Genomic DNA, 142,798 nt, shown 5'->3' on the forward strand with positions numbered 1-142,798 from the left:
AAACCCGCTTCTACAAATAGTGAAAATAAAATTTCCACTAGCCCAAGACTCACAACCGAAAAATTGAAGAAGAACAATAATATTACTCCAATAGGATGAGAGAAGATAAACTTTTTTTAAGATACAGAGATGTTGGGCAATGATGACAAGCTTGCACACAAGGTAATATGGTTGATTGATTGATTCGATTGAATGGAGAAATGGGGTTCTTTATAGGTAAGTGAAAGGAGAAGATCAAGGCAATTGATCAACTTCCAAGATTGAAGTTATGTGAACCGAGAGATATGAATGGAGAAGGTGGAGCTTGGAAATGATGATAGGATGGGAAAGGGTCACTCAATGGAATGGATGCTCACATGGGAAAGGAAGGCTTACGTTGGGAAATAGGGACATAAGAAAGAGGTTTTGACTAGGGAAATGGATGGGTGGAGGGTGATGTGGGAAATGTGCAAGCAAGCTCAAATATCAAGGCACACACACAAAATACATAAATTCCTCACTACATCTCTCAAAAATAAAAAAAACAAATAATTCCAAAAGTTAAACTTTAAGATTTAACAAAGCGAAGGTAGAACCTAGGAAAGAATTCAGCAACAACAAAAAGGCAGAGATTGTAAGAGAACAAGTGATGGCTTGTGCTAAAGAAACTAAACAAGAAGAGCTAGTTGGTCATAATGGAGAATCCAATGTCCATGGTTGACCAGTAAGATGAAATCAAGAACCAGCTAAACTCAAATTACTTTCTTAAGAGGGAACCCCAATTTGAGGTTGAATTTGAGGAAAGAACTCTTATTGAATTCATCCTACTGGATCAGTTTCTTGACGAAAAAAGACCACATATGTGCAACATATTTTTCTCCCTTGGGCTGAATAAGAAGATTAGTGTTGAGCATGTCATGAGAGTACTTCAACACTTTAAGATTCAAGGACGAGTTTTTTCCAACACTTGGGGAATTAGTGCAGTTGCGTTAGACATTGATCTCATATGGAAGCCTCAACACAGGTCTGGGAGGCCCACAAGGGGTCGGTGGCAGTCCAATGGGCCAAAATCAAGCTTTCGGTAGTTATATTATAGGCTGGGTCTTTTCATTTCATGGGTTTCATTGAATAGGCCTAATTTATAAGCTCATAAAGTAGGGTGAAGTTAGTACATTAGTGCTAAGTATTTGAGTTAGATTAGGATACTTACTAGCTAAATAGAATCCTGTTGGAGTCTATTACTCTATTTACGTTTGGTGAGAGTGATTAGGAGTTCTTTTACGAGTCAGTTTAGAAATTCCAAAAGGTCTTTATATATGTAATACACCCCCATCAGTTAAGCATGATTTCAATAAAGAATTTGATTTTCCTTAATAGTTTTAAAGCTGTTGAGTTGTGCATACGGGATTGGTAATCCAGATCTGACTCCCTAGTCCCTCCTTCCATTTCTGTTAATCTCTAAGATCAGTTGTGATTTCCTCTGTTTTCTTCTCTGTTCTTCCTATTGTCTAATTTCTTCTTCTAACTCCTCTATTTTTTCCTCTGATTTCTTCTAATTCTCTTCTATGTTCTTGAGAGTCATATAATATCACTCACCATTCTTCTATTCTGGTCCTATATTTAGTTCTATTGATTCTACATTGATCCTGGGCTGAGCAGTTTTCTGGCTATATGAGATGTATAACTTGGTTGATTGGGTAGAATTTGTTTGATCAAATAAACAAAATGCCCTGAGATTTGGTCCTTGAGGGCTCTAAATCAAATCTTTCTAGGCATGTCTTTGGATATTTAGTACCCTATGTGTACAGGGCTCATAATAATAGTTCCAATAGAAAAGTGGAAAAGTATCTCAAAAGGTCTGGTAAGATTCTATGAAGGAGCCTCAATTTGAGGCCAGTGGGACAGTATGGAGATCTTAGGAATCAATTAGTGCTTGTTCTCTAGTGAGGAGGTTCTCTAGTGATAGTTATTTTATAAAGAGTCCAAGAAAATGCTCCATTTTGAGCAAAATGTGAAAGGCAAATTATAGTACAGGAACATTATTGAGTTTACTACAAGTTTTCATTAAAACATATGACAAGAAATGGACTGATAAATCTGATTACAATATACATTTATGGACTTGAATTAGAGAAAACTGCTCTAAATCTGTCTCTTAAATATATTTTAGACTCAATTAGAAAACTAAAACGAGATCCAGCTAACTACTGAACATCCTACCTGTAAAGGCAAGACCCAAAAACCCATATCTCACCCTTTGGCCAGGCCCATCAACACCGCCCCCCCCCAAAAAAAAATAAAAAAAAAGAGCAACCCAAAGAGAAAGAAGCCCATGACCCAATTAACTAAGAGACCATTGGGCTTTGGCTGCATTGCTATCATATGGCTCTTTCTTTGCTTCTGCAATTGCTATTTGAATTTATCCATTGTCATCTATATCCACATCTGCTAAGATTTGTACTAGACTGCCTTGATATAATTCAGGGGTACTTTGATATAGGTCTTTAGACAAGGGCTTTCAAGTATATGAACAAACCTATAACTCTATAACTGCACCAAGGACCAGAAAAAACCGATGCACATCTCAACATAAAGGATCTTTTTTGTTTTCTTTGTTGGTTGGGGGGGGGGGGGTGTTGATTAGTTAATCCATCAGTCTTTTAAATACACCAGTATCATAAGAACTATGTAGGCCCTATCTTCATTAACCAGCTCACATTAGGAACCATTACATTCTCCTCTTCCCCAAACTTAAAAACTTGCCCACTCAACACTCAATGACACTCAGTCCCTTGTTTCAATAAATAGCTGTTCACCACTTTTTGGCCATCAAGGTTAAGCAAAGAGCACATAGTGTTCTGAACCTGAATGCCGAAAGTCTTGCTCTACAGGGCAAACATGCTGGGAAGATACTCTCCTTTCATTGTGGCCATTTATTCAGGATAGAGAGGTGATGCTCAGTGAGAAGATATCTAGGATTTCAAAAAGGACATCAGAGACCAGACATGTGGCGACTGATCCTGATATAAATTGGCTGATCTGGCCTCATATTAACTGATGTTTGGGGAAGATCAGTGGTAATCAGCTGGAATTGGCTGGATTGGTGACCACTGATCCCAACAAAAAGTAGGCGAACCGGACGATCTGATTATGATTTTTGAAACCTCAACAACAACCCCCCCCCCCCCCCCCCCCCACAAAAAAAAAAAAAAAAAAAAACCATTATATTTTTAAGATCTAATGACCCAATTAACATTTTTCTGTTTTCTCGGTTAATGCATCTAACTGTTGGATCCTTGTAACAGCTACATAGAAGACGCAAGAAATGAAACTATGGAGTACAAAGGAATGGAGTCTGACATTGGGATTATTTACATTGCATTGTTTTCGGCATTTTTATGGGGAATGAGTCCTAAAATGCTGCTTCTAATATCTCACTTCTGAAAACCACAGAATCGAAAAAAGAATCAAGTGAAACATCATGGAGTAATTAACCCTTGTATTGTAATTCTAGAAGATTTCACATGAGATAAAGTCATAAAGTAGCTTGTGCACAAAAAAGGCATGAAACTCCTTAAGCATACAAGCACAATCAAGAACTTGGGGTGATCAAATGAATCCAGCAAAAAAGAATCGAAATTTCTGAACTTAGGGGATATTTTTCACCAGAATTAGGGCAAACCATTTATTAAATGTGAATTAAAGAACTTAATGCATATTGAAAGTGCAGGATATGGAGGGATTTTGAAAATTATTCCACGGGTACAACACATAATAGCTAAGACATCAAAGAAATTTGAGAATGTCATCATTATAGAAAGAAAACTGAAGATTATTAACATAAAAAAAAAGGCAAACGGTCAATCAAATGAGCCCTAACTCATAGTAAGAAAAGTTAAAGCAACAAAAAAAAAAGGCAACTCAACCATGTTCACCCCATTCAGAAATTTCTAAACTAACCCTTCAAGAGAGAAAGCAATCCAATCTGCGTCGGCTTCCGCACTTCACATGTAAAGAGATTTTACTAACGAAACAAGTTCTCAAAACTCAAAAACCCATTGAAACGTTGAACACTTTGTAAGCAATACAAACGTTGAACTGCCTCTGTATTGTACCTAATGTTAGGTACTTGACCAATACGCCAAAAGCTCCGAAACTGATGGAACGCGTTAAATCAAGCCCTTTAACCTATCCCATACTAGGCTGGCCCAATCTAGTGCCCATACACTATAGTGGGCCCCATTAGGCACATAACAGACCACCACGCTTCCGCAGCCGTCATCCTCGGCGGCTCTCACTATAGGTAGCTTTCACTCTGGCGGTAGGTAGCCCTTTCCAAGGGGCTTCACTCTGCTCCAAGGTTTTTGCCTGGCGGCAGGTAGCCCTTTCTTGAGGGCTTTCACTCTACTCTAGGTAGCCCTTTCCGTGACTCGAACCCTTGACCTAGTGCCCAGCTTTGATACCAAATGTTAGGTACTTGACCAATATGCCACAAGCTCCGAAGCTGATGGAGCGCGTTAAATCAAGCCCTTTAACCTATCCTATACTAGGCTGGCCCAATCTAGTGCCCATACACTATAGTGGGCCTCATTAGGCACATAATAGAAGCCCTCGTCAGACGCCGTTGCTCTCAACGGGAAAGTAGATGGATACCTTTCTGATCGTGTATCGCAATCTTGAAGAGCTATGGGAGCAAGATTGAGAGCGTGCGAGAGAGAGGTACAAGATTGGCAATCGTTAGTTAGGGTTTCGATCGAAGTAAATAGAGAAAGAGAAAGAGTTGCCGAAGATTTAGGAGTAAAGAGGGAGTAGGAAGCACAATGTGGGAAGGAATGAAAATATGCCCCCGCGCGCGGGAGAAAATTTGCGGGAATTTGACAAAATACTGAATACTTATTGCGGTTCAAAGCAACCACGACCCTCGAATTAGATTTGCTATTATATATTGTAGTAATATTATATCTATATTAAAATATTTACATATTTTTGATTAAAAAATCTAAGAAGAATAACAAAATATTTGTTAAAGATATATCTATGAATATGTATATATTTTAAAAATTTGCATAAAATGCATTGAGCCATTGAGTCATTACATTAATTTGTGCATATATAAAAAAATTGTAAAAAATAAAAAATCCTCATATAGTATTAAAATTAAATTTTGAACCGAAAATTTTCACACAATATATCCTTGCTCTTTTTAGGATGCAAGCTAGATGGAAGTAGGGATGCAAATGGATATCCGAAAATCCGAATTCGATCCACATTTTTATCCGTTAAGGGAGATCCGTATTCGTTTAGAGATATCCGGCAAAAAATTGAATACTCCTACAAAAATCCGTCCAAACAAAAAAAATCCGAATACTTAATAATAAAAAATTAAGTAAATAATGATCTTGAGAGTTTTTGAAGATTCAATAGGTTCTAGAATACGAGGAAAAGAGAATCATGATCTAAGAGATATGGATTGAGAGTGAATTGTATCCACTTGGGGGAGGAAGGTTCGGGTTACACAAGGCAGAGATGTAAATGGATGGTCGAAAATCCGAATTCGATCCGTATCCGAATCCATTTAGAGGTATCCATATTCGGACAAGGAATATCTGGATTTGATAACATTTGATCCGTATCCGAGCCGAATCCGATCCGTTTACATCCCTAGATGGAAGGTACATAACATCTTAGGCCATCATGACTAGCTGGAATCGATCAGGTATACACCTAGTCCATAAGAACTAAGCATGGGTACTATAGAGGAAGTTGTTTTTTTTTCTTTGTTTTTTTTATTTTTTTATTAAAGTTATCTTTTTATTTAAGGAAGGTTGGCTTGCTAGTGGCATGTGATGGAATCCCTTAAAAATTGAAGGAATTTGGTTTTTTCCAAATAACGGGTCGTTTTCCCCCGTGTTAGTGCTTACGTTAGTAGGACACTTATATATTAGTTAGAAAACATTTCTACAAATACCTAGATCAAATTCACGATAATTGACGATCTAAAGCACATAGGAAGTTGTGATGACCCTTCAAGGAATGTCTTCGCCAGTATTGGGGATCAAATTCAAATGATCTTACTCATTATAGCTCTATTGTCTCGTATGACACAGAGGTTAGGATTAGTGAAAAATTTTGAGGATCTTCATAATCGGCCAACAATGATGGGCCAAGTAAATTTGAGAGGACCATGAAAAACAAAAAATATTAGATCTAAACTACCCAATTTTAAAATGACATCTTATATCATTGAAATCAAGTTTTCAAATGAAAAGATTTTGTTTCGATGGCCCTCATTAATTGGTAATTATCTAATTATATATAATTATATATATATATATATATATATATATATATATATATATATATATATATATATATTGATATATATTGTAAAGTATAGATATATCTGAGTTCCAAGGAAACACAAAATATATAAATAATATTTATTCATATATAAAATGTATATATAAATACATAAATATAAATATATAATATAAAAGTACATATATAGTAACTATATATGTATATTTATATAAAATAACATTTCATATATATGTAAAAATATTTCATATAACTACTATAAAGATATATAGTTATAATATAAATACCATATTTATGATATGACTACTATATTTATGACCACAGTTTTTAGAAAAGTGTGGTTACAAGAATGGTGCATGCCCACGGTTTAAAACAACCGTGACTAAATGACTATACATCACCACAATTTATGTCAACTGCAGGTAAAGATGTAGTAATAACTACGATTTACAAAAACCGCGGCTAAGTGACTAGTTAATAGCCACGGTTTAGCAAAAACGCTTTTAACAACATTGTCACTGGCTACGGTTGCAAATAACCGAATCTAAATATCTGTATTTTACCACGGTTCTGGAAAACCGCGGCAATTGAATAGTATATCATCATTGTTAAGTAAAACCGCGAATAAAAAGATATCTTTTGCCTCGGGTTTTGAAAACTGCGGTTAAAATTATATCTGTTGCCGCGGTTCTTATAAACTGCAGGTAAAATTGTATCTTTCATCACGGTTTTCGGCAACCGCGGCTAAAGACCTCCGCCCAAGTGTGGTTTTCTAACACTTTTTTTTGTAGTGTATATAGAATCCCAAGTATCAAAATGCAAATCGCATGCATTGTGTTTTAGAAAATCCAGATTGTAATATGTCCATGCCCATGTGCACAAAGGCCAAATGTTTATTTGTGAGTTGTAGAAGCCCAAATCTGTTTATGCGACCATATCCATGAGCCAAAATCCACACACTTGGATGACCCATATTAAAAATTCATCCAAGGATCTTGCACAAGTTCAAGTCTATTTAGGTGATTCATTAAGAAAAAACAAAGATTTTGATTTCTTCATCTATGGGATTTGACCTTTGGATTGGACTAGGAAAGGGTATTTTTGACTTTGTACAATAAGGATCAGAGTTATTGGAATGGAGATTAAGAAGAATAAAAAAATAAGAAAATTGTGGCTATCTTAAAAGAAATATATTGATAAGGTATTAGTGTTTTGGCATGAAAAATGTCAAACTTGTAAGTACTCCTATTGTATCTCATTTTAACAATAAATTCATTAAATAACATTCTTTTTTGGTGATAAAATTTTTTTTTTATTTTTTTCTCGTTAGAAAAAGATCCCATTATCAATTAAAAGAAAATAACTACAATTGAACACAAAAATCCAATAACCAAGGAAGAAAAACCAATGAAAACCCCCCACCAAGACTTAAGGCCAAGCTTCCAAATTATTATTAATTCTCACACGTTGATTATTACATAATAAAATACAGAGATTAAAACAAAAAACCCGACAATTTTATGACATCTAAACCAACATTCTTCAACTTCCAATCCACGGTATAAGAACATCTAGAAGTAAAAAAGAACCATAACTCCTTCAGCATCCAAGCATAGTATAAGCCTTGAAATTCTTAAGTACTCAGTGGATTCGGCTTCTCTCCTTGAAGGGCATCGCCCAATGAATGTGCAACGAGGCATCCAAAGACTGTGTTGTGTGACACAAATCCCAATGGCTAACTTTACATGCATCGGGATTGTGCGACATAGCCCAACCGTTGGATGCCTCATTGGACACTCATTGGGCGATGCCCTCCAAGAAGAGGAGCCCAATCCGTATTCACTAGTATACCTTTCCTCTCACCTGCAGAAAAAAGAACTATTATTAGGATAAAAATTGAAAACCTCCCTTTTTTTTCTTCTTAAATTTAACACAAACAATAAAAAATAATTATCCCACAAGCTCACACAACACGTCATAAAGGAGGAGAAATCCCAAATGAGAACTCATTCTTAAGACCCAAGAGGGTCATTAGGTCATAGCCATATCCCTCTTTTTTTGTTTTTTGTTTTTTGCTAAAAGGATTCATTAATGAAGAGAAAAAAAAGGGGAAAAAAAAAAAAATTAAACAATAGGAATCAACAGAAAACCTGGACATTCTCAGCAAAAATAAATTTAGAGAAGCAGCCCCACCTGGAAAAGGATCTTATGCAGCTGTGGCGGGAGCTGCACCTGTGCAGCACCGCTAAATGATAGCAAAAACAGGGGTAAGGTGGTCATTTCATAGGTGGGTCCCACCTAGGCCCCACATGTGAAATGACCACCTCCCCCTGTATTTGGGGTGGTTTTTGGAGCTGCACAGTGCAGCTCCCGCCACAGCTGCACAAGATCCAAGTCCGCCCCACCTACGGTATTGCCGTCAGCAGGAAACTACCCCCAACTAATTAAATCTGGGTGCAAAAAAAAAACAGTTTTTTGTTTTTTGCAAGAATATGTGGAATAACTTTAAGAATTAAATGTTAACAAATATATTCATGCCAAAATAGGTATATATGATAAGATTTAAATGTCATTATATCGATCATAAAAGCTGTATGGTGCAAAGGATATTATCCAAAAAAATTACCTTGTCAGTTAAACTATAACCAATCTCTATTTCAAGGGTTGCATCGGTAGAACATGTCGATGGTTCACCTGGACAAAGTTCAGTCTCCTCCTGATTATGTTGTAATGATGGTTGCTCATATAACATGTTCAAAGAATCAAGCTCCTTTGCAACTTCCTTCATTGTTGGCCTATCTTTTCTTTTATCCTCCAAACAGTTTCTTGCAAGCTCAGCAACTAACAATAACTGTTCTCTGTTCTCATCATTTACTATTTGTTCATCAAGAATATGAAAAAGATTCCCATCTTTAACTGAAAATACAAAATATTTTGCTAAGGTTATATGATCCTCAGATCCATCTAATAAGACAGCCTTTTTATTAGTCAAAAGCTCCGCTAGAACAACTCCAAAACTATAAACATCACTTTTATCAGTTAGTTGACCTGTAGGAAAACATTCTGGGTCTAAGTACCCATGAGTCCCTTGAATTGCTGTCGTTTTTTGAGTTTCATCCAAAGGAACCAATCTTGAAGCTCCAAAATCAGCTACTTTAGCCTTATAATTATCATCCAGTAGTATATTAGAAGACTTGACGTCCCTATGAAAGATAGGTACTGAATGAGAAGAGTGCAAATAGGCTAGTGCTTCGGCTGTTTCTGCTGCAATTCTTAAACGTTGTTCCCAAGAAAGAGAGGATGCTTGATTCTCCCCATGTATATGTTGGGAGAGGGTCCCATTGGAGATAAACTCGTAAACTAAGCATACCTCCATTTTGTTGGTGTAATAGCATACCTCCATTTTGTTGGAAGAATTTTTCTCTAAGTTTGATGAGTCGTCTTTTTTTAATTGCCCAATACAAAAGCCAAATGAAGACAGGTAGAACAAAGGTGCAGCTTGCACTGGTACCTACACAAAAAACAGATTTAGATATATGTATAATTTTACTTTTTGCTCTGTAACTTGCCTTTTAACACTGAGGATTTTGTTTGGGTAGAGGTGTGCAAGACGACTAGTGATGGGTAGTAATAAGGGTGTCAAAAGCAAACTGAAATCGTTTACCGAAACTGAACCGAACCGTTAAACCGTTTAATAAATGGTTTGGTTTTGGTTTTAAAATTGAGAATGTTTAGTTAAACTATTTAATCCGAATCGAACCATTTAAAGCGATAGTAAACTGTTTAGAAAACCATTTAAACAGGAACAAATATTGGTAATATGTAATGGTAATAATTAAGCATTAATGGTAATAATAAATAATTTGTAAATATTTAATTGTACAAATAAACAATTAGTTAAAGAAAGCATAAAAGAATTCAATTCATACTTCCATTTGAATAAAAAATAAAATAAAAGCCATGTAATGGAAAGTACCCGCTTGAATAAAAAAAGTTAAAACACTTACAAAACAGTTTAAAACCGATTAAACCAAAACCGTTTATAAATGTTTTTAGTTTCAACATGTGAAACTATTTATTAAACGGTTCATTGTTTTTTTTTTTTTTATCTAAAAAAACTTGCACCGACCCATTTAACACCCTTAGGTAAGGGTGTCAAAACAAAATCGAAACTGTTTACCGAAATCGAACTGAACCGTTTAAACTGGAATTGGCAGACTGTTTAAATAAATGGTCTGGTTATGGTTTCAGAAATGCCACCGTTTAACTAAACGGTTTGGTCTGATTTTAACCAATTAATCCAACGGTTTCAGGCCGTTTAATCCAATTACAACCGATTATAACCATTTAAACCAAACACCAAAAGATCCAAAACCTAGCAATAGCAACTACTAAGTACTAACCACTAAGTCACTAACTCACTAAGTCACGTTTCTTCAATATATGATTTCCTTTAAAAAAAAAAAACTAATAACTTCATAATTACTAATAACTAATTAGTCTTAGTAAATAGAAGGTAAACCGTTTTCTACCCAAAAAGAAAAAAGAAAAAAAGGGTAAACAATGATTGAAGGTACAACATTTTCATAGGATCCATCGTCCATTGAAGGTATTTACTAATTAAAAGAGATGGCACTACAGGCTACAACCCATTTTCTATTAAAAAGTACAGGAGGTTTGGTTTGAAAACTATTAAACTATTTAGTAAATCAGAGATGTTATTCATAACCGGCTAACCCAAACTGTGTAAAACCGTGTAGAACCATTTAATCGAAAACCGTGTATAATCATTTAACCGAAAACTGTGTAAAACCGTATATAACCATTTAACCGAAACCGTTTAAAAACCGTATAACCGAAACCGTTTATTAAACGGTTACGGTTTTGGATATGCATCCGTTTAGCTAAACGGTCTGGTTACAGTTTCCACCCTCAAGCAGTCAAAACCGAATCAAATCGAACCGTTTAACCGAAACCGGACCTTTTAACACCCTTACCCTTAGGTAGTAATGCCTTTCCCGCCTCAGGCAGGGCTTCATACATATGGTTATGTACAGTATTCAAATGGGCTTGGGTTGGACCTAGGATTTTAACATTATATAAATTAAAAAAAATGGTCGGATACCTTAGGCCAATGACTATGTCTTCATTAGGCTTACGATTTAAGGCTAACATATATGTGTTCAACTATATACCGCCAGTCTATTTGTTTTTTAAGGCTCTATTTATTTCTAAATAAAAGAAATAAGCGAAAATGAACGCTACCGGTAATGTGTGTGGGCGTGTACGTACTTACCCCCAGACACAGTTCGATATGAAAAGACTGCCACACCCACTAGAAAGGTGGAAAAGTCTAAGAATGCAGCGGTCTTTTCGCACCATGTTGTGTGTGGGTGCAGGTACACGCCCACACACAACACCAAGTTAGCGTTCTTCCTCCTAAGAAATAATAATAAAATTTGAAGTAAAATATTTTTTTAAACTAATTTTTTAGCTCATTTTCAATGTGCTTGACTTTTATGCATAATAATTAATCGAATCATCTAGTTGGTCACAGGTATAGAAAAATTACAAAAAGTAATTAATTTAAACAAGAAATGAAAATTTTTGTAATAATGATTATGTAACTAACTAAAAATCTTTTCAATTGTGGTAATTAAAACATATTTCAAATTCAAATCACAGGAATTTTATTGAAAAATGAAGTACAATTTACTGTAGAGATTTAGTAAGTTTTTGAGTCAATTACATAATCATTAAGTAATGATCTAAAAAGTTTCCATTTTTTATTTTTGCTTAAATCTAATTTCCTTTCCTTCAAATCACTTACAATGATTTTTGGTAGATGGGAAACTTCTTTTTTTGACAGACAGCCGAAGTAAAAACAACCATTTTTTGGAACCAGAGCTGACTGGGATTCTCTACGGACTAGATTTTGCTGCCTTGAGAGGTTTGAAGCTGAAAGAAGTTTGGTACTCTAATGAGGTGCTACCAAGACTTCTTCCAACTCCATCCCTTTCTTTCCCCATGACCCCTTGAAGTTTTAGATTATTTTTTGAAGATTACGGCAAGAATTCTTAAAGTCTCCTTTAAGCAGATTACTAATCCTTCTCTTGTTAACTGGTTTAGATGTTTTATAGCAACTGTCCCCCATACCCTTTACTGCATAGACTACTGTACAAGTGTTCCTCTTTGCTAATCTTATAAATATTTTCTTTCCATAAAAAAAAAAAAAAATCACTTACAATGAGATAGAATGTAGGAGAAAAAAGATGTTTGAAGTTTAAAAAACAGAACAAAAATAAAGATTAAAAAAATGTAGAGAAAAAAGTTGGCGGAAGGCTTAGGGTAAGGATGTCACTTTAGAACAGGAATCGAAAACCAGACGTTTAAAACTGAATTGAAAAAAGCGGTTCAAGTTTGGTTTTAGAAAAATGAAATTTAATTTGTTTCAATTTTAAAGAAACCGTCGAGTTGAACCAAACCCAATCGATTTGAAATGAATAATACAACAAAACTTGAACCAAACCAAAACTGTATAAGAACCGAATTGGTTGAACTGAAATTTCAAAACTGTAAAAAAAAAATTAAATAAATTAAACCAAATATTTGAAAATCAAATAAGAACTGAACCAATTGGTTCCGTTATAATTTAGTTTTTTAAATCTATTTGACTTCGGTTCTGTTTCTACATATTGTATCCTGATACAGAACCCAAAAACGAAACCAAACCAATTGACACCCTTAATCTAGGGTGCTTTAAGTGCTCATCCAAATTTGCATTTTCAATTTGGACCTAGACAAAACCCACTTTAAGCTTAAGCACCAAAACTGTTGCTGGTCACATATACTGACGCTTGTGGTTTAGCTGTTTATTTGATGAGTCCTAATCTCATAAGCTAGAATGGAAGGGCTAAGAGAAGCCAACAAAATCCTACAACTACCAAAGGGGGGGGGGGGGGGAGAGGGGGGCTGCTATGGCACAAATGTAATCCGGGAGAATCGATCCCTTGACCTCAGGGAGGCATGTACACTCAACCGGCAATGCCTCCAACCAACCTAGCTAACGGTTGTTTGCATGGTGTACTAGACTCTGAGTTGAATTTTTGTCCATGAGTGATTTAGGTTCAAAAACTCCGAATCGGACATGGGATCTCTCTCTCTCTCTCTCTCTCTCTCTCTCTCTATATATATATATATATATATATATATATCAATTGTTATTGAGATTTAAATCAGATGTGGTCCGCAGAGCCACGCTGCGTGCAGAAGCCAATGACAGCCCGCAACCAGGCACATTGGGGGATGGAATTTCTACCATTCATGGGGGGTGCACCAATCATTTCCACCCCATGTGTGTGGGCGTGGCCCTGGGTCCCACGCAGAGAAGGTTTCTCCTTAAAAGAACATTGGCAATACCTGCAATAATGCCTATCAACGAACGAGCATTTTGAATTTTGCTGCAGCGAGTTCCATTAACCCAGCCATTGCCATGGTAGCCTCGTGGACAAGAGCATTTGTAACCCCCAATGGTGTTAGTACAAATAGCATTCCAATAGCAAGAATTATTGGGTCGTTTCTGATCACATTCATTGATGTCTTTGAGAATCCAACACCCGCGATAGATACACAAACAATGAAAATTTGTTAATTTCGATGGATAAAACCAAAATCTATGCAGCTTTAACATCTATAAAATTTCTTAGACCCACTAGTTAAGAATGGAAATTACAAGATAAGTAGATTTCAAATTTGTTTTACATCCACTAATTTTTATTTTAGAAAGATTTATTTAATCTCCAAAGTGGTTAGTACTAATTAAGGGTGTCAAATGCTGCGGTTTTGATTATACGGTGCGATTCTCGTTCGGTACACATTTTGCAAGGTAAAATTAAAATCGCATTGGATAAGAATCACCCAAAATCAGAATCGTTTTATATGCGGTGCGGTTTTAGTGGTTTCTATTTGGTTTATGTTATTCAGTTTACATGCGGTTTGTCATACCTGTTTCACCTTTGTACCCTTTAATTTATTTTTCATATCCTTGTTATGTGGGAGAAATTATATTGTTTCATACACATCTAACTCTAGACAAAGTTCACTTAGACATGCTAGTTGCGATGATAATTTTAAGTGATTACTCAAGGCCGCAAAGTGCCGCAAGAAAAACCAACTGAGGACATCACCAATCCATATCCCTGTCAATTCAGTAAAAAAGTCCACTAAGGCATGCTCGTACTAAAACCTTTCGTCCCTTCATGAATTTGACACTCAAAATGAAATTCAAAAAAACCTCAGTAAAGAGTCCTAAAATTTTAGAGTGCTTAAGCCCATTCTTAAACAAATAAGAATATTCCTAATCTCGGATTTCTACTCGGTTTCTATTCGGTTAATTGATGGTTTTTTGGTTTTGAATCGAACCGAATCGGTAGTAGAACCTATGAAATCAAAATCGCGTCGTTTTTATACGATGCGGTTCGGTTCAATTGTAAACAGTTGATTCCGGTTCCGACAATCGGTTTTGGTTCCTTTTTGACATCCTTAGTACTAATGTCACACAAGAATAAAAAAAAAACAAACTTTCAAAATTGCCCCAACCTCATTTAACTATTTTAAAAACCGTGAAATCCGATGAAAGTGCACCTTAATTGTAGGAGTAAAAATCAAAGCTTCTATTACCCCCTCAAAAACCAAAAAAAAGAGGAATAGATCGAAAACAACAGAGAGAGACGTATTAATAAAAAACAAAACAAAACAAAAGTACGCAGGCGGCAGTAGAGGACTAGAATCCTTGGGGTGGGTCATAAAGTACGCATACTTTTACCCCTGTTTTTGCAGAGATGCTATTTCGAGATTAGAGCCTGTAACTACTTGGTCACAAAGGAGCAACCTTACAAAAAAGATCGTTCTGTCTACCATTATCAACAAAATGATAACTTTCTACCGAAACAAAAAAAAACACAAAACAAAATGATAACTGGTTTACCTTGGCATCCTATTTGAGGGAGATACGGATTGCCTTCAAAACCATCGTAGCAGTGACACCGATAGCCATAGCCGAGGCCATGAGTTGAATTAGAGCAACGGCTATTTGGACCACAAGAATAATCATGATGAAGTGCTTCTTCGCATGTTTGATTCCCAATCGCCCAGTCCAACACTACCTTAGAACTCGATCTCTTCAATCTATCAGCCTTAAGATCTGATATATCAAAGGTAAATGAGGTTTGATCGGCCAAGAAAGCAAAGCTACAAGGGTTGAACTTCCAAGTATTATTCCTTGAGTGATTATACAAACTACTAAGGCTGACCTCAAAAATTTTGAGGCCTGAAGGAATTGAGGTCTGGCAACAACCAATTCCAGAGCAAGATCCGTTTGTCACACTATCCAAGCCATTGCACTCAGAGACGCACCCACTCGTGAAGTTCTTGCGCTCATCATCAGTTATGTAAGCCACGGTGTCACATCCGATGCCTATGAACTTGTTACGGCTTGCTGAAAACGTGAGGGGAAATCCGAGCAGATTAAACCAGTAATTTTTGCGAGTTTCATTTCTCAGTCCTGTAGCATTGAAGCATTCAGTAGAAGAAACTCGACCAACCTCCACTATGACTTGGGCTTCCAAAATTGATATCTCAACAACCTCTGCGTCACCATAATCTTCATAATCATGATCTCCTAGATAGGGTTTGACGCCCCCAGTGCTGCCATTCCGGACCTTGCATTTAATATGATAACTAGGATCCTTGAAGCATCCTTCTTTGATGCCAAATGGGTAGGGTATGGTTACATTTCCACATTTCTCCTCGCAACCCAGCCGGACTAATGGTGTAACCGCAACGGCTATTGGAACTATTAAAGACAAAAGAATAAGAAGTATCAGAAGATTCAGAACCATGGCTACGCTCAAGTTTTTTGGTGGATCTAACGAATGCTCTCTCTCTCTCTCTCTCTCTCTCTCTCTCTCTCTATACATATAATATCCCTCTCACCCCTACCCCCCTCCTTCCTTATATTGAGTTAAGATAGGAACTGCTTGCAAGGGCATTTTTACATTGAATTGGAATTGCGTTTGATGTTCTCTTTCCGTAACTTTGAGACCTGTTCACATCACATTTGGCCATTTGGGTGCGAAACAGCCTCAGCCTCACAATGAAAGGAGTCATTATGTGGATCCATTTCGTCCTGCCACAATGATGAAATATTGAGAGTGGTTGATGTTGATGACCTTGTGTCAGTGGTCCCAAACTGAAATAGGAAAGATGTTAGGGAGTTGGGTAGAACTCATCTTCAAAAGCTAACCATTAAGGAGAGGATACCCAAATACCTATTAACCTAACCCCTCCACGTGAGAGCTATCGAGATTATCCCCATCTCCCCTTTCACACGGGACCATTCTGAGATCACACAGGGTTCCCACACCCTGGTTTTTCCCCAAGTTTGGCCCTGCCATAACCTTGGCTCTGATTCCACTTGTTAGGGACTTGGGTAGAACTCATCCTCAAAAGCTAGCCTTCTAGGAGAGGGTGCCCAAGTACCTATTAATCCACCCACATCGCCATTCTTATCTGATGTTGGACTATTTTTCCGCCTAACACGTGGAACCCCAACAAAAAGGAGAAAAAAGAGGGAGGAACCCACCTCCCAAGTTGAGTCCTAGTCACTCATCAGTCATGACCTTGTGTCACTGGTACACCATTTTATTCGTGTTTTAAACGCGTTTTAACTAATAGATTTGACATTAATGACAAAAGAGAACTAAGTAGTATCATCATCAAATGATTCAGAACCATGGTCTCCACACTTATGCCTTTCATCTCATACGTCCCCTACCCTTAAATTGGACATGCTTGGTGGTGGTACTCTATCAACACAATGAGCTTATGGAAGCAAGGAAGAACCTCTCTCTCTCTCCACCCCACCCCACCCCACCCCACCCCACCCTCTTTATTTTATTTTTTTGGACTTAATCAAGAACACAAGATGATCTATTCAGTCAACTTAGGAACTGTTCCTAGTCATAAGACATTTTTAGAGGACCGTTTTCAGACACACCATCTTAGGTTTCACAAATCCTAATAAGGTTTTATTATTTTTCCAAAAGATCCTCATGATGCTTTCTCCCACCTTCTCTCGTCCTATCCCATTTATTATTTTTCCAAAACATCCTCATGATGCTTTCTCCCACCTTCTCTCGTCCTATCCCATTCACCCTGGATGGAAAAAAACTCAATTTTTAATTATTTATCTATTATTACTTTTGGTGAGCTGTAGTACTGCACGATGATTCCAAACTTTTTGGACTCCAATTCTTTGTCATTTTTTGTGTGAGGACGTATGCCACTCATTTTTATTCGACCATGTCATCATATCAGAAACCCAACTCCATTCTTTCAAGAGTGGCTCTTAAGTCTTATCCCATATCCATCAAACATATCTTGAAAGATAATCAATTGTTATAGAGAAGCAAATCTGATTGTGGACTACATGGTTAAAATTGCATCTAGACAACGATCATCCTTTTTTAAGTCTGGTCTTCCATAATTTGATAGATTAGAGGCCTCCTGGGATGCTATTGAGCATTCAAGATTTTGGTTCTACTAGCTTTTAATTTATTTTGAAATTTGTCTCTCTACTAATGGTAATGTCATTGGTGGAGTTAAAGAGAAGGGAAGTGAAGTAAATCAAACCCATTTAAAGTTAATTATATAGGCTAGGTTCATTGCAAGGGGAATCAAAGGGAAGGGAAGTGAAGTAAAGTGGAATTTACTAACTAAATATGGAATGATTTAGGATTAGTGGTATAGTCACATGAGGTAATGCTTACAAAAGTTTCTTTTTTAAGATTGAAAATTTTCACTTTACTTCCCTTTAATTTCCCTTGCAATGAAGCCATAGTTAGGGACACGTCATTTGGCCACTAACTCAGATCAGAAAAATCTGTGGACTTTGCTCAACTCAATGTATGAGTGTGAGGGATATCACTTGAACCTATATTCGTTTACGATAATCTGGGCAATAGTTCTGTGGCTAGATAGGGCATTTTCACTTTGAGTTGGAATTGCGTTTGATGTTCACATTTCGTAGTTTCAGACTTGTTTACATCACATTTGGCCATTTCGGTGCCAAACAACCTTAATTTCGACGGACTCATTATGTGGATCCATTTCGCCCAGCCACAATGATGAAATATTGAGAGTGGCTGATGTTGATGACCAGTGGTCCCAAGCTGAAATGGGACAAAAGAGAAAAGAGAGGGAGGAACCCACCTCCCAAGTTGAGTCCCAGTCACTCATCGTCATCAGTGGCATTATAAATCTGGAAAATTATCATCTCCATTTATCTGTCCTTCCATTTACTCCATTTCTTCTAATAGGGGGGAGTGGATCCCACTCGAGTAGTGTGTGTGTTCAGACAGGAGGTACTTAAGGTGATCATTTCTGCCCCCTATAAGATGAAATGGAGGAAATGGAGGGGCAGATAAATGGTTCATAATCTTAGTATTAGGATTGGATCGGTGTCTCGGCGGTATCACCCAGAATCAGGTTAAATAAGAGGCATTTGCCCCTGTTTTTTTCGTAAAAAAGCTCTTTTTTACTTTCTTTTTCTCCCCCTTTCCATACATGTGTTTCAGATGAATTTGGCTCTCCTCCAACCATGGCGGGAGCTGAAGGATCCAGCCCAGCCAAAACAAGGGTGTTTGGGTCATTTCACAGGCAGGCCCCTCCTTATAAAATAACCAAACCCCCCTTGTTTTGGCCAGGCTGGATCCTCCAGCTCCCACCATGGCTGGAGGGAAGCCAGGTCCATATCAAATCCGTCTCAGGATTGGTATCGTCCCGAATCAGCCCAAATATGACGCATTTACCCTTATGTTTTTTGTAAGAAAAACACTATTTTTTACCTTTTTACTCTTGTCTGTACAGGTGTATCAGATTGGTCTTGGGATCTATCTCGGCTGATCCGATCCAAGATTACAAACCATGGGCGGGACCCGGTGGATGTTGGGGCATCAAGTGAAATCATTTTCAATTGTGGCCTCCTGTTGTGATGCAGGCCCAGATCTGCCTGCTAAATAGAGCCAAGATCAAGCTTCATCGGTTTAGACTAGGCCACATCATCAAGGCCGATTCACTCTTTGCCATCTAAATTTGACATCAAGAAGATCTCACTTGAACGATCACGATTTAGACAACATATATGGCAACCCTAAGAAAATGCAAGCAGCCCATAACCGATTTCTATAGTTCACATAATCACATTCCTATATTTTAGGAATTAGAAATTCTATCTAAGAGTTAAATTTTGGGGAGGAATTGATTTCTTCGATCCTATATTTTAGTGGCCTAGTCCAACGAGATTGCATTATGTTGTAACTTCCTATTCCCCTTGAAACGTTGGACTGCAGAACTAAAACAACAATGTCTAACCGTTTTATCAATTCACTTTTTTGGATCAGCTTGGGTATTGATATTTTTAAAAATAAAATAATAGGAAGAAGAATGCTGCCTAGTCGCATTCCAGAATGGGATCAATGAGGGGATGGGCAGAGGCATTGACCGGGGGGGAGATTTTTCATTTTTTAAAGGGGTGGGACAGTTGTTTAGGGGGGAGGGGGCCTGTGTCTCGCGCAAGCATGCAACCAGATAAAGTTTTTTTTTTCCCTGAAGGTCATTTTCATGCATGGGAGGACAACAAGGTCATTATCAAATTTAGAGGATGGGTTAAACTTAACATTGATGGCAGTGCTCTAGGTATTCCAGGTCATATGGCGTAATTTTCAAGAATTATGCTGGGCAGCCGAATCTTTGTTTCTCGTTTACATTGGTGTTGCTTCCATCTTTGAAGAAGAATTCTTTGCTCTCATGGGAGGGAATTACTGACTAATGCTTTTTGATTGATTATGTTTGTCATCCGTGTATATGTATGGAGATTAATTTTGTACTTCTATTCTCTATTCTAATATACTTTGCTGATTTTTGGCTCGGACAAAAAAGTTTGGAGGAGAGTAATAGACATAGGGATGCTAGTGTACCTTGCACCAGTGGCTCAGAAAACTTTTTTCTCATAATATAAAAGGGAGAAGGTTCTCTGTCCGGGAGTTTGGCCGATACCAGCATTCCCATGAGTGTATCTCTCTCCTCTCCATTTGAAAAGACACCTCTGTCCCCTTCTTTTGAGGAGGAGAGAGACAGACGCATGGGAGTGCTGGCGTAGACCATACTCCCATACAGAAAACTACTTCCCCAATATAAAAATAAGAAGAGAAGTTATTCCCTATTTGGAAGCTTGTCTACACCAGCACTCCTTGTGTCTATCTCTCTCATCCCCCAAACAAAAGTAGAGTTGTGAATCAGATAGGATCAGCTGATACGCTACTATAATGGCCAGGTATCGATACTGATACTTCGAGCCATCATAGAGATGGAAGATGTCATTAGTGAATACACATGAATTGATATTAATTTATTTCAAAAAATAAAAGGGAAATTCAGTCCTGACATGACACACTAGTGGTAAAAACTTTTTATACTTAATTTAAATGGCATCAATTGCCACGTCCTAGATTGGATGGGCCTAAATTTCATGGACAAATATGCCCCTTAGGCTTTGTTATTAAATGTCAACTCGAAAAGAATTTGCAAAATATTGCTTTCAAAATCCAAGTTATGGTAGAGGGCAAAACATAATCAAAATCCGAAATGCAGTTGTCTTCACAGCTCTGACGTTCAATCGAGATGCAGTGGTTGCGAACCCAATTCGAGAAATTGTTCACAGATCTGCCGTCCTTACATAATCACATATGGTTCAAGATCAACTGGTGGTATTCTACTCTTTGAAACCCTCGCTTTTCCAGAGAAAAAGGTACCGAATTTCATTGTCGGGGGCAATACCACTTCCTATGCTAGATGATGGAGATGGAGATCGAAAATGGGAACGTTGGATTTCTACTTCAGATTTAGTGAAATGAAGAGGACAAATAGGAAGAATAGAAAGCTTTGAGGTCGGTGGGTTTTGGGAAACCAATGGAAGATCAAAGAAATGGATTCGGCTGGGTTTGGCATAGGGATTTAGTCGATGGGCTTTGGGAAAAATAGGATGGAAGAAATGGGTTTTGGTTTTGGAAAGGTGTTGGGGTTTTGAAAATCAAATGGGAAAAAGGGTTTGAAAGATGGAACGAGGAATAATAGAAATGGGGAAAAAGTTGAGTGAGGGTGCTCCATCGCATGAGGTTGAGCTGCAGAGATGGTGCTCCGTCACAATAGGTTGCGTCGCCGTCAGGTTTTTCCGTCGCGGGGAGGAAAACCACAATCCCTGAGAGATGGAGGAGTAGCTTCGAACCCTAAGTCCCGTGAGGGTGCTCTGTTGCATGGGGTTGCGCCGACGAGAGGATGCTCTGCCGCATAAGGTTGCGCCGCCTTGAAGTTTCTCTGTCATGGGGAGGGAAACCACACCCCTGAGAACTCTAGTGAGTTCGTTCGTCCTCTTGAAGGTTCTGACAATGGCTTTCATTAGTAAATTGGGGAATGTACTTAAACAGACTGATTGTCATCGGAGCAGGTGATGGTCGCCGGAGCCGGAGCCATATAGAGAAGAAGATGAAATGACAGTTTTGTCATTTTATTTAAATAACTAAGGGGTAAAATGGATATTTAGGGAAGAAGATGAAATGACAATTTTATCCTTTTATTTAAATAACTAAGGGGTAAAATGGATATTTCACCTTTGGGTACTAACTGTGCTTAACGTTTGGGGTGTCTATGACATTTTGACCAAATATGGTAAGTTTTTTAAATATTGGATACTTTCAGGGGGTGTCCATGATTTTTTCCCAAGTTAAAATGTCCGTTTTACCTCTAAATGTCCGTGTTACTTCCTTAGTAAAATATTCATTTTATCCCTGTCAATAAAATTAAAGAATTAAAAGATTATTTTGCCCTTCCCCTTAAAACAATTGAAACTTATCCTTCCTTAGTCGAACGAAGGCCTTCCCATCTCTGCAACTGTTCAGAGAAGGAATCGAAGAAGCTTGCGTGGAATATCCAAAACAAGCTCCAGTAAAGGCAATAGATTTAGGTATGTCTGCCAAATGGAGGCTCTGAAGAATTTGATACCAGGAACGGAGAGATAAAAGCTAATCGATTGTTTGAAGAAACTGCAAATTACATCGTCTTCCTCAAAGCCCAAGTGGAGATTCTTTAGAGATTGAACGATTTTTATGGGTCGGATGAGAAGAAAGTGCTTTTATAGTTAATTCTATTACTTGAAAAGGGGAGATAAGAATCGCTCATTTTTAATTCCGTGCTTGTAGAATTTAGGTTTTATACAACTTTGTTTCTATGATTTCGTTTAGGAGAAATGACTTGCTATATAATTTTTTTTTTTTTTGGGTAGAGATGATGATATGAAACTCATTAGTTGGAGAGTTGCAGATCAAGGATTTGAAATTTTCTTTTCCTTGTTTTTTTTTTTCTTACTTTTTGCGCCTTTCCTCCTCTGCTAAGGAGATGGAACGATTGAAAGCTGGGGTTCTGTTCGTTTTTATTCATTCTTTCATTAATTTGTTTTTTATTTTCAAATTTGAGATTTGAGTTGAGGAGAATACGAGTTTTAATGCATGGCAAAGAAAGTTGTTTTGGTTTCTGCAAAACAATGGTAACATTGAAGTCCATTGAAGGTGAGGGAAGTCGTGTGGGGGTAATAGATGGAGTTGGGTTCAGTTAGTGATAGACGATAGGTACAGGAAATCCGGCAGCGGGTTTAGGGAGTAATAGATTCTGGTCGTGAGAGCCGAGAAGGTGAGGGAAGTTGGAGGAGTGAAGGGTTTGGGGGTATACTTACCTGTGGGAGACCTGGCCGACCGCCACTGCCAATCCAATTGTTTCCTTCTCTAGAATCCAATTATTTGCAAGAAACAGATGAAGTTTTTAAGTCAAAAAAAAAAACCTAAAATTTTCCGTTTCCGGAGTATCCAGATTTCGTCAATAGTTTGTTTGCTCCACAGTCCATGGCTAAGACTTAAGGGCAAGAAAACACTAACTGGTCCGGTAACATCTGCATCATCATGGAGGGCCAATAACAAAGCGTGCAAGTGCATTTAACTGAATGAGAGTTTTTAGTTCACTGAAGGTTGAACAGTAATTTCGCACGATCCTGTGTCTATACACAACAATAATGCAACTAGTTAGCAATCTTTTTCCTGAGACTTAATTCAGCAATACCATTCCCACACAAGGTTATTATAGGTATAGGTACTGGTGCCCATATCGGTCTTGAGGCAATATGGGTAGGAAAGAGTGCAAGGAATGTTCGCGTATGTGAGCATACGTGAACAAGGCACAGCCGCTCAGATGGAATATATATTCTATGGGAATGTCCACCAAGAACGTTTGATGAAACTCTTTGACCCCGAATTTTGAGTATCCTACTTTCACATGATTCACAGGGTTTAACAAGTAATCAATATTTTGAAGTACATGACGTTGTCCATTTATTCATGCATAATTTGTGAATCTCAATTATTCTCATCTTTCTTGTTTCAAAGCTCAACAACATTACAACCATGGTTTGAGACTTTGAGGTATCGGTATTGTGTCGCCCGTATTTGGCAATATGTAATGATTTTGCTAGTGGCCGATTCTAATATCATATCGGTGACACGGTACAAACAAGAAGTAAAACAATTAAAAATCCTATTTTTAAGGGAAATCAGGAAAATTTTTGTCTAATATGATCGATCCATGCCAATACTGTATTGTTATCATATCGGTTTTGTAGGAGACCAATAATTGATCTGACACCGTGCACTAGAACCACGATTACAACACTTTTTTTACACGAAAAATCTATTCTCTTTTCTAGTGCATGTATCACCTATTCGTAGGACTACGGACCAAATAATACTCTCACAAGTATTTTACAAGGCCAATACTTTTCTCATGCTAATCCAAAATGTTAGATCTCTTAGATGTAAAGATTTCCCTATTCACTCTAGGTGAAAAGAAACTTGGTCCTACTCTTTTACAATGAGTTTGATTTCTTCATCAAAGGGATTTGACCTTCGGATTGGACTAGGAAAGGGTATTTTTGACTTTGGATAATAGGGGTTGGAGTTATTAGAATGGAGATTAAGAGGAATAAAAAAGTAAGAAAGTTGTGACTATCTCAGCAAAAATATATGGAGAAAGTATTGGAGTGTTTTTGGCATGAAAGAGGTCAAACCTGTAAGTACTCCTATTACACTCATTTTAACAATGGATTCACTAAATAACATTCTTTCTATGATAAATTTTTTTCTATTTTTTTTTCTCATGAGGAAAAGATTCCATTATCAATTAAAAGATAATAACTACAATTGAACACAAAAGTCTAATAACCAAGGAAGAAAAACCGATGAAAACCCCACAAAGACTTAAACCAAAGCTTCCAAATTATTATAAGTTCTCACACATTGACTATCACACAATAAAATAAAGACAAAAAAATAACGACATTTTTATAAAATCTAAGCCAACATGCTTAAACTTCCAATCCACATAATAAGAACATCTAGAAGAAAAAAACTAAAAACCACAACTCTTTTAGCATCCAAGCATAGGAGAAGCCTTGAAGTGTTTAAGTACTCACTAGTATGTCTTTCTTCTCACCTATACGAAAAAAAACTTACTATTAGGATAAAATTTTTTAACACCAACAATAATAAGAAAACAATTATCCCAAAGATTCACACATGTCATAATAAAGGAGGAAATCCCAAATGAGACAACTCATTCTTAAGACCCAAGTGGGTCATAGCCATGTGCCTCTTATTTTTTTTGCTAAAATGGAATCATTAATGAAGAGAAAAGAAAGAAAAAAAAAAAAAAAAAAAACAATTACCTTGTCATTTTGGCTAAGATCATCATCAGACAAACTATAACCAATCTCTATTTTAAGGGCTGCTTCAGTAGAACATGTCGATGGTTCACCTGGACAAAGTTCAGTCTCCTCCTGATTCTGCTGTAATGATGGTTGCTCATATAACATGTTCAAAGAATCAAGCTCCTTTGCAACTTTCTTCATTGTCGGCCTATCTTTTCTTTTATCCTCTAGGCAATTTTTTACAAGCTCAGCAACTAACAATAACTGTTCTCTATTCCCATCATTTACTATTTGTTCATCAAGAATACGAAAAAGATTCCCATCTTTTACTAAAGATACAAAATATTTTGCTAAGGTTATATGATACTCAGATCCGTCTGATAAAATAGCATTTTTACCAGTCAAAAGCTCCGCTAGAACAACTCCAAAACTATAAACATCACTTTTATCAGTCAGTTGACCTGTAGGAAAACATTCTGGGTCTAAGTACCCATGAGTCCCTTGAATTACTGTGGTCTTTTGAGTTTCATCCACAGGAACCAATCTTGAAGCTCCAAAATCAGACACTTTAGCCTTATAATTATCATCCAATAGTATATTAGAAGACTTGACATCCCTATGAAAGATAGGTACTGAATGATAAGAGTGCAAATAGGCTAGTGCTTCGGCTGTTTCTGCTGCTATTCTTAAACGTTGTTCCCAAGAAAGAGAGGATGCTTGATTCTCCCCATGTATATGTTGGAAGAGGGTCCCATTGGAGATAAACTTGTAAACTAACAAGGGAACCTCTGTCTCTAGGCAACACCCCAAAAGCTTGACCACGTGTCTATGATTGATTTGAGAGAGGATATCAACCTCATTTATAAACTGTATAATCTGGCTTTTGTCTATCATTTTGGATCTCTTAATGGCAACAAGTTTGCCACCGGATACGATTCCCATAAAAACTGTACCAAACCCTCCACAGCCAACAATTCGACTCTCATGGAAGTTATTGGTTGCCTTATTTAGCTCTTTTATGGTGAAAATTTTGACAATATCTTCAACTCCTTTATAGGAAGCTATTTGTTGCTGTAATAGCATACCTCCATTTTGTTGGAAGAATTTTTCTCTAAGTTTGATGAGTCGTCTTTTTTTAATTGCCCAATACAAAAACCAGATGAAGACAGGTAGAACAAAGGTGCAGCTTGCGCTGGTACCTGCACAAAAAATAGATTTAGATGTACAATTTTACTTTTTGATCTTCAACTTTCCTTTTTAAAACTAAGGATTTTGTTTGGGTAGAGATGTAATGCCTTTCCTGCCCCCGGCAGGGCTTCATACATATGTTTATGTTCAGTATTCAAATGGGCTTGGGTTGGACCTAGGATTTTCACATTATATAAATTAAAAAAATGGTCAGATACCTTAGGCCAATTACTATTTCATTGGGTGTACGATTGAAGGCCAACATATACGTGTCCAACTATAAACCACCAGTCTATTTGTTTTTTTTTTTTTGTTTAAGGCTCTATTTGTTTCTAAATAAAAGAAATAAGGGAAAAGGAACGGTAACCGGTGCTGTGTGTGGGCATGGACTTACGCCTAGACACAGCTCGGTATGAAAAGACTGCCACACCCCCTAGAAAGGTTGAAAAGTCTAGGGGTGTGGTGGCCTTTTCGCCCCCCCCCCCCCCCCCCCCCCCCCCCCCCCCCCCCCCCCCCCCCCCCCAACCCCCCCCCCCCCCCCCCCCCCCCCCCCCCCCCCCCTAGCCCCCCCCCCCCCCCCCCCCCCCCCCCCCCCCCCCCCCCCCCCCCCCCCCCCCCCCCCCCCCCCCCCCCCCCCCCCCCCCCCCCCCCCCCCCCCCCCCCCCCCCCCCCCCCCCCCCCCCCCCCCCCCCCCCCCCCCCCGCAGAGGTACACGCTCAGACACAGCACCAGTTGGTGTTCTTCCTCCTTTGAAATAATAATAAAATTTGCAAGTAAAATATTTTTTTACACAAATTTTATTAGCTCAATCTCACTTACAAAATCTAGGGTGCACAATACCCACTTTAAGCTTAAGCAGCAAAACTGTTGCTGGTCACATATACATGGTTCACCTTTTTTGGTCAGTCCTAACCTAATCTAAATTAGAAGGGAAGGTTAAGACAAGCCCATAAAATCCTACAAGTACCACTATGACACAAATGCAAGAGACGATCCCTTGACCTCTGGGAGGCATGCACTCAACCGGCAATGCCTCCAACCATCCGAGCTAACGGTTGTTTGCATGGTTTACTAGACTCATGAGTTGAATCTTTGTCACTCGGGATCAAACATGAGATCTCTCTCTCTCTCTCTCTCTCTCTCAATTGTTGTTGGATTTCAATGTGTTGTCCAATCTATTCGTCTCTCAATGGAGGATATAATATATAGTTATACAATCAATGGCCCTAGCTATGGTATGAAATATTCTCAACTATTATCACATGTGATAAGAGAGGATTGTGGAGATATACGCATGTGATAATGGGAGATTACAAGGGATATGCATGATATGCAATCTTACAAAGATATGCACCTGTGATAATGCAAGATTACAAGGATATGCACATGTGATAATGCAAGATTACATAGATATGTACATGTGATAATACTAGAGATATACAAGATTACATGCACATGCAGATTTGCAATGAAAGAAATCCGAATATTGAGAGTAAACTCAATATTCGGTCAATAATTGTTATTGGGTAAATTAGATTCAGGCAAGATTAGACAAAATCGATCGAAACCATAGAAAATAGAATTAAGAAGAAATGGATTTACACTATTCACAGCTCACAAGAAAGGATTCTGGCCAGGGTTCCCAAATCCCGGAATTAAGGGGAGTGTTTTCTGCGTAGGATGCAGGTGCTACGTTGCATGCAGCACCCAATGACGGCCAGCGCCCAACCATATTGGGGGATGGAATTTCCACCATTCATGGGAGGCGCACTGGCCATTTCCAACCCCATGTGTGTGGGCGTGGCCCTGCATCCCACCCAGAGAACATTTCTCCTTAAAAGAACATTGGCAATACCTGCAATAATGCCTATCAACGAACGAGCATTTAGAATTTTGTTGCACCGAGTTCCATTTACCCAGCCATCACCATGGTAGCCTCGTGGACAAGAGCATTTGTAACTCCCATTGGTGTTAGTGCAAATTGCATTCCAATAGCAAGAATTATTGGGTCGTTTCTGATCACATTCGTTGATGTCTTTGGGAATCCAACACACCCGCGATAGATACACAAACAATGAAAATTTGTTAATTTCAATTGATAAAACCAAAATCTGTGCAGCTTTAACATCTATAAAATTTCTTAGATCCACTAGTTAAGAACGAAAATTACAAGATAAGTAGATTTTAATCTCCAAAGTTGGTTAGTACTAATGCCACGCAAGAATAAAATAAAAACAAACTTTCGAAATTGCCCCAACCTCATTTAGCTATTTTAAAAAGTTTGAAATCCATAAAAAAATGAAAACAAAGCTATAGCATCGAGTCCAAAGTGAAGTACACCTAAATTGTTGGAATAGAAAACAATAGAGACGTATTATTAAAAAAAATAAAAAAACTGGTTCACCCACCATCCTAGGATTCACAAACTCCTCCTAGGGTTTTCGTATGTTCCAAAATACCCTCACGATACCTATTCCTGCTCTCTCCCACTTTGCGGTGAATGGGATCTCATTCACCATGGGTGGAAGGAAACTCAGTAAAAAAAGATTAAAAAAAGAATAAAAAAGAGCATATCCAGTGCACGAGGCTACCGCCACTTGGGGGGGTTGGGGAGGGCAATTTGGTTCCTCTACTGCCACTTGCCCATTGGCACAATGACCGCCCTAACCACTACCTGAGCACCCTGCAAGGGTGGGGTTGGGCCGTCATTGCACCCCTACCTGTGTGAGGAAGGATGGGAATGCGGCAGTAGAGGATCAGAATCCTTGGGGAGGGTCATAAAGTACGCATCCTTTTACCCCTGATTTTGCAGAGAGGCTGTTTTGAGACTTGAACCTCTAACTACTTGATCACCATGGAGCAACCTTACCATTGCACCAAAGCTTTTTCTAAAAAAAATAAAATTAAATAATCAACCAACATATACACTTACAAACAAGATTATGCTGTCTACCAATTATCAACAAAATGAAAACTAATTTACCTTGGCATCCTAGATAAGGGTTGCCTTCAAAACCATCGTTGCAGTGACACCGATAGCCATAGCCGAGGCCATGAGTTGAATTAGAGCAACGGCTATTTGGACCACAGGAATATTGATGACGAAGAAGTGCTTCTTCACATGTTTGATTCCCAATTGCCCAGTCCAACACCACATGAGATTTGGATCTGTTGAATCTATCAGCCTTAAGGTCTGATATATCAGGTAAAAGAGGTTTGATCGGCCAAGAAAGCAAAGCTGCAAGGGTTGAACTTCCAAGTATTATTCCTTGAGTGATTATATAAACTAGTAAGGCTGACGTTGAAATTTTTGAGACCTGAAGGGATAGAGGTCTGACAACAACCAATTCCAGAGCAAGACCCGTTTGTCACACTATCCAACCCATTGCACTCAGAGACGCACCCACTCGTGAAGTTCTTGCGCTCATCATCGGTTATGTAAGCCACGGTGTCACATCCGATGCCTATGAACTTGTTGCGGGTGGCTGAAAACGTGAATGGGAAATTTTGCAAATTAAACCAGTAATATTCCCAAGTTTCTGTTCTCAGTCCTGTAGCATTGAAGCATTGAGTAGAAGAAAGTTCACCAGCATCCACTATGACTTGGGCTTCCAAGAATGATATCTCAAGAACCTGTACGTCACCAGCATCTTTATAATCATAATCTCCTATATAGGGTTTGATGCCCCCAGTGCTGCCATTCCGGACCTCGCATTTAATACGAAAACCATGATCCTTGAAGCATCCTTCTTTCATTCCAAATGGGTAAGGTATGGTTACGTTTCCGCATTTCTCCTCGCAACCCAGCCGGACTGATGGTGTAACCGCAACGCCTATTGAAACTATTAATGAAAAAAGAATAAGCAGTACTATCGGAAGAAGATTCAGAACCATGACTACGCTCAAGTTTTTTGGTGGATCTAACGAATGCTCTCTCTCTCTCTCTCTCTCTCTCTCTACATATATATAGATCCCTCTCACCCCCACCCCCCTCCTTCCTTATATTGAGTTGAGGTAGGAACTGCTAGCTAGGGCATTTTTACTTGGAGTTGGAATTGCGTTTGATGTTCACTTTCCGTAGTTTCAAACTCAGACCTGTTCACATCACATTTGGCCATGTGGGTGCGAAACAGCTTAATTTCAAAGGACTCAGTATGTGGATCCATTTCTCCCTGCCACAACGGTAAAATATTGAGAGTGGCTGATGTTGATGACCAGTGGTCCCAAGCTGAAATGGGAAAAAAGAGAAAAGAGACGGAGGAACCCACCTCCCAAGTTGAGTCCCAGTCACTCATCTGTCATCAGTCGCATTATAAATCTGGAAAATTGTCGTCTAAATTTATTTGCCTCACCATTTACTCCATTTCATCTAATAGGGAGAGTGGACCCCACCCGAGCAGTGTGTTTGAACAGAGAAAAGAGACGGAGGAACCCACCTCCCAAGTTGCTAAAAGACTTTTTTTTTTACCTTTTTACCCTTGTCTATACAGGTGTATTAGATCGGTCTTGGGATCTGCTCGGCTGATCCGATCCAAGATTACAAACCATGGGCAGGAACCGGTGAGTGTTGGGGGATCAAGTGAAATCATTTTCAATTGTGGCCTCCTGTTGTGATGCATGCCCAGATCTACTTGCCAAACAGAGCCAAGATTAAGCTTCTTCGGTTTAGACTAGGCCACATCATCAAGGCCGATTCACTCTTTGCCATCTGGATTTGACTTCAAGAAGGTCTCACTGAACGATCACGATTTGGACAGCATATATGGCAACCCTAAGAAAATGCAAGCCGCCCCTAACTGATTTCTATAGTTCACATAATCACATTCCTATATTTTAGGAATTAGAAATTCTATCTAAGAGTTAAATTTGGGGAGGAATTGATCATCATATCATTCGTGAGTTAGAGTGTTTTCTTCGATCCTATATTTTAGTGGCCTAGTCCAATGAGACTGCATTATGTTGTAACTTCCTATTCCCCTTGAAACGTTGGACTACAGAACTAAAACAACAGCGTCTAACCATTTTATCAATTCACTTTTTTGGATCAGCTTGGGTATTGGTACTTTTTAAAATAAAACAATAGGAAGAAGAATGTTGCCTCGTCGCATGCCCGAATGAGATCAATGAGGGAATGGGTAGATGCATCGACCAAGGGTAGATTTTTCATTTTTTAAAGGGTTGGGACAGTTGTTTAGGGGGGGGGGAAGCTGTGTCTCGCGCAAGCATGCAACCAGATAAAGTTTTTTTTTCTCTAAAGGTCATTTTCATGCATGGGAGGACATCGGTGCCTGTTCCCCAATTGTCCCTTCGATCGTCTCGCCTATCGTCCCAGTGATCTCGCTCGTCCCTTCCTTGGGGTCGGTCCTCTCTCTTAGGATCACCATCTGCGTCGTCTCGACCCCGAGGATTGTCTTTTCTATCCTCCTTGATGTATCACCGGAGGTGCCCCTTTTGGATCACGTCCTCGGTCACTCTCTTCAGTTGTCGACAGTCTTCGATGTCATGACCGACATCCCGGTGGAACTTGTAATATTTCTTCTTGTTTCTGTCTTCGGGCTTTGAGAACATTGGTCTGGGCCGCTGCAGCAGGCCCTGATCATAGACCTCCATCAAGATCTTCGTCCTGGTGGTATTCACGGGCGTGTAGTCTGGGCTCTGGTCTTAGCCTGAGTATCGATCCGACGTTGGCTTATTGGTATCTTTCGTTTCTTCTTTCTCGCTCGTCCTCTTCTTCTCTGCCGCTTTGGGGTCAGCTGTCCTTCGAGCTTTCATGATGTCAATCATGTTGGCATACCGATAGCATCGGTCAAGCAGTTGGGCCATGGTAGAGACCGGTTCGAGGGGGAACGATTTCACCAGATCATGGTTGGTCACCCCATTGTGCAGGGCATTGAAAGCCATGTCATCATCTAGGTCATTAATCTCCAGGGTTATCCCGTTGAAACGGGTGAATGTAATCCGTATGGACTCATTAGGTCACTGTCGTACTGCCAACAAGTTCGCAGCCGTCTTCTTTTGTTTGACACTGCTTTGGAACCAACTAACAAAGGCATTGGCCAGTTCCATGAAACTTCTTATAGAGTTGGGCTTTAGCTTGGTGAACCAGAGCGCCGCTGGTCCTTTCATGGAGGTCGGGAAAGAGCTACATGACACGACATTAGATCCGCCGTATACTCTCATCATCATGTTGAAGTAGCTAATATGGTTGTTGAGGTCAGTTTTCCCATCATAAGCTTCAAAGGAAGGGAGTTTGAAACCCCGGAGAAGCTCGGCCCTCATGATCACGGTCGTGAAGGGGTGTTGGCCAGGCCTGAAATTTTCTTCTGGGGTGAACCCCTTTTCTAGGGCCTCCAACTTGCTGTTGATCTCCGTGACCTTACGATCAAGCTGGCTTTCCATGACCTGGTTTGCTATCGGCTCGACTCGTCCATTACACCCGTTTACCTCTTGTCGATTCTCTCGCCTGATTAACCTTTGGAGACTGGCGTGTGGGGTGCGTGAGTTCGAGTTCTTGGTATGGCTTTGTTCCGTCCTGCCATGGGTCTCCCAGGGGGTTGAGACTGATGGCTCCAACACACGAGAGGGGTTGACTCAGACACGTAGATCTCCAGTCCGAACAATCCCTGGAGGGGGAATGTTTCTTCGAGACAGGTCGAACGACCCGGCCCGGCTTCTAGTTCATGTCCTTCCCCCTCCCTTGGGGCTCTTTCTTCTCCTCACACCGTCCTTAGGAGGACCGGTGGCGGGGGTAACGCTCTTGCCACAGTGGGTGTTGCGTTGGCCGCCCTCGCTGCTTGTAATTCTTTGACTATATCCCTGAAGAAGGCGTTCTGCTGGAGTACTTGCTGGTGCAGGTCGTGGATCTGGCCCACTATGGTCGGCGCATCCGGGTTCATGCTTATCAGGATAAACCCCTCCGACAGCGATAGTGGGGGTGGAAGAGATCCCACACCCTGGGTGCCTTGAGCACGTTCTTGGACTGTGCTTAGGTCAGCTACCATCGTGAGTGATGGCTGGGGTCTCGTCGTCCTCGCTGCTGTCGCTGCTGGTGGCTGGGATCCAACTGGCGCAATTGCTGTAGCCAGTGGCCGAGATCCAGCCGTTGCCTAGCATGCGGTTTGCTTCTCAGCCTGTCTCCCGCCACGAGTGCTCTTTGTTGTCTGGAGGGCTACTGGGTTCTCCACAGGCTGGGGAATCTTGAGATTGGTGGGAACAACATTCTGTTCCCCGACCATCGTTCTCGATTGGCTTGTGGAGCTTTGGAAGCTTGCAATCGTCTTTCTCACAAACGACGCCAATTTGTTGCATCAAGAACTGGGCCAGAGCGACCTGATCCTGCAATACAGAATTAACAAGAGTTGGTCGGGCTGAGCCAGTGTCTCTACTCCGATGCCCAAGTCAGAACTCTTAGCAATTGATAATGATAGTTGAAATTAGATCATCGTGGAAGGAATTTACCTAGTTATTTATTGGCGATGAGTGAGGCAGAATCATGCCCTATAAGGAAAGGAGAGTCCTGGGCATTGATTGAGAGATTTTAGGAGTGATTCCAGGGGTATTATTGATCCCTCGATCCCTTTGCGCCTTATTAGGAGCTACGTGGGCGATAATCTCAGGCCACGGTAGTTCGTGGCAAGTTTTCTTTTAGCAGAGTGCAGTGCTTGGGTCGTCCCTCTCCCTCTACGGGGTGGTCCAAGTTTTAGGTCAAGTCGGCCCCCATGAGGGTTTGTCTAGCGACCCTTCGCTATCACCACGAGGTTTGGCCTTGTGAGCGTCCTTTGAGGTCTGGCGTGCACCCAGGCCTCGCTCTTTATGGATCTGGTCAGCTCACGCTTGCCCTACACGACCTCAACTCTTCCACAATACAAGTGTCGGTTTCTTATTGGCTGGCATTTCTAGACATATCAATCAACTTCGTTAATAGAGGAGTATAATGACCCTAGGATTCTATTCACCTCTTCACCATGCGATGAAAGAAAACTTCTCCCATACACATATGGGAACTCTTTATCAATCAAAAAGTAAGGAATAAGTGGAAGACTCCAACCTAGTCCCAACCCCTATACTAAAAGACTATAGTTATAAAGCTTCCCATTCAAGGCACAACTTTTGTAGAGAGCTCTTGGACAAGAAGAAGAATGAAGTCCCTTTTATAAGAAATCAAAGAAGGAAATGAAAGTCTTTATCCTCCACATGTAATCAAGCTTGAAGCCCAATGAAAGTAGCAAGGGTCAAGTTCTAGGGTTACTCCCATACTTACCCCCCTCTCCTATATATATATATATATATATATATATATATATATATATATATATATATATATATCTCGGGGTGAGAGAGAGAGGGAGAAATAGAATGGGTCCAAAGCCAAACAAACAAAGCACACTCTTGGCACCTTTAATGGTCCTCAATTAACCTATCAATAATGCATACTGTTTCTCTTTTTCCCTTTTGTTTTGGCTTTAATCACAATCACTGTCTTGGATTACAAATGTGTGGCATATAGCTATCGTGACTTTGGAGGATATTCAGCGTTAACTTTCTTATGTCAAAAAATATCGAATTCATTTCTTATCAACGACACAAAATTCGGAGTGTGAATGACTCGATGTAGATGTACCATACTTCATGGCAAGAAAGAACTACAGAAATTGGCCCTTCACTAACGGATAATACCCAGAATTAGAAAAGTTTGCATATTTAAGTGAAAAGTAATCCGGAGTGTGAACTCTGTTATTTAAGTTTAGGGGAAAAATTTCATACACGGTCGTGTAAACCATGTATGTGAGGGATTTTTCTCCTCTCTGGTTTCCCAATCCATAAGTTCATGTAAGTATCCTTTTACAATGTCAACAGCGGTTTTATTCTAATCCTACGATTAAAATTGATTTCTAAACTTAACCATGGCTCAAACCCAATCCTCTTCTCTCTCCTCTCACACTCCTCTCACACTCCTCTTCGGTGGTAACCTCTCTCTCTCTCTCTCTCTCTCTCTCTCTCTCTCTCTCTCTCTCTCTCCTGGAGCAGAAGAAGGGTAATAACAGTCGCCTCTTTTTGCTTATTTTCCGCTTCGCCGTTGCCGGCGTCATTTTGGGAAACTTCCATGGATTTAGAATTGGTGACAACAACCGATGTAGAAGTAGGAGAATCTCAACCCTGCCTGTCCACCTCCCCCTATTCTTCATTCTCCGTTAATGGGTGATTTCCTGGCTGTGATTTAGGGGAACTGATTTCACCACCATCACTCTCTTTCTCTTCATCGGTTTTCAGATCATCAATTCCTAACACTAATTGAATTAACGAACAAAGTGAAATCAATCCAATAAAACATTGACAGAAAAAAAAAACCCAAAAAACTAAATAGGAGAAACCATAAAAAGAGGAATGGTTGTTGGCGGCCTTTTCTTTCTTTATCTTATCTTGCTTTGTCTTCTTTGCACCTGATGGCATGATGAGGTATTATGGGTTAGTGTATGTGAAGATGATGGTGATGAATTGTTCTCCTTAACACTCTGTAAAAGGGCCCTGGAAACTATCTCGTTCTGTTGTATTTCTTTATTGGGTATCAATAGATTATAGATCTAGAAAAGCAATAAGAGGGAGACAGGCGAAGGGCGGGAGTTTAGAAGGAGAAACGGCAGAGAAGGAGAGATATAATGAAGTGGAAGTCGGCATAGACAAGCGAGTAGTGACTGAATCTTTTGCATCCAGTACACACACTGTTGGATGAAAAGAAGAGGTTACTATCTCTCATCTGACCATTAACTCTCGACTGAAGCTTTAAATTTCCATTCATCACTGTATTTGGATTTCATAAAAAGATCCAGCCTAGGCAGATAGTGGTGAGTTGCTTGAGATTTTTTATGGTGGAAAGGATGGTTCTTGTGAGATTTTTAGCAGGGGAGGGGAATGTTATTACCCTTCTTCTCCTCCGGCAAAGAGAGAAAGAGAAAGAGAGGGGAGAAGATAGGAGAGGTTACCGCCGAAGAGGGGTGTGAGAGGAGAGAGAAGAGGGTTGGATTTGAACCATAGTTAAGTTTAAAAATCAATTTGACCGTATGATTAAAACAAGACAGCTGTTGACATATAAGGAGATACTTACAAGAACTTATAGATTGGGAAAAGAAAATGGTAAGAGTTTCAAGGCATTAATTAATGGGTGGAGATAGGTGGAGATTTATGATTTTAGCAATTCTTTGTGAGAGATCCTCTCACATACACGGTTTACACGACCGTGTATAAAATCTTTTCCCTTCAAGTTTACAATGGTTTAGATAATCAAATCTAATAAAATAGCAAAACTATCTTAAAAATGATCCTCGAAAGACAAATAGGAACAAGGAAAAAATCTATTTCACCCACAAAATAACAATCAAACTGGCCATCAAATTGCACATTTTCATACGAAGAGGGTTTCCTAAAATGAAAATGCAAGAACAAATCTCGATATGATAATCAATGAGGAATTGGAAATTAAATGACAACATCCTTATAAAACCCACATGGTCTAAATAGGACAAAAAAATGTGAGTATCGATCCCACTATTTATTGTATAAGGAGGCTGCCTGGTTATAAAGAAATCGGTACAAGGTTTCATCAAATAAAATTTATCCAAAAAAGAAAATTGATAGCTAATGATTGTATGCTGTGGGTCTATCTTAGTAGATTCGTATTTGAAGATGCATTTTATTATGATTATTACGTATAGGAACTCTTTTATATAAGTATCCTATTTTTTATTTTATAAAAAAATCGTGCCTTTCTATAAAAAAAAAAAAAATTAGTCTGATTTGCCACTTCGTGGCCGACAGCGCCAATTCAGCAATGTCTGTTTGCTTTTTGATAATCAGTACAAAGCCGCCGTCCATCCGTTTCTCAACCTTTATTCTTTAATTTGAAAAGACAGTTGATTGCTTATAATAGTGTGATGTGGGATCGCCATTTTTCAGTGTACGGAATCGAAACGATTATCGGCAATATAGGAAATCAATATAATATCTATACGTACGGTATCATCCCAGATCGATTCGATCAAATAAAATTAACCAAATCAACATGGTATCGATATCACTGACTAGCAAAACCGATATCGGAAGATACGATACCGATACTTAAAATTATCTCCAATTTTGATAGATTCTTTACCATGAGCTTGACATGCATTAGTAGATTACAATTACCCAGTGGAACTCCTTTATATCAATCTCATCACTTTTACTTTATAGAAAGTTATGAAGATAATGATTGCATCACCCATCGTGAAGGGTGACCTCAGCACCCGATGTGCGAGAAAGAGAATTTCTGCAGAGTTGGTCTTTTATATGCGTCTTATCTTGGTGGCAGACAGCTCTTGACAAAGCATTGGATGACTATGCAAAAAAGCAGCTATTGTATAACGTTAATATTTTTTTTTGTTTTTTGGTTGAAGGCATGTTACACACGAAGATTTAAGATTACATAGATTTTGAATCCAACGAATGAAATTGAGCCAACAATGCTAATATGTATATCACAACTTTTTTGACCTAAGAAAAAATTCTGTTTTCTCTATTACTATCACTTTATCTTACCCTATGTTTACAGATCATGTATTTCCGATCATGTATTTTCATCAGTACTTTACAAGGTTAATAATACTCTTTCCATGCTAAATTGTTAATCCAAAAGGTCATATCTCTTAGTTGTGGAAATTTTCTCTTCACTCTAGGTGAAAAGAAACTGGTTACTATTCTTTTTATTTTTGCTAAATACAAAGCGTCTCTAATCTTAACATACGAAATTAATCTCCCCCAATTGATCTCAACCCAAGTAAGAGCTCCATGAGATTTTAATGGTCTAGAGAGCCTTTTGTCTAAACTAGAATCCCAAGTATAAAACTGCAAATTGCATGGATTGTGCTTCAAAGGCCAAATAAAACTTTTGAGTTGTAGAGGCTCAGATCTGTTTATGCAACCATATCCATGGGCCAAAATCAACACTTGGCTTACCCATATTAAAAATTCATCCATAATTATATCCAGCACAAAGATCAAGCGTAAGCATATCTGAGTGATCCATATTTCAAAAAACCAGTAAAGGATTAAGTTTCATTTCTTCATCCATGGATTTGACCCTTGGATTGGTACAATACGGAGTTCATGATGACATCCACTGTTCCTGGAGTTCGATCATGCCATCAAGTCACCCATGTTGAAGAGATTCATTCTTCACCCAAAGTAAAAGAAGGCTTTCACCTAAAAAATAAACATAGAAACGAGTGTTCAACAAACCAACGGTCACTAGAATATCTATTGGCCGAGGGGTTCAGATGGGTAGAAGAGGGTATCACACATAGGAGTGGGGGTATTATCAACTTCGTTAATAGAAGAGTATAATGACAAGCGTAGATCCTATCATTATACAAGTACCGTCCAAGGTCCTCCAAGGCCACTCACATGGAATCCACTCTTCCTGTGTGTCTCACAGTGGATTCCATGTGAGTGACCTTGGAGGGCATTGGACGGAACTTGTACAAGAACAGGATCCAGTCTCTATGATGAAAGAAAACTTATCCCATAAACATAAGGGAACTCTTTATCAATCACAAGTAAGGAAAAAGTGGAAGACTCTAACCCAGTCCCAACCCCTATACTAGAAGACTACAGCAATAAAGCTCTCCATTTAAGGCACAACTTTTGTAGGGAGCTCTTGGACAAGAACAACAATGAAGTTCTGAAGTCCCTTCTATAGGAAATCAAAGAAGGAAATGGAAGTCTTTGTCCTCCACATGTTATCAAGCTTGAAGCCCAGTGAAAGTAGAAAGGGTCCAGTTCTAAGGTTACTCCCATCCTTAACCCTCCCCCCTCTCAATGGAAGTCCACAATTTGAAAAAGAATTTTTTTTTAAAAAAATTACAGCAAAATTGTAGCCGTCTAGTAATGGAGGTAGTGATGTAGTGAACGTCATGGCTGTGAGAGAGAGAGGATTGATGCTTTTACATTTGTTCTACTTAAATGTGTTTCTTTTCATCAATTTTAAAATTTAACTAATTTTTAATATATTTATTTGCAAGGGCATCAACATGAATGGAATTTAATTTCAAAAGAGACGGAACGGTAATTTAGCACGCTTTTGTGTCTACATGCAGGTGCCGTGCAACCAGGCAGTGTTTTTTTCCCCTATTTTTAGACCATAATTTGAGTGGTCAAAACCATTAGGGGTGCTACAGCTAAAATGAATAAGTACTGAATCCAAACTGTCAAACGAACAAAACTTGAAACAGATAAATAACAGTATAATTCGAATCGATCAAACTGATTTTGGTGCTTCTAATGTAGAGGAGATATCAGATGAGTTCTTGAGCCAGTTGGATTAGCAGAAGGCCACCCAAACTGGTCTGACTTATGCTCTTTCTAGCTATTTACTTTTGTTTCCTTCTTCTGTAAACATGCCTTTATCTATATATGGGCTTCGAATTTTCCTTTTTAAGCAGCTTGCATTTTGAATAGAAGGAATTTTTCGGTTTGCTCTACTTGTGGATTCATGTATGTCGACATTAGCACCCCCCCCCCCCCCCAGTTTCCTACTGCGTCAGTTTCCTATTTGGGGTCACAAATGCAGGACTGAGCCCATCTTTGTAGGTCTCAGCTCAGACCGAGCCCGGCAAAAGCCCAAGCTTAGGGTGGGCTGGGCCAGATTGGGCACGAATTTTCTACATTGTCTTGCTTACAAACACAGATTTAAACTTGTCTTTTGCCTAAAGATTCAGCATTAAATATTATATTATTTTTTTTTATCTAAGAGATCACTAGATTAAGCTACACCTAATCCACAATGAATAGCCGATTTAATATAAATAACTTCACTTCAATATAAAATTATGCATAATAACCTAGAAACATTAAAACAAAACCATGTACACAACAACAAACATAGATATTCTAAATCAACGGCTAATTTCATATGTATATATTAGATCTTAACACAGAATAACACACATATTCTTAATTAATATATGTATATTCCTCTACTTAATACATCAAACTGTCCTACATACATGCATTTTTCTTTTATTTGGGGGGGGGGGGGGTTGTGGTTTAGGCGTATCCCGAAGACTTGACCCGAACCCCGGGCTTGCCCCACCTCAGGCCTATATTTTTGTGGCCGATCAAGCTTGGCCCAGAGATTAAAAATTGGGTACATACATTAATGTTTCTTATCGAAATTTAAAAATTTATCAGGGTTTAACAATTTGGACAAGTCTCTCTGATTTATCCAAATTTGCAACATTAGTTCCAACCACCTTACATCCCATGGTCACTCTTATAATTTTCTCATAATGAAAATTCACTTCTTAACAATTTTTTTTTTAATATATGAAATTTGCCTACTTGGATGGGAGATTCTCTATCATATGACACATTGTACCATCGAAGACTACACATAGAAGTGGTTATGAATAAAATTACGCATATCAAGTTCTTTAATTGTTGTGCCATTATGGACTCCTCATCTACTTGTCTTGTATTGCTTGACCAGTGAGATAGTGTGGTGTTTTCTCATATGTTCGCGACATGGTATGTTGTTGTAGATATTAATGTCTCAAAAAGTTGTGATATTTAATAAAGGGGTTTTCTTATTGACATCTCTCAAAGCATCAAATAATTTGTAATCTTAATTTTGGGAAGAGAACAATATCTAGCGCAGCCCCTGTGTCCAAACACAAAGCCATGGCAAGAAGACCGTTGCGTTTCCAGGGATTTTCCACTCTTTCATATGGGCATGACGGTCATTTTTTATTGTCCTGTGTCTGGGCACAGTGCCACGCGCCACACGCCACACGCGACTAGGTAGCGTTCTTTCTCCCCTTAATTTTCTACCCTCTTTGTTTAGTGTACTTTCTTTTGGGAGGAAAGTTTTTTTTAAGATCCACCATGCCATCTTAGGATCCACAAACCCCTATAGGGTTTTAGCATGTTCCCCAAAATACCCTCTCGATACTCTTCCATGTCCATCTGAAGTCTCGCACTGAATGGATTCCCATCCATCGTGGTTAAAAGAACACTCGGTCCTTTCTTTTTCATTGAGGGTAAAATATATCATTTCATGTGTATGAAAAAATGAAAAAAATTTGGCTGCAACCCATGATACTGCTGCCCCCAATCGTAGGCACAAACTTGGAATAATCCTTTCCCCATTGTGTTCCCAAATACCCTCTTAGGTTTAAGTATTTTCCAAAATACCCTTTTGAATTGCTTTTTCCTTGGCAGAACCTTATTTCACTTTCCTATCTTCTTTTTCCCATTCAAACCAACGACAGAAGCTCTTCTTCTCTTATCTTCTTTGGCTTTCTTTAGGTGGATTTGCTCGATTTCAGCTGAAATTTCTTCATAACCTTGCCACATCAAGGTTATTTTTGCATCTTCTTCTCCATTCAATTCATCTTTTGAAGAAGGTAATAGTTTTTGGAACCTTCACCAAAAAAAAAAAAAAAAAAAAGTTTTTGGAACCCAAAAAATCATTTATTTGTATTTTTTTGGTAAATACATGGGGGAATGCTTTCAATTTTTTTTTATTTTTTTATGTCAGTTACAATGACCTGATCTACAACTCTACCGAAGTGAAATTTTGTTTTGATAGTTGAACTTTTTTTTTAAAAAAAATTTCTGTTCATAAATGTCATTTTCCTACAACATTTATTTGAAATAAATGTCTTATATATGTTGGATGATGATGAATTGAAGAGGGACATCTTAACGTTTTATTTGGATTAAATGAATTATTCATGGTCCAAGTATTTTATAATTATATGAACATTATGATACCACTTTAGTGTATGTATCCTATCAGCGCGTATGCTAGTAAACTTGGATCAATAACCATAAGTACCATTTTCAGTGATTTTTGGGTGAATGTAATTCATGGATTGCGTTTAAAATGTGAAATGTAATTCATAGATTGTGTTTAAAATGTGAAAAATAGGCAACCTGCACAAAAATTAGAACTAAAAATCCTTGTTTTGGGTCGATCAGGTTTCGACTGAAACCTACCAAAACTGGGTTTTGGTCAGCTCGAAACCCGAGTTTCTTTTCCTTGCTCCCACGTAGACTATCACATCATAAAATAAAGAGAGATTCAAAAGAAAACAACAAGTACAAAAAATCTAAGCTAGCATTCCTAAACTTCCAGTCCCCACAGAATAAGAACATCTAGAAGAAAAAAGGATCAACAACTCCTTTGGCATCCAACTACACAATAAGCCTTGAAGTGCATAACTCATTAGCATGTCTTTCCTCTCACCTACACGAAAAAGAAACTTATTAGGACAAACATTGAAAACCTGGAATCTCCCCCTTTTTTCTTGTTAAAGTTAATATCAACAATAATACCAAAACAATTAACATCCGAATGGCTCTCACAACACATCATAATGTAGAAGAAATCACAAATGAGACAACTCTTTCTTAAGATCCAATAGGGTCATAGACTCATAGCCATAGCCCTTCTTATCTCACAAAATGGTGTAAAAGAAGTGGAGTGAATTATCAATACATGCTTTTTTAGAGTCAAGTTACTTTCTTACAATTTATTAACTAATAAATATTATAAAACAAGGTATGATAAAGAACACTCCTAAAACACGCAAACCAGAGACTTCATTTGGTTGCAAGGGAAATTAAAGGGAAGGGAAGTAAAAATTTCAAACCTAACTTCCCTTCCCTTTAATTTCCCTTGCAACCAAACCAAGCCAGAGATGAATATGGCTACATAAGCTTTTATTTTTCAATATAAAAATATGTGAAAAACCTGTAAAAATTCAATGTTAACACATGTATTCATACCAAAGGGATTAAGATTTATTCATTATAAAAGTTTTATTTTACCTTTTCATTTTGACAACGATCATCATCAGATGAACTATAACCAATCTCCATTTCAAGAGCTGCATTGATAGAACTTGTTGATAGTTCACCTACACTGTCCTCCTGATCATGTTGTAATGATGGTTGCTCATACAACATTGTCAAAGAATCAAGCTCTTTTGAAACTTCCTTCATTGTCGGCCTATCTTTCCTTTTATCCTTCAAGCAGTTTCTTGCAAGCTCAGCAACTAACATTAACTGTTCTCTGTTCCCATCATTTACAATTTGCTCATCAAGAATATGAAAAAGATTCCCATCTTTTACTGAAGATACAAAATATTTTGCTAAGGTTATATGATCCTCAGATTCATCTAATAAAACAACCTTTTTACCAGTCAAAAGCTCCGCTAGAAGAACTCCAAAACTATAAATATCACTTTTATCAGTTAGTTGATCTGTAGGAAAACATTCAAGGTCTAAGTACCCATGAGTCCCTTGAATTGCTTTCGTTTTTTGAGTTTCATCCAAAGGAACCAATCTTGAAGCTCCAAAATCAGATACTTTAGCTTTATAATTATCATCCAGTAGTATATTAGAAGACTTCACATCCCTATGTGTTGCGTCAAGAAATCATCGAGCGGTCCTGCGAGTGCCGTCACCTACAAGTGGACCAAGGGGTCAACAGAGAGAACTGGTGTGGTTCCGGCCTGGGGCTCTCCGATGCCAAACTTAGATCTCCTGAGCAAAATAGATGAATAGTGATTATTCAATATGAGTTTAGATGTCCCCTCTAAGGGTGGTGTACCTTTCCTTTTATAGTAGTGCATGACGGTGTGGAGAGTCCTAGTTTGATGGCGAGTGTGCCGTTGAGTGGATAGAGGACCTGGGTAACAAGGCTCTATCCTGATTGGCCATCTCCCCGCGGGAGGGAGTGTCCGGGTGGTATCAATATCCTTGGCGGATAGATACTCGCGTGTGGTGATAACGTCATTAGTGCTTGAATCCGTTTGGGTGACATGACCTCTAAGCGGTGGCCCAGAGTCCTGATGGTGGCATAAGTCTATAGTGACATGATTGGGTCATAGATGAGCGGGCTCGGTGTCCGTGTACCTCACGTCTGCGTCCACGATGCCGCACCTGGGTGTGAGGCCATTCCTGGGTGAGGCCGCTCCTGGGTGAGGCTGGCTCCTGGGTGTGAGGCCACGCCTGGGTGAGGCCGCGCCCGGGTGGGACCCCTGATTGGTTCTCCTTGGTTCTAGAGCGGGTCTCTTTGTGACACATGGCAGCCGCTGACTGGTTCAGTGAATCTTGGATGTATCATTTGCCCCCCACTCTCTTGAGATAGGATGTCCAAGAGAGTAGATGCCTTTATATAGTGAGGGGTCCGCTGCGAATGAACTTTCTTTGTGGGGCTTGCCTGTAAATCTGTTAGTGAGGTAGGAGAGGTTGGAGGTTCAAACCTTTCCTCCTACACTTTTTCTTCTTCTTTTTTGCTTTGTTTTTTCTAGATATATCACTTCTCATTTTTCCTCATCATTTCTCTTTCTTACTTTTTGTCTCCCACTTTTTGCTTTTCTTGAATTTCTCCTTTGCATTGGACTTTTGTCTTTTGTCCTCTTTTTGGTGCCCACCATGTGCTTGTCCTTGGGTCACCTAGACTAGTGTCAACTTTTTGGTTTTCTTTCCTTTGGTTTTGGGTCCCTGTACATGCCTTGTGCTCACTTAGTGCCTTGCTTACTTGGAGGGCTTGAGTGATGCTTGGCTTGAGTGCCTTGCATTTGGTGGTCTCTGTCACTTGATCGTGCCCGTGGTGTGGTCTCGTCGTCGTGTGTCTGCTCCCCCCATGCGATCGCCTTCCCCCTAAGGTAAGTTCAACCCCTTCTTTTTTTTTTTTGATGTAGGGCCGCGCCTAGGGTGGCCGCTCCAGGGGTGGCCGTACCTGCGGGTGTGGCCGCGCCTATGGGTGTGAGGCCACGTCCATGGGTGCGATGGACCCTCATGCTTCTCCACTCTCCTTCTTCTTGTCTGTGATGGATCTGCTGTTTATACTTTGCAGGTGGTCTTCATTTCATTTTTCTTGCTAGCTTTTTGTCTGGGAGATCGTTGCTCTAAGCAAGTAGCTAGTCTGCTTCATTATTTGTCCATGTCATCACCTAATGACTCTGATCCGACTGCGATTGTGGTTGGATCCCTTGAGGAGTCTTCTTCCCCCGCGGATACTTCTTCTTCTTTGCCTTCCCCTGTTGCTAGTGAAGGGGAGGAGGAGGTTTCTGGAGATTCCACCCCTAGTAGGGGTTGTAGGGCCTCTAGGGCTTCTATTTCTGTTGGTGACCCTAGGAGTAAGTTGGCTCCCATTCCTACCGTCTTGACTTCCTCAGACTTGGCAGTTCGCGTTCTGGAGAAGACCCCTAATTATGACTTCTCAAGGTTCCCTGAGGTCACTACGCTGCTACCTGAGACTGCTGTAGTGGCTTGTGTCTCTCCTGAGTATGATGTTGTGGTGACAGAGGAGGGTGTGATCTTACCAGAGGAGAGTGTTGCTTGTCCAGCTGAGGCTGATATGATGTCTCCTTCTGGATCAAAGGCTGCTCCTCCACTAGATGCCCCCTGATTTTATAGATGTTCTTTCTGGATGTTGACTTTTTGGATGATAACTTTTGGATTGTGATGCTTGCTTTTCTTTGATTACATTGTCTCTTGGTGGTTGATTGCGCATTGGTGCCCTATGACCCCTGATAGTCATGGGATTTTGGTAGTGACGTTGCGCCTTGGTGGTCATCAGACCTTGGTGGCTTAATGCCTTAGGCGTAGAGCCTCAGTGGTGGCATGATGCCTTAGGCATAAAGCCTCGGTGGTGGCATGACGCCTTAGGCATAAAGCCTCGGTGGTGGCATGACGCCTTAGGCATAGAGCCTCAGTGGTGGCATAATTCCTTAGGCATAAAGCCTCGATGGTGGCATGACGCCTTAGGCATGAAGCCTCAGTGGTGGCATGACGCCTTAGGCATGAAGCCTCAGTGGTGGCATAACGCCTTAGGCATAAACCCTCGATGGTGGCATAACGCTTTAGGCATGAAGCCTCAGTGGTGGCATAACGCCTTAAACATGAAGCCTCAGTGGTGGCATAACGCCTTAGGCATGAAGCCTCGATGGTGGCATGACGCCTTAGGCATAAAGCCTCGATGGTGGCATGACGCCTTAGGCATAAAACCTCAGTGGTGGTATGACGCCTTAGGCATAAAGCCTCAGTGGTGGCATGTTGCCTTAGGCATAAAGCCTCAGTGGTGACATGACGCCTTGGTGTAGTGGCAGTGATTCGATTGAGTGGTAGAAGAAGACAAGTATTCCTGAAACACCTCTTTATTTTGAATGAAAATTTTCAAATTGCCCTTGAAACAGTGATGTCGTCTACTACTATTGCTGCTGCTACTACTACTGTTACCACTACCACTACTGCTACTACTTGATTGCTACTATTGATGGAGCTGTTTGCTTCTACTGGTAATACTTCTTCAAGTGTTCTAAGTTCCAGGTACGGTCTACCTTCTTGCCCCCCGAAGTCTTCAAGTGGTAGGTCCCTGGACGTATCTGCTTGGAGACTATGTAGGGTCCTTCCCAGTTGGCTGACAGCTTCCCTGCCTTCTGTGGCTGTGATGCACTTGCCCTCCGTAGGACTAGATCTCCCTGGTGGAATAACCTTTCCTTGACCCTGGCATTATAGTACCTGGCAGTATGTTGTTGGTAGGCGACGTTCCTTAGTAGTGCTCTCTCACGGACTTCATCTATAAAGTCTAGGTTCACCCGTAATCCGTCGATATAGGTACGTTCGTTGAAGTGCAGAACCCTATGGGATATGACGCAGACCTCTACTGGCGCCAATGCTTCAGTGCCATATGCTAGGCAGAATGGGCTCTCTCCTGTGGGTGTCCGTGTTGTAGTTCGATGCACGCCCACGTAACGCTTGGTAGCTCTTCGACCCATTTCCCTTTGGCTCCCTCTAGCCTTTTCTTGACTCCATCCAGTAGTGTTCTGTTGGTGACCTCCACCAAACCATTGGCCTGTGGGTATGCTACCGATACAGGCCGATAGTCGATGTTGTAGCTGTGACAGAATGCCTGGAACTTGGGGTTATTGAATTGTTTGTCGTTATCTGAGACGAGGATCTTTGGTACCCCAAACCTGTAGATGACGTCGTCGCGGACGAACTTCTCCATCTCTGTCTCTGTTATCTTGGCCAATGGTTTAGCTTTAACCCACTTGGTGAAGTAGTCAATCGCGAAGACCAGGTACTTTCTGTTTCCCGGTGCTGCGGTGAAGTTGCCTAAGATGTCCAGTCCCCACATGGCAAAAGGTATGGGGTTGAGGATTGATGTCAGCTTGGTGGCGGGTAGATGGGGTACTGGGGCGAACAACTAACATTGCTCGCACTTCTTGGCATATTGGATGGCCTCCTCTTGCATTCGTGGCCAGTATAGTCCCTGGCGGAGGATTTTGTAGGCTAGGGCTCGTCCCCCCATGTGGCTTCCACATATCCCCTGATGGACTTCTGCTAGGGCGTACTCTGCCCCCTTGGGTCCTAGGCACCGGAGTAGTGGTGTTGTTGCCCCCTGCTTATACAGTATCCCGTCTAGGACGGTGTATTTTGCAGCTCTCATCCTGATCTTCCTTGCCTCGGCCTTGTCTTCTGGTAAGACGTCGTTCTGGAGGTAGTTGAGTAGAGGGTCCATCCAGCTAGGTCCCTCCTCCATTTCGTTAACCTACTTTTCCTTATACGTTGGCTCATGCAGGATCTCAACATAGACTGCACTAGCCAAATTTCAGAGTTCCTCATTGGCTAGCCTGGATAGGGCGTCGACGGTGGCATTCTCTTCCATGGGAACTCGAACCTTCTCGAACTTCACGAAACCCTCGATCAATGCTTGAGCACGTGCTAGGTATGATGCCATCCTATCATCTTTCGCCTCGTACTCTCCATTCACCTGATTCACCACAAGCTGGGAGTTGCTCCGGGTGGATAGGTGTGTGACTGGGATGGCTCTGGCCACCCGGAGCCTAGCTAGTAGTGCTTTGTATTCTGCTTCATTATTGGATGCTTGGAAGGTGAATCGGAGAGCATAATAGACACGGAATCCTTCGGGGATTGTTAATATGAGGCCAGCGCTGCTTCCCGTCGCGTTACTCGACCCATCCACGAACATGTCCCACGATCCGTGATCCTTCTCCTTGGGCTCCCCTATCTCTGGTTCGATCTTAGATAGGGTACACTCTGCAATAAAATCTGCAAGAGCCTGGCCTTTGATGGATGTCCTTGGTTGGAACTGATGTCATGCTCACTTAACTCCACTGCCCATGCTATTAATCGTCCGGAGACGTCTGGCTTGTGGAGTATCTTCTTTAGAGGTAGGTCTGTGAGGACCGTGATGGTATGGGCTTAGAAGTATGGTCGTAGCTTCCTAGCTGCGATTACCAATGCATAGGCTACCTTCTCTATCCTAGTGTACCTGGTCTCTGCATCGATCAGAACATGGCTGACATAGTAGATAGGCCTCTAGACTTTGTCTTCTTCCTTCAGCAGTACTGCACTGACTGCGACAGGGGTAGCGGCCAAGTAGAGCTGCAACTCTTCGTTAGGTTCTGGTCACCCAAGCAGTGGTGGGCTCTCTAGGTACTCCTTCAATTCTTTGAACGCCTTCTGGCACTCTCCTGTCCATGTGAAATCTTTAGGGCTTCGGAGGTTCTTCAATGTTTTGAATAATGGTAAGCACTTATCACCTGATCGTGACACGAACCTGGAAAGGGCGGCGACCCTTCCATTCAACCTCTGCACTTCCCTGACCGTTCGAGGAGGTGCCATCTCTTGGATGGCCTTGATCTTGGATGGGTTAGCTTCTATTCCGCGTACTGAGACCATGAACCCCAGGAATTTTCCTAACGTTACACCGAAGGCGCACTTTGCAGGGTTTAGCTTCATCTAGTTCCTCCTCAGTACTGTGAGTGCTTCCTCTAAGTCGGCCAGGTGTTGGTTGGCGTGGATGCTTTTCACGAGCATGTCATCTACATATACCTCCATGTTACGCCCGATCTGCTCCTCGAACATCTTGTTGACCATCCTCTGATAGGTGGCCCCTGCATCTTCAACCCGAACGGCATGACGTTGTAGCTGTAGTTCTCTTTGTCCGTCCGAAATGCGATGTAGGACTCATCACCCTCATGCATGAGGATCTGGTTGTACCCGGAGTAAGCATCCATGAAACTCAGCATCTCATGGCCGGCAGTGGCGTCGATTAATAGGTCGATCCTGGGCAGTGGGTACTCATCTTTTGGGCATGCCTTGTTCAGGTCGGTGTAGTCGACACACATCCTCCACTTCCCACTTGGCTTTGGTACCATGACCTCGTTTGTGAGCCAGGTTGGGAACTTCTCCTTTCTGATAAACCCTGACTGGCTTAACTTCTCGACCTCTTCTTTGATTGCTGCTTGTCGATCGAGGGCGAAGTTACGCCGCTTCTGTTGAATGGGCTTCCTGGTTGGGTTGACATGTAGTCGGTGCTCTGCTATGGAACGTGGTATTCCCGGCATGTCGGAGGTCGACCATGCAAAGACATCCATGTTCGCTTGGAGGAGGTGTCCAAGCCCTTCTTTCTATTCCTTGCTTAGTAGCGAGCCAACCTGTACGACCTTGGAGGGGTCGTCCCGACTGAGGGGCCATGGGATGAGGTTTTCCACTGGTCTTCCTCTTCTCTCTATCAGTTCATCTCTCTGGTCACTGACCAAGTTCTCTAGGTAGAGTGCCATTCCATGGGTGTTACCATTGTTCTTTTTCATGAAGGTGGCGTAGCACTCCCTTGCTTTCTTCTAATCTCCTCGGACTTCGCCAACCCCATTCTTGGTGGGGAACTTCATCTTCAGGTGAAGTGGCGATATGACTCCTCTAAGGACTGTCAGAGATGGTCGCCCTAGGAGGCCGTTGAAGGACACCACGAACTTGACAACCATGAAATTCACAATGCTAGTCACTTGTCGAGGGTGTACCCCGAAGGTGACGGGTAGTTCTATGGTACCTCTGATGGAGGCGGTGGCACCTGAGAATCCATAGAGGTAAGTGGGCTCTGGTTTGAGCTGATCGTCCCCGAACCCGAACTGTCGATAGGCGTCCAAGGAGAGTACGTCAACAGACGCCCCTGTGTTTATCAGTACCATGTGTACAGGTCGGTTGGCTACCTCCACCTGTTGTAGACACCACATTTTGACACCTTGGAAGTATGTCTTGGCAATGATGGTTAAGGACATAACTCGTGTGGTGACTGAATGGCAAGAATTACCAAATTACCCCTACCCCACTTTTTATAACCAAACTGTCCCAAATAGAGCCTAAACCCTTAACATAGCCGTATTTAACCATTTTAAGTTCACATTTGAAGTTTCACCCAAATCCAACACCTGTCATGAAAATGACCGTTTTGCCCCTGGCATGGTTCTCGGTATCTGGACCACCTGATTTAGTCCGAAATACTTTGGATGACCTCATTTGGTCATATTAAGTTTTCACGTAAAGTTTCGGCCAAATCGGGTAACTTTTGTGAAAATGACCGTTTTGCCCCTAGCACGGTTCTCGGTATCTAGACCACCCAATTTAGTCCGAAATACTTTGGATGACCTCATTTGATCATATTAAGTTTTCATGTAAAGTTTTGGCCAAATCGGGTAGCTTTTGTGAAAATGACCGTTTTGCCCCTGGTATGGTTCTTGGTACCCGAGCCACCCGATGTGACCTGAAATCATTTGGATAACTTTATTTGGTCATATTGTGCTTACACGTAAAATCTCATGTAATTTTGGTATCATTTGGACCTTGATTGGTGTGAAACACCATTTATGTGCTTTCCTCGATATCCGTGCCATTTTTAGGCAAAATCCTACCATATCTGTCACATGGATGAAAAGTACGGGTTGAGACCTTCGCGGCAATATGTGGCGCGTCAAAATCAGCCACACGGATTGGAAGATATCAATATTTGAATGTGGACCTTTAAAATGGAATCTTTAAGAAAGAGAGAAAAATAAAATAAAGAGTTGACCGACCCGAGTCAGACCGGATTGACCAGACCGGGCCAACCCGGCTTGACCCAACCCACCTGAACTGTAAGCAGGGGACAAAGCCCCACCATTTAGGTTGAGCCACACAAGGCCCATCACCCATGCCCACCTGCCCAGCAGGCCTAGGCACACGCAAGCCTAGGCTGCACAACAAGCCTAGGCACATGCAAATATTGAAAAGACATTCCTGCTCCCTTGATTTGAAGAGAAGACATAGATACATGGGAGTGTTGGCATAGGCCACACTCCCACACAGAAAACTACTTCCCATAAAAAATATATTTTGCTTATAAAAGATCTTGCTTAAACAATTTCATAGGCACCTACCCTCTGAATGTGTCAGAGTCCTCTAAAGAGGGACTTGGCTCCTATCCAGTCGTGGCGAGAGCTGGACGGTCCTATGTTTGAAAACCACCCCAAAAACAGGGGGGGGGTAGTCATTTCACTTGTGGGGCCCAAGTGGTACCCACCTGTGAAATGACCACCCCACCCCTATTTTTGCTGTTGTTTAGTGAGGCTTGACGATCCAGCTCCCGCCATGGTTGGATACGATCCTTTTCCTCTCAAGTGACAAGAGATAGTGAGAGAAAATAGACATAAGAGGGTGTTAGGGATTTTGATATAGCTCATCCTTAAAAGCTAGTCGCTAAGGAGACTAGGTGAGGGTGCTCAAGTACCTATAAGTCTAGATGGTGTCCTTTATTGGTACTTGGGCACCATCTCCTCCTTAACGATTAGCTTTTAAGGATGAGTGCTATCTAAATCCCTAACAAAAGGCAATATAGGATGGCTGAGGCATACTCCTCCAATTCGGCTCTCTCACTGGACCTCTCCATTCTTTGCTCAATAGAAAATAAATATGATTTATCTGACATCCGAATGAATTGTGACATCTCGAATTTATGTTAAAATGACATTAGTGGTGATGATACCTGCAATAATGCTTATGGGCGGATGAATTTTTGGAATTTTGGCACAACCAGTCCCATTTACCCACCCATCGCCTTCGTAACCTTGTGGACAAGAGCAATTATAACTTCCTTGGGTGTTAGTACAAATACTACTGTGGTGGCAAGAATTGTTGTTTTCCTCCTCACATTCGTCAATGTCTTCGTCAATCCAGCACCAAGTTTTTAAGGGAAGTCAGGGAAAATTTTGTGTAATATGATCGATCCATGTCAATATATATTGTATTGCTATCATATCAGTTTTGCAGGTGACCAATAACTAATTTGACACCGTGCACTAGAACCATGATTACAACACCTATTTTAAACGAAAAACCTGTTCTCTTTTCTAGAGCATTTATCGCCGATTCGTAGGCCTACGGACCAAATAATACTCTCACGAGTATTTTACAAGGCCAATACTCTTCTCATGTTAATCCAAATGTCAGATCTCATAGACATAGAGATTCCTTATTCACTCTAGGTGAAAAGAAACTTGGTCCTAGTCTTTTCTTTGCCAAAAACATCTCAGACCCTAACATACAAAATAATCTCGATCATTCGATCTCAACCCAAGTAAACTGTCCATGGAATTTTAATGGTCCTTTTGTCTAAAATAGAATCCCAAGTATCAAAATGCAAATCGCATGCATTGTGTTTTAGAAAATCAAGATTAGAATTTGTTCATGCTCTTGTGTACAAAGGCCAAATAAAACTTGGGAGTTGTAGAAACCCAAATCTGTTTATGCTACCATATCCATGAGCCAATATCCACACACTTGGATGACCCATATTAAAAATCCATCCGAGGATCTTGCACAATTTCAAGTTTATTTAGGTGATCCCTTAAGACAAAACAATGATTTTGATTTCTTCATCTAAGAGATTTGACCTTTTGATTGGACTAGCAAAGGGTATTTTTGACTTTGTATAAGAAGGGTCAGAGTTATTAGAATGGAGATTAAGAAGAATAAAAAAGTAAGAAAGTTGTGACTATGTCAACAAAAATACATAGAGAAAATATTGGAGTGTTTTGGCACAATGAAAGAGGTCAAACCTGTAAGTACTTCTATTGCATCTCATTTTAGGGAGAAAGTTCTCTGTGTCGGGGGTGCAGGCTGCACCCAGACACATGGGGGTGGGTGCAATAACCACCCTGCCCCCTGAGTGGCAGGCCCATGTGTTTGGGCACAGCCTGTGCTGCGACACAGAGAACATGAGCCCCTCATTTTTAACACTGGATTCACTAAATAGCATTCCTTCTATGATAAATATTTTTTCTATTTTTTCTCATTCAGAAAAGTTTCCATTACCAATTAAAAGAAAATAACTACAATTGAACACAAAAGTCAAACAACCAAGGAAGAAAAACCAATGAAAACCCCACCAAGACCTAAGCCAAAGCTTCCAAATTATTATTAATTCTCACACATTGACTATCACATAATAAAATAAAGATAGAGTGGAAAAAAAAAACGGATAATTTTATAAAATCTAAGCCAACATTCTTAAACTTCCAATCCACAGAAAAAGAACATCTAGAAGAAAAAAAAAACACAACTCTTTTAGCATCCAAGCATAGGATAGGCCTTGAAGTGGTTAAGTACTCACTAGTATGTCTTTCCTCTCACCTGCACCAAAAAGAACTTATTATTAGGATAAAAATTGAAAACCTCCCATTATTTCTTCTTAAATTTAACATCAACAATAATAAGAAAACAAAAAAAAAAAAGAAAAAAAAAGAAGAAAACAATAATCCCAAAGGCTCACACAACACCTCATAAGAAAACAATTACCTTCTCATATTTTACCCAAAAAAAAGAAAATTTACCTTGTCGTTTTGGCTAAGATCAGCATCGGTTAGAGTATAACCAATCTCTATTTCACGGGCTGCATCGGTAGAACATGTCGATGGTTCACCTGGAAAAAGGTCAGTCTCTTCCTGATTATGTTGTAATGATGGTTGCTCATACAACATGTTCAAAGAATCAAGCTCCTTTGCAACTTCCTTCATTGTCGGCCTATCTTTTCTCTTTTCATCCAGGCAATTTCTTGCAAGCTCAGCAACTAACAATAATTGTTCGCTATTCCCATCATTTACTATTTGTTCATCAAGAATACGAAAAAGATTCCCATCTTTTATTGAAGATACAAAATATTTTGCTAAGGTTATATGATCCTCAGATTCGTCTAATAAAACAGCCTTTTTACCAGTCAAAAGCTCTGCTAGAACAACTCCAAAACTATAAACATCACTTTTATCAGTTAGTTGACCTGTAGGAAAACATTCTGGGTCTAAGTACCCATGAGTCCCTTGAATTGCTGTCGTTTTTTGAGTTTCATCCAAAGGAACCAATCTTGAAGCTCCAAAATCAGATACTTTAGCCTTATAATTATCATCCAGTAATATATTAGAAGACTTGACATCCCTATGAAAGATAGGTACTGAATGAGAAGAGTGCAGATAGGCTAGTGCTTCGGCTGTTTCTGCTGCAATTCTTAAACGATGTTCCCAAGAAAGAGGAGATGCTTGTTTCTCCCCATGTATATGTTGGAAGAGTGTCCCATTGGAGATAAACTCATAAACTAACAAAGGAACCTGTGTCTCTAGGCAACAACCCAAAAGCTTCACCACGTGTCTGTGATTGATTTGGGAGAGGATATCAACCTCGTTTATAAATTGTATAATCTGGCATTTGTCCATCATTTTGGATCTCTTAATGGCAACAACTTTGCCACTGGATAAGATTCCCCTAAAAACTGTACCAAACCCTCCTTGGCCGAGTATTCGACTCTCGTGGAAGTTATTGGTTGCCTTCTTTAGCTCATTTACAGTGAAAATCTTGGCAATATTTTCGACCCCTTTATATGAAGCTATTTGTTGCTGCAACAACATACCTCCATTCTGTTGGAAGAATTTTTCTCTAAGTTTGACAAGTCGTCTTTTTTTTACTACCCAATACAAAAACCAAATGAAGACGGGTAGAACAAAGGTGCAGATTGCACTGATACCTGCACAAAAGCAGATTTAGATGTATAATGTCACTTTTCAAATTTTTTATATACTAATTCAATCAGTTCATTTTCATTTTACAAGATTTTTACCTGGAAATAAATGGAACCATCTAGATGGTTACAAGTACAAGAAAATTAAGGAAATCAAATTAAATTAAATAAGAAAATGGAACTTTTTGTAATCATGATTGTATAACTAGCTAAAAATCCTATCAATTATGGTAATTAAAATTGTAAAACACATTTCTTATTTTCCTATTCAAATCAAAAGAATTTGATTGAAAAACGAAGTACAATTTACTCGAGATTTGTTAAGGTTTTTAGCTAGTTACACAATCATCAAGTAATGCTCTAAAAAGTTTTCAATTTTATTTTTTGTTTATATCTAATTTTCTTTCCCTTCACTTCACTCACAATAAGATAGAGAGTAGGAAAAAAATATGTTTTGATACATCAAGAAACCAACACCCAATAGGGTTCAGACATGTGTATCCCCATGTGGGAGAGGTTGGTACGAGTCCACGACCAGGTCGTCCCATGGAAGACGAGGCGAGGAAGGATCGATTTAGAGTAGATGGAAACCTGATCCTAGGAGGGGCCGACCACGCCCCCACGCCAAATCCGGATAAGGCAGTGAAGTCACACCCCAAAAATGACGCAGAATGGCCCTAACGGCCCTAAATTAGTGCACTAATCTAGCCTGACCAGGCGTGAGGGGCTGGGGAGCTTATCCCTAATCCTAAAAGGACTTTTAATCACCTAAACTCACGCCAGGGAGATTCCCTTTCCTATTAAGTCACGTCATCGCCTGCAAGGTTCTCTCAATCACCTATAAATATCTGGGTAACCTCCTTCTATGATCATCTGATTTCAATCCTAATTATCTGTTGTTAAGAGTTTTGACTTAGGCATCGGAATGACTAAACTGGCTCGGCCCGATCCTCTACTGCTGTTTTCTTCCTCGCAGGAACGGCACGCTCCACCCCAATGCGTGACGCAACATGTTTGAAATGTGAACAACAAGAGAATAAACTTTAAAAAAATGATGATTAGTATGCCCTCTTCATCAAACACAATGTTAGAAAGATTAGTGAAGGGTTTACATCCAAACAAAAAAAAAAAAAGTTACCTAAGGGCTTTAGGGTGCTTTAATTTGGCAAAAGCCTGGTGGATCATGGGTGCCCCCCAACTGCCACTAGTGGTGGCTATCGAACCGAAAAAAGCGAGTCAAGAACGATCTCATCCCTTGCTTAGTCAGTAGTCGGACCAAAGCAATCGAGCTCCAAAATTGCACTTTCGATATGGATTTTGGACAAAACCCACTTCAAGATTAAGTACCAAAACTGTTATTGACCCTATATATTGACACTTGGGTTCACTAGATTCATTTGAGTCATGAATTGTTGTCCAAGGCTGATCAAAGTTTAAAAACTTGGGATCGGACGTGGGATCTGCCTCCATCAATTATTTTTTTTTTTTTTGGGTGAATTCCTCCATCAATTCTTATTGGGATCTAGATCGGAATAAACCAAGTTTAAGATAGAATCGGCTGAAACCCTAGGAAGTGGAATATGGAAGAAAAACATAGATTTTCATAGATCTTCCGTTTTGGGGTTTTGTTAATCACTAGATTGTAAATCTAATTATAAGAGGTATCTTTCATTAATCTTCTGCACATTTAATGAAGAGAAAATGGCCAAATAAAGAGATTTGTGTACAAAAATGCACATTCCAAAATAGGGTTTTGAGACTCAAGTATAATCAGAATGTTGATTGGTAGGTTCGATTCAAATTGGCTGTTTTCCATCAGCCACCGTGCACGTGCAACCTTTAGAGGCCCAGGCAGTGATCTGCTTCCCCTTTTTTTTAACCATGGTACTGACAAAGCCCACGTGTACCTTTAGTGAAGGGAAAAAAAAAAAAATGTATTCTGGATCTTTATCCCCTCCAGTTCCCTGACTGGCCCAGTTCTCTTATCCCCCTATCCTAACAAGGGGAGCGTAATCCTGCCCGAACACTCTACTCGGGTGGGGTCCAACCCCCCCCCCCCTTTATTAGAGGGACTAGGGAACTCGGCCGGGCAGGGAACTGGAGGAGATAATTTCCTCTACTTATGCGTGGTAAGAGATAGAATATGAAGGGTTTTGCTGGAAAATGTTATACTAGGCATATACTGTAAGACAAATCAGGTATACAGAAATAGAGAAATACCTGTTATCGCACAACAGTAGCAGAGAGAAACGAACCAGAAAGGAAGAAGCATGAACAAACCGAGTTGAGTCGTATCTGAAAGATACTTTCCTTAAGGATTTAGATGCCCCCTCTTTTGCAACGGGGTTGACCTTGCACCTTACCCTCCAAGATAAATACAACTCCTCAACGTATAGGTCGCAGAACCTAATACGAGTACCAAGGATACCAAACGGCTATACAACCCTCTTATTACTTAAATGAAAATACAGTAAGTATTTGTCTCTGGAACGGACTGTTGCAGAGACAATACGTTTCTGTTGTACATACAAAGGCAAGCATGTCTTGGTGAATATATAGAGCTGGAATACCCTTTCATGAAGGGATATATCCAAACAGATACAGAAGATGTACGTATTTCCTTCATGTACAGGGAGGGGGTGTATCTATCCGTATACATGTACGAATAGGTGTTTATGGTTCATCCGTATAGTGAACCATGGGTGAACCAAACTGAGTTTTAATATGAAAACTAAAACTCTAAGTGCAAAACTTATCCTATATAAAAAATAAGGTTTTACCACACCCACACCCCGACCCCGACCTCGGCCCGGCTCGCCTCGACGCGCGCGCGTGCGCAATTCAAAAGCACCCCAAGGAACCCCTACACACTAGAGGGTAGGGTGACTGCCTCTCCAAAGGGCTCACACCTTAAGGAGACAATCCTATATATATACCCCTCAAGTAACTCTCCCACAACCAATGTGGGACTATTCTTGAGCTCAATTATAGCCTCTTGCACACAAGAGAGTACAACAAATTTCAAACAAAATAGTGGAGGGAAACAAAAGAGGAGGGAATGAAACAAAACACAATTTTGAAACTTTGATACACTTGAAAAAGTGCTTTTTGAAACAAGAGCTATGACTCAAAAGTGTTTTTTATAAAATAATACTAAAACAATTCCCCCACAAGTTTCAAAATAATGATACATAACGAGGGATAAGCATATTAGATATAGGAGGACACTTCGTTGCAGGTGTCTTCAGGACTTGAACCTACACTAGGTCTGATGAATTACGCCACAGAGTACAGGTGAAGTCAGACTTCTTGAACCTTTTCTCATCTGTGTAGCCGACTAGTCCACCAGCCACATCCTACTAGTCAACCGCTTGTGATATCCCTTGTATAAAGATTGACATTTTTTAACTGGCCTTGTCCCCTATCCTGGTCTCATAGATGTTTAGAGAATTCGCCTATAAAATTCTCATCGGTAGGCGGCCTCACCTCCTACATCTATTTAGGTCAGTCCAAAGTGTGCACCACAGTTAACACACCGCCACATTGCATGAAATCCGACTTGATTAAGAGTCTATAAGACTCATCCTCCTTCCTTTGTGGTGGTACTACTTTTCCTATCTACCTAGAATGAGCAAAAATGTAGTAGTACTAGACAGGTCATCTAGTGACTTCGTTTATACCCTTTGAACCTAATTCAGGAATTTACCTCTTCACATAGGTTGGGTGTCCATCACATGACCTATGTCACAGGCCTTAAGCTCATTCCCTTAGATGAATCATGAATTATTTTTGTAGGCAACGGTTTTGTGAAAACATCAGCTAAGTTTCTTTCTGATTTCACAAAATCAATAGCTATTGTTCCTTCATTAATATACTGCCGTATAAAATTATGTCTTAGGCGGATGTGGCGCTTCTTTCCATTGTACATTTTATTCTTAGCTTTAGCTATTGCAGCTTGATTATCCCAATGAATTAATATCGAGGGCAACGGTTTTGGCCACAATGGAATATCTGCCATCAAAGTTCTGAGCCACTCTGCTTCAGTTCCCACCTTCTCTAAAGCTATAAACTCAGCTTCCATGGTGGATCCTGTTCTATAGGATTGCTTTACCGACTTCCACGAAATCGCTCCACCTCCTAGTGTGAAAACATATCTACTAGTTGTTAACGTTTTTTTGGTATCCGAAATCCAGTTAGCATCACAATAGCCTTCTAACACGACTGGTTTTCCACTATAGTGAAGGCCATAGGCTATCGTTCCCTTTAAATATCGCAATAGTCTTGTCATGGCATGCCAATGCTCTATACTTGGATTATGAGTGTATGGACTCAATTTTCTAACTGCTAAAGCGATATCTGGTCTGGTGCAGTTCATTAGATATGTAATTGAACCAATGATTTGTGAATATTTCTTTTAGGAGACAGGTTCCCCCAAATTCTTTTGTAAAAAACAATTAATGTCCAAATGTGTTTTAACCGATGATAAATCATTATAACCATACGTCTTTAGTATGGTTTCAACATAATGAGATTGGGATAATATAATCTCCTTTTCTTTTCTGATGATCTTAATTTCAAGAATTACATCAACCTCCCCCATGTCCTTTGTATCAAATTTAGATATTAAGAAACCTGTAGTTTGCTTTACAATGTCTAAACTTGTTCCCATTATCAACATGTCATCTACATAAAGTACGATGAACACACCTTTACCTTTATAGAACTTGCTATACAAGCACCTATCAGCATCATTTATGAGAAAACCATTCGATACAAGTACCGAATCAAGTTTTTCATGCCGCTGCTTTAGAGCTTGTTTTAGTCCATAAAGAGATCTAACCAACTTACATACCTTGTGTTCTTGTCCAGGCACAACATAACCTTCCGGTTGCTTGATGTATATTTCTTCTACCAAGTCACCATTTAAAAACACTATTTTCACGTCCATTTGGTGTATAACTAAATTATACATAGACGCAACAACCATCATTACTCGTATAGTAGTTATTCTTACTACCCGAGCAAATGTGTCAAAGTAATCTATATTCTTCTTTTGTCTAAAGCCTTTTACTATTAACCGGGCTTTAAACTTATCTAGTGATCCATCTGGTTTCAATTTCTTTCGAAATATCCACTTAGTGTCCAACACTTTGAACCTTTAGGTAAATCAACTAATATCCATGTGTGATTGGCTAGAATGGAATCTAGTTCACTTTTGATGGCCTCTTACCAAAACACGGCATCTAAAGATGTCACTGCTTCTTTATACGATAAAGGATCCTTGTCTAGAAGATAGACAACCCAATCACCATCCGAAAAAGTAGCTTTCCTTTGCCTCTTACTTTTCCGTAATTGACTTGAATCACTAGGTATAGGCTCAATTTCCTTTGACACTTCTTGTCGAAAGGATGATACACTACTATCAACCTTACTTTCTAGTAAGTTAGACTTAAGAGGAAATACATTCTCAAAGAACTCTGCATCCCTTGACTCAATTATGTTATTTTCTTCAAACACATCATCTATGGTTTTAATAACCATAAATCGATATGTAGTGCTGTACGCTGCATAGCCAACAAAAACACAATCACATGTCTTTGGTCCTAGTTTCCTTTTCTTTGGTTCTGGTATAACCACTTTGGCTCGACAACCCCATACCCTTAAATGCTTTATAGTAGGTTTTCTTCCATACCATAATTCAAAGGGTAACAGTCCCATTTTCTTGTGCGGAACTCTATTTAAAATATAACATACCGATAAAATGGCATCCCCCCATATGTCTAGGGGTAATCCTAAGCTTATGAGCATTGAATTCATCATTTCCTTCAATGTTCAATTTTTCCTTTCTGCCACCCCATTAGACTCAGGTTGATAAGGGGCGGTGGTCTCATGAATAATACCATGTTCCTCACAAAACTGAGCAAGATTAGAGTATTCAGTACCTCTATCAGTTCTAAGCCTTTTCACTTTCCTCCCTAATTGATTTTCCACCTCTGCCTTATAGGATATAAAAGCATTACTTGCTTCATCCTTGGACTTAAGAAGGTAAACCATGGTAAATCTAGAGTGGTCATCTATGAATGTAACAACATATTTTTTATCTCCTCTAGATTTTAGTGACTTATAGTCACATAGATCACTATGCACCAAATCAAGAAGGCCACTTTGTCGTTCCATTGACCTATGTGGTCTTTTAGTGAATTTTGCCTCCACACATGTGGGGCACTTTGTCAATGGTTGCTTAATATGATTGTCTAAATCCTTAAGATTGTTATACTAGGCATGATCAAAGGAATGGTAAACATTGTACAATTCATTCGACAGAGCATTCAGAATTCTGTTCTTGCATTGAAAATCTGCGTCGATCCAAGCAACCCTCTTCATATCGAGATCAATATCCTCACTATCCAGAGGCTTGGGATCGGTCAATGCAAATGCCACCCCTATTTGCGTCAAGGCAAATAGCATCATCTGCTTCCACCGTTTGAAATTCTGCCCTGTGAACTACGCTATCTTATCAAACTCTGAGACTATTCTCAGTTTCTCCATACTCCGTTGTATGTTAGCAGCAGTACTTTGGGCAGAGGCAACAGTAGGTGGAGGGTCCACAGTATTATTCTTAGCCATAGTCTTACATAGAAAAAAGCAAAATAAACTTCTAAATCCTTAAGATTGTTATACTAGGCATATACTGTAAGACAAATCAGGTATACAAAAATAGAGAAATACCTGTTATCGCACAACAGTAGCAGAGAGAAACGAACCAGAAAGGAAGAAGCACGAACAAACCGAGTTGAGTCGTATCTGAAAGATACTTTCCTTAAAGATTTAGATGCCCCCTCTTCTGCAACGGGGTTGACCTTGCACCTTACCCTTCAAGATAAATACAACTCCTAAACATATAGGTTGCAGAACCTAATACGAGTACCAAGGATACCAAACGGCTATACAACCCTCTTATTACTTAAACAAAAATACAGTAAGTATCTGTCTCTAGAACGGACTGTTGCAGAGACAATACGTTTCTGTTGTACATACAAAGGCAAGCATGTCTTGGTGAATATATAGAGCTGGAATACCCTTTCATGAAGGGATATATCCATACAGATATAGAAGATGTACGTACAGATAGTACGTATTTCCTTCACGTACAAGGGGGGGTGTATCTATCCATATACATGTACGAATAGGTGTGTATGGTTCATCCGTATAGTGAACCATGGGTGAACCAAACCGAGTTTTAATATGAAAACTAAAACTCTAAGTGCAAAACTTATCCTATATAAAAAATAAGGTTGTGCCACACCCCGACCCCGACCTCGGACTCGGCCACGGCCCGGCCCGACTAGGGTCGGCGCGCGCGTGTGACTCAAAACCACCCCAAGGACCCCCCACACACTAGAGGGTAGGGTGACTACCTCTCCAAAGGGCTCACACCTTAAGGAGACAATCTTATATATATACCCCTCAAGTAACTCTCCCACAACCAATGTGGGACTATTCTTGAGCTCAATTATAGCCTCTTGCACACAAGAGAGTACAACAAATTTCAAACAAAATAGTGGAGGGAAACAAAAGAGGAGGGAACGAAACAAAACACAATTTTGAAACTGACACACTTGAAAAAGTGCTATGACTCAAAAGTGTTTTTTATAAAATAATAATACAACAGAAAATTATCTCCTCCAGTTTTCAGCCCGATCCAGTTCCCTAGCTCCTCTAATAGGGGGATGGTTGACCCCACCTAGGCAGAGTGTTTGGATAGAGGTAGGGTGGTCATTCCAGCCCCCCATGTTAAAGGAACTGGAAAACTGGACCGGATAGGGAACTGGAGGAGATAAAGATCCGGTTTTGCTAGCTTCACTTAATTAAACAAATTCACAACCACTTGATATCTCTAAATGTTTCCATATCAGTGAGAGAAAACAAAGAGAAGAGGTTGGTTGTGTGTCTTCCATCACCTGACCCTCTATTCTCTCCCTTAACCTCTCTATTCTTTTTTTTGTAGAAAATAACTTTGACAAACAAAGTCCTTACCAGCAGTGACATCTTTAACATAGAGATTAAGAAGCCACTGAGAGGTAATTGGCCAATCAATCGGGGACCTCTCTATTCACAGCTCACTAGAAAGGATCATGGATGCCAAAACCCGGCAAGGGGGACAGAAAATAAATATGCTTTTTACCTGCAATAAGACTTATCCGCGGACCAAATCTTGGAATTTCGGTACAACGAGTTCCATTAGTCAATCCATCGCCATAGGTTCCTCGTGGACAAGAACAATTGTGACTCCCAATGGTGTTGGTGCAAGTAGCACCATCGTAGCAATAACTGTTGTTTTTTTTCTCACATTCATTAATGTCTTTGCCAATCCAGAACAGCCATAGACAGAAACAATGAAAATTTGTTAGTTTTGAATGATAAAAGCCCAAAATGGAGGCAGTAGGTGAAGGAAAAGTACACCTATCTAGGGTCATAAATGTATTATTAGGGTTCCACATGGAAGGTCGTGTTAATAATCTCACATGGGATGTGAGTAGCACGATGTGGAGATTCATATTGGTATTTAGTCACCCTCTCTTTAATAGTTTGTTTTATCTTCTCCTGTTCGCTACCCAAATATATAGGACTGTCCTGTCCCCTCATATGGTGTGCGAAATGACGACTTAACCATTCTCGGGCAGTGTGTTCGGGCAGGGGGTTAGGTCGTCATTTCGCACCCCCATATGAGGGGACAGGACGATCCTGTTCGGACAGTGAACAAGAGAAGATAACGATTCAATAGTTAGTTTTACCTAAATCCCTAACAAGTGCTATCAGAACCAAGATTATGACAGATCGGCGCGAGAGGTCAAATGAGTCCATAACAACAGAGACCAAAGTGAAGGGGGCTAATAATTGGGGAAGAAAAGGAGCTACATATAGATATTTAGAAGAAGAGGAAAGGAATGATGAGCTAATTACCATGGCATCCTACTTGAGGGAGATAAGGGTTGCCTTCAAAACCAGCATTGCAGTTACACCGATAGCCGGGGCCATTCGTTGAGTTAGAGCAATAGCTATTTGGACCACAAACGTTAGATTTTATATCATCATGATGATGAAAAAGTGCTTCTTCACATGTCTGATTCCCAATTGCCCAGTCCAACACCACTGTAAGATTAGTTCTGTTGAATGAATGAGCCGTAAGATCTGATAAATTGAAGGTGAACCCCCTTTCTTGATACCAATCTTGATACCAATCTTGATACCAGTCTTTACTAGCCAAGAAAGCAAAGCTGCAAGGGTTCAACTCCCAATAATAAGAGCGGTTACCAAAACTATCAATACCCACTCCGAAGCTTTTGAGGCCCAAAGGAATTGAGGTCTCGCAACAACCAATTCCAGAGCAAGATCCGTTGCTCACAGTATAGTCAGTATCGCACAGAGACGAGCACTCAACTTTTAAGTTGTCTGAGCTGTTATACATGTAAGCGACGCTTTGGCAGCCAATGGCTACGAACTTGTTGCTGCTGGCTGAAAACGTGAACGGCGACAATTCTTTCAGATCATACCACCCGCTGTTCGTGTATCCCTCTTCTGTTACGACTCCTGAAGCATTGTAGCATTCATAATCATAATAATTACCTTTCATTCTGACTTGGGCTTCCAATAATGATATCTCAATAATCTCTTCGTTAAAAACATCTCCTCGATAGGCTTTGTGGCTGCCGTCCTCCCCTACCTTGCATGTAATAAGATAATCACGATCCTTGTAGCAACCTTCTTTGACGCCAAATGGGTAGGGTATGATCACATTTCCGCATTTCTCCATGCAATTTGGCAAGGTTTGTGGTGGAACTGCCATGGCTATTGCAACCGATGACAAAAAAAGACTAACAAGCAGTGTGATCAGAAAATTCAGAACCACGGCCATGCTTATGTTTTCGATCTGATCCTCCCCTCCCCTTCCCTTAATTGATTGTGTCTGCTAGGTGCAAGAACCGCACTAAACCACACGACTGGTTAACTTTCTTTTCCCCTTCTTTTATATAGCTAGGAGAATTGTTCTCTCTGGGGGTGGGAGTAGTGGTGGGGGACTGTATGTCTTCCACCCAAACACATAAAGAGACTAAATGACTGCCCTACATCCCCTAAAATGTGGTAATGATTGCCCTATATTGATGTCACCGCACACTCTCCCAATGGCCGGGGCCCCTATGTGGACACAAGGGCCAAGCTCCCCCATAGAGAACTCTTGTTCATCTATATATCATTAATTTTTGTGAGCTGTAGCGACGCAATATGATTCCAAACTTTTTCGATTAAGATAGTTCATCCTACACTTTCTTTTTGTGTGACGACTAATACCACAAATTCAAAAAAATCTCATATTGGGTCCATCTTATCCTAGTATAGCTCTTTCAATAAGGGTTTTTTTTCCTTTTGGTAGAACTCTTACGATATGTTTGAGAAAGAGTATTATACGAAGTATCATTATAAAAAAAAAAAAAAATCTTAATTTATATACTGTTTTCTGGAGTTTGAGAAAACAATCTTTTCAAACTTCTCTTTGAGATGTGAGAAACGTATCAAAATAGTATGTGTTGGATTTTTAATTGTATTTAAAATTAAAGATTCAAAACACGTTTTTGATGGATGTGTTAGAGGGTTATGTCTTTCCTTATAGACACCTAAATAGCCAATGGATGCCTATTGGAAGACTTGTTTGAATGGCTAACAAACAAGCCTTATGGGAAAAGACACATACTTTGGAGCATTTCTTTTGGAGACATCCCTTAGTGGTGTCTCTTCTTCTCCTATATAAAGAGAGGAGGTGTCTTGCTCATTCTCTAACAATTGTTTTGGAAAACATAATCAGAAGCAATTTTATATTATGTTTTCTTTCCTACCGTAGTAGGTCAGTGTCGATGAGTTAGTGAATATAGCCTTTGGACTCCCTTTGTAATCACATTTGGAACTGCAACCTATGTGATTAGAGAGTTGTTTTATCTTGGGGGTATAGATGCATGGTCAACCCGGATTGCAGAATTGGGGCATCTAAAAACCTTAAGGAGAGCATCGTTTGATGTGACTCGACTCTACCATTTATTGTTTGGGTTACACAAGAGGACTTGTATTGTTGACGCGGTGCGATACTATCTGCCATACCAACCAGATAAGTCTTGTATTTACTATTTGTTTATTGTATTTCTAATCTTATACTTGCTGCCCATGATATTTTATTCTTACAATCTTAAGGTTTTTAAGAAGGTATAAGACTGTTAAATTTCATAATTATTAGGAATTCTGGTTTCCTATTTGTCAAACGTATTGGTATTGCAAGAGAAAGTGTCTCTCTTATACGTGTTGGTATGCCTTATCCATTGAACAATGGAAACAGGATTTCTTGTGCTTTAATGATGTAGAGAGAGAAAGGAATATTGTGAATTCATCCCATGGATTCAAAAAATCCGGAGATGGGCTGAGAAGGTGCATGGTGGGGTTTTATTGTTGAAGCATTCATACGTTTGGTTTGTTTTGATTCTGCCATCATGCATGACACACTCATTCTTCACTTCTTTAGTGAAATGGTCCTTTAATATTAGTGATTAAAGGACTGCTTACATGTTCCACATATGCCAAGAGTTGCAATTGCTCTTTTCTTAGGACAGAAGTGGCGGCAGCATAGTATTTTCTTCGATCTCTCTGCACTTACTTGCATAGAGCCCAAGCCGATATGTCAAAGAGTTCCTTTAAAGGCGGTCGTTGAAAAACAGAAAACTAAGTGACTTTAATTGCTTCGAGACTGTTGGACTTTGGAAGCAATACAAAGTTAAAGTCGGTTTGGCTCCTTGAATCATTTGGATTAATGAGAAGGTATCTTTTCCTGATTACATATTTGTCTCCATACATATGATAAGTGAACTCCCTAGTTGCACCGTCACATTGGTTCTTACCAAATGTACATGGGATGCTTGTGAATCTTGTTATGGTTCATTAAGGTATTCTATTTTAATAAAGTTTATTTGAGTTTGCTTGCTTTTCATGTGTCGAACATGACTGTTAATATTATTGATGGGTGTTAATTGCTTTGAAAGCCGTTTATATGTGGCTATTGCACAAAGGATTTGTCAGACAATCAATGTAACTCTTTGTTTTGGATTCCCATTCTTTGAGGAATCAGTTTCAACCGGCTGTATTGGACTGCCACCATTTGGAAATACCTATTGATTTAAGACAGACACTACATTGGTCCTTTCGGTTTTTAAAGGTAGTCTTTGGTTCTTACATGTTTCGGTTGACAAATTTGGTCACCATGTGTTGGGTTATTTGTTTTGGTACGTGTCCGTCCATATAATATGAGAGCATCCGAACCAATTGAATTGTAACCTTTTGACATGGCACATACCCTTTGGGATTGTAAACATTTTATTTGGGTTATTCAATGGCACCTTTTGGTGGAGGCATCAGTTGGAAGAATTTAATAGATTGCTTATGCCAACTCATATTGTAATAATTTTGTACTTGGGGCTGCACATGCCAAGTATTTTGGTTACCATATATTATTATAATATTGATTTCTCTTGGTGACTTTTATATGCACTATGTGTATGGCCACATGCCTGTTTCAATATATTATGATTGTGTTGAATGCCTAGTTCTTGTATTTGATGGTCACAATATTTTTAGGTTGAAACTATTGGCTAGTAAAGCTGTGTGACCATATTAACTATAGGTGGAGGCCCGGTTATCAAATTAGATAATTTGGATGTTGATTTGTCCGGTGGATTTATTGGTCGGTAAATCAAGTAAAGCCAAGTGACCATATTTGTTGATCAAATCAGTTGTTGATAGAGATAAGTGGCAATGTTTATATATTGGTCAAATGCTTATTCTATTGGTGTTTGTGCATATAATTATAAAATTGCATGGAACATGAATTTAAAAGCCATACTATATTTGATATGCAAGTAATGTTGCATGGGTAAATTAGTATGGAAGTGTGGGGGTTACAGCTTTTTCACAAGGGCAATCTCATATTATTTTGGCTTATATCTCTGAATGTGATAAATCCAAAATGTGGGGGTTATTATGAGAATGCGTATATTTACATGCTGAGTCTCTTCTTAAGAGATAAATAAAGCCAAGTAGAATGATTAATCTCTACTTGAAAATTGAATCTAATAGATATGTTTAGATTCGGTTATATAAATATTTGGAAGGTTACCTTGGTTCAAAGGTAGCATGTAAAAACATATGTTGGTGGGGGTGATTCATGGAATCGGTGATATAAGCCTAAGTTATAGATTCCACCATGGTTTTTTTTTATGGCTTCGTAGAAAAGCAGGATCTGGAGCCATAAGGCTATGAATATAAATGATAGATATATGGTGATAACCAAGCCAAATTGTGTTACGAAATACAAAGGCATGGTCAGTAGAGAAATAAAGACTAATATGTCTTGGTTACATATATCTGGTGAGGCTAAGGAAGGTAGCGTTATCAGCTTAGTATAGTCGGGACAAGAATGACTAATACTATTATATAGCCTCTGACCACTATTGTGGTATACATCTAAAGGAATGAGTTCGTAAGGCTTGTGTCATAGGTCATGTAATGGACACGCAACCTATGTGAAGAGGTTTAACTCCTAAATTAGGTTCAAAGGGTACAAACGAAGTCACCAGATGATCTGACTAGTACTACTAATATTTACTCATTCTGGTTATATGGGAAAGTCATACCACCACAATGAAATGAGGATGAGTTAGATACTCTTAATCAAGCTAAATACTACGAAATGTGGGGGTGTGTTAACTATGGTGCACACTGGCTGACCTTAGTAGATGTAGGAGGTGTGGCCACCTACCGATGAGAGTTTTAAAGGCGAACTCTTTAAACATCAATGAGACCGAGATAGGGGATAAGGTCGATTTTTAAAAAATGTCCAATTTTTTCGTGAACGGGTTAAGTCACGTAAGGTTGACTGGTAGGATATGAATGGTGAGCTTATCGGCTACACCAATGAGGAAAGGTTCAAGAAGTCTGACTTCACCCGTACTCTGTAGCGAAGTTCATCAGACCTAGTGCAGGTTTAAGTCCGAAAGACACCTACAACGATGTGTCCTACTATGTTTAATATATTCACTAGTTCAGTGTTTTGTTTTATCAGTATTTTGAATCTGTGAGGGATTGTTGGATTTTTAATTGTATTTAAAATTAAAGATTCAAAACACGTTTTTGATGGATGTGTTAGAGGGTTATGTCTTTCCTTATAGACACCTAAATAGCCAATGGATGCCTATTGGAAGACTTGTTTGAATGGCTAACAAACAAGCCTTATGGGAAAAGACACATGTTTTGGAGCAATTTTTTTGGAGACATCCCGTAATGGTGTCTCTTCTTCTCCTATATAAAGAGAGGAGGTGTTTTGCTCATTCTCTAACAATTGTTTTGGAAAACATAATCAGAAGCAATTTTATATTATGTTTTCTTTCCCACCGTATTAGGTCAGTGTCGATGAGTTAGTGAATATAGCCTTTGGACGCCCTTTGTAATCACATTTGGAACTGCAACCTATGTGATTAGAGAGTTGTTTTATCTTGGGGGTATAGATGCATGGTCAACTCGGATTGCAGAATTGAGGCATCTAAAAACCTTAAGGAGAGCATCGTTTGATGTGACTCGACTCTACCATTTATTGTTTGGGTTACACAAGAGGACTTGTATTGTTGACGCGGTGCGATACTATCTGTCATACCAACCAGATAAGTCTTGTATTTACTATTTGTTTATTGTATTCTAGTCTTATACTTACTGCCCATGATACTTTATTCTTACAGTATGTGATTTTGTGGTTCGGCAAAACTGCTTACATCTACGGATTGTGATTCAACTTCTACTTTGAATCAAGAGAAGAGAAAAAAAAACACAACCCTTGCAATTTGACATCCAAACCCAAGCCCCCATGTACACCCTTTTCTCATCTCTCACTCACTCTCCATACCTTCACCTTGGCTCCTTGCTTAGTCCTAATACACATATTGCACCAACATTGTACCTCTTAGACTCTCACTTGGATCATCACATTTTGGCTCTTGATCAACACTTGAAAACACTAATATCTTCTTTTATAGGACTCCTCTACTTGTTGAGCAAGATTCATTTTCTCTCTCCTCTACCTTGTTTAATGACTTGAACCACCAACATGATTCCGATAGACGCTATGAAAATAGTAGAAAAGAGAAGTAAAAAAAGATAATAAGGTCGAGGAACTGATTGGCGGTTCTGAATGGTGTTGTTGTGAGGAGGTTTTGAGGAGGCGAGCAGCGATCATGAATCCAAGAATCCTACATCAACCATGAATCCTTCTTCATCCATGATTCCTTTTTTTCGTTCCTAACCTTGAAACCTAGCCTTGATCTTTTTTTTGTTCCTCTTTCGTTCTTGAACCTAAGACCCTTCATCGACCTTGATATTCTATAACCATTTTCGTTTTTTCATATCATTATCCTTCATCAAACATGTTCACCTTGATCGTCCTTGGAATCTTGGTTCCTTTCCTTTCATCGCCCTATACCCAGAATCTTTTTTGCCCCTAAAACCAGAATCTTCTTCTTTCTTGCAACCTTTTTCATTTCTCTGCTGGCTTGCTAGTTCCTGGTTTCTTGAGAGCTTTTCCTTCAATCTACCTATACTCTATGTTTTCCCGATAAGGTATTCTCAAGAAGGTTTTCTTTTGGAAAGATCAAGACGAAAAAGATTAGGTGTGTGGTTATGATGGAGAGTGACGCAAGGGGTGTGAGGGCTTTGCCAGCTAGGTTTTCGGTTCATGCAATCCTTGGGGATGGCCAAGATCCAGACAGTGGGGCTTCAAGGGGTGCAACACGTCTAGGCGAGACGCCTGTGGTGGATCTTGGAAGATTTCTAGGCTTCCTTGAGATGTCTCCAGCTTGGGTTTTTATTGCTAATCATGAGGTTCTTATTGGGGAAGGGTTGGTTGTTAGTGTGGGTGTTCAGAGAGGCATTGTGGCTGTTGTGGTTAATTGTCAAGATGATGTGGTTCCTGGTGGTGGGGATCGCCTGGGCAATGGTGTTCATGATGGAGATCGTCATGAAGATAGGATGCTTGATGGTGGATCGAGGTTGGTGGTTGGACCAAGATCAAGCATGGCTCTACCGAGGGGTTTGAACAACGCTGGTGGTTCGATGGCGACTGTTGAAGGTCAGAAGAATAAGGCATTGGTTGCTCAATCATTTACTGTAGCAGTGGGTATTGGAGTGCTCCCCAATCTGGATCATCTTCCTAATCTAATCCATGACGATCTGGTACGAGGGTGGTGATTCCTCAAGATTTCTATGATGCTCAAATTCAAAAGTTCCAGTTTACCTTGTTCGGGAGGTTGGATCTGCGCTCAACCTTGTTGGTTGAATTGATGGCCGTGGTGAAGAAGTCCTGGCCTATTAAAAACTTGGTGGATCTCATTCCTGTGGGTAAGGCTTTCATTCTATTTCGGTTTTTTACCGAGGAGGATATGTTGTTGGTGTGGAAGAGGGGTCCTATTTGTATTCTTCGACATGTTCTTCGGTTCCAGCGGTGGGAGCTTGATTTTGAAGTGAATTTAATAAGCTCACCAGAGAGCCATTTTGGGTTAGGCTTCTTGAACTCCCCATAGAGTATTGGCACTCTGACATACTTTTGTCTCTGGCAAAAGCTATTTGGAAGACCAGTGGCACTTGATCATTTCACAAGGTTGGCTTCTGTGGGGGTTGTATGCTCAAGTGCTGGTGGATATGGAGATCGGGGCACATAGGAAGGATGAAATCAGGGTAGAGCGGGAGGCTTTTTGGTTTATGCAAAGGGTGGTGTATGAGGATGATTCTGATCATTGTGGTTTCTATAGAAGGGTGGGTCATGCTTGGAGAAATTGTAAAGACAGAATTGAGAAGGTTTCTAAAGAGAACTGGGGGGGGGGGGGGGGGGAGGGGGGAAGGGGTGCACGCTGGTAGAGGATCTCACCCAGCCACAGCTGCAGGGTGTGAGGTACAAGTCCTTCAGACTGTTGGTGTTGGTTCTGTTGTGGGTAGTGGTTTAGGTTGCCAGAGCTTGGCTGTGGCAACTAGGGGTGCAGAAGATGATGTGGCTAGTGGTTCGGGTGGCCAGCCAGCTGTGGGTGCTGGTGCTAGGGGTTCGGTTGAGAAGTAGAAAGAGACTTCGGTTGGTAGCTCTGTTGGTGTGGCAAGGGTGGGGTGTAAGAGGGTTTCCCCTTCACATGTTTCGGGTTTTATGGAGGTTACATCTACCGTGGGAGGGGAGACTTGGGTGGAATTGCCTAGAGATCTAGCCCCTAGCTAGGTGTGGTGGGTCAGAGTGTGCTCAGGGTTGTGAGAGTGTCTCGGAGAAGCAAGTTGGTGTATGGACTCCTACCACAGTCCGGGGTGGGACTGCTATGTTGAATTTCCTGGAATTCAGTTTGGTAGATAAAGTAGCTCAAGAGGGTGTAGGGGGTGGCGTGTTTACACATGTTTGCAACCAAAAGAGTAGGAAGAAGTATCAGGTGGATCAGGCGGCTAGGAGGTCTGATCGGTTGAATAAAATCAATGTTTTCCAATGAATGTTTTTTTTTGTTTAGAGAGCACATGTCGGATATCCTATGTGTGGCGGAGCCTATGGTGGAGGTTAGTGAATTTCCCAAGTTATTTTTTTCATTAATTGGGCTTTGATGTGGTTTTTGTTCATAATATTCGAAGTGGTAAAGTTCCCAATTTGTGGGTTCTTTGAAGGAGGGGTTTGGCACAACCTTCTGTTATTTCTTTGTCGGACCAGCAAGTGACTATTAGTTATTGTTGGTCAGGTCACAGGGTCTTTGTGACTTTTGTTCATGCTAAAAAATTTAGAGCGCAGCGGAGGGAGCTTTGGCTGGAACTTGGTTCCTTGGCCTTATCCACGGTTTTGTGGGCTGTGATGGGTGATTTTAATGCGGTCTTGGAATCTAAGGAGAAGAGAAGCCCAGGATGTTTCAATTTGGGGTCTGCTGCTAAGTTTGGGGCCATGGCAAATGTTTGTTGCTTAGTGTAGGTTCCTTCCTTTGTTTGAAAATTTACTTGGTCTAATAACCGGAGGAGTGAGAATGTTTGTTTGGTTTTGGATAGAAGTTTCTGTAATTTGTTTTGGCTGGATTTATTTTTGGAGGTCTCAACGTGGATATAGTGTGCTTTAGCGTGTTGCTTCAGATCATTCTCCCATTCTGTTAGTGGCGGTGTCCGATGGCAGGCCAAAAAATTGTCCGTTTCGGTTACATCGATTCTGGGTGGAGCACTTTGAGCTTCTTCATGTGGTAAAGGGTTCGTGGGAAGTCCCTATTCAGGGGTCTGCTATGTTTTCATTGTCTCAGAAGCTTAAACGGCTTAAGCCAATCCTTGGATGCTGGGCCAGAGGTGCTTTTCCTAATGTTAACCGTAACTTGAAGGTTACTAAAGTGGAGTTGGAAGATGTTCAGGAATTGATGGAGGTGGTGGGTTTTAATGAAGATCTCTTTAACCATGAAGCGGTAGCTAAAGCTAAGTATTCTGAGGCCTTAGATTTGCATGAAAGATTGTAAGCAGAAAAATCTCATGTGAAGGGCAAGAAATAGGATTCGGTTCTTACGAAGGGATGATGGTTCGATGGTGAGAGAATCGGGTCAGTTGGTGGACTATGTAGATTTTGAGAACTTTCATAAGGCTTCGATTACTATGACACATCTAAAATTTTTTTCCTGTATTCCTTTGTTTATTGATGATGATGATAAGAGATGGCTGGATTCTATCCCTTTGGAGAGAGAAATTAAGGCAGCTGTTTGGGACCTGGAACCGAATAACTCCCCAGCACTAGGTGGTTTTTCGGGTTTTTTTTTTTCCGATCTTGTTGGCAGGTGGTGAGAAGGATGTGGTGGCTGCGTTCAAAGAGTTTTTCAAGTCGGGCGTTCTGATGAAAGGGGTAAATAATAATTTCGTTACCTTGATTCCTAAATTGGAAGGTGCTGCTTCCCTAAATAAATTTTGCCCAATTTGCATGGAGAATTTTGTATGCAAGGTTCTCTCTAAAATTTTGGCACTCAGGCTTGCTGGGATTCTTCCACGTTTAATTTCGGAAGAGTAGGGTGCTTTTCATAAGGGGAAGGTGATCTTTGAAAATATTAGTTTGGCATTGGAGTTGACAAACCTATTGCATAGGTTTGTAAGAGAAGGAGGTGTAGGCCTTAAGATTGACATCTAGGCAATGTTATTGTTGCTCATAGACAGAGACTTCTCAATGTCTTGGGGATTCCGATGCGCCGCTTCCCAACGAAATATTTGGGGGTAAATATTTTCATAGGGAGAGTTACAAGAGAGCCACTTCTGCCTTTGGTTGATAGAATAAAAGGGTGTTTGGCGGGTTGGAAAGGTAAACTTCTATCTATGGTTGGTAGGGTGGAGTTGGTTAAGTCAATGATTTTAGGTATGCCTGTGCATAATTTTTCGGATTGATATGTGTAAACCTCAGTGAGGGTGGTCTAGGCATTTGTCATCTTCGAGAGGTGAATCAGGTTTGGCTTTGTAAATTGGCTTGGAATATAAAGCATGGTGATTCTATGGGGGCAAAAGTTTTTAGGGAAAAATTTATTAATGACAAAGGGCAGTTGAGAAGGGGATCTAAAGCTTCCTCGATTTGGCTTGGTGTTAGGAGGGTGTGGAATTTTCTGACTAAATAGGAGAATTAGGGTGTGGGAGATGGCCGGTCTATTAATTTTTGGATGGATATATGGCTGGAGGGGAGTTCAATAGCTGAAGCTTCAGGGATGGATCTTGATTTCTTTTCAAACCTCTCTCTGAAGTTAGTGGACTTTATTTCTGACAAAGAGTGGCAGTTCCCTTCTGTTAGCTCAACTCTTATGCGAAGTGTAGTTGAAAAGGTAAAGAAGATCAGAATCCCTTTGTTTCCCCAGAGTGATTATTGTGTTTGGAAATTGGAACCGTCAAGAAAATTTTCTGTGAAGTCAGCTTGGGAGGAGATTCGGTTAATAAACCCAAAGGTCCCTTGGTGGAAGACAGCTTGGAAGTCATGGCTTCTACCTAGGGACTCGATTTTTGGCTGGAGATTTTTTTCTTCAAAAACTACCAACGAATGAGGCAATTTCTTCCAAAAGGATAAAATTGGTCTCAAGATGTGATCTTTGCAGGAATGGGAGTGAATCTTTCTAACATCTTTTCTTTGATTGTGATTTTACAAAGTATTTGTGGATCAAATTCTCTAGGAACTTTGGGGTTCTTTGGCAATCACCAAATTCCTTAGAGAGGCTGGTGGTTTGGTGGATAGGGAAAGGGTGTCTGTTGGAGATAAAAGGGGCTTGGTTGGCTGGGTTGGTCTTGATTCCTTTTTTATCTGGTTGGAATGGAACACTAGAAGATTTGAGTGTATGGTGCATCCTTCGGAGGTGGTATTTGGCCGGATCTTGGGGTCGATGCGTGAGTTGGGATGTTGTTTTCAGGGTGTTGTTAAGGCATCGGTGGATCTGGTTGCTGTTGCAGATGGAAATCTTCAATGCTTGGTTCGCCCACGGATGAGCCTGCAAAAACCAAGGGATGAGCACAAGAGAGCTGGTGTGGCTCCGGCCTAGGACTCTTCGACGCTCAAGTTAGATCACCAGTGCAACAGCGTAACAACATAGTGACAGTGAGATGAGGAATGGTGCTCCATACCTGGGTATTTATAGAGTGAGGATGAGGTGAGCCGGTTGGGAGAGTCCTAGTAGGGTAAGAGTCCTTCTTTTGGAAGGCTCCACTGTGTAGAGCAGACTGGAGAGTCATTTTTGGGGTCAGTGTCTTATTAAGGTAAGAGTCCATACTCGGCGTGATTCCGTATCGTGTTACAATCGCGGTTCGATCCTTATCCCGTGATTCTCAGGATGTGTTGACGTAGCCCCGTGATTCTCGACGGGTCGTTACGATGGCTTTGGTGGAGGGCTCAGCCTCGGAGGTCGGCCTCAGACCTCGGCCTTGGGCGGTCGTGGCCTCTGTGTTCGGCCTCGGACCTCGGCTGATAGGCGTGAGGTCGGTTCGAAGTCTATGGCTGATTTGGGTGGAGCTTTGTGGATGAGGCCGTGGTGCCCAGCTCGGCCACGTGATCTCTCGGGGACCGGGTCGGCCCGACCTCCCTTGGTTCAGGTGGGTTCTTGGATTGACCTTGGCTCAGCCAGGTGGCAGCATCTGATTGGTGGGGTGTTTTTATGCCTCATTAGTTGCTACAAGAAGGATTGGAATTACTGTACCTTTTCCTAAATCCCTTAGGATTCCGGAGGTGTTTTGGTGCAAACCAGTGTCGGATTGAATTAAGCTAAATATTGATGGGTGGTCCTTTGGAAACCTAGGACGAGCTGGTGTAGATGGTGTGTTTTAGAGACATGATGGAATGGTGGTGTCTTCCTTCTCATATTTCCTGGTAATAGCAACAAACTTTGAAGCTAAGTTTTTTGCTTTTATGCATGGTGTTGTGAGGGCGATGGAGTTAGGGATCCAAAAACTTTGGGTTGAATGTGACTTGGCAGCAGTGGTGCTTTCAATCCAACTACAGAAACCGTCCTAAAGTGGAGACCACACTAGTAGAACATGATTCCCAAATGGTTCGTTAACCGTTAGAGGTATTGCAGTTTGGAAATAGAACCATTGTCGCCCACCATATAATGAATCCGGATTAGCTACCCACATGGGGAAGGGTGGGGACAGATCTGACCCCTCAATGAGGCATGGGTCCCACACCCTAGAGGTGGGTCCCACACCCCCATGGAGGGTTCTCCTCGGGGGTCATTTGAAGGGTGAGCTTCTCCGCTGATGGCTTTGTCGTAGGTGGGGTAGTTCTCTCTTTTCTTTGTTTCCTTGTATTTATTTGGATATCCTTCGATATTAAACACTTGTATTTTTATCTTTAATTATTAATATATCTTTACTGACCTTTAGCAAAAAAAATTATTATTGTCCACCATATAATCTGGGTCATATCAGGATGACCTTTTTCGGTAGTCATGCCTAAAAAAGTATACCAAAAGAAAAAAACAACACAAAAAAAACAAAGGTAGTCATGCCTAAAAAGTGGTATTTTCCGACCTCCATAATGTCTATTTCTCATACATTTTCTCTTTGTAGGAAGTCCGTGTCTAATGATCGGTGATAAAGATTGATACTCAGAAAAACAAAAATTAATAAAACAAGTGATTGGATCAGCATTAACAAAAAGACACATGGCTGTGCCACTGATGAAATCAAGTCCTTTTTGTTGTTTTTTGGTTCTTTTTTTTTTTTTTGTATATGTTGGTGGCCGCCGGCCGGCAGCTCTTGAAATGAGATCTAAGTGATCATGCAAATATAGATACTGGATTGGAGTCGATATCAACCACAGGCCATATCAGCAACTTTTACCTACTTGATTGATTCTTTAATCTTAAGCAATAGGAAAACCTCATTTGGCCGATACTTCTATAAAAATCACTAATTGAACTTTGCTATACATACTCACATAAAAAGATGCCTTTCCCATTTAATATAAACACAAATACTTCAATGAATTTGAGATAAGATGTACTATTACCAAGTGAGACACCCATATGCGAGAAAGAGAGTTTCATAGGTATTGAGTCTGTCTTATTTGTATCTTAATTGGTGACCGACAGTTCTTGAAAAAGCATTGGGTCACCCAATTTGGGTGACTACATAAAGCAGCTATTGTATACTATGGATTAAAATCCTTGGTAATTTTTTCATCTTGTGGTGTCTTGCAGTTCGAGTCTGAGAGCTCGACATGTGGAAAATGCTTTATTTAATGATGCAAATTCAATTGGTTTAGTTTTTGTTTTTCTTTCTTCTCAAGTTCGGCACCATTGGATGTCGTATTTTTCACGTGTCGAGCTCTCAGACCCTAACTGCAAAGCATTGCAAGCTTAAGGCATTGCATAGGATTTTTTGCCCTATTGTATTGGGTTAATCAACACAGGCCAAATCAACAATATTTGTCTTAAGTACAGGTTGTTGTCCATTCGTTCATGCATAATTTGTGAATCTCAATGATTCTCATCTTTCTTGTTTTGAAGCTCAGCAACATTGCAACCATGGTTTGAGACTTTGAGGTATCGGTATCGTGTTGCCAATATCTGGTGATATGTAATGATTTTTCTAGTGGACGATTCTTATATTGTATCGGTGACATGGTATAAACAAGAGGTAAAACAATTAAAAATCTTATTTTTTTAAAGGAAAATCAAGGGGAAATTGTTTAATTCGATCGATCCATGTCGATACAGTATTGCTATCGTATCGGTTTTGCAGGTGACCAATACCTGATCCGACACCGTGCACTAAAACCATGATTACAACACCTTTTTTACACGCAAAATCTATTCTCTTTTCCAGAGCATGCATCACCTATCTGTAGCCTGTAGGTCTACGGACCATATACTCTCAAACAAGGCCAATATTCTTCTCAAGCTAATCCTAAATGTTAGATCTGCAAACAACCGTTAGCTCTGTTGGCTGGTGGCATTGCAAGTTGGTGTATGCCCCTCAGGAGGTCAAGGGTTCGACTCTCCTGGATTGCATATTGTGCCTAAAAAGGCACCCTTGTCCCCCCTCCCCCCACCCCTTAGTTGTATATTGTGGGCTTGTCTTAGCCGTCCCTTAGTTTGTAGTTGGCCTATGGGCCCTAGAGTAGGATGGACCAAACAAAAAAATGCCAGATCTCTTAGATGTAGAGATTCCCTATTCACTCTAGGTGAAAAGAAACTTGGTCGTATTCTTTTCTTTGCCAAAACATCTCAGACCCTGACATACAAAATAATCTCGATCATTCGATCTCAACCCAAGTAAACTGTCCATGGGATTTTAATAGTCCTTTTGTCTAAAATAAAATCCCAAGTATCAAAATGCAAATCACAAAATGCATTGTGTTTTAGAAAATCAAGATTTTCATATGTTCGTGCTCATGTGTACAAAGGCCAAATAAAACTTGTGAGTTGTAGAAACCCAAATCTGTTTATGCTACCATATCCATGAGCCAAAATCCACACACTTGGATGACCCATATTAAAAATCCATCCGAGGATCTTGCACAATTTCAAGTTTATTTAGGTCATCCCTTAAGAAAAAAACAATGATTTTGATTTCTTCATCTAAGAGATTTGACCTTTGGATTGGATTAGGAAAGGGTATTTTTGACTTTGTATAATAAGGGTTGGAGTTATTTTTTTTAGTAATTAGGGTTGGAGTTATTAGAATGGAGATTAAAAGGAATAAAAAAGTAAAAAAGTTGTTACTATCTCAACAAAAATATATTGAGAAAGTATTGGAGTGTTTTGGCATGATGAAAGAGGTCAAACCTGTAAGTACTCCTATTGTATCTCATTTTAGGGAGAAAATTCTCTGTACCGGGGGCGCAGGCTGCACCCAAACACATAGGGGTGGGCCGGTGGGTGCAATAACCACCTTGCCCCCTGAGTGGCAGGCTCATGTGTCTGGGCACAGCCTGCGCTGCGACACAGAGAACACGAGCCCCTCATTTTAATAGTGGATTCACTAAATAGCATTCCTGCTATGATAAATATTTTTTCTATTTTTTTCTTTTTAGGAAAAGATTCCATTACCAATTAAAAGAAAATAACTACAATTGAACACAAAAGTCTAATAACCAAGAAAGAAAAACCAATGAAAACCCCACCAAGAGCTAAGCCAAAGCTTCCAAATTATTATTAATTCTCAAACATTTACTATCACACAATAAAATAAAGATAGAGTGAAAAGAAAAACGACAATTTTATAAAATCTAAGCCAACATTCTTAAACTTCCAATCCACAGAATAAGAACATCTACAAGATAAAAAACCATAACTCTTTTAGCATCCAAGCATAGGATAAGTCTTCAAGTGGTTAAGTACTCACTAGTATGTCTTTCCTCTCACCTGCACGAAAAAGAACTTATTATTAAGATAAAAATTGAAAACCTACCATTATTTCTTCTTAAATTTAACACCAACAATAATAAGAAAACAATTATATCCCAAAGGCTCACACAACACGTCATAAGGAAAAAATTACCTTATCGTATTTTACCCAAAAAAATAAAAAATTACCTTCTCATTTTGGCTAAGATCATCATCAGTTAAAGTATAACCAATCTCTATTTCAAGGGCTGCATCGGTAGAACATGTCGATGGTTCACCTGGACAAAGGTCAGTCTCCTCCTGATTATGTTGTAATGATGGTTGCTCATACAACATGTTCAAAGAATCAAGCTCCTTTGCAACTTCCTTCATTGTCGGCCTATCTTTTCTTTTATCCTCTAGGCAATTTCTTGCAAGCTTAGCAACTAACAATAACTCTTCTTTGTTCCCATCATTTACTATTTGTTCATCAAGAATACGAAAAAGATTCCCATCTTTTACTGAAGATACAAAATATTTTGCTAAGGTTATATGATACTCAGATTCGTCAAATAAAATAGCCTTTTTACCAGTCAAAAGCTCCGCTAGAACAACTCCAAAACTATAAACATCACTTTTATCAGTCAGTTGACCTGTAGGAAAACATTATGGGTCTAAGTACCCATGAGTCCCTTGAATTGCTGTGGTCTTTTGAGTTTCATCCACAGGAACCAATCTTGAAGCTCCAAAATCAGACACTTTAGCCTTATAATTATCATCCAATAGTATATTAGAAGACTTGACATCCCTATGAAGGATAGGTACTGAATGATAAGAATGCAAATAGGCTAGTGCTTCGGCTGTTTCTGCTGCAATTCTTAAAAGTTGTTCCCAAGAAAGAGAGGATGCTTGATTCTCCCCCTGTATATGTTGGAAGAGGGTCCCATTGGAGATAAACTCGTAAACTAACAAGGGAACCTCTGTCTCTAGGCAACACCCCAAAAGCTTGACCACGTGTCTATGATTGATTTGAGAGAGGATATCAACCTCATTTATAAACTGTATAATCTGGCCTTTGTCTATCATTTTGGATCTCTTAATGGCAACAAATTTGCCACCAGATAAGATTCCCATAAAAACTGTACCAAACCCTCCATGGCCAACAATTCGACTCTCATGGAAGTTATTGGTTGCCTTATTTAGCTCTTTTATGTTGAAAATCTTGACAACATCAACTCCTTTATATGAAACTATTTGTTGCTGTAATAGCATACCTCCATTTTGTTGGAAGAATTTTTCTCTAAGTTTGGTGAGTCGTCTTTTTTTAATTGCCCAATACAAAAACCAGATGAAGACAGGTAGAACAAAGGTGCAACTTGCACTGGTACCTGCACAAAAAACAGATTTAGATGTACAATTTTACTTTTTGATCTTCAACTTTCCTTTTTAAAATTGAGGATTTTGTTTGGGTAGAGATATGCAAGACGACTAGTGATGGGTAGTAATATCATTCCTGCCTCGGGCAGGGCTTCATTCATATTTTATGTCCAGTATTCAAATGGGCTTGGGTTGGACCTAGGATTTTCACATTATATAAATTAAAAAAATGGTCGGATACCTTATGCCAATTACTATGTCTTCATTGGGCGTACGATTGAAGGCTAATATATACGAGTCCAACTATAAACCACCAGTCTATTTGTTTTTTGTTTTTTAAGGCTCTATTTGTTTCTAAATAAAAGAAATAAGGGAAAAGAAACGGTAACCGGTGCTGTGTGTGGGGGTGTACCTATTCCCAGACACAGCTCGGCATGAAAAGACTGCCACACCCCCTAGAAAGGTTGAAAACTCTAGGGGTACGGTGGTCTTTCTGCACAGTATTGTGTCTGGGTGCAGGTACACGCCCACACACAGCACCAGTTAGCGTTCTTCCTCCGTTGAAATAATAATAAAATTTGCAAGTAAAATATTTTTTTACACAAATTTTATTAGCTTATTTTCATTGTGCGTGACTTTTATGCGTAATAATTAATCGAATCATCTAGTTGGTCACAAATATAGAAAAATTACGAAAACCAATTAATTTAAACAAGAAATGAAAAATTTTGTAATAATGATTGTTTAACTAACTAAATTTTTTTTCAATTATGGTAATTAAAACATATTTCAAATTCAAATCACAGGAATTTTATTGAAAAATGAAGTACAATTTATGTAGAGATTTAGTAAGTTTTTTAGTTAATTACATAATCATTAAGTAATGATCTAAAAAATTTCCATTTTTTAATATTGTTTAAATCTAATTTTCCTTTCCTTTAAATCACTTACAAAGAGACAGAATGTAGGAGAAAAAAAATGTTTGAAGTTTAAAAAACAGAAAAAAAATTAAAAAAATGTAGAAAAAAAAGTTAGCGGAAGGCTCTAGGGTAAGGGTGTCACTTCAGAACAGGAACCGAAAACCGGACGTTTAAAACTGAATTAGAAAAAGCGGTTCAAGTTTGGTTTTAGAAAATGAAATTTAATATGTTTCAATTTTAAAGAAACCATCGAGTTGAACCAAACCCAACCGAATTGAAATGAATAATACAAAACTTGAACCAAACCAAGACTGTACAAGAGACGAATTGGTTGAACCGAAATTTCAAAACTGTTAAAAAAAAAACATATTAAACCAAATATTTGAAAATCGAATAAGAACTGAACCAATTAGTTCAGTTTTAGTTTGCTTTTTTAAATCTAGTTGACTTCGGTTCTGTATCTGCATACTGTATCCTGAAACAGAAACCAAAAATCGAAACCAAACCAATTGACACCCTTAATATTCTTGGGTGCACAATACCCACTTTAAGCTTAAGCACCAAAACTGTTGCAGGTCACATATACGTGGTTCATCTTTTTTTGTCAGTCGTAATCTAATCTAAGCTAGAAGGGAAGGCTAAGACAAACCAACATTATCCTACAACTACCACTATGACACAAATGCAAGAGACGATCCCTTGACCTCCGGGAGGCATGCACTGAACCGGCAATGCCTCCAACCATCCGAGCTAACGGTTGTTTGCATGGTTTACTAGACTCATGAGTTGAATCTTTGTCACTTGGAATCGAACATGGGATATCTCTCTCTCTCTCTCAATTGCTATTGGGATTTAAATTAGATTCAGCCAAGATCAGACAAAATCGATCGAAACCATAGAAAATAGAATTAAGTAGAAATGGATTTACACTATTCACAGCTCACAAGAAAGGATCTTGGCCTGGGTGCCAAAATCCCAAAAGGGGAGTATTCTCTACGTGGGATGCAGGTGCCATGCTGCGTGCAGTAGCCAATGACAGTCCACGCCCAAGCACATTCGGGGATGGAATTTCCACCATTCATGGGGGCGCACCGGCCATTTCCAACCCCATGTATGTGGGTGTGGCCCTGTGTCCCATCCAGAGAACGTTTCTCCTAAAAAAAACATATTGATGATACCTGCAATAATGCCTATCAACGAACGAGCATTTAGAATTCTGTTGCAGCGAGTTCCATTAACCTAGCCATCGCCATGGTAGCCTTGTGGACAAGAGCATTTGTAACTCCCATGGGTGTTAGCGCAAATAGCATTCCAATAGCAAGAATTATTGGGTCGTTTTTTATCACATTCGTTGATGTCTTCGAGGATCCAACACCCGTGGTAGATACACAAACAGAGAAAATTTGTTAATTTCGATGGATAAAACCAAAATCTATGCAGCTTTAACATCTATAAAATTTCTTAGACCCACTAGTTAAGAACGAAAGTACAAGATAAATAGATTTCAAGTTTGTTTTACATCAACTAATTTCTATTTTAGAAAGATTTAATTAATCTCCAAAATTGGTTAGTACTAATGCCACACATGAATAAAATTAAAACAAATTTTTTACTTTGCCACAATCTCATTTAACTGTTTAAAAAACCGTGAAATCAGATGAAGGTGTACCTTAATTGTAGGAGTAAAAATCAATGCTTGTATTACCCTCTAAAAAATAAAAAACACAAAGCTACAACATCGAGTCCAAAGGGAAGTACACCTAAATTGTTGGAATAAAAAACAATACAGATGTATTATTTAAAAAACAAAAAGAAGAAGATGGTTCACCAAGTTGGGCTCCTCTATAGGGGCAACAAGAAGTGTAGCACACAACCAACGGCCGCAGTGCTTGCGCATGCAGCCCAACACCCCGCTGTGTGTTGGGCTGCATGCCCAAGCACTGCGGGCTGTGGGATAGTGTGCTACAAACCCTGTCGCGCTACAGAGTACCCAAATCAATGGTTCACCCACCATCCTAGGGTTCACAAACCCTCCTAGGGTTTTCATGTGTTCCATAATACCATCAAGATACCGATTTCCCAATCTCTACCACCTTGCGATGAATGGGATCCCATTCACTGTGGGTGGAAGGAAACTTGGTAAAAAAAAATAATAATAAAAAAGAGCATACCAGTGCATGAGGCTCCCCCCATGGATCGTTATCCTCTCAATTACACTGCCCCTACTTGACTCAAGTACATCTAACAAAAGAGGCAGAAATGGCTATCTTACCCCCTGCCCAAACACACTACCCGAGGTGGAGTCCACCTCCCTCTATTAGATGTACTTGACGGTCAAATATGGGCAGTGTAATTGAGAGGATAAAAATTCCTCCCTGCATTGGGGGGTTGGGGAGGGCAGTTTGGTTCATCTACTGCCGCTTGCTTGTCCTGCCTGTGTGCTTCCTCACACAGGCAGGGGCACAATGATCACCTTACCCCATTGCCCAAGCGCCCTGCCAAGGTGGGGTAGGGCGGTCATTGTGCCCCTGTGTGATTAAGGATGGGAAGGCCCTAGTAGTGGATCAGAATCCTTGGGGAGGGTCATAAAGTACGCATCCTTTTACCCATAATTTTGTAGATGTAGGCTGTTTCGAGACTTGAAACCATAACTGCTTGGTCACGTACAATGGAACAACTTTACCGTTGCACGAAAGTTTTTTTTTTTAAAAAATAAATAAATAATCAACCAACATATATAATTACAAACAATATTATTCTCTCTACCATTATCAACAAAAGGATTGCTAATTTACCTTGGCATCCTAGTTTAGGGAGATATGGATTGCCTTCAAAACCGTCGTAGCAGTGACACCGATAGCCATAGCCGAGACCATGAGCTGAATTAGAGCAACGGCTATTTGGACCACAGGAATAATGATGACGAAGAAGTGCTTCTTCACATGTTTGATTCCCAATTGCCCAGTCCAACACCACAATAATATTCGATCTGTTGAATCTATGAGCCTTAAGATCTGATATATCAAAGGTAAATGAGGTTTGATCGGCCAAGAAAGCAAAGCTGCAAGGGTTGAACTTCCAAGTATTATTCCTTGAGTGATTATATAAACTAGTAAGGCTGACGTTGAAATTTTTGAGGCCTGAAGGGATAGAGGTCTGGCAACAACCAATTCCAGAGCAAGACCCGTTTGTTACACTATCCAAGCCATTACACTCAGAGACGCACCCACTCGTGAAGTTCTTGCGCTCATTATCGGTTATGTAAGCCACGGTGTCACATCCGATGCCTATGAACTTGTTGCGGCTTGCTGAAAACGTGAATGGGAAATTTTGCACTTTAAACCAGTAATGGTTCTCAGTGTCTGTTCTCAGTCCTGTAGCATTGAAGCATTCAGTTGTATAAACTCCACTAGCATCCAGTATGACTTGGGCTTCCAAGAATGATATCTCAAGAACCTCTACGTCACCATCATCTTCATAATCATGATCTCCTATATAGGGTTTGATGTCCCCAGTGCTCCCACTCCGGCCCTTGCATTTAATACGATAACCATGATCCTTGAAGCATCCTTCTTTCATGCCAAATGGGTAGGGTATGGTTACATTTCCGCATTTCTCCTCGCAACCCAGCCGGACCAATGGTGTAACCGCAACGGCTATTGAAACTATTAATGAAAAAATAATAAGCATTACTATCATAAGATTCAAAACCATGGCTACTACGCTCAAGTATTTTTGTGGATCTAACGAATGCTCTCTCTCTCTCTCTCTCTCTCTCTCTCTCTCTCTCTCTCTATACATATAATATCCCTCTCACCCCCACCCCCCTCCTTCCTTATATTGAGTTAACGTAGGAACTGCTAGCTAGAGCATTTTTACTTGGAGTTGGAATTGCGTTTGATGTTCCTTTCCGTAGTTTCAGACTCAGACCTGTTCACATCACATTTGGTCATTTGGGTGCGAAACAGCCTCAGCCTCACAATGAAAGGAGTCATTATGTGGATCCATTTCGTCCTGCCACAATGATGAAATATTGATAGTGGTTGATGTTGATGACCTTGTGTTAGTGGTCCCAAACTGAAATGGGAAAAATGTTAGGGACTTAGGTAGAACTCATCCTCAAAAGTTAGCCATTAAGGAGAGGGTGTCCAAATACCTATTAACCTAACCATCCACGCGAGAGTTATCGAGATTATCCTCATCTCTCTTTTCCTACGCCCTGGTTTTTTCTCAAGTTTGGTCCTACCATAATCTTGGCTCTGATACCACTTGGGTAGAACTCATCCTCAAAAGCTAGTCATTAAGGAGAGGGTGCCTAAGGACCTATTAACTCACCCACATCTCTATTTTTATTCGATGTGGGACTAGTTTTCCACCTAACGCGTGGAACCCCAACAAAAAAGAGAAAAGAGAGGGAGGAACCCACCTCCCCAGTTGAGTCTCATTCACTCATCAGTCATGACCTTGTGTCAGTGGTACACCATTTTATTCGCATTTTAAACGCGTTTTAACTAATAGATTTGGAACTAATGACAAAAGAGAACTAAAAATTATCATCAGATGATTCAGAACCATGGTCGCCACACTTTTGCCTTTCATCTCATACATCCCCTCCCCTTAAATTGGATGTGTTTGGTGGTGGTACTCTATCAACACAATGAGCTCATGGAAGGAAGGAAGAACCTCTCTCTCTCCCTCTCACTTCCCCCCCCCCCCCTCTCTTTATTTTATGTTTTTTTGGACTTAATCAAGAACACAAGATGATTTATTCAGTCAATTTAGGAACTGTTCCTAGAGTCTTACGACATTTTTGGAGGACGGTTTTCACACACAGCATCTTAGGTTTCACAAATCCCAATAGGGTTTTATTATTTTCTCAAAAGACCTTCGTTATGCCTTCTCCCACCTTCTCTCGTCCTATCCTATTCACCATGGAATCGTGGATGGAAGAAAACTCAATTTTTAATTACTTATATATTATTATTACTTTTGGTGAACTGTATCGATGCAATATGTTTCCAAACTTTTTGGACTCCAATCATTTGTCCGTTTTTGTGTGAGAACGTATGCCACTCATTCTTATTCGACCTTATCATCATATCATAAATCCAACTCCATTCCATGACCATTCTTTCAAGAGTGGCTCTTAAGTCTTATCCCATATTTATCAACCATATCTTGAAAGATAATCAATTGTTATAGAAAAGCTAATCTGATTGTGGACTACATGATTAAAATTGCATCTAGACAACGATCATCCTTTTTTCAGTCTGGTCTTCCATAATATGTTAGATATGAAGCCTCCTGGGATGCTATTGAGCATTCAAGATTTTGGTTGTAGCTACTAGCTTTTAATTTATTTTGAAATGTGTTCTTCTGCCAATGGTAATGTCGTAGGTGGAGTTTTTTTTTTTTGATAAAAATTGAAGGTGTCAAATCATATTGTATTTGTCTTTCCATCTCGGTATGCTTAGATGCTAATTTTTGTTACTTTCATTTTCTTTAAATACATTCTTTGTTGATCTTTAGCACCCCCTCCCCCCCCCCCCCCCCAAAAAAAAAAAAAATCAAACCCATTTAAAGTTAATTATATAGACTATGTTCATTGCAAGAGAAATTAAAGGCAAGGGAAGTGAAGTAAAGTGAAATTTAATAACCAAATATGGAATGATTTGGGGTTAATGATATAGTCACATGGGATAATGCTTACAAAAATTTATTTTTTAAGATTGAAAATTTTCATTTCCCTTCCCTCTAATTTCCCTTGCAATGAAGCCATAGCTAGGGACACGTCATTTGGCCACTAACTCAGATCAGAAAAATCTGTGGACTTTGCTCAACTCAATGTATGAGTGTGAGGGATATCACTCCAACCTATATTCGTTTACGTTAATCTGGCCAATAGTTCTGTGGCATAGTAAAGCGATCCTTTCGTCTAGGCTCCCACGTAAAACCTTTCAATAAATTTTACACTCTAAAATAGGATGTATAATTACCAAATGGAAATTATGGAACTCAATTTATATCTTGCTTTAAGGAGTTTGAGGATGGTGTCATAAATTGGATGAAATTTTGTTGCTACACTTGTAGTAGGAACATTCGTATTATAAGGTTGGCAGACAAGTAAATGGAATCTTAAAGGGTATTTTAGAAAATACTAAAACCTAGGAGGGTATTTATGAACCCAATGAGGAAGTTAATTATTCCATTTCCTTGGCTGCCAGCCTTGTAACAGGAACATTCCTGCTACAAGTGTAATAGCAAAATTTTTTCCTCATAAATCTACCCCTTTCCCATACCCCACCTTCAAAACTTTTCTGGCATGTCTTCTTCCATCACTGAAAGCCTTTTACCAACATTTAATAATAGCTCAAGGAAGAATGCTCTCTCTCTATACATATAATATCCCTCTCACCCCTCCCCCCCCCCCCTCCCTCGAATCGTTATTGTCTATGGTTCCTTGACCGGTGCGGTTCCCTAGTTCCTCTCACAAGAGGGGGGGTGGGATCCACCCGGGGCATTTGACCGAACACTTTGCCTGGGTGAGGTCCACCCTCCTCTTATGACAGGCACTAGGGAACCACACCGGTCAGGGAAAGGAAAAAAATTCTCCCCCCCTCCCTTCCTCATATTGAGTTAAGGTAGGAAGTGCTAGATAGGGCATTTTTACTTTGAGTTGGAATTGCATTTGATGTTCACATTTCGTAGTTTCAGACTTGTTTACATCACATTTGGCCATTTGGGTGCGAAACAACCTTAATTTCAAAGGACTCATCATGTGGATCCATTTCGCCCAGCCACAATGATGAAATATTGAGAGTGGCTGATGTTGATGACCAGTGGTCCCAAGCTGAAATGGGACAAAAGAGGAAAGAGAGGAACCCACCTCCCAAGTTGACTCCCAGTTGGATCCCAGTCACGCATCTATCATCAGTGGCATTATAAATCTGGAAAATTATCGTCTCTATTTATCTGCACCTCCATTTACTCTATTTCGTCTAATAGGGGGAAGTGGATCCCACCCGAGTAGTATCGGGATTAGATCGGTGTCTCGTAACGGTATCACCCAGAATCAGGTCAAATAAGAGGCATTTGCCCCTGTTTTTTTTCGTAGAAAAGCTCTTTTTTACTTTCTTTTTTTCCCCCTTGTACGTACATGTGTTTCAGATGAATTTGGCTCTCCTCCAACCGTGGCGGGAGCTGAAGGATTCAGCCCAGCCAAAACTAGGGGTGTATGGGTCATTTCACAGACAAGCCCCTCCTTATAAAATGACCAAACTCCCCTTGTTTTGGCTGGGCTGGATCCTCCAGGTCCCACCATGGCTGGAGGAAAGCCAAGTCCATATCAAATCCATCTCAGGATTGGTATTGTCCCGAATCAGCCCAAATTTTCACATTTACCTTTGTGTTTTTTGTACGAAAAACACTTTTTTTTTTAACCTTTTTACCCTTGTCTGTACAGGTGTATCAGATCGGCCTTGGGATCTGTCTCGGCTGATCGGATCCAAAATTACAAACCATGGGCGGGACCCGACCGGTGGGTGTTGGGGGATCGAGTGAAATCATTTATAATTGTGGCCTCCTGTTGTAATGCATGCCCAGATTTGCTTGCCAAACAGAGCCAAGATCAAGCTTCTTCGGTTTAGACTAGGCCACATCATCAAGGCCGATTCACTCTTTGCCATTTGGATTTGACTTCAAGAAGATCTCACTTGAACGATCACGATTTGGACAGCATATATGGCAACCCTAAGAAAATGCAAGCAGTCCCTAACCGATTTCTATAGTTCACATAATCACTTTCCTATATTTAGGAATTAGAAATTCTATCTAAGAGTTAAATTTTGGGGAGGAATTGATCATCATATCATTCGTGAGTTAGAGTGTTTTCTTCGTTCCTATATTTTAGTGGTCTAGTCCAACGAGACTGCATTATGTTGTAACTTCCTATTCCCCTTGAAACGTTGGACTGCAGAACTAAAACAACAGCGTCTAACCGTTTTATCAATTCACTTTTTTCGATCAGCTTGGGTATTGGTATTTTTTAAAATAAAACAATAGGAAGAAGAATGCTGCCTAGTCACATGCCAGAATGTGATCAATGAGGGAACGGGCAAAGGCATCGACCAGGGGTAGATTTTTCATTTTTTAAAGGGTTGGGACAGTTGTTTAAGAGGGGGGGGGGACTGTGTCTCGCGCAAGCATGCAACCAAATAAAGTTTTTTTTCCCTAAAGGTCATTTTCATGCATGGGAGGACAACAAGGTCATTTTCAAATTTGGAGGATGGGTTAAACTTAACATTGATGGAAATGCTCTGGGTAATCCGGGTCATATGGCGGAATTTTCAAGAATTATGCTGGGCAGCCGAATCTTTGTTTCTTGTTTACATTGGTGTTGCTTCTAACTTTGAAGAAGAATTCTTTGCTCTCATGGAAGGGAATTACTGACTAATGCTTTTTGATTGATTATGTTTGTCATCCAGGTATATTTATGGACATTAATTTTGTACTTCTATTCTCTATTCTAATATACTTTGCGGATACCGCCAGATTATTCAATGAATGAATGCATTGTTGATAAAGAGCATAGAGGGCGGGGGTTTCCTGATCCGCTTTCGGCCTTCCCCATCTGTTGTAGCGCCCCCAAATCCAGGTGAGATATGGGTGTTGGCCCTCACGGGCCGCCGTGTGACAACGGAAGGTCTTCCCCCTCACTTACATTTACATCATACGCAGCGGATATAAATCAATTGCATATCTTAGAATTGCAGCGGAAACTATGCCTTTCGTTTCCTTATGTCACAGTAGAATCTAATTATTCTAAGTAATTTTGTCACCAATTAACAACTAAAATAATTTTTTGATTTACATAACCATAGGTTCAAAGGATCATACTTAATTCTTCATATGTTCTACATCACAATGGAATATTACATACCATAAAAGTTTCTCGAATCAAAATGCTATCAGTCAAATCATTTAAAGACTCCCAATAGTTATCTAAATGTCTACGTTCCCCGAACGATATCAAAATATCCATCACAAACTAAAGAGTCTAAACATCATTAGACCAGTAATCAACTACTCGGGAAGTATCAAGTATTTTTCCCTGGCTTTCTTAACGCACTCCGTACAGTGACACTCCACATGAACCTGCTCTGTAACTGTAAAATATTGAGGGGTGAGCTCAACTAGCCTGTGAGAAGAATAGTCATATTATGATGCAAGAAACATGGATGATGGAATCTGAACATATTATACATTTGGTCATAGATATATAATCATGCATGGCATTGGAAAATAACACTAAAAACATGCTCAATGAAAATATAGTACATCTTTTAATTCTTAAGACAAATCATTTAATTAATTTGGTTTGGTCATTGTGATCTACCACTCATACGTAGAAATTGAGGTCATCATAACTACCATGTACGTAAGGTCTACTCCTGATTCCAAGCATCGTAACCCTGGGGAGGACCGCCATATCAATGAACAATTACCCCTAGTTCCAGGCATCGTAACCCTAAGAGGGACTAATCTCATCGGTATATAAGGGATAGTCTACTCCTGATTCCAGGCATCGTAACCCCGGGAAGGGCTATCTCAGAATATACTATGTCTACTCCTGATTCCAGGCATCGTAACCCCGGGGAGGACGTCTGTCATACTAGGTATGATCTACTCCTGATGTTGGGCATCGTAACCCCAGAAAGGATCACACTCTAGTATCTGTACACCTCATCCAGTACCTAACCCCCTACTGGAAAGGGGTGGTAATCACATGGGTTCTTTACCATTCCATTCCTTTCGTTTCATTTCCATGAGCCTAACATTTATTTCAATCTTTTTTTAATGTAATTCATATTAGTCTTGAAATCTTATCATAAATAAAATCATGTGTTTATATATCATGTAAAACATTCTAAGACATATAATTTAATACATTTAACTTGAACATGAATCATGATGCAATGAAACCTATTTAATCATAAATGTGGTAAAACTCAAAAACATGACGATATTCCACTCATAATGCACTGTGTCCGTCGGATCTATGAGAACTCTTTCTGTTTCGTTTCTTATGAATTTGTCCACGTCACCTACAACAATGAATCCGTCGCCGATCCGAGCACACTATTGTTACCTTGGGTATTTGGATAGAACTACACCTATACATATGTATATTCCTATTATATCAGCAACATGCCTTGAGTGATCATATATAAACAATTTCATCTCCCCCTTGCATTCACATTAGACACATCAACACCGAAGATTCTATTTCACCCCATTCTGTCCACCGACAGAGAAAAATATGAAATAAATACCTCTGGGACTCTAAAGGAGTTGAAATCAGATTATAATGAAACCTAACTCATAGATATCAATATATATGAAAACCTCATCATAAAAGCCTTTATAGGTTAGGTATTCATTCCCTTCAAATACAGTATCCAAACTGTAATAGATTTTGCACAACAGAACCAAAACCTGCATTACTACCTCTTCCGGAACTCATTTGACTTCAAACTTTTTCAAAAATTTAGAAGACTCATTGAATTACATTTCCTCCAAAGATACATCCCATGATTATTTCATAGCAAAAATCAATGTCTAATTATACGCTTAAACATCCTCTTTCCCGGACACATTTTATATCATCCATAAAATACAGTGACAGATATATAGCCCCTCATTCATTCTCTCCAACTCAAATCCGGGATTACAATATTCAAAGTCATAAATTAACATTATATAACCATAAAACCCCATATCAATCATGAAACATAATATACATATCTTCATGAATATTAACTCAAATATCATAACTCTAATAACTACCCCCATGCTCAAACTTCTTTCAAAATAAATCTAATTGTTGATGTACATACCTCTTTGAAGAATGATTCTCCTCTACTAAAGAGAAAACCCTTTAGAAACCTTGAGGCTATAGGCAAGTGAGCAATATTGCAGCAATAAACCTTCTCCTTGTCCTTTCTCTTCTTCTCTCTTTTATTTTCTTTTCTTTCTTTCCCTCCCTTTTCACATGGTCTATGGGGTTTGAGGATTCCCCTTACTTTTATACTCACTTATTCTCTTGGCAACAATCCTCCTCCATCTCTCTCTCTCTCTCTCTCTCTCTCTCTCTCTCTCTCTCTCTCTTTCTCTTTTTTCATTCTCATACGTAGGAAGTGCCTCTCCCCTTTCTTTTTTTATTCTTGATTTTCTCTAAATCCCTTTACTTTTTCCTTTTTCTTTGACTATCCATATTTCTCTCCTCTTTTGTTGACTTACCAAGCCATGCATTTATTTCATGGGGAGCATATTTTCTAGCCATTTATTTCTCTTTTTGGCTCCTCTCTCTTTTCTTTGCTTACCTACATTTTCTTCTAACTTTTGTTGACCTGCTAAGCCATTCATTTATTTTCTTTGTCTCTCATTTCTTTCCTCTCTATTTCTTTTCTTTTTGACTTAGCAAACCATGCATTTATATCTTAGTCAAATATCCATAATGTTGATCCACAACTTCCATCAACCCCCTTTCAAAAACGTGGAGAGCTTCTTGGTCTTGTTATTTTACCTTTGCTTTTTCCTCTCTTGTTGACTTTCCAACTATGGAGAAGATGTAGCCCATGTGGGTACGTTCCCTACCCCACTTCCTAGTAATCTTCCCATTTAGGTAAAACACCAATTAGATTCCCAAAACCAAAAGTTTCTAGTTAAAGTCCCCCCCCCCCCATTTTATTTTTAACATTTAGAATGTGGGATCCACTAGATTCCTAGGTACAAAATATACATATTTGTTCCCAACATCCATAGCTTATGAGAGTAATTTGATGGCCATTGGGCTATTAAATTCCTTGGTTATTTTAAGTACATACTAAATATAGAAATCCTAACCAATTCCTTATAAACACCTATATGTACCATTCTACCAATATATATACATCATGCATTGTGCCTTATAAAATTTAATATGTTCACATACATATCATACTCTAGAATATCATTCATCCAGATGTACCCTAGCATGCATACATTATTATGGTTACTAGAATTTAGGGTATTACATCTGTTCCCATGCACGGATTTTGCCACTGAGATCTTAGCTCGGAAAAAAAAAGTTTGGATGAGAGTAACAGACATAGGGATGCTAGTGTACCTTGTACTAGTGGCTCAGAGAACTTTTTCTCATAATATAAAAGGGAGAAAGTTCTCTGTCCGGGAGTGTGGCCGATGCCAACACTCCCATGAGTCTCTCTCTCTCTTCCCCATTTGAAAAGACACCTCTGTCCCCTTGTTTTGAGGAGGAGAGAGAAAGACACATGGTAGTGCTGGCATAGACCATACTCCCATGTAGAAAACTACTTCCCCAATATAAAAATAAGAAGAGAAGTTATTCCCTATTTGGAAGCTTGTCTGCACCAGCACTCCTTGTGTCTATCTCTCTTATCCCCCAAACAAAAGCAGAGTTGTGAAACAGATAGGATCAGCTGATATGCTACTATAATGGCCAGGTATCGATACTGATACTTCGAGCCATTGTTACGTCTCTGTGAATAGAGAGTTAGAAAATAGACGAAGGAAAGTGAAGGCGAAGGAGAAGAAGAGAAAGAAGGGATAGAAGAAGAAGAAGAAGAAGAGAGAGAAATGAGTGGGGAGTGAGGATTAACTTTTCATGTCCTTCATAATGCTGAGCTACAGTATTTATAGACTATCCCACGACTATAATTCCTGAGAACATCTCAAATTACTCTCCCTAGCCTTGCATGACACCTATACTCCCTCATCTCAAATTCTAGCCGTTCAAATTACTCTCCCTATCTCTAGCTGAAGACGTGAATTCTCTCCAGCTTCTTTTCTGTGTGCTTCCACGTCTTCAGCTAGAGAGTCCAGGTGGGTTCCAGGTGTCATTGTAATCGTATCATTACCCTCCGCTGGAAAAATAACCTTGTCCTCAAGGTTAATATTAGGAAACGTGTTATGAAGGACAGAGAGATCCACCCAAGAAGCATCTTCCAGAGGAAACCCCTGCCATTACACCAGGGCCTGTTTAATGGTGGAGCTTCCACGATTTATAAGGCGAACCTATAAAATTGCCACCGGAACTGGGTTGGGTGTTATTGCTGATAGTGGTGGAAGAGCTTGGGGTTCAGTCGTAGGGTCTCCAACACAGGACTTGAGAAGTGAAACATGGAAAATTGGGTGTATCTGGGCAGACAAGGGAAGGTCCAGTCTATATGCCACCTTGTCAATACGCTCCAGGACTTAAAAGGGGCCAAACAAGTGCCGTGAGAGCCTTTGGTTGGTGCGAAGAGCCACCGACTTTTGGCTGTAAGGGCGTAAGCGAACGAAAACCCAATCGCCCACTGAAAACTCTCGATCAGTGTGTTTCCTATCAGCCTGAGCCTTCATTCTAGCCTGTGCACGAACCAAATTGGATTTGAGCCCTCGGAGAATTTGGTCTCGTAACTGCAATTCCTGATTGACGGCTAAGTTCCGTGAACTATCTAGTAAATAGCGGAGCAGTGTAGGGGGAGGGTGGCCATATAGAGCATGGAAGGGAGTGGTGCCCGTTGCTGTGTGATAAGCTGTGTTGTACCAGAATTCTGCCCAAGGAAGATGCTTCACCCATTGTTTAGGTTCGTCGGCAACGAAATTGCGTAAATACATCTTGAGGCAGCGGTTGAGAACCTCCGTTTGGCCGTCAGTCTGAGGATGGTACGAGGTACTCATTGATAGTGTCGTTCCCTGAAGCTTAAAGAGATCGCACCAAAAAGAGCGGGTCTCGATCACTTACGATGGAACGAGGGAGGCCATGCAATTTGATTACCTCTGCTGTGAACACCTCAGCCACCTTGTAACTTGTAAAATTGGGAGGTAGGGGGTAAAAATGCGCATATTTTGTCAACCTATCGACCACCACCATAATAGATGTTTTCCCCGTCGACAGCGGTAAGCCTGTAGCGAAATCCATCGAGACATCTTCCCACACTAGCTCTGGAATGGGTAGAGGTTGTGGCAGTCTGTCCGATGAACAATTGGAGGATTTCATCTGCTGGCAGATGGCGCACTCTGATACGAAGCGCTTAATATCTGTCCTCATTCCCTTCCAATACAAGTTGTGAGCCATCCGCTTGTAAGTGCGCAAATACCCAGCGTGCCCTCCCTGTGGTGAGGAGTGATATTCATATAAAAATTTTTCACACAGGTTGGAATCAGAGGGAATGACCAAGCGGGGCCGATAATACAATAGTCCATTAAGAAAGATACACTCCGAAAATAACCATGGAGTAGCACCCAATCCGCCACGTATCTGCTGGAGTTCGGGTGAGGTAGCTACTGCTGATTTTAAATCCTAAAGGAAATCGAAAGTAGGAGCTGAAAAGGAGAGTAGAGAGGGCTCATCTTCTGGCATGCGCGACAAGAAATCAACAGCCCTGTTCCCGTGGCCTGGTTTATATATGATCTCAAAGGCATAGCCCAACAATTTGGAAAGCCACTGTTATTGCTCTGGGGTCTGTATGACCTGGTTAGTGAGCTCTCGAAGGCTCTTTTAGTATGTTTTTATGAGGAATTTTTGACCCAATGATAGCAAACATTTCACGGGCATAGGTTGAAGAAGCCTGCATCTTGGAAGATAATTTCTTGCTGAAATAGGCTACTGGGTGGCCATCTTGAGACAAAACCGCCCCTATCCCTACTCTGGAGGCGTCGGTTTCGATGGTAAACGGCAGGGAGAAATCTGGTAAGGCGAGTACCGACGCTTGTGTCATGGCAGTTTGGAGTGTGGAGAAAGCTTGCTGGGTTGCCTCAGTCCATTGATAAGCTCCTTTCTTGAGCAGCTCCATGAGGTGTGCCGCGAGGTGCGCATAGCCTCTTATAAATCTCCGGTAATACCCAATAAAGCCCAAGAATCCTCGAAGATCTCTAATGTTGCGGGTATGGGCCAGGAGATTATGGCTTCAATTTTGTTTGGGTCCACTACCAGCCCTTGGGCCGAGACCACATGGCCCAAGTAATCAATGCTTTGCTGCCCAAATGCACATTTGGATCTCTTTGCGAATAAGGAATGGGCCTGGAGTGTTTGTAGCACTAATTCAAGGTGTTGCATATGGGCCTGCCAAGTTGGGCTGTAAACAAGTAGATCATAAAAAAACACCAAAACAAATTTCCTTAGGAATGGACGGAAAATAGAATTCATCATGGCTTGAAATGTTGATGGAGCGTTGGTAAGCCCAAAGGGCATCACCACAAATTTATAATGCCCCTCATGGGTCCGAAATACGGTCTTATGAATATCTTCGCATCGGACACGTATTTGGTGATATACGGATCGCAAATCCACCTTGGAAAAATAGCATGTCCCGTGGAGTTCATCAAACACCTCATCTATGGTGGATATGGGGAACCGATCTTTGATCGTGATGGCATTTAAGGCCTGGTAGTCCACCCAAAATCATCACGTACCATCCTCTTTTTTTAACCAAAAGGACCGGGGATGAAAATGGACTGGTATTAGGGCGTATGATGCCAGTGGTGAGCATCGTTGCCACCTGGCTCTCAATCTCCCTGCTTTGGAAGTGGGGATACCGACAGGGGCTGACATTTACGGGCTGGGCCCCTAGTAGCAGATGAATAGCGTGGTCCTGTTCTCGTCCAGGAGGTAACTGTTGAGGTTCCTCGAAAACTGTTGAATAAATTTCCAAAAGTGTTTGCAATTCAACCTGGTTACAACTGAGTGGTGGCAAAGTCATTGGCTGTAGTTCGAGCTTGAACAATGCCGCATAGGCCTGGGTTTCCACAAATCGACAAAGGGTATGATACTGTAACTGGGCTGGTACTTGTCGAGGATCACCCATCAATTTAACTGGGGTTCCCTCGACTTGAAATTCAAGTGTTAATGGGCCATAATCAAATACTACTGGGCCTAACTGAGCCAGCCATTGCACCCCTAAAATTAAATCTACCCTAAAGAGGGGTAGCACATAAGCATCCACAGATACAGTATAATTTTGTAATTTCATAGGGATCTGCTTGATGAGTCCCTCACAGGCCAAGCCATTCCCATTCCCTACCATAACAGTAATGTTGGGTGCTACTTCTATAGTGAAACCCATGTACTGAGCCATCCTACTCTGTATAAAATTGTGTGTACTTCCCTCATCAATTAAAACTTGTATAGGATTCCCAATAATATAACCAGTAAACCTAAGAGTAGTTGGAGAGATCATACCGGTCATAGAGTGATACGATAGCTCAGTCGTTACCATCGCATTGTCTGGAGGCGGTTCTGCAAGCTTAGGGAGTGCCAAAACCTCATCCGGTCCAGCCTCAAGGGCCTCTTCCTCATCGTATTCCAGCAGGAACAGCTGCCGAGCCTTGCAACGATGGTCGGGCGTAAATCTTTCCTCGCAGTTGTAACAGAGGCCTCGCTCTCGATGTTGCTGCATCTCCGCTCGGGCCAGCCTCTTGATGGGTATCGCCGTGGAAGGTTTTGTTGCTAGTGGAAGCTGAGATATGAGGATGGGTGATTGAAAGGTTGTAGCTGTCGACGTGGACTTGGCCGGTGGGTTTGGAGATCTGGATTAGGACCTGCGCATCTCTGCTAATTTGGCCTCATGAAGGCGAGCCAGGCTAACAGTGTGTACCATGGTGGTCGGTTTGAAGGCCATAACCTCATATTTAATTTCTGGGCGAAGCCCTGAAATGAAACAACTCACCAGGAATGTGGCCGGGAGGTCATCGATTCGGTTCGCTAATGATTCAAACCTGGATTGATAGTCTGCTACCGTGGAGCTTTGCGTCAATTTGGCCAGCGATGCTTGAGGTACGTCTAATTCAGAGGGACCGAAACTAATTTCCAACGCTCTGGTGAAGGCATCCCATGTTGTGAACTAGCCATTCCAATGCATCCACTGGAGGGCGGATTCGTCCATGTGGAACGAAGATACTAGCAGACGCTGCTCGATGGGGGTGGCATGGAAATCAAAGAACCTCTCCGCCTTGAAGATCCAGCCTACAGGATCGACTCCGTCAAATCAAGGAAACTCAAAACGGATCGTCCTCGTTTGGATCAGATTGTTGGGTGGCGGTGGGTTGTTTGGGGGAGGTCCCAGTATCCCCAGTTGGCCCTCACCGTTTCCAGGGCGCTGCTCCGACGTTTGTGGGGTAAACCTCAACACCTGCTCGAGTCTACCATCCATTGCTGCCATCTGTACCACCAAATCGGTCAGAGGTTGTCTCTGAGTGTTGAGTGACTCATGCAGAGCATTGAGTCGTTCGTCTTGCTCTGTCGAGGTTACTCCCAGTTGCCTGATGGATTCATCGATTTGTCTCAGTCGTGTGCCTTCAGCCATATCCGGCAGGTCTGACCAGATGTTACGTCTCTGTGAACAGAGAGTTAGAAAATAGACGAAGGAGCAGAAGAGAAAGAAAGGATAGAAGAAGAAGAAGAAGAAGAAGAAGAGGAGAAATGAGTGGGGGAGTGAGGATTAACTTTTCATGTCCTTTATATTGCTGAGCTACAGTATTTATAGACTGTCCCACGACTATAATTCCTGAGAACATCTCAAATTACTCTCCCTATCCTTGCATGACACCTATACTCCCTCTTACCTGACAGCAAACTGAATTCCCTGACAGTATTCTTTATACAAAATCAATCAAGTGCATAGGATGTTTCCTGATTCTAGCCGTTCATCATGTTGCCTCATTCATTCGACGTGAATTCTCTCCAGCGTCTTTTCTGTGTGCTTCCACGTCTTCAACTAGAGAGTCCAGGTGGATTTCAGGTGTCATTGTAATCTTTTCAGCCATCATGGAGATGGAAGATGTCATTAGAGAATACACATGAATTGGTATTAATTTACTTCAAAAAATAAAAGGGAAATTCAGTCCTAACATGACACACTAGTGGTAAAAACTTTTTCTATTTAATTTCAATGTCATCAATTGCCACGTGGTAGATTAGATGGGCCTAGATTTTATAGACAAATATACCCCTTAGGCTTTGTTATTAAATGTCAACTTGAAAAGAATTTGCAAAATATTGCTTTCAAAATCCAAGTTATGGTAGAGTGCAAAACATAATCAGAGTACCATAGATGTGAAAGGATATTCGTAGGAATATATGCTTTTAACAGTCAAAATATCCACATCAACTATCCATATGGTAAATATAGTGAAACAATCTGTTACTTTACAAAATTCCATATCTAAGCTGGCAATCTTAGTGAAAAAATCTGTTACTTTACAAAATTCCATATCTAAGAGGAGCATCTTGAATAAGACATCCATTAAAAACAAAAACGAAAGACATAGAAAGCATTAAAGAAATTTATCACCAGGCAAAAAAAAGATCTCTTAATAAAAACCCATTCAAATAAGCAACAAATTTATCATCGACAACTTCTCAAGAAAGGTTTGGATCTACTGCATGAAGCAAAAGAGTGAGGTATTCACAAAGTTCAAAGAGTGGAAAGTAGAGGTAAAAAAAAGATAGATAGGAAAGAAACTCAAATGCTTGAGATTTGACAATGGAGGTAAAAAAAAACAAGTTTCAAGTCATTTCTAGAATTTTTTAAGAATGAAGGGATTGCACTGTTGGGAAAAGTGCGAAAATTCTTTTCTACCTGTGTGTAAAGAAAACTGGAAAAATACGCCAGTATGTGAATAGTAATTGTAAATAATGTCATGTGAATCGTAAACGTGAATAGTGACCACGTGTGGGACTCACATTAACACAAAGTGAGAGCATATAAAACAAACAAACTCACAGACACAAGTGTTTACGTGGTTCGACAACGCCTACATCCACGGGCGTAATTGGGATTTCTTCACTATGAGAGAACTTGAGTAAAAAATCGTACAAGTCACTTGGATTTAAACCAAATCCAACTTTATATCCAAAGTCGGATACTCCTTGTACACCCTCTCTCAACTCACACTCTCAAACCCCTGAAGAGATAACACAAAACCCAATACTCCAAATAAACACTCTCACCTTCACAACTTTTGAACTTGTGTGTTCAATCTTGTTCAAGTATCTAGAGTTCTTCTCTTCTTCCCTATTTATAGGGAGAACCATTTGAGAGGGAGACTAAGGCTACGTTTGGTAAATGTCTGAACAAAGAACGCCCATTCTTGATTAGAAATATTCTTTGGCGTTCTTGGTCTAGAACGGCGTTCTGAGACAAAAAATGACTGTTTGGTAACTGTCTCAAGAATGCCATTCAGAACGAAAATGGTGTTTGGTAAAACCTGTTCTTCCCTATTTGATGTTAATTATAATAATGCCATTTTCTTGTCAATTATACCAAAAAAATACTTGTAAAATCCTTTTCTCTTACCAACCTTAGCATAAAATTAAAATATCTCATTAACATAATCAAAGTAAGTATAAAAATATTTTAAATTTCAAAGATGCCATTAAAATTGGGTTCTTGTGTAGATTAGTGTCATAACTGACTATGCTACGTACAGTTGAATAAAAAGGGCCTTGGTGGATTCGAACCACCATCCCCTTGGAACATGCTCATGTGCCAAGTGCTCTACCAATTTGAGCTAAAGACCCATCAAGTAGAGATCCAAAACAAAAATATAACAAAAAATATTAAAGTTGCATGAATCCCTACATGAGGAATGCAATGAGCAAAGGTCTAAAACAGAAATACATCAAGAGAGTCGCAATGAAATGAATCTTTGCATGAGAAAGTTGACAAGCAAGATTTCCATAATTGAAGTATGGGCAGTGGAATTTTCTCACACTAACACCTAAAGCCCTCCTATTTACTCAATAAGAACTCATGGACTCAAAAAAAATCATTGAAATGACTAGAAAAATCAATACATGATCAAACATACGACTGAGACAAGTTATCAAACTCGGGAAGTACCTTACCAAAATGAACCTAGCCTATCCAAAGATATGCCAACCAAATCATCATCAACATTTATACATGCCTCTAAGAACTGAAAATTATGGATCAAAGAGAGGGAAAGGAAGCTTCTTGACTTCTGATTACATTGTCACAAAACCAGTCATTAGACACAAATCCAATGTTAGAATGTATTGCGAATTTTGACAAGTAAACAGCAAGTGAGAAAAAAATCCTTTCTCTTCTCCTCGTGTCTTCTTTACCTTTTCCTCTCTTGCTTTTCCTGTTGGTGTTTCCTTTTTTACTCAAAACCTTATAATTTCTTCTTCTTCTTTTTCATTCTTTAAAGCTTTTTTTGTAATAATAATGTGTTTGTTTGTTTGGTTGGTTTGGTTTGGTTTGAGATGTGTAGGCATTATCAAATGGGAGGTATAAGAGTTGCTTACATAGGGCCTTGGTGGATTCTAGTCAACATGACCCAAATCCTTTTCCATTCATCAATTTCTGTTAATTTTACTGCTAAAATTCATGTATAACCAGTCCACCAGAATCTCTATATAATTTTCAAACCGTAGCCCTTCAGAGTTAATAGATATCCAATACACACAGTTGTTGCACATGTTACCAATGACAGTAACCAGTCACCCATAAAAGTTCCATATTCCAATCACTCATCCTTTCAGAAATTTAAGATTGAGAAATTACTAGTAGCAAGAGGACTGCTGATGAGTATAAAACCACAGAAAATAGGTTCAAGTATAAGCTAAATGAGCATAAACATTAGCAGGAACAACCATCTAAACTAACTGGTCACTGATGACAACTGAGCATACTTACAAATAGAAAAATCAAGACAGATGTAGAAAAGAAACCTGATTCAAGAGAGATTTAATGTTAGAAGAAGATAGAAGAGAAGATAAGAAAGAGAATTATTACCCAAAAGAAAGCTTCTCCGTTCACTAGCCAAATAAAAGGTGTAAAATTCAATCATCAGGGAACTAGTCAGCAGAGTTGCTGTATCAGATTTTAATTGAACTCAATCATTAGGGAACTAGTCAGCAATTATTGCCATTGGGTAACTTGGTTTTGAAAGACTGTTTGAGACTTCCAATGGCTCTGGACCTCTGATATTAATCTGATGTAAGATTTTTTATTTTACTAACTTGGGGCTGATGAGCCCAAACCAAAATATTTGCATATGTAGAAGTATGAAAACTTCCATCCATTTTATTGAGGTTGCAGAAAATATGAAGAATAAATCTTATGAGAGAAAACTTGAACTCCATTGTGAAATCAAAGAAGCTTTATGAAGTCCTAAATTAATACTTTGGGATTTAGGATCATGGGCAAAATCAAAGAAGCTCTATGAAATCATTTTTGGACTAAAATAATGAAACCTCCGCTGATCAGAAATCTTGAAAACATATCAAAACTAATGCCAAATCTAGTCTTTCAAATCTAATACCCACCCCTGCTCCATGTCATTTGAAAGACACAAAAAGCATAGAAGCTCTTGCTTGTCAAGGTTCCTATAAATTTGATAGAATGTTCTTAAATGTTGATGATGTATGATGTATTTGTCATTTTAAATGAACACAAGGACGTATGGGATGCTAATGGTAGATTGTGGTAATCAAAACCCTTCCAAATTAATAGCTATACTGCAAAAAATGGAAAACTTTCAAGGCATTAGAATATTTTTAAGTGACTGCAAAATAATTTAATCAACCCCAAAACAGCCTAGTGACTGAAAAATTATTTCATTCCATTTTTTCAAGTGACTGCAAAATGATTTAATCAACCCCAAAACAGCAAAGTTTATTAATGTCACAACACTTTCAAAAACCTGAGACAATAAAACTGAACACTGCCAAGGCCACGAAGGATACAAATACTATTGATACAACAACTGGAAAGTCAAAAGAATACAATTCATGCATAAATACCAACCTCAATATGAAACCAATTTCGGCTACATTGTTCAAATTTGGGCTTTCATGTTTGGGAAAAGTTAAGGTTTCTTAAGAATGAAAAGAGAGAAGCATGGGAGAAAAAGAAATAAAAGATGAATGGAGTTACCTCTGAGTCTGATTGCACACAAGAAACTCTTTAGGAGGAGAGATTAGCAGCGGTTTGTCTTGAATCAGGCGACTTTCAACACGAAAGAGAAGGTTGCAGGCAAGATCTTCGCAAATCTAGGGCTGCAGAGGTCATGCGAACATTTAAATGTCTCATAAAAACCAATTTCAACTATTATTCTACCCAATTTCGGCTCCATTTTCAGAATTAGGGCTTTCTCTTTTGGGAAAAAGTTAAGGTTTCTTGAGAATGGTAGAAAGAAAAGCATGGGAGAAGTAAAAGAAGAAGAAGATGAGTAAGCTCAAGGACTGTTTATCCACAACCAATGCCATATTATTGGATGCGGAGAAGAAAGGTGCACTGAATGATGTGGTTAAAGAAAGAAGGGAAATTTATACATACCACCCCTAAGGTTTGACGAAAGGATAATTTTACCCTCCAGTTTTGAAAAATTCTGCGTATCCCTTGAGGTTTGCAAACAGTAACAAATAAGCCCATTCCGTCAGTTCATGACTGACAATGTTAAAAATAAGAGGTAAACTGACAAAATTACCCTTGCAAAAAAAGAAAAAATAAAAAATAAAAAACTGCAACTCATCTTCCCCAAGATTTGGGGAAGATGAATTGCAGGTTTCAAAACCCTTTCAACCCTTAAGGAATTTAGGGTTTCAAATTGGGAAAAAATCCCAAATCAAAATCCTTTCAGTGCGATTGATGACTATTTGATCTGATTTTCAAACTCCCCTAAATCGGTTATGTTAGGTCTTGATTCTAGTTTAAACTCGTATAACTAAAGAAAGGGTACAATCCATCACCAGAGCTTCAACTCAAGGGAGGATGCCATTGAAAATCCATCTTGGCCAGGATTTTCTGCTTCAGAGTTCTGATTTTGATATCTTTCATTTCCTTAACGCTGGATTCTGGCCTCGGTGACGCTCTTCGGTTGGGTTTTTTTTTTTCCTTCTAATATTATACATTTTCCTCTTTTTCTTCTCAATTTCTTAATCTGAAATTTTGATTTATTTAAGTGGGTTTTAATCGAATTCGTCTAATTTGGGATTGTTTCCTCCCTGCCTTTTTCCCTCTCTGTGTGTGTTCCTTTCCCCTCCTTCCACTGTAAGATTTTGATTTTTCTCCCATTTTTCATTTTTGATTTTTTCCCTTCTTTTTTCTAGTTCTCAAGAATTTAGGTATGGGTTTTGGAGAGAGAATTGAGTCTTGTTGGTGGTTTTGGAGGAACAGGGTTTGCTTGTTCTTTCTTGAGGTGGGGTTAGGGGTTTGGAATTGGAATAGAGAGAGAGAGAGAGAGAGAGAGAGAGAGCAGCCGTGTTGGATATTCTATAATCTGTACTTGCCAGGTTTGGATGTTGGAAGGGGAATTCAGGAATTCCAATGGTAACCAAAAATGCTCAATGGTTGGCTAGGATCAAGGGTTTTGGATTCTGGATATTGTAAGAGCAAGGATCAGCTGATTGGGATTGTTAGGTTTGGCAAAAGAATTGGATGTTCAGAAGGGTAGGAATGCTTGTGAACCTCTACTCTTTATGCATAAGAGGTTGCAGGCAATGAGATTAGGCAGGGAATTGCAGGAGCTCAGCAGTTAGCTGTGTGACATGAGGGGAAGGTGAGGTGGGACTATGGGCTGCCTTTGCTCAAAAGGGGCCTCTAGCGATGAACCTGCAGAGGTTCATATAGAGAAAGAATTGAACAAGTCTTCCAATCAACTGGTTAGACCCTCTAAGAGAGAGGAAGCAAAATGGCGCCTGTAGATCAATCTTCTCCTCTCTTCTTGTTTCTTCCGCCAACAGACCAACGGAGACAATGAAGAGAATGGTTGTAATTTGGTATGTTACCCTTAAAGGTATTAAGACCTGCAGGTTTTTTTTTTTTCTTTTTTTGCAAGGGTAATTTTGTCAGTTCACCTCTTATTTTTAACACTGTTAGTCATGAATTGACGGAATGGGTTTATTTGTTACTATTTGCAAACCTCAGGGGGGTACGCAGAATTTTTCAAAACTGGGGGGTAAAATTATCCTTTCGTCAAACTTTAGGGGTGGTATGTGTAAATTTCCCAAGAAAGAACTACTAGCTTGAGAATTTATGCAACCAAAATTTCCTCCAAAATCTACTGAAACAGTCTCCACTCTCTACCATGAGTTCATTGAAAAAAATCACGGGTTTCGTGATTTGTCTCGAAAAAGAGAGAGAGAGGGAAAGAGCGAGACAGAAGTGCAGAGAGTGCGAGAGATAGAGAGGGAGAGAGAGGAACAGAGAGAGGGAAACAACGCGTGAGGGAGGCAGAGCATGCAAGAGATAGACAGCGAGAGAGAGTGAGAGATCTCACCTAGGGTTGCAGAGCGAGGAGTCCTTCCTTCTTCATCGCCAAACTTGGTGCTAGCAGAGCGAGAGATGAGTTTCGTGATTTATCTCAAAAAATCACAAGTTTTGTCCATCGCGAGTCGTTCTTGTTCTTTGCAGACCGTCCCTGAGATGGTTTGTAAAGAATGTTCTTTTGGTGCTCAAAACCTCTGGTTCATTCTAAAAGAACAAAAAAATGAACCGTCAAGCCAAACACAAAATCACGTTTTTTGTTCTTAAAGAACGAAAAAACAGTTCTGAACACTGTTCAGACATTTACCAAACGTAGCCTGAGGTGCTTCTTGTAGCACATGCCTTATACTCCCCATGTGTAAAAACACCAAATTGGTGTGTGTTGACACATGGTGAAGGGTTAGGCGCCCCCCCTCCCCCTTTTTTTCTTCTTCTTCTTTAATAGTTTTGTCTTTCTTTGACTCTTATTCTTCCTCTCTCTCTCTCTCTCTCCACTTTTTCTTCTTCATTGCATTTACTTCATTTTAGACTTTTGTTCTTACCATCTTTTGGACTGTAGAGAGCCAAGATGGAGAGAAAAGATACATGGCTCCCTCCATGTGAGGAGGACCCCAACATGCACGTCACTTCACCATGTAAGATACTCCATAGCAAAATGGAGTGTTTGAGAGGATGAATAGGACTGTTCTAAAAAGGCTTGTACTATGAGGTTGAATACAGAGTTGAAGGAAGTGTTTTGGGCAGAAGCAGTGAATCATGCATGTTTCTTCATCAATAGGTCACCATCTAAAACAATTGATTGTAAGATTCCAGAGGAGGTATGGCCAGGAATCATGATAGATTACTCTATGTTGAGATTTTTGGTATTCCAGCCTATGTTTATGGGCAGAGTAGGTAATATTCCAAGTTAGACTCTTTAAGTCTAACTAGTGCATCTTTCTTGGATATACGAAGGGTGTAAAGGGATTCAAGTTGTGGGATCATATCTTACATAAAATTGTAATTGGCAGGGACGTTGTGTTTGATTAATCTCAAATGATAAAGTTAAATGGAAGTCAACAAGCAAGTGACGGTGATAATGAAAGATCATCAGTGCAGATGGAGCTAGATGAGGCAAAAACATCAGAAAATGAATAATCATCTAGCAGCTTACAAGAACAACATGAAACTATTGGTGAACCTAACAACATGGCAAACGAGAAACGAAATTGTACTCATATAGCACCTGTGGAATACGGATTTGAGGACATGGTAGCTTATGTCCTCACAGTTGGTACTGGTGATCCCTCATCCTATCGGGATGATCTGAGTGATTTGAAGAATGATAAATGAATGATAGCCATGAATGGAGAAAGAGTCTTTATAGAAGAACAAGATTTGGGAGATTGTTGAAAAACCTAAGAGAAGAAAAATAATTAACGGTAAATAGGTTTTTCATAAGAAAGTGGAAAAGTAAAAAAAGGAGCGTGATAGGTTTAAGGCTAGCAGGAGGAGTAGATTACAATGAAATATTCTCCGGTAGTGAAGTACACTTTAATTCGGGTATTAATTGCCTTGGTAGTCATGTTTGATTTAGAGCTAGAACAGTTTGTGTGAAAAAATTGTTTCTTCATGGTAACTTGGAGGAACAGATTTTCATGCAGCAGCCTGAAGGTTTCATATATGGTGCAGGTAAAAGCAGACCATTTTTTCCTTAAGAGGTTGTTATATAGTCTTAAGCAATCTCCTAGGCAGTGGTATAAGCGCTTTAACTCCTTTATGGTACGACAGATTACTCAATAGTGAGTTTAATTATTGTGTATATCATAATTAAAGTGTCAGGTGATAATTTTGTTATTCTTTTGATACTTTATGTTGATAACATAATCATTGCTACCAAGAATAAACATGATATTGCGTCTCTAAACTCATTGTAAAGTGCTGAATTCCAAATGCAAGATCTTGAAAAAGAACTTTGGCCTATAAATCTATAGAGATAGAAGTGCAGGTAAACTTTGGGTAACTCAAAAAAACGTATGGAATGTTTTAACATGGAAAAGGTTAGGCCAGCCAGCACTTCATTAACTAGACACTTCAAGTTATCTGAAAATCAATGCTCTACAACACATGAGGAGATAAAGAAGATGTCCCGGGTTCCCTATGCTAGCATAGTCAGGAATCTCACGTATGATATGGTTTGTAGCAAGACGGATTTGTCACATGTATTTAGTATTGTCAGCCAATACACGAGTAATCCAAGGAAGGAGCATTGCGATGAAATTAAGTGGATCTTCAGATATATTAGTGAGACTATGGATCTAAGTGTTAGGTTCAGTGGTAAGGGAAGTTCTATAGAATTAGTGGGATATGTCGATACCGACTATGCCAGTGGCTTAGATAGGTGAAGATCTAATACAAAGTATGTCATTACGTTAGATGGTGGACATATCTCATGGAGGGTGATGCTTCAGTCCAAAGTTTCATTGTCCACTACAAAGGCAAAGTACATGACAACAGTTGAGACTGCCAAAGAAGAGCTCTGGTTGGCTGGGTTGGTTTGTGAGTTGAGGTTGGAGCAAGGAGGTATGGTGTTATACTAAGAAAGTCAGAGTGACATACATCTTGCAAATGATCAAGTGTTTTATGCAAGTACAGAGCATATTGATGTGAGGTTTCACAATATCAAAGAGAAAAAAAATTCACACAAATAGCAATCCTGCATATATTCTCACTAAGCCGGTCACTATGGAGAACATTGGGTCATGTATGGACTTAATCAATGTTACTCGTTGTTGAATCTGAGGGACACCTGATGGGTGCATGTTCATAACTTTAAAGAGGTATGGGGATGAAGGCATTTACAAGTCATTTTCACTAGAATCTCTATAGTATTCAAGCAAGGTGGAGATTGTTGGGGTTAGGATGTCTTGTATCCTGTTGTATGGGTTTGTGGGTAGATTCTAAATGGCTGTAAAAAGCTTGTAAGGCCCAAGGAAAATTTTTAGGGTTTACATGAAGGTAATTCGGCAATATATATCTCTTTGTAATGCAGCCTCTTGATAGGCTACTAAAACCAATGGATCGGGAGAGTGAATTACACAAGTTCAAACACAAACATAAGATGTGCAGAAACTTTTGTTCTGTGCAACCTTATTAAAATAAGCATAACTTTCTCAATATAGGTCGTATTTACCTGATTCGAAATCCTATGTATCAAGAACTCATGGGCCTACAATGTTTATGATAAATATTTTCTGAAAAAAACACTGTAGGGTACTTGAAACTGCTCATGAAGTTTGTGTACGAAATCTGAAAGATAAAATTAGAATAAAAAAGAAGAAGGATAGAGATAGAATTGGTATGGGTTGAAACTCAACTCTTCTACGATATGTTTTCAGCTCCAAGGGTCTTGCAACTCTTCTAGGATGCAAAGAGGATTGGGAAAGCTCCTACTCTTCAAGGAAGGAGTGAAACTCTAGAATGAACTTTTCTAGGTTCAAGGGGAATAACACATCTTGGTTAAAGAGAAGTGCTTATAGGAACCTTCAACAAAAAATCATTTCATAGCTTTTATTACAATGAAAATAGGTTGTTCTTTTATACGGAAACAAAGAAAATCCAAAAATCTATTACAACATCTCAACTCTAGATTTTTCTATAGTTGAGATTGATAACAAGCATGAATAAAACTTAGTAAAAAATTCTTCTTGCCTTGATGCATGTTTCAAGAGAGACGTTGTAATCTTCAAGAGGGACTTTATAGTCTTCAAGAAATACTTTGTAACCTTCAAAAAGGAACCTTGGAAGTGTAGTTGAAGTTGTTTAGACCAAGAAAATCTTTGAGTCATGAGCTGCCATATCATCTTGCACTAACAAATTGAAGAGCCACTTTAAGGAGATGAAGAATCATTCAATCAAAAGTGGCCAACTAGGAGGGGGTGCTTATTCAAGGATTAGGTTCACATGTAGTCACTTTATGGGGGTTGGGCTAGGTCTAAGGGAGGCCATATAGGGGGTTGGGATAGTGATGCAGGCCCGGACCAGGGGCACTTGGACCACCGAATAATTGTAAGAAGACTAGCCCAAAAGTTCAAGTTCAGCCCAAGGCCTAGCACTTAGGCTTGGCCCATAATGCAAAGCAAGCCAATGACTAACATTTTTTAGTCTTTATTATGTCATGTAGCATTTTAATCTCAGCCATTTAAGCTCAATTGGACTCGACGGTTGAGATATCGTAGGAGATTTTAGGGTTTGATATGTGGAAAGCTTCATAGTGGAAGATGATGTGGCATCCTCCTTGATGATGATTTCAACTGCCTTAGTGAAAAGATGATGTAGAAGTAAAGATGTGAACTCTTCACATCCTTAGTGCTTAATGATGTAGCAGCCCTTCTCCCAAAGATTCTATTGGTCCAAGCTCCTTCAACCACTTCTCCCAAGAATCTTCCTTGAAGACTACAAAGCTAGAAGCATCTTTCTAGAAAAATCTTTTTTTCTTGTTTTACAAGCTTATGATTTCAACCCTTGGATTGTAAGGGTATGATTGTATTTTTATATGCTTTGTAAGGCCTATACATAGTGGCCAATTCTCATGTAATGCATAGTGACTGTTGATAATTTTAAATGAAAGTTCATTTGGCTTCTCTTGAACCAAGATGTGTTCTTCCCCTTGAACCTAAAAGAGTTCAACATAGAAACATTAAAGAAGTTTCATTCCATCATAGAAGAATTGGAGTTTTCTACTTCAATAGCATCCTAGAAGAGTTGCATGACCTTGTTGGAACTGCAATCAACCTAGAAGAGTTGCATTGCAACCCCACATATATCTATATCCATTTCTCTCTTTTTGTCCTAATTTTAATTTTCAGAATTCGTGCACTAACTTCATGAGATATTTGAAGAATTTTATATACTTTTTCTGAATCTGAATTATTCATAAAAGTTGTAGCCCTTTCTTTTGCCTCAATCTCCAATTCGAATCACCTCAAAACGAGTTTTGAGTTGAGAGTTATCCTCATTTTACTAAGGTTGCGCAGAACAGAAATTTTTGTGCGTCTTATATTTGTGTGTGAACTTGTATAACTCACTCTCCCGATCTGTCTTCACGCAACCCCGTAAGAGTGATTGCATCAAAAAAGTTCAAGGTGAGACTTAGTCCAAGAAGTGGACTAGAACCCAGATAGGTGAAATTGACTGCGCATGCTTGGTGTAAAATTCATAACTCCTTCAATACAGATGGGCTTGATGTGATTCAAAAACCATTTGAAAACAAACTCAAAGGGCTACATCTTTCATTCTTTGGGTTTTCTCTACATCGAATTTTAAATAATCCCAAAATTTCCGTCTAGTCAATACATGTGCACAAGGAATATTCTGGTGACAACTTTGGGCTGCCACTTTGTTGGCCGCGGTCTTTGGTTCCTTTTAGACCAGAAGTTGGTGCTAGAACTGGAGTTGGATCTTGGAAATGATTTTGATTTGGGCCTTAATGATGCGGGAAAAAGAGAATAACTAAAATTTATTAAATAAGTTGTATATCCAAGGAGGTAAAGACCCAGATCAATGAAATCCTCCACCAAGACTAAAGCCAAAGCTTCCAAATTATGATTATTTCTCCCATGTAAACTATCACATTATAAAATAAAGATAGATTCAAAAGAAAACGACAAGTACAGAAAATCTAATCTAGCATTCCTAAACTTCCAGTCCACAGAATAAGAACATCTAGAAGAAAAAGGATCAACAACTCCTTTGGCATCCAAGTACAGAATAAGCCTTGAAGTGCATAACTCATTAGCATGTCTTTCCTCTCACCTACACAAAGAAGAAACGTATTAGGACAAATATTGAAAACCTGGAATCTCCCCCTTGTTTCTTGTTCCAATTGATAATCCGATTGGGGATGTGGTGACCACTCCTCCTAATGCGGATGATACTGCTTTTAACGTCAATGGTAGGGGAGTTTTTGGATCTAATGGTGCATTTTTGGATCGGGGGAGTCTTTTCTTAGCATCCAAGAATCAAAACAGGAGCTGGGTTATTCCCCCCATTCCTCCTTATAATCCTCATGGGAAGAAAGTCAACTTTATATATAAGTGATTGGATGTTTGAGTCTGATTTTGTCCTTTGTTACTTTTTGTGTGGTTTCCCTTCAGCTTGACTAGGCTGTAGCTTTGTCTATTGTTTTTTGTGGAGCTTTCTCCTTGTATTCTTCCCTATTCTTTCCCTTTTTTGTTTTTGAGGGGAAAAGTTTCTCTGTGCTTCGTTAATATATTTTTCATTCATCCAAAAAAAAATTAACATCCGAATGGCTCCCACAACACGTCATAAAGTAGAAGAAATTACAAATGAGACAACTCTTTCTTAAGACCCAAGAGGGTCATAGCCATAGCCCTTCTTATCTCACAAATGGTGTAAAAGAAGTGTTGAGTGAATTATCAATACATGCTTTTTTAGAGTCAAGTTACTTTCTTATAGTTTATTAACTAATAAATATTATAAAACAAGGTACGATAAAGAACATTCCTAAAATGAAAAAATCGGAGACTTCGTTTCGTTGCAAGGGAAATTAATGGGAAGGGAAGTAAAATTTTCAAATCTAACTTCCTTTCCCTTTAATTTCCCTTGCAACCAAACAAAGCCAGAAACATGTGAAAAACCTGTAAAAATTCAATATTAACAAATGTATTCATACCAAAGGGATTAAGATTTATTCATGATAAAAGTTTTATTTTACCTTTTCATTTTGACAACGATCATCATCAGATGAACTATAACCAATCTCCATTTCAAGAGCTGCATTGATAGAACTTGTTGATGGTTCACCTACACTCTCCTTCTGATCATGTTGTAATGATGGTTGCTCATACAACATGTTCAAAGAATCAAGCTCCTTTGCAACTTCCTTCATTGTCGGCCTATCTTTTCTTTTATCCTCCAGGCAATTTCTTGCAAGCTCAGCAACTAACAATAACTGTTCTCTGTTCCCATCATTTACTATTTGTTCATCAAGAATACGAAAAAGATTCCCATCTTTTACTGAACATACAAAATATTTTGCTAAGGTTATATGATACTCAGATCCGTTTGATAAAACAGCCTTTTTACCAGTCAAAAGCTCCGCTAGAACAACTCCAAAACTATAGACATCACTTTTATCAGTTAGTTGACCCGTAGGAAAACATTCTGGGTCTAAGTACCCATGAGTCCCTTGAATTGCTGTTGTTTTTTGAGTTTCATCCAAAGGAACCAATCTTGAAGCTCCAAAATCAGACACTTTAGCCTTATAATTAGCATCCAGTAGTATATTAGAAGACTTGACGTCCCTATGAAGGATAGGTACTGAATGAGAAGAGTGCAAATAGGCTAGTGCTTCGGCTGTTTCTGCTGCAATTCTTAAACGATGTTCCCAAGAAAGAGAGGATGCTTGATTTTCCCCATGTATATGTTGGAAGAGGGTCCCATTGGAGATAAACTCATAAACTAACAATGGAACCTCTGTCTCTAGGCAACACCCCAAAAGCTTAACCACATGTCTATGATTGATTTGAGAGAGGATATCAACCTCATTTATAAACTGTATAATCTGGCCTTTGTCCATCATTTTGGATCTCTTAATGGCAACAAGTTTGCAACCGGATAAGATTCCCATAAAAACTGTACCAAACCCTCCATGGCCAACAATTCGACTCTCATGGAAATCATTGGTTGCCTTATTTAGCTCTTGTATGGTGAAAATCTTGGCAATATCTTCAACCCCTTTATACGAAGCTATTTGTTGCTGTAATAGCATACCTCCATTTTGTTGGAAGAATTTTTCTCTAAGCTTGATGAGTCGTCTTCTTTTAATTGCCCAATACAAAAACCAAATGAAGACAGGTAGAAGAAAGGTGCAGCTTGCACTGGTACCTGCACAAAAAACAGATTTAGACGTATAGTTTTAGTGAGGTATTTGTTTGGGTAGAGGTTTGCTAGACGATTAGTAATGGGTAGTACTAATACTTCCGGCGGGGCTTCATACATATGTTTTTGTCTATTGTTCAAATGGTCTTGGGTTGGACATAGTATTTTAATGTAATATAAAAAAAAAAAATGGTCGGATAACTAAGTCCAATTACTATGTCTTCATTGGGTTTACGATGGAAGGCTAACATATACGTGTCCAACTATAAAACGCCAGTCTATTTGTTTTTGGTTTTTTTTTAAGGCTTTATTTGTTTCTAAATAAAAGAAATAATAATAAAAATTTGCAAGTAAAATAATTTTTTATACTATTTGTATTAGCTCATTTTCATTGTGCATGACTTTTACGTGTAAATAATAATCGAATCATCTAGCTGGCGGCAAGTATAGAAAAATTATGAAAAAAATAATTAATTTAAACAAGAAAATGAAAATTTTTGTAATAATGATGGTGTAACTAACTAAAAATGTTTTCAATTATGATAATTAAAACATTAGAAATTTAATTGAAATTTAATTGATAGAAATTGTTAAAACATTATAACATATTTCATATTCAAATCATAGAAATTTAATTGAAAAATGAAGTACAATTTATAGTAGAGATTTATTAAGTTTTTGAGTTAATTACATAATCATTAAGTTATGATCTAAAAAGTTTCCATTTTTTCTTTTTGCATAAATCTAATTTTGCTTCCCTTTAAATCACTTACAACGAGACTGAGTATAGGAGAAAAAAGACATTTACTTTGTTTCAGTTTTAAAGAAATAGTCGAGTTGAATCAAATTGCACCGAATTGAAATGAATAATACAAAACTCAAACAAAATAAAACTAAAACTGAACCGAACTGAAACTATATAAATGCCAAATTGGTTGAACTGAAACTTCAAAACTGTAAAAGAACCAACTTGATTCGGTATTAGTTAGTTTTTAAAATCTATACGATTTCCATTTGGTGTCTACATATTATAGCCTGAAACAGAACCCAAAAACAGAAACCAAAACAATTGACGCCCTTAAGCTTTGAGTGCTCGTCCAAATTTGCATTTTCAATTTGAACCCTAGACAATACGTCAATACCCATTTTAAGTTTTACCAAAAAAAAAAGGGAGAATGTCCTCTGTGTCATAGGTCAGCCTGCGCTCAGGCACATGGGCAGCCTGTGCAAGGGACAGGATGATCATGGCGCCCACCCCCATGTGCCTGGGCGCAGGCTGGGCTGCGGTACAAAGAACAGTGGCCCAAAAAAAAATACCCATTTTAAGCTTAAGCAACAAAACTGTTGCTGGTCACATATACTGCTGACATGTGACATGGAATTTATGTTAATTAAAAGAGCATTGGCGATGATACCTGCAATAATGCCTGTCAACGACCGAGCTCTTGGAATTTTGGTGCAGCGAGTTCCTTTAACCCAGCCATCGTTATAGGTTCCTCGTGGACAAGAGCAATAGTAACTCCCAATGGTGTTAGTGCAATTAGCACTCCAATGGCACGAATTATTGGGTCGTTTCTGATCACATTCGTTGATATCTTTGGCAATCCAACACCCGCAATAGGTACACAAACAATGAAAATTAGTTAATTACAATGGATAAAACCAAAATCTATGCAGCATTAACATCTAATTAATTTATTAAAGGAAAATTTTCACGTACCACCCCTGAGGTATTACGTAAGTACAAATATACCATAAATTTTGGAAAATTCTGTGTGTTCTCCTGAGGTTCACAAAAGTTAACACATGCCCTCATTCCGTTAACACATGCCTGCATTCCGTTAGTTTATGACTAACAACGTTAAAAACATAGGGTGAATTAACAAAAAGGCCCTAATAAGAAAAAAAAAAAAAAAAAAACCTGCTAGTCATCTTCCCCAAATTGATTCGGGAAGATGAGTTACAAGAATCCTAGTAGAGAACACCATGGAAGCCGAGATGAGTTGATCCTCATGGGTAACCTTAAGATGCTGCTTGATTCTGTCGACTGAGAGATTCGGCATCTTAACCATTCTTCTTCATTGTTGCGATGGTTTTCTTTTTGATAATGCATTGTTGCGATGGTCAACAGAGGGATTTTTCATTTACTTTTTGCTGTGTTGGGAAGATGAAAAAGGGGATAGGATTCAAGCTTGTTGAAGTAGCGAGATCGCCGCGCTCTGGGCTACCAAAGCTAGGGAAGATTCCTTCCGTTAGCTATTTTCTCTCTTATTTGTTTTTCTTCTCCCATTTGTTGGGAATTCGGTTATGAAACTGAAAAAGAAGAATCCAAATTAAAGGATGGGGTGGTTACCTGCAGGGGAGGGAATAAAATTCCTTTGAAATTGAGTAGTTATTGGAACTAAAAGGGAATTTGAGTCCTCATGGACTGGTTTGGCTGGAAAATCGAAGCGCGCTCTCTCTGTCTGTGTGTTTGCGTTCGGGTGTAAATCAAAGAGAATGCAATTGCCGCTGCAACTTGGCAAGGACTTTCTGAGCTACAGAGACGAGGATAATTATACTACTGATGCTATTGCTTGATGATAGAGAAGGGAAGGTTTCTAAGGAGGCTGCCAAGACCTGCTTGATATCGAGATTGAATAATAGATAAGGGGTTGAAGCCCAACTCATATTCCTTTTTTTCAAACCCTAAACGATTCGGGGAAGATGAGTTGCAAGTTTTCAAACCCTAAACTACTGGTGCTATTGCCCGATCCGAAACCCTAATCTCAACTTCATGACCAACATGCCCTTCCATTCTTTCCCCTCTTCAATCATTCCTCTAACTCTCCTTAACCAGTCTATCTCTCTATTCGGTGTTCTTTCGACAACTCATCTTGGTTTCCATGGTGTTCCCTATTAGGATACCTGCAACTCATCTTCCCCAATCGATTTGGAAAAGATGAGTTGCAGGTTTTTTTTTTCCTTGCAAGAAGGGCATTTTTGTCAGTTCATCCCATATTTTTAACGTTGTTAATCATAAACTAACGAAATGAGGGCATGTGTTAACTTTTGTGAACCTCAAGGAGGGGTACACAGAATTTTCCAAATTTGGGGGGTGTGTTTGTACTTGCGTGATATCTCAGGGGTGGTATGTAAAAAATCTCGTTTATTAAATTAGTTAGTTATAATGCTACCTGGTTGTGTGGTGACCTCTCCGCCCAGACAAAGGGCTGTGCGAAATGAGTGTTGCACCCTCTTGGAAGGCAAAAATTCCTGAGGGTGCAATGGTCATTTTGGACAGCCTTGTTTCTGCATAGAGGTACTGTGCACCGCACACGATGACCAAGTAATGTTCTTTTTCTCAAAATTAATACAAAATGGGCTAGCTACTGAGTGTACGAGGCTCCCGCACAAGGCTGGCAGCCAAGGAAATGAAATAATTAACTTCCCCTTTGGGTTCATAAATATCCTTCTAGGTTTTAGTATTTTCCAAAATACTCTTTAAGATCCCATTTCCTTGCCTGCCAGCCCTGTAGCAGCAAAATTTCGTTCCCCGCCATTGGGGGCGAGGGTCTGGGAGGTCATTAAATATACATCCTTTTACCTTTGCTTTGGCAGAGAGGATGTTTTGAGGCTGAACCTGTGACCACTTTGTCACAATGGAGCAACCTTACCGTTGCACCTAGGCTTTCAAAAAACAAAAAAAAAAGAAAAAAGTAATCAACTAACATAATTAAAAATAGGATTATTCTGTCTACCATTATCAACAAAATGATAGCTAAATAATTTACCTTGACATCCTAGTTGAGGGAGATAAGGGTTGCCTTCAAAACCATCGTTGCAGTGACACAGATAGCCATAGCCGTGGCCATGAGTTGAATTAGAGCAACGGCTGTTTGGACCACACGAATAATCTGCTTCTTCACATGTTTGATTCCCAATTGCCCAGTCCAACACCACCTTATAATTCGAACTCTTCAATCTATCAGCCTTAAGATCTGATATATCAAAGGTAAATGAGTTTTGATCGGCCAAGAAAGCAAAGCTGCAAGGGTTGAACTTCCAAGTATCATTCCTTGAGTGATTATATAAACTAGTAAGGCTGACGTTGAAATTTTTGAAGCCTAAAGGGATAGAGGTCTGGCAACAACCAATTCCAGTGCAAGACCCGTTTGTCACACTATCCAAGCTACTGCACAGAGAGACGCACCCACTTGTGAAGTTCTTGCGCTCATCATCAGTTATGTAAGCCACGGTGTCACATCCGATGGCTATGACCTTGTTGCGGGTGGCTGAAAACGTGAAGGGATATTCGGAGAGATTAGAAGAGTAAAGATACCTGTCTTTCTTTCCTGTAGCATTGAAGCATTGAGTAGCAGAGTATCCATCACCCGCTACTAAGACTTGGGCTTCCAAGAGTGATATCTCAAGAACCTCTACATCACCATCATCTCCTCCTAGATAGGGTTTGAGGCCAGTGCTACCATGCTGAGGCTTGCATGTAATACGATAACCAGAATCCTTGAAGCATCCTTCTTTGATGCCAAATGGGTAGGGTATGGTCACATTTCCGCATTTCTCCGGGCAACCCGGCCGGACTAATGGTGGAGCAGAAATGGCTATTGAAACTATTAATGACAAAAGAATAAGCAGTACTATCAGAAGAAGATTCAGAACCATGGCTACGCTCAAGTTTTTTTGGTGGATCTTTTAAAGATTTAATAATAACTCAAGGAAGAATGCTCTCTTTCTATACATATAATATCCCTCTCACCCCCAGCCCCCTTCCTTACTTACATTGAATTAAGGTAGGAACTGCAAGGTAGGGCCTTTTTACCCGAGCTGCCCGGCAAGACCGTGCTGCCCAGACATGGTGTTGCGTGCAATGACCACCTTACCCCCACTCTGGCAAGGTATTTAGGCAGGAATAAGGCGGACATTGCACGCAGCACAGTGTCTGGGCAGCTTGGCAATAGAGGATCCAAATTGTTTTTACTTTGAGTTGGAATTGCGTTTGATGTTCACTTTCCGTAGTTTCAGACCTGTTCACATCACATTTGGCCAGTTGGGTGCAAAACAGCCTCAGCCTCACAATGAAAGGAGTCATTATGTGGGGGACCTTGATCTTCGACGGCGCCACCGGCAAAGTGGCCTGAGCGGCGCACATACAGGTCGCCCTGCAATGACCGCCTTGCCCATGCCTGAGCACCTTGCCCGAGCGGGGGTAAGGCCGTCATTGTAGGGCGCCCTGTTTGTGCGCCGCTCAGGCCGCTCTGGGCAGGGTGCCGTAAATGATATGAATACTTATGTGGGTCCATTTCGTCCTGCCAAAATGATGAAATATTGAGAGTGGTTTATGTTGATGACCTTGTGTCAGTGGTCCCAAGCAGAAATGGTAAAGAGAGAAATGACCTTGTGCCAGTGGTCCCAAGCTGAAATGGTAAAAAGAGAAAAGAGAGGGAGGAACCCACCTCCCAAGTTGAGTCCCAGTCACTCATCAGTCATGGCCAAGTGGTACACCATTTTATTCGTATATTAAACGCATTTTGTTGGGTTCCTCTTCACAAGGAGGGACCCATGAGAGAGTTAATATCTCTCTCTCTTTCTCTTTGTTTCTTCTTAAGTAACCTCTCCACCAATAAGGAAAATTCCAAATACAAAAAGTGTGAGGAATGTGCAATCGATCAAATATTAAAGAGGAAGAAGAAAAAATGAAGAGGGTGGCACCGCCCTCATCTACCAGCCCGCCAAAGGACTAAATGAGGGGGGTGGTACACGGTGCATATTCTCTCCTGCTTCATCTATAAATAGTAGGAGGGAGAGGCCTTTATATCGATCCAAGTAGAAGAACAAGAGAACTACTAACAGATTCTCAGAGTGTTCAATACTCAAGGGTTGTGGGTGGTTTACAGTTATTGGGTTTAGTATTATCTCTTCAAGAGTTTGAGAGTGTGAGTTGAGAGAGGATATACAAGGGGTATCTGGTTTTGGATACAGGCTTAGGTTTGGCTTAAATCCAAGGTATTGTATCTTGTACTATTATTCTCAAGTTCTCTCATAGTGAAGAAACCCCAGTTACGCCCGTGGATGTAGGCATTGCCGAACCACGTAAATACTTATGTTTGTGAGTTTGCTTTTATCCTTTTATACGTTCTTTGTACGCTCTCACTTTGTGTTAACATAGGTCCCACACATGGTCACTATTCACATTTACTATCCACGTATCACTATTCATGTTTACTATTCATATGACACTATTCATAGTTACTATTCACATACTGCCTATTTCTCCAGTTTTCTTTATACACAGGTGGGAAAGGATTTGCGCACTTTTTCCAACACGTTTTAACTAACAGATTTAGAACTAATGACAAAAGAGAACTAAGCAGTATCATCATCAGATGATTGAGAACAATGTTCGTCACACTTATGCCTTTCTTCTCATACATCCCCTCCCCCTAAATTGGATGTGTTTGGTGGTGGTACTCTATCAACACAATGAGCTCATGAAAGGATGGAAGAACCTCTCTCTCTACCTCTCACTCCCCAACCGCCCCCCCCCCCCCCTCTTTATTTTTTATTTTTTGGACTTAATAAAAAACACAAGATGATCTATTAAGTCAACTTAGGAACTGTTCCTAGTCTTGGGACATTTTAAAAGGACGGTTTTCACACCCACCATCTTAGGGTTCACAAACCCCAATAGGGTTTTAATATTTTTCCAAAAGACCCTTGTGATGCCCTCTCCCACCTTCTCTCGTCCTATCCCATTCACCGTGGATGGAAGGAAACTCAATTTTTAATTATTTATCTATTATTACTTTTGGTGAGCTGTATCGATGCAATATGTTTCCAAACTTTTTGGACTCCAATCATTTGTCCGTTTTTGTGTGAGGACATATGCCACTCATTCTTATTCGACCTTATCATCATATTAGAAACCCAACTGCATTCCATGACCATTCTTTCAAGAGTGGCTCTTAAGTCTTATCCCATATTTATCAACCATATCTTGAAAGATAATCAATTGTTATAGAGAAGCTAATCTGATTGTGGACTACATGATTAAAGTTGCATCTAGACAACGATCATCCTTTTTTCAGTATGTTCTTCCATAATATGTTAGATATGAAGCCTCCTGGGATGCTATTGAGCATTCAAGATTTTGATTCTACTAGATTTTAATTTATTTTGAAATTTGTCTCTCTCCTAATGATAATGTCGTAGGTGGAGTTTTTTTTTTTTTTGATAGAAATTGAAGGTGTCAAATCATATTGTATTTGTCTTTCCATCTCGGTATGCTTAGATGCTAATTTTTGTTACTTTCATGTTCTTTAAATATATTCGTTGTTGATCTTTAGCCAAAAAAAAAATCTCAACCCTATGTAAAGTTAATTATATAGGCTACATGGTTGCAAGGGGAATTAAAGGGAAGGGAAGTGAAAATTTTTACATTTTAAAAGAAAACTTTTGTAATTATTACGCCATGTGATTGTCTAAACTACTTAAATTTCTTATCATATTTAGTAATGATACATTTTATATGTAATTTTCCCTTGGTGGAAGACAGTTTGGAAGTCATGGCTTCTACCTAGGCACTCGATTTTTGGCTGGAGATTTTTTCTTCAAAAACTACTAATGGATGAGGCAATTTCTTCCAAAGGGATACAACTGGTCTCAAGATGTGATCATTGCAGGAATGGGAGTGAATCTTTCTCACATCTTTTATTTGATTGTGATTTTACAAAGTATTTGTGGATCAAATTCTCTAGGAACTTTGGGGTTCTTTGGCAATCACCAAATTCCTTAGAGGGGCTGCTGGTTTGGTAGATAGGGAAAGGGTGTCTGCTGGGGCTAAAAGGGGCTTGGTTGGCTGGGTTGGTCTTGATTCCTTTTTTATCTGGTTGGAATGGAACACTAGATGATTTGAGTGTATGGTGCATCCTTCGGAGGTGGTATTTGGCCGGATCTTGGGGTCGATGCGTGAGTTGGGATGTCGTTTTCAGGGTGTTGTTAAGACATTGGCGGATCTGTTTCTTGTGCTTGTAACAGTGCAAAAGTTAGAAAGATAGTCAAGAGCTCCCATTTTTCTTCTCTTTTGGCAGTACACAACCAATTAGTTTCAAACTACAGAGAGAGAGAGAGAGAGAGAGATGTTTGGTTGGTTTGGGAAGAGAGGAATGGGTTTATGGAGATACATGTAGTGCGCTTGTTGCTTTCTTTTGCTGTTCTTTTGCTAAGTAGATACGCGATACAAGATGAACCTAAGTGGAAAAGAATGTTGTAGTGGAACACTTCACATACACATTGTGTTTATGATTTAATGAAAATCTGACACTAGATAAGGTGTTGGACAGGGTTAGATTAGCTGAGTTTTGGATGGTGTACTTGTTGCTCATCAGTGACTTGTTATCTAATGAAGAAACAATTGCTTATGATTTTCCTCTTCAATAATTTTTTTCTTGTTTTGTTACATGATCTCTTGTTTTGTTCAATACATGTGAGAATATTACGAAGCGTTGTGGCACGGCCCCCATTGGGTATTATCATTGCAGCATGGTTTGTGGCATGGTCTCATGGTTACTTGTAAATTTCAAACTTTACTTATTGGGTCTTTAGCTCAAATTGGTAGAGCACTTGGAACATGAGGATGTCTCAAGCATGTTCCAAGGGGATGATGGTTCGAATCTACCAAGACCCTTTTTATTCAACTCTTCATAGAAGACAATCATGAGCATCATACAATGTCTGCTTCTTTGTGTTTTTTTTTTTTTCCTTTCTTTTTTTGTTGATAGTTTGAATGAATTTTGTTGCTTATCTGGTTTTGAAGATGCAAAAATGAAGGATCCACCTGACAGACTCAGGGTAACCAAACAGTCTTTCAGAAAGAATCAAGACACAGAATCAGGGTAACCAAATAGTTATTCATGAAGAATCATGTTACAGAATCAGGGTAACCAAACGGTTAAATTTCAAAATTATGAATCCACAAGAACCTGATTTTAGAGAACCTTATCCAGAATCAGAATCTAATTCTTCAAAACAACCGAACCAAACACTTCCTTAGGATTCCGGAGGTGTTTTGGTGCAAACCAGTATCAGATTGGATAAAGCAAAATATTGATGGGTGTTCCTTTGGAAACCCAGGACGAGCTGGTGCAAGTGGTGTGTTTCAGAGACATGATGGAATGGTGGTTTTTTCCTTCTCAAATTTCCTGGGAATAGCAACAAACTTTGAAGCGGAGTTTTTTGCTTTTGCGCATGGTGTTGTGCGGGCGATGAAGTTAGGGATCCAAAAACTTTGGGTTGAATGTGACTTGGCAGCAGTGGTGCTTCCAATCCAACTGCAGAAACCGTCCTAAAGTGGAGACCACACTAGTAGAACGTGATTCCCAAATGGTTCATTAACTGTTAGAGGTATTGCAGTTTGAAAACAGAATCATTGTCGCCCACCATATAGTGAATCCGGATCAGCTACCCACATGAGGATGGGTGGGGACAGATCTGACCCCTCCATGGGGCGTGGGTCCCACACCCCCATGGAGGGTTCTCTTCGGGGGTCATTTGAAGGGTGAGCTTCTCCGCTGATGACTTTGTCGTAGGTGGGGTAGTTCTCTCTTTTCTTTGTTTCCTTGTATTCGTCTGGATATCCCTGGACGTTAAACACTTGTATTTTTACCTTTAATTATTAATATATCTTTGCTGACCTTTAGCAAAAAACATTATTATCATTGTTGTCCACTATATAATCTGGCTCAGGTCATAATCACCTTTTTTGCTTTTTTACTTTTTTGGTAGTCATGCCTAAAAAAGTTTACCAAAAGAAAAAACCCAAAAAAAAGGTAGTCATGCCTAAAAAGTGGTATTTTTCTGACCTCCATAATGTCTATTTCTCACACACTTTCTCTTTATAGGAAGTTCGTGTCTAATGATCGGTGATAAAGATTGACACTCAGAAAAACAAAAATTAATAAAACAAGTGATTGGATCACCATTAACAAAAAGATACATTGTTGTCCACTATATAATCTGGCTCAGATCATAATCACCTTTTTTGCTTTTTTACTTTTTTGGTAGTCATGCCTAAAAATGTTTACCAAAAGAAAAAACCAAAAAAAAAGGTAGTCATGCCTAAAAAGTGGTATTTTTCCGACCTCCATAATTTCTATTTCTCACACACTTTCTCTTTATAGGAAGTTCGTGTCTAATGATCGGTGATAAAGATTGACACTCAGAAAAACAAAAATTAATAAAACAAGTGATTGGATCACCATTAACAAAAAGATACATGGCTGTGCAACTGATGAAATCAAGTCCTGTTTGTTTGTATTTGTTGGTGGCCGGCGGCCGGCAGCTCTTGAAATGGGATCTAAAGTGATCATGCAAAAATAGATAGTGGATTGGAGTCGATATCAACCAAGGCCATATCAGCAACTTTTATCTACTTGATTGATTCTTTAATCTTAGGCAATAGGAAAACCTCATTTGGCCGATAATTCTATAAAAATCACTAATTGAACTTTGCTATACATACTCACATAAAAAGATGCCCTTCCCATTTAATATAAACAAATACTTCAATGAATTTGAGATAAAATGTACTATTACCAAGTGAGACACCCATATGCGAGAAAGAGAGTTTCATAGGTATTTTGAGTCTGTCTTATTTGTATCTTAATTGGTGACCGACAGTTCTTGAAAAAGCATTGGGTGACTACATAAAGCAGCTATTGTATACTATGGATTAAAATCCTTGGTAATTTTTTCATCTTGAGTTGTCTTGCAGTTCGAGTCTGAGAGCTCAACATGTGGAAAATGCTTTATTTAATGATGCAAATTCGATTGGTTTAGTTTTTTTTTTTCTTTCTTCTCAAGTTCGGTACCATTGGATGTCGTATTTTTCACGTGTCGAGCTCTCAGACCCTAACTGCAAAGCACTGCAAGATTAAGGCATTGCATAGGATTTTTTTCCCCTATTGTATTTGGGTTAATCAACGCAGGCCAAATCAACAATATTTGTCTTAAGTACAGGTTGTTGTCCCTTCGTTCATGCATAATTTGTGAATCTCAATGATTCTCATCTTTCTTGTTTCAAAGCTCAGCAACATTACAACCATGGTTTGAGACTTTGAGGTATCGGTATCATGTTGCCAATATTTGGCGATATGTAAAGTGGCCGATTCTGATATTGTATCGGTGACACGGTACAAACAAGGGGTAAAATAATTAAAAATCTTATTTTTTTAAGGAAAATCAGGGGAAAAATTGTCTAATTCGATCGATCCATGTCGATACTGTATTGCTATTATATCGATTTTGTAGGTGACCACTACCTGATCCGACACCGTGCACTAAAACCATGATTACGACACCTTTTTTACATGAAAAATCTATTCTCTTTTCCAGCATCACCTATCTGTAGCCTGTAGATCTATGGGCCATATACTCTCACCAGTATTTAACAAGGCCAATACTCTTCTCATGCTAATCCTAAATGTCAAATCTGCAAACAATCGCTAGCTTGGTTGGCTGGTAGCATTGCAAGTTGGTGCATGCCCCCAAGGAGGTCAAGGGTTCGACTCTCCTGGATTGCATATTGTGCCTAAGATGGCACCTTTGTCCCCCCCCCCCTCCCCCTCCCCCTCCTTTAGTTGTATATTCTGGGCTTGTCTTAGCCTTCCCTTAGTTTGTAGTTGGCATATGGGCCCTAGAGTAGGATGGACCAAAAAAACAATGTCAGATCTCTTAGATATAGTGATTCCCTATTCACTCTAGGTGAAAAGAAACTTGGTCGTTTTCTTTTCTTTGCCAAAACATCTCAGACCCTTAACATACAAAATAATCTGGATCATTTGATCTCAACCCAAGTAAACTGTCCATGGGATTTTAATGGTCCTTTTGTTTAAAATAGAATCACAAGTATCAAAATGTGCATATCTCAAAATGCATTGTGTTTTAGAAAATCAAGATTTTAATATGTTGGTGCTCATGTGTACAAAGGCCAAATAAAACTTGTGAGTTGTAGAAACCCAAATCTGTTTATGCGACCATATCCATGAGCCAAAATCCACACACTTGGATGACCCATATTAAAAATCCATCCGAGGATCTTGCACAATTTCAAGTTTATTTAGGTGATCCATTAAGAAAAAACAATGATTTTGATTTCTTCATCTAAGGGATTTGACCTTTGGATTGGCCTAGGAAAGGGTATTTTTGACTTTGTATAATAAGGGTCGGAGTTATTAGAATGGAGATTAAGAGGAATAAAAAAGTAAGAAAGTTGTGACTATCTCAACAGAAATATATTGAGAAAGTATTGGACTGTTTTGGCATAACGAAAGAGGTCAAAACTGTAAGTACTTTTATTGTATCTCATTTTAACAGTGGATTCACTAAATAGCATTCTTTCTATGATAAATATTTTTTCTATTTTTTTCTAATTAGGAAAAATTTCCATTACTAATTAAAAGAAAATAACTACAATTGAACACAAAAGTCTAATAACCAAGGAAGAAAAACCAATTAAAACCCCACCAAGACTTAAGCCAAAGCATCCAAATTTTTATTAATTCTCACACATATCACACGATAAAATAAAGATAGAGTGACAAAAAAACGACAATTTTATAAAATCTAAGCCAACATTCTTAAACTTCCAATCCATAGAATAAGAACATCTAGAATAAAAAAACAAACCACAACTCTTTTAGCATCCAAGCATACGATAAGCCTTGAAGTGTTTAAGTACGGATCCGACTCCTCTACTTCCGCCTGCCCAGTACTTACGTGTGCCCACACACACAAGGCGGGTGGAAAGTACCGCCTTACCCCAACTCGGGAAGGGCGCTCGGGCAGGGGTAAGGCGGTACATTCCACCCGCCTTGTATGTGGGGCGCACAAAAGTACTGCCCGAGACGGAAGTAGAGAAGTCTCATCCGTTTAAGTACTCACTAGGATGTCTTCCCTCTCACCTGCACGAAAAAGAACTTATTATTAGGATAAAAATTGAAAACCTCCCTTTTTTTTTGTTTTGATAAGAAGAGACAAATTTAACAACAATAATAAGAAAACAATTATCCCAAAGGCTCACACAACATGTCATAAGAAAAAAATTTCCTTATCGTATTTTACCCAAAAAAATAAAAAATTACCTTGTCGTTTTGGCAAAGATCATCATCAGTTAAACTATAACCAATCTCTATTTCAAGGGCTGCATCGGTAGAACATGTCGATGGTTCACCTGGACAAAGGTCAGTCTCCTGCTGATTATGTTGTAATGATGGTTGCTCATATAACATGATCAAAGAATCAAGCTCCTTTGCAACTTCCTTCATTGTCGGCCTATCTTTTCTTTTATCCTCCAGGCAGTTTCTTGCAAGCTCAGAAACTAACAATAACTGTTCTCTGTTCCCATCATTTACTATTTGTTCATCAAGAATACGAAAAAGATTCCCATCTTTAACTAAAAGTACAAAATATTTTGCTAAGGTTATATGATCCTCAGATCCATCTAATAAGACAGCCTTTTTACTAGTCAAAAGCTCCGCTAGAACAACTCCAAAACTACAAACATCACTTTTATTAGTTAGTTGACCTGTAGGAAAACATTCTGGGTCTAAGGACCCATGAGTCCCTTGAATTGCTGTCGTTTTTTGAGTTTCATCCAAAGGAACCAATCTTGAAGCTCCAAAATCAGATACTTTAGCCTTATAATTATCATCCAGTAGTATATTAGAAGACTTGACATCCCTATGAAAGATAGGTCCTGAATGATAAGAGTGCAAATAGGCTAATGCTTCGTCTGTTTCTGCTGCAATTCTTAAACGATTTTCCCAAGAAAGGGAGGATGCTTGATTCCCCCATGTATATGTTGGAAGAGTGTCCCATTGGAGATAAACTCATAAACTAACAATGGAACCTCTGTCTCTAGGCAACACCCCAAAAGCTTAACCACGTGTCTGTGATTGATTTGAGAGAGGATATCAACCTCATTTATAAACTGTATAATCTGGCCTTTGTCCATCATTTTGGATCTCTTAACGGCAACAAGTTTGCCACCGGATAAGATTCCCATAAAAACTGTACCAAATCCTCCTCGGCCAAGGATTCGTGTAGCGCCCCCAAATCCGGGTGAGATATGGGTGCTGGCCCTCGCGGGCCGCCGTGTGATAACGACCGGTCTTCCATCTCACTTACATTTAATTCATTGGCAGCGGATAATCAATCACTCAAATATCATTGAATTGCAGTGGAAACTAAGCCTATATCACCTCAATGCACAGCGGAAGTTATTCATTCTAAGTAATTCTGTCAATGACCGAAATCTAAAAAGAACTTCATTCACATAACCATAGTCTAAAAACCTCTTCCTTAAGTCATCACACAACTTGTATCATCATAAAGCATTACATCCCATTCTATTCTTCAAATTACATTAATGCTACTGACCACCTACTATCACACTAAAACTCACCAACTGTCTTGAATCATAAAAAGAAAAGAAATAACTCTAAGCGTTATTAAATCAAGGATCCACTACTCAGGAATTATCAAGTATTTTCCCCTAGCCTTCTTAACGCACTCCGTACAGTGACACTCCATGTGAGCCTGCTCTGCAACTGTAAAATATTGAGGGGTGAGCTCAACTAGCCCGTGAGAAGAATACAGTCATATTATGATGCAAGAAACATGGATGATAGAATCTGAACATATTATACATTTGATCATAGATATATAATCATGCATGGCATTTGAAAATAACACTAAAAACATGCTCAATGAAAATATAGTACATCTTTTAATTCTTAAGATAAATCATTTAATTAATTTGGTCTGGTCATTGTGAACTACCACTCGTACGTAGAAAGTGAGGTTGTCATAACTGCCATAAACTTAAGGTCTACTCCTGATTCCAGGCATCGTAACCCTGGGGAGGACCGCCATATCACTGAACAATGGATAATCTACCCCTAGTTCCAGGCATCGTAACCCTGGGAGGGACTAATCTCATCGGTATATAAGGGATAGTCTACTTCTGATTCCGGGCATCGTAACCCCGGGAAGGGCTATCTCAGAATATACTATGTCTACTCCTAGTTCCGGGCATCGTAACCCCGGGGAGGACATCTGTCACACTAGGCATGATCTACTCCTGATTCCGGGCATCGTAACCCCGGGAAGGATCACACTCTAGCATCTGTACACCTCATCCAGTACCTAACCCCCTACTGGAAAGGGGTGGTAGTCACATGGGTTCTTTACCATTCCATTCGTTTCATTTCCATGAGTCTAACATTTATTTCAATCTTTCGTTCATGAAATTCATATTAGCCTTAAAATCTCATCATAAATAAGATCATGTATTATATATCATTTAAAACATTCTAAGGCATATATCATAATATATTTCACTAAACATAAATCATGATGCAATGAAACATATTTGATCATAAAATGCGATAAAACTCAATAATATGACGGTTTTCCACTCACATTGCACTGTGTCCGTTGGTTCTATGAAAACCCCTTTCTGTCTCGTTTCTTGTGAATTCGTCCACGTCACCTACATGGGTATCCTTCCTTAATTTAAAATCTAAACATTTTATTACTTCAATTTTAATGATTTAAAACATAGACAGTCCTAATTAATTTTAGGTTTTTGGTTCATTATATATACTATCGACTTCCCCGATTTGACTTTGGTTCACCCAATCAAAGAACCATTATTTTGTTTGTTTACTTGTAGTGCAGGATCGATAGAGAAGAAGGTTGAAAGGGGTAGCAACTCTCCTAGGTCCCTAGTAAGCAGTAGAGAAGCCCTTCAAGGCTTGCCCAAGGATTCATCAAGGTTCATTAATGGAGTCTCCTCCAAAATAGAAATCAATATCATATTCTCTCTATCTTCTCAATCCAATAGAATAGCCATTAACTAGCTATTGAGCTCACGAGATTACAAGAAGAATAGGAAAGATACATAAAATAATAACTAGATAAAGCAACTAACATAAAATAATTACTAGACATGCAATCAGCAATAACATAATAGGGAGTTAGATAGGAGCAGCAATAATATAATAGGAAGCTTAGTGCTGAGGTAGATGGGGCGTAAGCTTCTCATGGACCCTTCTGGAATGCCAAAGCTATTTAGGATGGTTGTGCGACTCAAGTGTTCCTCTTATAACCATGGGGTATATGGAATAATCAGGGGTCTCTGGTTCAAACATGGATTCAAGTCGGAGATCGGTTTAGCCTGTGCATAGCACGGAAGTTGGTCTGGATTATTGAGTATTATACATACAGGGTGCTAGGCTATATTCATTTAAAAATAGGGTATACTATTTAGGAATGGGATCACCACCACCCATCAATGACACCAACATATTAAATAATGGGGTGATGTAATCATCATCCAACAAACATTAAATGAAACCAATGTAAATATAACATAGTGAGGTCATGTAATACTATTCATCATAAATATATATATAAAGTATTAGATTTGAAAAGTATCCACTACTAGCCTTATAATATATAAAATTAACAAATATGTTGAAACCAATACTATTCAAGAGGGAAAGCATTCGGTTGTCTTAGGCTTGGTGACTTAGTCACCGCGGCTTGAGAAGATGACCAGAGTCATGACCAAGGTGAAAAGAATGGGAATAAAACTAGTGGGTTTATATATATCTGGTCCATTATGATCATATGGGCAGGGGTATTTCATGCTCAAGGTTGAGGACTACAGAGGCTAAGGATACCTGAAACGTTAACAGGTGATTTCGTCTTCCACGGCGAAGCTGGTTCTGGACGGTGGAGTCTTGCACCGCAGCTGCTACGTGGGCGACAGCACCTCCTCTTTTTATTCCAAAAGCAACTCAGCTCCCTCAAATTCTTTTACACTTTGACCCTATTCCACCTCTCACCTTCGTCTCTCTATTTTGTCTCACTTTCTCACAAACTACCTCTTCTTACCATCTCATTCTCACAATCCACTCTCTCTGCTAATGGCATGAAGATCATTCCCTTCCCTGCCTTAGCTTTATAGACTCTCTCTTACTCCTGTACGTTGGAGGGGGATGATGGAATTCGAAATGGGAAGTCAAGAAAGGATGCTCCGGCCATGATTTAAACGGCTAAGGTATTAATGCGAGTGCCAGTTGATTGAAGAAAATCAAAACAGAGGGATCCTACCCGCCGCCTACCTATCACATAATGCCGACGCAAACGGGAAAAAAATGAGGTGTAGAACTCGCGTGAATCCCGGATGACTTTGGTTCTGCAGAGAATTGGTTCAAAAATAGGGGTTTACTGTATAAAATGTATATTTACAAAGAATGGACAAGCATGGCAGAGATAATCATGCGCAGTGGTTGGAGAAGTTCTCTCAATGGAGAGGATCGTGGTTGCGAGATTCTCTCGACAGAAATATTGTTGAAGCTTTAAAGAAGAAGAAAATAATGAAGGGACACACCCATGTGACAACTACATGTGTAGATAAAGAGAAGTGTATTTAGATTTGGATGTTGAAGTTGATAATCTTGACTTTTGAACCATATTCATTAATATATCTACCTATTCAACTATTCAGCTACATGACCCATTCTCCCTTTTTGTTGAAAACCCTATTTGAATGTATTAAATATATATATCTATAATGCATTTATGTATATAAGAATATCTCGAAAACTAAAATTCGGGGTATCACAATTCGACTCTCATGGAAATTATTGGTTGCCTTATTTAGCTCTTTTATGGTGAAAATCTTGACAATTTCTTCAACCCCTTTATATGAAGCTATTTGTTGCTGTAATAGCATACCTCCATTTTGTTGGAAGAATTTTTCTCTAAGTTTGATGAGTCGTCTAGTTTTAATTGCCCAATACAAAAACCAAATGAAGACAGGTAGAACAAAGGTGCAGCTTGCACTGGTACCTGCACAAAAAGTAGATTTAGATCTATAATTTTAATTTTTGACTATAACTTGCCTTTTAACAATGAGGATTTTGTTTGAGTAAGGGTCTGCAAGATGACTAGTGATGGGTAGTAATAACGGTGTAAAAAACAAATCGAAAGCGAATCGAGTCGTTTAAACCGTATCCGTGAAACCGTTTAATAAATGGTTTGGTTTTGGTTTTAAAATTGAGACCGTTTAGTTAAACTGTTTATACCGAATCGAACCATTTAAAGCAATGGTAAACTATTTAGGAAACTGTTTAAACCGAAACAAATATTGGTAATATGTAATGGCAATCGTTAAGTATTATTGCTAACAATAAATAATTAGTAAATATGTAATTGTACAAATAAATAATTAGTTAAAGAAAACATGTAAGAATTCAATTCATACTTCCATTCTAATAAAAAATAAAAATAAAAACTATGAAAAGTAGTCGTTTGAATAAAAAAAAGTTATAAAAATTATTAAACAGTTTAAAACCAATTTAAACCGTTTATAAGTAGTTCAGTTTCAACATGTGAAACCATTTATAAACGGTTCATTTTTTATTTTACCTAAAAACACCTGCACCGACCCATTTAACACCCTTAGGTTGTAATGCCTTTCCTGCCTCGGGCAAGGCTTCATACATATGTTTATGTCCAGTATTCAAATGGGCATGGGTTGGACCTAGGATTTTAACATTATATAAATTAAAAAAATGGTCGGATACCATAGGCCAATTACTATGTCTTCATTAAGCTTACGACTGAAGCGATGTCTAAGCATGAAAAGACTGCCACACCCCCTTGCAAGGTTGAAAAGTCTAATGGTGCGGCGGTCTTTTTCGCACCGTGTTGTGTTTGGGCGCAGGTACACACGCACACACAGCACCAGTTAAGGTTCTTCCTCCTATGAAATAATAATAAAATTTGCAAGTAAAATATTTTTTAACATAAATTTTATTAGCTCATTTTCACTGTGCGTGACTTTTATGCATAGTAATTAATCGAATCATCTAGTTGGTCACAAATACAGAAAAATCATGAAAAATAATTGATTTCAACAAGAAATGAAAATTTTTGGAATAATGATTGTGTAACTAACGAAAAATGTTTTCAATTATGGTAATTAAAACATATTTCAAATTCAAATCACAGGAATTTTATTGAAAAATGAAGAACAATTTACTGTAGATATTTAGTAAGTTTTTAAGTTAATTAAATAATCATTAAGTAATGATCTAAAAAGTTTCCGTTTCTTATTTTTGCTTAAATTTAATTTTCCTTTCCTGTAAATCACTTACAATGAGACAGAATGTACGAGAAAAAAGATGGTTGAAGTTTGAAAAACAGAAAAAAAAATGTAGAGAAAAAAGTTAGCAGAAATTCTGGTTCAATTTTGGTTTTAGAAAATAGAATTTAATTTGTTTCAGTTTTAAAGAAACCGTTGAGTTGAACTAAACCCAACCGAATTGAAATGAATAATACAAAACTTGAACCAAACCAAAACTGTATAAGAGCCGAATTGGTTGAACTGAAATTTCAAAAGTGTAAAAAAAAAAACAAATTAGACCAAATATTTGAAAATCGAATACAAACTGAACCAATTAACCAATTGGTTCAGTTTTAGTTTGGTTTTTTAAATCTATTTGACTTCGGTTCTGTATATACATATTGTATCCTCAAACAGAATCCAAAAACCGAAATCAAACCAATTGACACCCTTAATCTAGGGTGCTTTAAGTGCTCATCCAAATTTGCATTTTCAATTTGGGCCCAGAGAATACCCACTTTAAGTTCAATTTGGTTCACCTTTTTTGTTGGGCAGTCCTAAGCTAATTTAAGCTAGAAGGGAAGGCCAAGACAAGTCAACAAAATCCAACAACTATCAATGGGAAAGGGGGGGAGAGGGGCTGCTGCTATGACACAAATGCAAGAGTCAATCCCTTGATCTCCAGGAAGCAATGCCTCCAACCAACTGAGCTAACGGTTGTGTGCATGGTTTACTAGACTCATGAGTTGAATCTTTGTCACTCGGAATCGGACATGGGATCTCTCTCTCTCTCTCTCTCTCTCTCTCTCTCTCTCAATTGTTATTGGGATTTAAATCAGATTCAGCCAAGATCAGATAGAACTGATCGAAACCATAGAAAATAGAATTAAGAAGACATGGATTTACACTATTCACAGCTCACAAGAAAGGATCCTGGCATGGGTGCCAAAATCCGGGAAGGGGAGTATTCTCTGAGTGGGATGCAGGGACCACGCTGTGTGCAGCAGCCAATGACATCCTGCGCCCAGGCACATTGGGGGGCGGAATTCCACCATTCAGGGGGGCACACCGGTAATTTCCACCCCCATTTGTGTGGATGTGGTCCTGCATCCCACGCAGAGAATGTTTCTCCTTAAAAGAACATTGGCGATACCTGCAATAATGCCTATCAACGAACGAGCATTTAGAATTTTGTTGCAGCGAGTTCCATTTACCCAGCCATCGCCATGGTAGCCTTGTGGACAAGAGCATTTGTAACTCCCATTGGTGTTAGTGCAAATAGCATTCCAATAGCAAGAATTATTGGGTCGTTTCTGATCACATTCGTTGATGTCTTCGAGGATCCAACACCCGCGGTAGATACACAAACAATGAAAATTTGTTAATTTCGATGGATAAAACCAAAATCTATGCAGCTTTAACATCTATAAAATTTCTTAGACCCACTAGTTAAGAACAAAAGTACAAGATAAGTAGATTTCAAGTGTGTTTTACATCCACTAATTTATATTTTAGAAAGATTTATTTAATCTTTGAAGTTGGTTAGTACTAATGCCAAAACAAACTTTTGAAATTGCCCCAATCTCATTTAACTGTTTGTTTTAAAAACCATGAAATCCGATGAAAGCGTAACTTAATTGTAGGAGTAAAAATCAAAGCTTCTATTACCCCCTAAAAAAAAAAACACAAAACTATAGCATCGAGTCCAAAGGGAAGTACACCTAAATTGTTGGAATAGAAAACAATAGAGACGTACTAATAAAAAACAAAAAAAAAAGATGGTTCACCGCGTTGGCCTCCTCTGTAGCGCAACAGGGAGTGTAGCACACATCCAACGGCCCACAGTGCTTGGGCACGTAGCCCAACACAACCCTGTCGCACTACAGAGGACCCAAATCCATGGTTCACCCACCATCCTAGGGTTCACAAACCCCGATTTTCGTATGTTCCAAAATAACCTCACGATACCTATTCCCGCTCTCTCCCACCTGCGGTGAATGGAAGGGATCCCATTCACTGTGGGTGGAAGGAAAGTCGGTCAAAAAAATTAATAATAAAAAAGAGCATACCCAGTGTACGAGGCTCCCTCCACTGGGGGGTTGGGGAGGGCAATTTGGATCCTCTATTGCCGCTTGTCCGTCCTGCCTGTGTGCTTCCTTACACAGGCAAGGGCACAATGACCGCCCTACCCACTGCCTAAGCGCCCTGCCAGGGTGGGGTAGGGTGGTCATTGCACCCCTACCTGTGTGATTAAGGATGGGAAGGCCGTAGTAGTGGATTAGAATCCTTGGGGAGGGTCATAAAGCACACATCCTTTTTACCCATGTTTTTGTAGAGAGGCTGTTTCGAGACTTGAACCCGTAACTGCTTGGTCACAATGAAACAACCTTACCGTTGCACGAAGGCTTTTTAAAAAAAAAAAATAATCAACCAATATATATAATTACAAACAATATTATTCTGTCTACCATTATCCACAAAAGGATAGCTAATTTACCTTGGCATCCTAGGGAGATAAGGATTGCCTTCAAAACCATCGTAGCAGTGACACTGATAGCCATAGCCGAGGCCATGAGTTGAATTAGAGCAACGGCTATTTGGACCACACGAATAATCATGACGAAGAAGTGCTTCTTCACATGTTTGATTCCCAATTGCCCAGTCCAACACCACATTAGTATTGGATCTGTTGAATCTATCAACCTTGAGATCTAATATATCAAAGGTAAATGAGGTTTGATCGGCCAAGAAAGCAAAGCTGCAAGGGTTGAACTTCCAAGTATTATTCCTTGAGTGATTATACAAACTAGTAAGACTAATGCCAAAATTTTTGAGGCCTGAAGGGATAGAGGTCTGGCAACAACCAATTCCAGAGCAAGACCCGTTTGTCACACTATCCAAGCCATTGCACTCAGAGACGCACCCACTCGTGAAGTTCTTGCGCTCATCATCGGCTATGTAAGCCACGGTGTCACATCCGATGCCTATGAACTTGTTGCGGGCGGCTGAAAACGTGAATGGGAAAGAGTTGGGCACATGAAACCTGTAATCATTTTGAGTTTCTGTTCTCAGTCCTGTAGCATTGAAGCATTCAGTAGAAGAAAGTTCACCAGCCTCCACTATGACTTGGGCTTCCAAGAATGATATCTCAAGAACCTCTACGTCACCATTATCTTCATAATCATGATCACCTAGATAGGGTTTGATGCCCCCGGTGCTGCCATTCCGGACCTTGCATTTAATATGATAATTAGGATCCTTGAAGCACCCTTCTTTGATGCCAAATGGGTAGGGTATGGTCACATTTCCATTTCTCCTCGCAACCCACCCGGACTAATGGTGTAACCGCAACGCGTATTGAAAGTATTAATGACAAAAGAATAAGCAGTATCATGAGAACCATGGCTACGCTCAAGTATTTTGGTGGATCTCTCTCTCTCTCTCTATACATATAATATCCCTCTCACCCCCACCCCCACCCCCCCTCCTTCCTTATATTGAGTTAAGGTAGGAACTGCTAGCTAGGGCATTTTTACTTGGAGTTGGAATTGCGTTTGATGTTCACTTTCCGTCGTTTCAGACTCAGACCTGTTCACATCACATTTGGCCATTTGGGTGCAAAACAGCCTCAGCCTCACAATGAAAGGAGTCATTATGTGGATCCATTTCGTCCTGCCACAATGATGAAATATTGAGTGGTTGATGTTGATGACCTTGTGTCAGTTGTCCCAAATTGAAATGGGAAAAATGTTAGGGACTTAGGTAGAACTCATCCTCAAAAGCTAGCCATTAAGGAGAGGGTGCCCAAGTACCTATTAACCTAACCATCCACGCGAGAGTTATCGAGATTATCCTCATCTCTCTTTTCCTACGCCCTGGTTTTTTCTCAAGTTTGGTCTTACCATAATCTTGGCTCTGATACCACTTGGGTAGAACTCATCCTCAAAAGCTAGTCATTAAGGAGAGGGTGCCTAAGGACCTATTAACTCACCCACATCTCTATTTTTATTCGATGTGGGACTAGTTTTCCACCTAACGCGTGGAACCCCAACAAAAAAGAGAAAAGAGAGGGAGGAACCCACCTCCCAAGTTGAGTCTCATTCACTCATCAGTCATGACCTTGTGTCCGTGGTACACCATTTTATTCGCATTTTAAACGCGTTTTAACTAATAGATTTGGAACTAATGACAAAAGAGAACTAAAAATTATCATCAGATGATTCAGAACCATGGTCGCCACACTTTTGCCTTTCATCTCATACATCCCCTCCCCTTAAATTGGAGGTGGTACTCTATCAACACAATGAGCTCATGGAAGGAAGGAAGAACCTCTCTCTCTTCCTCTCACTTCCCCCCCCCCCTCTCTTTATTTTATGTTTTTTTGGACTTAATCAAGAACACAAGATGATTTATTCAGTCAATTTAGGAACTGTTCCTAGAGTCTTACGACATTTTTGGAGGACGGTTTTCACACACTGCATCTTAGGTTTCACAAATCCCAATAGGGTTTTATTATTTTCTCAAAAGACCTTCGTTATGCCTTCTCCCACCTTCTCTCGTCCTATCCTATTCACCATGGAATCGTGGATGGCAGAAATCTCAATTTTTTATTATTTATATATTATTATTACTTTTGGTGAACTGTATCGATGCAATATGTTTCCAAACTTTTTGGACTCCAATCATTTGTCCGTTTTTGTGTGAGAACGTATGCCACTCATTCTTATTCGACCTTATCATCATATCAGAAATCCAACTCCATTCCATGACCATTCTTTCAAGAGTGGCTCTTAAGTCTTATCCCATATTTATCAACCATATCTTGAAAGATAATCAATTGTTATAGAAAAGCTAATCTGATTGTGGACTACATGATTAAAATTGCATCTAGACAACGATCATCCTTTTTTCAGTCTGGTCTTCCATAATATGTTAGATATGAAGCCTCCTGGGATGCTATTGAGCATTTAAGATTTTCGTTCTACTAGCTTTTAATTTATTTTGAAATTTGTTCCTCTGCTAATGGTAATGTTGTAGGTGGAGTTTTTTTTTTTTATTTTTTTTTTATAGAAATTGAAGGTGTCAAATCATATTGTATTTTTCTTTCCATCTCGGTATGCTTAGATGTTAATTTTTGTTACTTTCATTTTCTTTAAATATATTCTTTGTTGATCTTTAGTTTTAAAAAAAAAAAATCAACCCTATTTAAAGGGAAGGGAAGTGAAAATTTTCACATAAAAAAAAAACTTTTGTAATCATTACTCCATGTAATTGTCTAAACTACTTAAATTTCTTAGCATATTTAATAATGATACATTTTATATGTAATTTTTATTTTACATTTTAAATAAAAGAAATTGAATGCAAAGTAAAGTGGAATTTAATAACTAAATATGAAATGATTTGGGGTTGGTGATATAGTCACATGGGGTAACGCTTACAAGAGTTTCTTTTTTAAGATTAAAAATTTTCACTTCCTTTCCTTTTAATATCCCTCTCCCCCCACACCCCCCCCCCCCACTCCCCACTCCCCACTCCCCACTCCTTCCTTCCTTCCTTATATTGAGTTAACGGAACTGCTAGATATGGCATTTTTACTTTTAGTTGGAATTGCGTTTGATGTTCACTTTTCGTAGTTTCAGACCTGTTAACATCACATTTGGCCATTTAGCCATTTGAAATGTGTGCAAAACAGCCTCACAGTTAAAGGACTCATTATGTGGACCCATTTCGCCGTGCCACAATGATGAAATATTGAGAGTGGTTGATGTTGATGACCTTGTGTAAGTGGCCCCAAGCTGAAATGGGAAAAAGAAAAAAGAGAGGGTGGAACCCACCTCCCAAGTTGAGTCCCAGTCATTCATGAATTTAGCTTGTCATCAGGGAGCCCAGCACGTCCAGGGTATTGTCAGTCGTTGGGCTGTGCTGCACATATCCCTAGGCATGCATTGAGATGTGTGCGGCATAACTCAGCCGTTGGCAACACCCTGGGCATTGGACTCCTTGGAAATGATCCTGATCCGTCAATTATCTGTCATCAGTGGTATTATAAATCTGTGTCCGACTCCTCTACTTCTGCCTGCCCCTACTGCCGTGTGCGTCGCACACACAAGCAAGGTGGAATATACCGCCTTACCCTTGCCTGAGTGTTGGCCAAACAACGGTCCAGGGATCAAACCATGGTTCCCTAGGGAGACCAAGATATTTATCTTTAGGGTTTTGCATGCCCTGGGTTAGCCCATGGTGTCCCATGGGTGCCCCATTTTAATTTTAGGGTTTCCCATGGTCGCCCATGGGAACCCTGGTGCATCCCTATTAGGGTTTCTCCTTCCCTATTGCATTCCATAAAATTAATTATCACAATAGGGACGGAGAAATTCGTCTCTAGTCCATCACATGGCAAGAGGGATCCATCCCATACTCGAATGCGCAGCGGAAAATAATTGATTCGAGTTTCTTTCGCATCCCATAAATATTAATAATCAATGAACAGAAGGAATTAATAAAGAACTGCTAACCTGGTGAGCCTCAAGTGTTGCTCCTCCAATAGATAGTGGTTCTTCCTCCAATGAGCGCTCCAAGCAAACAGATCTGAACCTCCAATGGTGCTACCAAGGTTCTACACGTCAATCCCAGATGCCCTCAAACTCCTCAGCACAGATCTAGGGTTTCACAAACCCTAACTCTCAAACACAGGTGAGAGAAGCAAGAAGAAGAAGAGAGATCACAAGAGGGAGAGAGAAAAACCAAAAATGCAGGAGAGAGAGTGTCTGCTCCAAAAATGTGGAGAGCTCCTCTTCTGCGTATTTTTGGTCCCCTATTTATAATAATGGGGTTTAATTAAATCCTAAATAGATTTAATAGAGCCCTAGTGAGAGTCTGACTCTCTCTCTCTCAGTCTGGCAGTTCTGTTTAAACTCAAAGTGCTACACAGGTGAAGAAGCAGAATCTAATAGGGAAAGCATTAATTAGATTCTTTATGTAATTATTAATGGATAATTACAATTAACACCAAATCCATTAATTAAATAAAGAGCCAATTAAATTAGCAAATTCCAAATAACTCCCTATATGATAACAATTTATCATATAAAACCCCCACTAATCAACACCATCCTTATGGAATCTAAGGCATGTACACATGTCTCGCCAAACCCCAATCCATAGTACATGTCCATATAAGAGCGCTCGTGCATCCGATCGGGTCCCGCAAAACTCGATAAAAACTTTATTTGAAATAACTATAAATAATGTATCATTTTATGTAAAATAAATTTTGCAAAACCATTTCCAAAACGGAACTGGATCCAGATTCGATCCGACCATGCTGACAGTCTCTATCTTGGTGTTCCCCAATCGGGCGTGGTGACCGTGTTGGATAACTCCTTCACTCACAAAGTGTTCACGCATTCCCGAACATCGGCTTTGACTCGCTTGAGTCTCGGTCATTGATGAACCAAAGAATGCGATCACACTTTGCGGTGACAGGGTTCCCTCAGTGCGAGTGTCGGTGACACATGTCTATCCCTTCCTACATCGGCAAATACATGAGGGAATCGACAAAGTAGATTCTTCGTCAATGCACACATCAAACATGTGAGCACTCGCATTCGTACCCTGACATCACATGTCTAGGCATACCCAATGCGACGACCATATGATAAGGGTGCCCAGCCCAAACCCTAGTCGTGACTACCATTTTAAGTATAACTTACGGACATATAATGCTCAAAAAGTTTATATCGCATGTGACAATATTAAACTAAAATGTATAAATGTTCAATACAAAGGTGAACCGGGTTGAACCGGACCGAACCGGGTTTGATGGACACACACTTGTCCAACACTGAGTGCCTTGCCTGAATGGGGATAAGGCGGTACTTTCTGCCTTATGTGTGGCGGCAGTACCGGGCAGGCAGCAGTAGAAGAATCGGACTAATCGTATGCTTATAAATCTACCCCTTCTCCATACCCCACCTTCAAAACTTTTCTCGCATGTTTTCTTCCGTCACTGAAAGCCTTTTCCCAACATTGTACTCTTTCAGGTTCCTTCATCTTCGGCTGTCCAATTTTGTAACAAAGAAACGTCTTCAATTAATAACTTTCGAGTGTGAAACAGCCTTACAAAGCACTCATTCTGTGGATCCCTTTAACCCTATCACCAATCACATGGAGGTAGTAGTCAAGGGATCCACCACTCGCATGGAGACAGTAGTCAGACTGTTAAACCACATGTGACTGCCAATTAATACTTTTTGTTTTTGGTAAAATGCCAATTAATACTTCACCTTGTAGAATTGTGGAGAAATTGGAAGGATCTGAAACAGCTGCTATTGTATTCCCATTGGCATCACGAATCACACAACCTAGTCCACCCTGTCCCTCTGAGAAGGATGCATCTGTGTTTAGTTTGCAAGTGTGAATGGGAGCTTGGGCAATCACGCTCGATGAGAGAACCTTGGCTTTAAGAATGGCTTGCTCATAATCCTTGTATTGGCATGGCTTTCAGAGAGCTTGATCACCTCTAATGGAGATCCATCTACACAATTGAAAATAAGTTCATTACGAGCTTTCCACAGGTTCCAACAAATGAAAGATGCTATACCAGCAACCTTTTGACCTTGCCTTTCACAACTTTCACCCTATGGATCCAATTTTGAATAACAAGTGATATTTTAGGATTATCCCCTAGAGGAGAGAAACTGAGACTAGAACTAAACCATGTCGCCCTTGCAAAAAAGAGTAGGAGCTTATTAGCTATGGTGTTAAAAAGCATTTTCACTTTTCTTTTTTTTTGGGTTATTTCCAAATGTCCCCTTGAAAATGGCCAAACTTACAGTTGCCCCCTTGAGCTTTCACTAATTCCACTTGCACCCCTACTTTCCAAACTAAGTATCACTATAGTCCCTCTCGTTAGACAGAGACGTTATGTTCTAACGTCTAATATTTTTTGTACATGGTTAGACCATTCTGCCCTTGATAGAGTGGA

General features: G+C 39.6%; 1 long non-coding RNA gene and 3 pseudogenes across 1 annotated transcript; 1 reads left to right on the forward strand and 3 right to left on the reverse strand.

Moving 5' to 3' along the window:
• Window positions 1–8,139: 8,139 nt before the first annotated feature.
• Window positions 8,140–30,241, reverse strand: LOC122663221 (annotated as a pseudogene).
• Window positions 30,242–33,472: 3,231 nt separating this feature from the next.
• On the reverse strand, window positions 33,473–86,154 carry LOC122663222 (annotated as a pseudogene).
• A 9,926-nt stretch (window positions 86,155–96,080) lies between these two features.
• Window positions 96,081–106,133, forward strand: LOC122662588. Its single transcript, XR_006333057.1, has 3 exons — window positions 96,081–96,090; window positions 98,750–98,752; window positions 105,712–106,133. It is a non-coding gene; the product is annotated as an uncharacterized LOC122662588 (long non-coding RNA).
• A 6,372-nt stretch (window positions 106,134–112,505) lies between these two features.
• On the reverse strand, window positions 112,506–137,212 carry LOC122663223 (annotated as a pseudogene).
• Between the last annotated feature and the right edge of the window lie 5,586 nt (window positions 137,213–142,798).

This window comes from Telopea speciosissima, chromosome 5 (genome assembly GCF_018873765.1).
Source record: "Telopea speciosissima isolate NSW1024214 ecotype Mountain lineage chromosome 5, Tspe_v1, whole genome shotgun sequence".
Taxonomy (NCBI): domain Eukaryota; kingdom Viridiplantae; phylum Streptophyta; class Magnoliopsida; order Proteales; family Proteaceae; genus Telopea; species Telopea speciosissima.